The 137,156-nt window shown below is 37.5% G+C and overlaps 5 protein-coding genes and 2 long non-coding RNA genes across 9 annotated transcripts in view; 3 read left to right on the top strand and 4 right to left on the bottom strand.

Annotated features, from left to right (window-relative positions):
- LOC115919332 (aminopeptidase N-like) overlaps positions 1-34,854 on the top strand; it is a 55,545-nt gene extending 20,691 nt beyond the window's left edge. The window contains exons 2-17 of the mRNA XM_030972835.1: positions 9,842-10,115; positions 10,921-11,041; positions 12,401-12,555; positions 13,297-13,410; positions 14,286-14,420; positions 21,028-21,159; positions 21,814-21,986; positions 22,470-22,561; positions 22,943-23,079; positions 28,420-28,623; positions 29,336-29,418; positions 29,831-29,956; positions 31,612-31,782; positions 33,257-33,394; positions 33,791-33,869; positions 34,245-34,854. Of these exons, the coding sequence (XP_030828695.1) occupies positions 9,842-10,115; positions 10,921-11,041; positions 12,401-12,555; positions 13,297-13,410; positions 14,286-14,420; positions 21,028-21,159; positions 21,814-21,986; positions 22,470-22,561; positions 22,943-23,079; positions 28,420-28,623; positions 29,336-29,418; positions 29,831-29,956; positions 31,612-31,782; positions 33,257-33,394; positions 33,791-33,869; positions 34,245-34,394 (2,284 nt within the window). The 3' untranslated portion in view covers positions 34,395-34,854. The remainder of the gene's footprint in view (positions 1-9,841; positions 10,116-10,920; positions 11,042-12,400; positions 12,556-13,296; positions 13,411-14,285; positions 14,421-21,027; positions 21,160-21,813; positions 21,987-22,469; positions 22,562-22,942; positions 23,080-28,419; positions 28,624-29,335; positions 29,419-29,830; positions 29,957-31,611; positions 31,783-33,256; positions 33,395-33,790; positions 33,870-34,244) is intronic.
- LOC115919254 lies at positions 24,112-25,495 on the bottom strand. The gene is made up of 2 exons (XR_004061766.1): positions 24,878-25,495; positions 24,112-24,203 (listed from the first exon to the last, which is right to left on the bottom strand). It is a non-coding gene; the product is annotated as an uncharacterized LOC115919254 (long non-coding RNA).
- LOC115919253 lies at positions 27,401-28,293 on the bottom strand. Its single transcript, XR_004061765.1, has 2 exons — positions 28,167-28,293; positions 27,401-27,492 (listed from the first exon to the last, which is right to left on the bottom strand). It is a non-coding gene; the product is annotated as an uncharacterized LOC115919253 (long non-coding RNA).
- Positions 34,855-39,200: 4,346 nt separating the features above from the next.
- On the top strand, positions 39,201-68,345 carry LOC590831 (aminopeptidase N). 3 transcript variants are annotated; one of them, XM_011667636.2, is made up of 18 exons: positions 48,662-48,993; positions 49,030-49,544; positions 54,864-55,137; positions 55,715-55,835; positions 56,602-56,756; positions 57,282-57,395; positions 57,867-58,001; positions 58,859-58,990; positions 60,033-60,208; positions 60,634-60,725; positions 61,357-61,493; positions 62,014-62,217; positions 63,423-63,496; positions 65,018-65,128; positions 65,606-65,773; positions 66,757-66,900; positions 67,348-67,429; positions 67,701-68,345. In XM_011667636.2, exons 1-18 carry the CDS (start codon positions 48,748-48,750, stop codon positions 67,839-67,841), a joined length of 3,021 nt encoding a protein of 1,006 aa, XP_011665938.2. In that variant the 5' UTR covers positions 48,662-48,747; the 3' UTR covers positions 67,842-68,345. The 3 variants fall into 3 exon arrangements, with proteins under 3 accessions (XP_011665939.2, XP_011665938.2, XP_011665937.2); XM_011667637.2 differs by lacking the exons at positions 48,662-48,993; positions 49,030-49,544 and adding an exon at positions 39,201-39,975; XM_011667635.2 differs by having other exon boundaries at positions 48,662-49,544.
- Positions 68,346-70,837: 2,492 nt separating this feature from the next.
- LOC590877 (sperm-associated antigen 16 protein) lies at positions 70,838-82,668 on the bottom strand. The gene is made up of 15 exons (XM_790464.5): positions 82,572-82,668; positions 81,223-81,297; positions 80,444-80,511; positions 79,751-79,875; positions 79,094-79,231; positions 78,413-78,520; positions 77,902-78,019; positions 77,198-77,416; positions 76,138-76,271; positions 75,326-75,469; positions 74,538-74,638; positions 74,086-74,170; positions 73,655-73,781; positions 72,549-72,806; positions 70,838-71,975 (listed from the first exon to the last, which is right to left on the bottom strand). The coding sequence occupies exons 1-15, from the start codon at positions 82,621-82,623 to the stop codon at positions 71,865-71,867; spliced, it is 1,863 nt and encodes a 620-aa protein (XP_795557.4). The 5' UTR covers positions 82,624-82,668; the 3' UTR covers positions 70,838-71,864.
- Positions 82,669-87,785: 5,117 nt separating this feature from the next.
- On the bottom strand, positions 87,786-94,875 carry LOC115919228 (fas apoptotic inhibitory molecule 1-like). The gene is made up of 5 exons (XM_030972498.1): positions 94,818-94,875; positions 92,286-92,420; positions 90,961-91,183; positions 90,591-90,640; positions 87,786-88,059 (listed from the first exon to the last, which is right to left on the bottom strand). Exons 2-5 carry the CDS (start codon positions 92,394-92,396, stop codon positions 87,910-87,912), a joined length of 534 nt encoding a protein of 177 aa, XP_030828358.1. The 5' UTR covers positions 92,397-92,420; positions 94,818-94,875; the 3' UTR covers positions 87,786-87,909.
- Positions 94,876-98,365: 3,490 nt separating this feature from the next.
- LOC115919117 (F-box/LRR-repeat protein 20-like) lies at positions 98,366-131,615 on the top strand. The gene is made up of 14 exons (XM_031000470.1): positions 98,366-98,513; positions 106,441-106,499; positions 106,824-106,878; positions 109,823-109,897; positions 110,659-110,753; positions 112,279-112,443; positions 121,545-121,671; positions 124,195-124,269; positions 125,309-125,439; positions 126,035-126,095; positions 127,070-127,114; positions 127,593-127,649; positions 128,620-128,832; positions 129,462-131,615. Exons 1-14 carry the CDS (start codon positions 98,484-98,486, stop codon positions 129,567-129,569), a joined length of 1,296 nt encoding a protein of 431 aa, XP_030856330.1. The 5' UTR covers positions 98,366-98,483; the 3' UTR covers positions 129,570-131,615.
- The last annotated feature ends 5,541 nt before the right edge of the window (positions 131,616-137,156 follow it).

Here is a 137,156-nt window from a genome sequence, read left to right as displayed (position 1 = left end):
CCCCCCCCCCCTGGGTCAGCCACTGCATCGCTAGTAGAGGCTATCATCAAACATAGGAAATGTGATGTAAATATATGCAGTTTCATTATATTTTAATTATATCTCTCTAATTTCCCAATGCTAATAGATATGCCTAGCAACCTATGATGTGCTCTCAAAAATCAAATTAGGCTATTGATTGAATAATACATCAAATAAGACCAGGGGGTGTTTCACAAAGATCCCTAAGTTGAACTTATCTCTAAGTTGGACTCAATTATTATGGAAAGCCGTTAGCATCTATGAAAATATTTTTAAAAGAAATTTTTTTATAGGGCATAACATTTTGATTCAAATCATTCATATTTTTTTTTGTATTATCAAGGAGATTTCATGTTCTTAATGATGAATTTATATAACAAGTCTAAATAACTTGAATTTTCGCTTTTGAATAAATTTATTTTAAGACTACAAAGGCTTTCCATAATTTGTAATTCCAACTTACAGTTAAGTTCGACTTAGGATCTTTGTGAAACAGCCCCTGGTTCCATTATTGATAGGTATGATTTGCAGTCTAAAACATTTACATAGTGCATGATGTGGTTCATGACTTTCATCCTTTGTCTCCCTCCTTTGAAATGCCCCCCCCCCCCATTAACATTTTGGGATGGGAGCATTATGTTAAAGCCCCTCTGCACTGGTTTGACATGGAGGGATAAGACGAGCCTGCAAGGTCACTGGCAGGTGGTTATCTCATCGAATCAGCTCTCAAATAATATAAGAACAAGGGCATCATGGCGGATCAACGGGTACCGCTTAGGCATTGTTGGCTGTATAGAGGGCTCAAGTAGCTATAAGTATTGGAGTGGGGCTTTAAGTAGGGCATAATGTGTGTTAGCATAATGCAGGCTATTCGTGGAATGATACGTGAAATAAAACCCGGTTCCAAGCGATAGACATGATATGTAGTCTGAGACATAACAGATGAATGGGTGAGTACGTACAATGCAAACAAAGAAGAAATCAAAGAATCTTTACAAAGCATTTCAAATATCATGATAGACTATTGTAAAAATGTATGTCAGTGGTTTAAATTCTTCTTGCCCCCTCCCCCTCCTCTACCATCGAAACCAATAGGTCAGGGGGGGGGAACAGGGGGGACACGTCCCTCCTTAAATTTGTTTGTATATTTACAGTTCTGTGGTCACGGGCCACTGGCTTCATCTGGCATTTAGTTCCATTATTGGAATGAGTAAATTCCAACAAAAATATACAACCAATCAAAACAAGTTTAATACCAAAAGAAAGCTAACGATTAGTATTTTCATTAGCCGCTCACCCCGAAGCCTCCCGACCACGAACGAGGATTTGCGCGCGAGTGAGAGAACGGCCGAAGTGCGATTGAAACTCGCTATTTTGCCCTTCTTCAACGCAAAAAGAGACGACACTGTGCTGGATTACTACGTTTTTCCGACAAAAGTACAGAGAAAGTACATACAATTGTGTTGTATTTTAATTTTTTAAAGGTTACCCAAGTGATTCCTGGGCATCCCAATGCTGGAAAGAATCGCACTGTTTTAAAAACTGCACTTTTTGTATGCAAAAATGCTTATTTGTTCTATGCACGCAAGCCAGATTTAGCGGATGATACAGCGTTTCCACTTGCCGATTATAACATATTGGCTATAAATTTTTCACACTGTATATTACCCCCCCCCCTTCCGATATTCCAAAAAAGAAAATCCCAGCATATTTTTGGTGGCCAAACGCGGGGCATTTCGATGCCGGATTTTGAAACTCTGTCATTTATACCCCTACATTATTATTTTAGTATGGAAAGCCATTTGTGCCAGAGCGCACGTCATGACATGTTTTTTTTCAAACAAATTTCCTTCGTTTGTCCACGCAGTGCTTGGTTACACTTTGTAGGCCCCTTGTAATATCTTGATTCTTTCCAAACTTTGTGAGCATAGTCATCAGCATCCCATCTTATTCCCTAAAATTGTTTTCCAAAATCACTCATGAGCGACCGTCCAGGCGCCATTTTGTTTTTTGCCTATCTATCTCCAGTTTGCTAGATGCTACTGGCTTCTAAAAAATCGCTCTACAGTGCGTCCCAAAAAAAAACTATACACTTTTGAAATGGCTGCCGAATAAAAAAATATATGATTCTGGGGAAAAAGTTTTACATGTATGGAAAGCTCATGAACCCAACTTTCATATGACACCAAAAGGTCCGTTAATAATTCATGGTTGTGGAGCACTGCTCACTTTTGTAAAGGGTATGGAAATTAGGTTGCGCAGGAATTAGCCTTCCAATTTGTGAGAGGTAAATCCTTTGGAGCTTTACAAAATTGAGGGTGATATGATAATCATTCATGATTTGGTGAGTGAATTTCATGGTTTATCAAACCAAACTTTTATGCATGAGTGAACAGGAATTGCATTTTTTATTGTAGCATTGTAAATTTCCCTGGTAGACTCAGTGGTGTTTTCATGGGAGTCAGGATGGGGGTGATGGTAAATGTTGTAATTTCCATGTTACAAACTGTTATTTTTTATTTACATCTGTGACTTTGGATAAAAACCTTCACCAAGATTGTGCATCGAAAGAGAGGAGGTGACATGTGGGCCATTGAAGAAACTCAAAGTATAAAATGCCTGGTTGGTTGGTTGATAGATTGACTGATTGACTGAGTTATTGATTAATTATGATCGATTTATTGAATCATTAAATTGATTGAAATACTGAATGGTGATTGAATGCTTGATTGATTAATTAATTGACCGATTGACTGATACATTGTTGATTAAGTGATTGATAGCTGAATGTTGATTGTCTAATGAATTGTCAAGATATGCACAAGCATACCCGGCAGAGAGAGAGAGAGAGAGAGAGAGGAAGAGAGGAGGGGAGGGGCTTACATGTCCTCTTGACCCTTATCCCATCTACCCAACAAAGTCCTACCGTACATTTCACCTCCCCTGCACCATGTACCATCACCCCGTCCTGATTCCCATGAACACACCACTGAGTCTACCATGGAAAGTTACATTGCTATACGGAAATAACAAATGCAATTCCTGTTCACTCATGCATAAAATGTTAATCCCATAAACCACAAATTCCACTCAGCAAACCAAAACTCATCACGATTGATCATAAATTGGTCATATCATCCTCAATTCCGTAAGCTCCAAAGGATTTACCTCTCACAAATTGGAAGGCTAATTCCTGCGCAACCTAATTTTCATACCCTTTACAAAAGTCAGCATTGCTCACCCAAGCGTGAATTATTTTCGGACTTTTTGGTGTCATATGAAAGTTGAGCTCATGAGCTTTCCATACATGTAAAACTTTTCCCCTAAGAATCATATATTTTTATTCGGCAGCCATTTCAAAAGTGTATAGTTTTTTTGGGACGCACTGTAGATAGTCCAAGAGATTCGTTTTGATCTGGAACGTACATCATAGGGACGTCAATGCATGCATATCGTTCTATTACGTTGGAGTTCTATAGTTCTTCTTTTTCTTCTTCTTATCAGTTTATTTATTTTTAGTTTGTAAATGATATTCATATCTTACATTCCTAAAGCGAACCGCACACACTATACGAGCTGACTACGATCCGGGATAGGAAAAATTTGAAATGGCATTTGACATGAACATTCAGAGTTATAAAACCTTAATGATCGATGATCTGAATAGTCATATGATTAATGTAATTCTAATTTCGATGGATTTCAAGCTTCCTGGAAGGAGGAAGACTTAAATAGGCTCAGAATTGTGATATGACATCATACCAGCTACTAGTGCGATCTAAGGCCGATTTGAGTTTATACTGTATAGATGGCTTAAAAAGAACTACATTCCTGTTGATAGTATCATTATGATTATTTAGAACTTAAAGCAGGAAAATAGTGTTTGTTTAGATTTCCGTATGTAATATAATTGCCATTTCTTCGAAAGTCGGATCGGAGGAAGATCATATAGAGTGCCGTGGGCTCAAGAAGCACAATCGAACCTGTATCTGAAGATGTGAGATTTAGGCGATATCCTTCACTCTCATTAGCCACGAAAGTCGTTATAGAATGCCCTCGATGACTGTCCGTTTAATTTCACCACGTTTACACGGAGTGTATATATGTTTTGGTATGAGATGCGATGATGAATGATATCATTACCAAGCCAAAACTCTGCCTCTAAATCACCGAAGCCATTCTTGTAAGCAGCCCAATTCTGATAAAAGTTTACGGTGCCGTCATAGCGATGCTGAAATACCTGCGAAAAAATGATGTATTTAGATGGAGTTATTTAAAGCCCTGTCAGTGTGTATAGAGCCAACGTGTGGCCAACGTTTCTTGGACATTCAAGACATAGTGTACGTTCACATAAGTTGTCATTCGTACGTGACATACACGTTCGACATACGTTGTATTTGTTAGCTGTGGGTCGATTGTAATTTTGGACATGTTCAAAATTGTGATCGTGCATGTGACAACTTGCTGATCGATATGCTATTTGAACTTTTTGCACGTTGGGTGTACGTTTCTTCGTCGTCCGTTGTGCATCCAATTATGTTCAACTCATCTGGAACTTTGTCAAAGCAATTGCCCAATGTATACATAGCGTTTGTCTTACGAATGGCTGAAGAATGGCCAACGAATGCGCAGCGTCTTCCGACCTACATCAGCTTTCACACAAGGCGCCCATTTAACTTGCTTGACGCTAGTCTACTGAAAAAGTGCGTACATAGTAAAATGACAGAAGCCCTTTTTCAGTCTGTGGCGTCACAGCGGCCGCGAGTAGCTCCATCATATTTAAGTCCGGTCAGCTGGTCATCGGAGATAGAGGATGCTCAGAGACTACGGATTCAATATTTTCTGGCCGTTCATCAACATAAATATGAACTAAACCAGCTTGTCACCAACCAGTAGCCTACATCCAAAGCAGTGGAAGATTGTGAAAAGGACAACTTGGCAGATCGATGTGGACCAGAGCATGGATCCGGAGGTATGTTTGGCTGACTGATTCTTGGCAGACTGCTTCCTTCCCTTTTTGCCATCAGAATCATTGGGACGTATGCTGGAACTGGAAGTGGAACTGGAACTCAGAGAGCTAGCGGAACTGGTCTAGTGAGGTCGACAGTCCAATGTTTCTTGGTGAAGTGTGGGTCAGCTGGGACCGCAGCGCTTGGCATACTCTGGGAATTCGCTGGTCATTCGTTGTGTAAGCTCAGCATTCGTTGGATAGACGCTACGCATGTCAAACGAATGTATACAAAATATTTGGCTCTTAAACATCATGAGAGAGAAACGAAAAATCAAGATAAAAAATCAAGCCTTTTAGGGGTAGGTAAATTAAGGCCCGCCCCAATTTTTTGCAGCCCTTTTTTTTCTCGTATCACCATTGCCCCCCCCCCCCCGAGATAGAGAGAGAGAGAGGGAGAGAGAGAGAAAGCACATTGGTGGCGGTTACTAGAAATCACGTTCGTATGAAAAGAAACAAATAGTAAAGAAATTATTAGGGAAAAGTTTGCCCTTTCCCAAGTAGGAGAGTTCGTTTTCCCCAAAATAAATCAGGGGAAATGCCCATAAGGACAGCATGAATATACAAATCTTGATATATTATGAGAGAAATAGTTGACCTTTTGTATTTGTTACACCCTATTGATCATCATAAATTTCATCATTCATATCATTTTCCCTGGCAATTTTTTTTTGTTTGGCATCCTTTGCGAATAATATGGGGTGAGTTACCTGGTTTAGCGCAAATCAAATTCAGATCAATTCCCTTCATCTCAGTACGATCTGCCAATGGATGATCATGTGTAGTCTCTCAGGCACCATTTGGATGACGTCATCGGAATCTAGTGATGTCATTGTGGGACAAGTCACATCGGATATCATGGGGCAGGTGACGTCATCATCCGCCAGTGCTGCATGGAATGTAATCCAATTAAAGTACAACATGCATAAGAAAATTTCATAGGTCTTTCTTAAATGGAAACACTAAACATATCCAGACTACGGTGAAAATACGGGTGTCAACATTTCCGTCTTGACATATTACAATCAACCCACATGAAGGTTTAGCACACCCTGACAACAAAATCAACCAAGTAAAACAAAAAATACATACAATAACCTACTTTACAGTCAAGGTATTACATGCACTTGAACAAAATCAACTAAACTGAACTGAACTAAACGACTTGTTAAAGGCTCGAGGTCCCTCCCCCCCCCCCCCAAGCAAATGTCAGGATACGCCACTGTGTGATGCCAATGTGACTACTGGTATAATCTTAATTTTGCAGCATTTTCTAAGAAAACATTCTCACTCGGACAGATTATTATTTGTCTGCGGTACGATTGTATAGCAGACAAATGTTGTTTGTTTCGTTAATGAATGCATACTTATGTTGGGTCCGGGGCTGTGCCCCGATGGAATGTAATTTGCATAGGCAGCTCGTACAGGTGTGCGAGCTAATTCTGCCACGGAGACCAGGGCGTGGCATGAATTAGTGTGTAATTGAATCATTCTAGCTTGAACTTTCAACGAGACAACTTTTATTTACAATAAAAGTGCGTTGTGTCATGTAGTGTTACATGACTGTGTTTAAATAAGGTTTTCCAGAGTTTTTATGCTCGTTGAGTTTTATCTCTGGTTTTTTATCCTGGATCATGATAGGTCCGGTTTCCAGTGAAGGAAACGAGAAGAAATGTTTGTTAAACATTCATACTGAATAAACGGCCGGCTCTCAGTAGTCGTTGTCAGGCTATTCCACAATAATTGAAGTGTATTATTGTGTTATTTGTGTGTATTAGGAGTCAAGAGGGATGACAGACGAAATAATATGTGAGATTATAGGACAGACGAGCAGCAGTTTGCAGTATGAGTAAATCTGAAGTAGTGTCAGCTGCATACCCTGCCTTTAAATGCCTTATCATAATGCCCTAGTCACAAAAAGAGACCCAGGCTGACAATGGACAGAGCAAAGACGACATTAACCCCAGTGATCAAGAATTGGTCATTTTGAAGTAGCTATTGTAGGCGCTTTGGCAGCGTGACAGAATGGTTTATAATCTAAAAGGAAGATGTTCATGTCCTTACCTCCAGTTGAGATGTTCATCATGATAAGCAGAATCAACAAGCCATTGTAGGATACCTGTAGAGGAACATTGAGAATTTTACACAAAAAGGCGGTAGGAGTGGAATGAGGAGCTAGATATTTTGTTCTTCTCTATTTTTATGAATAATAAGCTATCTATTCTAACAATATTAGAGCACAAACCGCGTTTGTAGCTATTACACGTTATTCATGACTTTTTTTTCGAGGGGGAGGGGGTGAATTTTTTTTAATGGTCTATCTAAGAAAATAGGAAAGCACAATTTTGGATTGCAGTACAATTACATCCCTCTAAATATAGGAATAAACTTACCATCACATTGGGTGTTTATTCCTCGTACTGCATATATTATGATGTGAGTCTGTATATCAATATATCATTTTCGTAATCGTAATGTAATCAATTTTAATGCAAAAATCTTTGTTGAGTGCTTTTTTACAATTTATTTATTTAATCACCTGTAACGAATATTTGTATTTCTATAGTCAGATTGCGAAATACATACAGTAACAGTTAGCACATGTCCCGAATGACCCCGAATATCCACAGATCTTCAAAACATGAAGAGGTCACACTTTGTACATTTTAAATAATCACTCCTACCACAGCAGTGGAGGTGCTACATAAATAGCCTTTGTTTCCCCCTTTAAAAGAATACTTCCACATGTGTATCATGTAGTGCACTGTTTGTGCGTAAACGAATAATGATTATATAACTTTCATGAACGCGTATCCAGTATTTTGTCTCCGTGTATTTCACAATTTGGTCTGCAATGACCTTTATTTATCTACTCATGCTCAGACTGGCATATTGCTACTAGGTAATCAATGACAAAATATGTGAATACAATCTTCAATAATCTTATCTTCATTTAAATTGTATTCGTTGCTAATTTCTAATAACTTAGTATTAAACATAATTTTAAAATATGATTTTTTCGAACAAATTAATAAACTATGACAGAATAGTTGTTTTCCTAGATAATACTATTATTACTCATCAAATTTGTTACAATTCTAACAGTTTATTGGAATGGCCGCAATGATAGTATTTGTACCAACATTCTCTCCAAGACCATAGATATCTTAAACATATTTAAGTACTCGCTCCCCCCCCCCAAAAAAAAAAAATAATAATAATAATATAAATAAATATATATATATATATATATATATATGTTATATTGTAAATGATTTACAATGCTTTGATATCCCCATATCTTTAATATTGTACTGTTGCCTAGGGGTCTTCAAATAACAATAAATGTCTATATGTTATTCAGATTGCAGAAAAGGGTTTCTCATTCCAGCTTCCTTGCCCATACTAATCCATTATTTTCTAATTTGAAAATACCAAAGGTATTTGATCTTTCCTATTATACTCTATATGTTCATGTATTCATGTTCCGAATAAAATTATCTCCCTCAGACACGCTCAGACAGACTTTATATTAATATCCGGTTTCATTCTTAGAACACACTAGTTCCTCTTTCATATTTTCATTTCATTTATTCAGTTCTGAAGAGACATGATAACTCGATTTACATCAAAAAGGCATATGGAGACATTAAAACTTATCTTTAACAGAGCTGGCCGGGGCTCCAATCGAAGATAAGCGTAGGTCTTTTTGCCGGTCTTCTTGAGAGAGAATAATGATCAGAAATCCAAGTTTCAGCTATTAATTTAATTTTGTGGAAAATAGAAGTAGGCATATAAATGTATTTTCATTTAATAGATAAGCAGTCTTTGCAGTGTAAGATATTAAAATTGTACTTTTCTTATTCAATGTTATTATCAAGTTCTTTGGAAGGTAGTAATGGCAATGCTAATCATTACCGCTTGATGCAGTCCATTATTAGTCAGAGTTTGCGTCGAATAGACATGGAGTAATGACCTACATAAAATAAAAAGGAGACAACGGTCAAAGGAGGTGGATCGGTAGTTGGGCTCGTATATCATTTTGAATTGATGTGAACATGTGCATACAGTCCACCGCACACTATACCATCCTCTTGCGATCCGTATTTCGAAAAAGTGGCAATTTTAATTAGATATAGAATTCTAAACAGACATCTTCTTCCTGATATGTTTTTTTAAATAATGATAAGAACCTTAACTTCCGGAGCTCTACTGCACATGACTCTTCTTTTCAGAATAAAATCTAAATTGCCTTCGAATCGTAATTAATTGCACTACTGGTGTGACGTAGCTACGATTCTGAGCCGATTTAGCTTTTTTTCTCCAGCAAGGAAGCTTGAAATTCCTCAAAATGTAGGTACGATTAATTATAATACTATTCAGATCCTCGGCTATTAAGATTTTACATGTTTGAATGTTACTTTAAAAGGTTATTGCAGATAGTATAATGTGATGTGGGCTTTAGTAATATTCAGACGAGAAATGCATAACCGGGAAGTTAACATTTTGAAGAGGAAAATCATATAAAAACTAAGAGTTTCAACCTTTGTTTATAGGCAACTCCAAATTGATCGTGAACGAAACCATCTTAGAGAAATAATTTCTGTTATATTATGTTAATGCAATATCTCCGATGATTCATGAATGAAGTTATTTTACTTTTTTGTTTGTTAATATAAATATTTTCATTGCTGTAATTGTCATGATTAATGTTGTTATTGTTATCGTTAATATATTGCTACGAAATTATTCACCCCACCCTCTTGATGTTCTTGTTTTTCTTGTTCACCTCTTCCCTCGTCCATCATGAAGTTGGATGGCTGTCACTCAGTTCCAGCCCGTCTCTGCCCGCCATGCCTTACCCTGCTTCGATGAACCCATCATGAAAGCCACCTTCAACGTTCTTATCAAGCACAGAACCCACATGGTCGCCCTCTCCAATGGCCGTGAGATGGACACTATCGACCACGGTGACGGGTGGTCTTCGACGAGGTTCGAGACGTCGCCGGTCATGTCCACGTACCTCCTCGCCTTGGCGGTCGGTGTTCTCGACTACAGAGAGATTAACACGACGAATGGGATTCGGGTAAGTGTAGTATGCCCGCAGTATTTCGACAGCCTTCGACACCGACAGATTTCGAGACCGACAGCCCTCGAGACAGACCTTGAATGAGACGGACGTATCACGAGACCGACAACTCACGAGACGGACGGCCCACGAGACCAATAAGTCACGAGACGGACACAACCGTTAGACTACGAGACCGACAGCCCTCGAGACAGACCTTGAATGAGACGGACGTATCACGAGACCGATAACCCATGATACGGACGGCCCATGATACCGACAGCCACACCCTTAGAAAAGCTGTCAGAAACCACCCCGAGACCGATCAGTCGGTATCGTAGGCTGTCATTCTCGTGAATCCTTTTGTCACTTACAATTTCAATGCCTTATCCTTTTTCACTTTCACCATACACATGTCATTTGTTCTACTTCTCTAACGTGGGTACTTCCTTTCATAGTTGCTATGTAACTATATGCCTACGTGTTGAAAATCAGTATGGGAAACAACGTGATGTCATAGTGCGAATCACTATTTTGTGATCGTATAATTCTAACTTTCTATTTATTCTTTTCCCAGTATGCTGGGACTTGTTCTTGTTCTTCTTCTTCTTCTTCTTCTTCTTCTTCTTCTTCTTCTTCTTCAAAATCAATATAGAGGTTGTCTCTGTGATGTAGAATATGAGCGTCTGGTAAACCGTAGAATACACTGTTACAGTTCTTTCATTCATTCCAAATAGTTTATTCAAATACTTTCCGTTCATGTCTTTTAAGATATAATTCTGTTGAATGATTGCTTGATTAATGGATTGATTTATTGTTTCAGCTCCGAACGTGGAGTCGTCCGAACGCCATAGATACAACTGCATTCGCGTTGGAGTCGGCCTCGTCACTCATGACGCACTTTGAAGACTACTTCAGCATCCCGTTTCAGATATCGAAAATGGGTAATAATAATACTCGGTTTTTATATATCGCTTATTAAATTCACTAAGCGCTCCCCAACTTGGATATTATTACCCCGGCTTTAACTGTGCTGCCATTGCGGCGCTCTAGCATTTCAAAGAATTAATTCCTGCCAGGTAACCATTTACATCACCTGGGTTGAGTGTGGCAAATGTAGATCAATGTCTTGCCAAAGAACATTAGTGCCGCGCCGGGTCTCGAACCGCGGACCTTGTGATCGACAGTCCGGCGACTTAACCACTCGACCACGGCACCTCTAGAAATATAGATCAACTTGGTTATCAGTAATGTCATGAAATCGCTCATTTAACTGCGAAAGAAAGGAAATAGTGTTGTCGATGTATGCTACGACACATTACAATTGTTTATTTTTAAATTACCAACAAAAAAACATAATTGCCCTCCCCCTCCCGCTTGTTATATTAGTTTTGTCAAGACATAATTTCTAAAAAGAATTTAAACGAGGACAGATTTTTGTTCAAGTTTTGTCAGGGTCTGCATACACCCGTCTCCCCCCCCCCCCATATCTTACAATGTGCACTTTCAAGTGAGGTATACTTTTATTGCCAAATTGTTTATAAAATTCTCAAGTGATCAGAATATGAAAGATAAAATGAGGAAAGGTAAAAGAGAGACACCGAAGGAGAAACAGGGAATGAGAGATAGAGAGAGAGAGAGAGAGAAGAGAAAGATAGAAAGACACCAATAATATTTTATGTATACAGTGCGTCCCAGAAAAAACGAAACCGAGAATTATCGATGTTTTATCATAACTTAATCACAATTATAATTAATAAATGACACATAATTTTGTAAAACTTAGATCCTCCTCTTTCATTTAATATTTTAATGCAACTCATATGATGCATATTTTACGCATGAGTGATTAAGACAAATCTGAAGAGAGGGTACCAAAAATTCATTTGGCAGGCAGTATCTGAATTTCATAGAGAAAATCACATTTCTAGAAAGTTCATTATCTCCCCTTTCATAATATTATGACACCTCAATTAGGGAATATGAGCCAGGAATAACAAAGTTCTGTTTGTTTGAAGTAATGCTTGCATTTTCATAATTTGATTAAACGTATTCGTTTTTACTAATGGAAAACATTTATACAATCTCTTTTCCACTGCCCACTCTTATTTCTCTTTCTCCCTCTCCCCTCCCTCTCCCCTCCCTCTCCCCTCCCTCTCTCACCTCCCTCTCCCCCTCCCTATCTCACCTCTATTTCTCTCCCTTTTAACCTATATCTCTCTCTGTCTATTCTCTTTCTATATACCGCTCTCTCTCTCCCCTTTTTAATGTGTATATATCTCTCTTTCTGTTTTTCCAAATAGACATGCTCGGTGTTCCCGATTACGGACATGGAGGAATGGAGAACTGGGGATTGGTAACCTACCCAGAAAGCGGACTATTCTATGACCCGGATGTGGATACTAGGTCAAGCCAGGAGAGTATGCTTACAATCATTGCGCATGAAATTGCGCACCAGGTATGTTTTTCGTATTATTCGATTTCACTCAAATTAAGATGAATTAAAAAAAGGTTTATCATATAAGGAAACTATTGGCATGCATTTCCCAGGTAAGTGTCCCAAATAGTAACGAAAATACAGGTCAGTGGGTATCTCACAAGACTAGTACTACTCTGACATCACCATAAACAAATGGTGTCAAGCTATGGTTCAGCTATTTCAGACAGTTGAACAGTTAATCATGATAAGCAGTATGTGACATGTTGCTTGGTAAGACCAGGAAGCTGTAATGACAATGATTGATTATTATTTTTATTATTATCATCATTATTATTATCCACCTAATAGGGGGGCACGGGCCGACTATGCCCCTGCCTGAATCAGGGCCTGCATCTACGTCAAAATCCTAACACAGTAATAACACAAGTTCGGCTTTCTTTTCCAAATTTGGCGGACAAAAAAAATCCACGGGAAAAAGAACCTATCCTAAGCTCGTACTACGATCCCATAAAAGCCAAGTATAACATTGGTCAGCATAAAACTAATAGGATAAGGCAACTTGAAAAGGAGATGATACGACCCTCACCTCATTCCGTGGCCTTGTTCTATTGTATTCATCCACCCAATTCCCCCCTGTCCCGACTCCAATGCCCATCCCACACTAAGCCATTGTGCAGGGTGAGGGGAGTGTAGCAATATAATATCTAATATTCCAAATCATTATCAAAATATCTCATGTGAAAATTTGATTGATTTCAGTGGTTCGGCAACCTCGTCACCATGGAGTGGTGGGATGACCTCTGGTTGAACGAAGGATTTGGAACATACTTCGGATATCTGGGTGCTGATGCCCTTAATCCGGAAATGATGTTGGTAAGTACAGATATTTCCTGATTTTATGCGTACTGGCAGTGACGTAAATACGTTCTGAGGAGTAAGGGGGTGATCAGTGAAAGAGCGGCTCGGAGCATGGAATTTCAAAGCCAAGTGGAATGTTACACACATCCCATTGTTACGCTTTAGAACTCACGCATGCGTTTGAATGAATTACAAGAGTTTCCACTCCTTCTTTATCATCTCCCTGGTTGAACTAATATGAATAAGTCACTTCGGAGATACTATTTGCGCATGGGCAGATAAAGATCATTTGTACAAAATTGTAAAAACCAAACTAAAATGACTGGTGAATACGTGTTTATGAAAGTTATGTCATCATTATTTATTTATGCACCGATGGTATGTTCTAGGATCGGCAAGTGGAAGTATTGTTTTCAAGAAGGCTAGCAATAGGTACTCATGAAGCATCTCCATCACTTTGGCAGTGATTATTTCAAAATGCACAAAGTAGGCTGTCTCTATGTGTAAAAGATATAGGCCTAATAATAATAATAATATTCAGTTCTTGTATGGTACATAATACGTTATGAAATAACATCTCTATGCGCTTCCAAAGAGTTTTGGAAATTATTGCCCTAGCTTTAGCTCCGGCAGTCGTTATCAGCGCACAATGCATTTCAAGGGATAATCTTACCAGATACCCATTTACCTCACCTGGGTTGAGTGTGGCAAATGTAGATTAATGTCTTGCCAAAGGACAATAGTGCCGCGGCGGGACTCGAACCGCAGACCACAGTCTGGTGACATATCCACTCGACCATGACACCTTCGTAAAACAATATAAGAATATTTGTACGAGTGGTATTTCTGAAGTGGCTTATTCTTTGTTTTTTTCATTCATCAATTTACAGCTGGAAACATTGATTGCTTCTAACAACCACGCCGTTCTGATTAGTGATGCGCTCTCTACGTCGCATCCTATAAAGGTCCACGTGACGTCACCATCAGAAATCGACGAGCTTTTCGATGATATCTCCTATATCAAGGTTTCTTTTAACTTTAGCTTCAACCTTAAACCTTTAAGCAGTTTACTTTTCTGTGTCTGCTTTTCGTACCTTCTCCCTCAGTTCGAACATATTGTTGAATCAATAAGTTTTAAAGTAGTCGACCTACGGGGGTTCTACTTCTGCATGGGGGACATGTGGGAGCCCCTGTACTGTTTTACGGAGTTGCTATAAACATATTTTATCGAATCAATGTCGTTTTAAAGAGATGATTGGTACTACAACATCGAAGAATAGCAACAAATACAGAAATACAGAAGCTTTTTGTCTTGCACTCATCTTGATATTTACATTCGTAATTTACTCTTGAAGAGTGAAGGATGAAAATCTTTGGTATGTCTGTATTCATTGATATGCTTCGATAATTTTATTTTTTAATTTGAAATGAAACTGTCTATTATATGTATATGTCTGTATATGCTCATGGTGAAGTCAGGTATTAACATCTTAATCAATATCAAGTCACGGTCACCTGCATATTGATAGTAATCCCGATGCTTATCATTATCATTGATTTGTACAAATATATTATTGAAGGTTGTTGCGATTGGTCATCTTTATTTTTCTATGAAAGTTTGATAGCTATTACTACTCTATAAGAAAGCAGAAAAATAAAAGAAGCAGACTGATTAAATTAGAATGGAATTGGAGGAAAAAATGAGAACGTCATTAATTTTTGTAATAGTGGTAATTACTAGACGCATAGGCACCTAAAATTGGCTGAATCGGTAATGCCATTGTGACGTAGTGCTGGACAGCTTTCTCGTTTGTTTCAAAACCCCCAAAAAGACTAAAATGTAGTGTTTTTTTTGTAATGCATGACCCAGAGTTTTTTTTTTCTTTGTACATGATCTGTGTACATGGATAGAAGAAGAGGGGAAGACCTCGTAAAGGTTTTCTAGACGATGTAATCACAGAATGTGGAGCAACAGGGTATGAAACACTGAAAGGGATGGCTCAAGACCGAGAAACTTGGAGAGACACTTGATATAAAATTGGGTCACTGAACCTGTCATAAACTGTCAGATCACTATTGATGATGATGATGATCTTTGATAATATGCTGTCGATGATCTGTTTCGAGTAGTACACCAAGGGAGAATATAACTTAGGAGAAAAACAGAAATCAATGATATTTTGTACATGATAAACGGGAGAGCTGTCGGTGACTACGTCGCAATCCACTGACCAATTTGCCAATTTGAGATTTATTAATCTCATCTTCCAAACATTCATAGCTCTCCGATTAATAACAACTCTCGTATTATTGGTCGGGTTTAGTTTTAATTTTCGCCAATCTATTTCTCTTATTTTTAAGCTTCCATGCAAATTAAGTTATTAGGCTACAAAGGTTGGATTGTCCTTTAAAACCATCAGCTACTATTATCTTGCGTAGGTCCTAATCATACAAGATGAATCAGCATCAAGCAGTCTACGTGACCGCAACCTTATTTGACTGTTTTGCATTTTTATATTTCCACATCTAGTCCGGCAGCCATCTCGATATACCTTGTTTTAGGGTCTATAGTTTTTTTTTTTTTGGATTATAGTTCCTTAGACCATCAATTTGAAGAATCCGATTGCTGACACTCTGTCAGCCTTGAGCAATTTGAGATATGTGACGTCACACAAAATGGCCGCCAAAATACCCTTTTTTACCAAAATTAATGATAACAAAATTGTTTACAGTATTTTGCTACATTAAATGTCAGTCAAATATCTTGATTTTTTTCTAGGATCATCACTAAATAAAAATTGACGATGTATGATAAAAAATGGCATGTAAATTTGCATAATTCAGATTGGCGCCCTCTATAGACACGTTAACTTGCAAATTTTAAATGATGGCCAAATGCCAATTTCTAACATGAAATTAACATTTTTTATAAGTCAGACGCACTGAATACAATTAGTAAAAATTGTGCACCACATTTTGGTGTGATTTTTTTGTTATTTTGTACTTTAAAGGTAAAGATCAGTTTTGGAAACGCCCCCCTCTCAAAAAATGAAATGGAAGCTCTTATCACCAATCATGTAAAAGAATATGTTTTGACTAATACGTGATGATACAAATTTTGCCGAGAAACCGCCTACTAATTGATATATTTGGTAAATTATTATATCTATTTAGACCTGATAGATATCGCGCACGTGTCGCGTAGTCCCATATACATCCTTCTGTGTACAGTGCTTGTAACTTTACCAAGACTGGGCCAAATTTCTAATCGTTTTGATGATTCCAGAACCTTGCAGTACACACCAATACACACCAATAGATGATCAACCTTTTCTAATCGATTCCACAACGTTTCTTTCACAATGCAATCGCATGACCATAACTGGTCTTTATCTTTAATACTTGAAGAAAACAAGCTAGAATTTCATGCTCTCTGTCCCATAGATATGAGGTGCCATATGGTTATAAATGCCCGTTTTCAGTGACATCATTCCGAAATTTGATTTGTATTTTGAGGTAATACATTCTTTTATATGAACCTATCATGAAAAGGTTCCTCTCTTACAAGGGAATTTATTAGTTTAATAAAGCGAAATATCCACCCTAAATGACCAAACATGGTTACCTTCCAATGGCTTTCATCTGCTGCTTTAGTTTGATCGTTATAACACTCGACAGAGGCGCGAAAACCACAGAAAATTGTGCATGCTAGTTTTGCTTTGTTGCATTGGCACCGTGATGATTTACATAAGCTTCCACTCGCACAAGTGCACCGTATTAACCTTAATATGTTGTCCAGTGCGAGTTGTACATTTGTAAGTACTGTGACAGGGATCAGGGATTTGGTTTCCTCTTCTTTCGCATACCCATACTTTGTAGGATCCAATGATGTGGGTCGTGACTGCAAGGCGTGCTTCCACACACATGTTTGCAGATGAGCTCTCTTGCCAACTGAGTCCAAAGGGAGTCAAATCTTCTGCTTCATCACTTTCAGCAATGCCAGTACCCTTTTCAATCCCAAAGTATGCCCCAATAGTGTCGCATCCCCTCAACGCATGTCCTGCAAACATCGATGGAATGATATCTCCTAACTTGTGTACAGTGGCAGGAATGTCAATAACAGTTCGCTCTTTGATGACTCCATGATCATTGACATTCTAAGTTATTCATGTAGATAATGATGGACCCTAACCCTAACAGCCACGACCCTAACATACCTTTTCTCATTAGCAGCAATTTGAATCGCTTGCTGTACTATGAGGTTGTCTGCTTCTTCATGTGTTGCAAAGATCTTCCCTTGGCATGAAATCGCTGCCTGGTATCACTTGAACAGATACATCATCTTGACCGGTAATGACCAGCTTGTGCTTTTGCCTATTTCTGAACACCTCATCATTCTGCAGAATCACGCATACCGGTATATGATGTCGATCAACTGTAGTTTGTTGTCAGTAGTTTCTGATAGGGAAGCAGTGAGGTGGGAAGACTCTTTTGGATGACTCTCGATTCGTCATGACTTCTAGAAACCCTGGTGGCACACCAACCAAAGATCATCAGATTTTAATCCAGAGAAGAGCACAACCATCAAACGGACTGTACAAGGTTGTTCAAGCGACACGTCAACCTTTGTCAAATTCTTCAAGTTCGCCTTTGACCTGGTGAAAGCTTCCATGACAAAATATTCTTGATATTGACATATCTTCAACTTGCCTGTAATCCTATTACTCTAGAGTATATCAACTTGGTGTCATAGACTTTCGAATCCTCCAATGTTAATTAAACTACACCCTCCAAGTGGTTGAAAACTTCACCTACCTCGGCTCCATGTATTAAGCAACCTCTCCCTTGATCTCGAGCTCAACGTTCACATTGGCAAGGCAGCAACCAAGATGGCTAGACACTCAAAGCAGGCCTGGAAGAACACTTTACTATAAACCACCAACACGAAAATGAAGATCTACCAGGCCTATGTGCTCAGCACTCTCCTGTATGGCAGTGAGTCGTGAACCCTGTATGCAAGTCAGGAGCGCCGTTTGAATGTTTTCCATTTCCGCTACTTGAGGCGAATCCTAGGCATCAAATGGCAGGACCACATTCCAAACAAGGATTTCCTCAAAAAGGAGGGATGATGACCATCTACGCTCTTCTATCAAAACGACGGCTGAGATGGCTTGGTCATGTCAGTCGAATGGAAGACGGCCGCATTTCAAAAGACATCTTGTACGGAAAGTTAGTGACCAGAACTAGGACTGTTAGAAGACCTGGCCTTCGCTTCATGGATGTGTGCAAGAGGGATATGGAGGCCAGTGAAATCAACCCTACAAAATGGGAAGCCTATGCTTCAGACTGCCCCAAATGGAGATGCGCTGTGAAGACATGTATACAGAGGAGTGATCAGAAGAGAGTAGAACAGTGGGAGGAGAAAAGACAACAAAGACGGCAGCTAGCCACGGCTTCAACAGCACAGCCACACATGAAATTTGTCTGCAGCAACTGCAACAGGACCTGCCTCTCTAGGATTTGACTGTTTAGTCATAGCAGGAGCTGCACAGCAAGAAACTCTTGTGCTTGAAGCTGTTAAACAGAGGTACAATTGACGGTGTTCAAAGGGAGGGAGTTCCAGAGTCTTATTGTATCCGGGAAGAAACTCCTCTTTTAGACAAGCATTCAGGCAAAATGAACAATTATCTTCTTGGAATGCCCTCTGTGCAGGGATGTTGATGGAGTGAGGAAAGTATGTGGAAAGTCTTTCAGCGGGTTGTTGATGCAAAAGATCATCACCACCTGAGCCTGTACCCTGCATTCTTGTAATGTTGGCCACTTGAGCTGGTTCAGGATGGCTTCTACTTTGCTTGTCCTGCAGTGGTCATTGCAGAAGGAGCGGACATAGCGCCGTTGACCAAGGAGTGTCATGTCCAATCGGTCTCTGGCATCGATGCCTTTGGCAAGGTCCAGGACAGCAAGGACAAGCTGTGAGACGCAGGATCGCTTCTTTCGAAAGCCATGTTGTGCATCAGACAAGATGTTGTGGCTTTCAAGGTGGTTCATGTTGCTGCTAAGAACGATGTGCTCCAGTACTTCACAGGTTACTGACGTCCGAGAGACAGCTTTGTAGTTCTCTGGCTTGCTACGGTCACCTTTCTTGAAGATGGGATCAATATATATAGCCATCTTCCATTTATCAGGTATGCACGCTGTGGTTAAGGAAGGCTTAGAAGAATAGAGGGAACACAGGTGTCAGTTTGGTGGTCAGAAATCTGGCTGGGATTTGGTGGACATCAAGCTCAGACAGGATCTTCAGAACCCCTGGTGGCGAGATAGTAATGTGATCCATGGTTGGGTAGGGGCTTTGTCCTTTGTCTCTCAGACTAGTCATATCTTCATTGCAGTTGAAGATGGATGAAAACTGATTACTTAGAATGTTCGCCTTTGAGAGGTTATCTGAGTAAGTCATTCCATTAGATTATTTCAATGGAGCCAACCCTGAAGCATCGCATCGCTTGCCGTTTATGAAACTCCAGAAACACTTTGGTTTATAGTTGGTGTCTGGGCTGACAATTTGTGTCAGGTACCCGTTGTAGACTTTCTTGGAAATTGTGTCATAGAATCCACCAGGTAACTTCTGTTAAAACTCATGCATCTGTCTGGTACCGATGCCAAATGCTTTATCATCATTCACCGACGCTGGATCAATGCTGGTCTAAATAAAGCCTATGAATGGAACAATAATGTACCGTAAAATCACTTCTCACTGATTCTCTTGTAGATCTTGGTTTCTTTACATGATTGTATCTTAATTTAGACCAAAAAATATGTAAGATAAATGCAGCACAATCGTAATTATTTCATGCATACGAAGCATACAATATGTGTTTAACGTGACATAGATCTAAGAAATTGGCATTTTTATGCAAAATTAATATATTTATAGAGGGCGCTATCTCAAAATATGCAAATTAGCTTGTCATCTATGGCCGTGCAACATCACGAAACAATTTTTAGTGATGGTCCTAAAGAGATACAGACATTTGGCTGCCCAAAATTGTAGAAAAATCCTTGTTTTATATTTATTATAGATTTTTAGAGAAAAATCATGTACTTTGGCGGCCATTTTGTATGACGTCACATATCTTAAATTGCTCAAGGCTGACAGAGTGTCAGCAATTGGATTCTTCAAATAGAAGGTTTAGGCAATCATAATCCATTGAGAAATAAGAAATTGGCATTTGGCTGGCACACCTATTTTTATGCAAAATTAATATATTTATAGAGGGCGCTATTTCAAAATATGCAAATTAGCTTGCCATCTATGGCCGTGCAACATCACGAAACAATTTTTAATGATGGTCCTAGAAAGATACAGACATTTGGCTGCCCAAAATTGTAGAAAAAGCCCTATTATATATTTATTATACATTTTTAGAGAAAAATCATGTACTTTGGCGGCCATTTTGTATGACGTCACATATCTTAAATTGCTCAAGGCTGACAGAGTGTCAGCAATCGGATTCTTCAAATAGAAGGTTTAGGCAATCATAATCCATTGAAAAAAAAACTATAGACCCTAAAACAAGGTTAGGCCAATAATATGGATTTGGCTGCCGGACTAATCCATGTCCACAACTATACCAGGGAGCAGCTGTACTGCGCATGCTCCATGACATGCTAGGTGATGACGTATTTCGAAGAGGGATGCAGGGTTATCTGAGAACCTTCCAGTACAGCAACGCTAACTCTGACCAGTTGTGGGATGCACTCACTGAGGTAGTCTCATGGGGTTTACGGCGGTGCTTATGATAATGATTATGATAATGATACTGACAATTAAGATATAATCATATAATAACCTTACAGGATAATTTAACAATATGTAGCCTAAATGGAGAGGTGCAGGGATGATTGCCTTCTTCCCCATGAATGCCCAAACATGCCTCCAAAGTTGACCACCTTTATGCTTGTCAGATATATATTGTTTGTGGTCATTCCGTTACAAAACTATCTAAAATACAATATTCAATGTATTTGACTAATGATAGGAAACTTAAACTGTTGTGAAAATACCTCATATAAGTTGATATACGTTGTCATTTATTTGTATATTTTTATCTTAATTTCTTTAATATTCTTTTCTCAAAATTGAAAATTCTCTGAAAATGTCATTCCGTAACGCTTGGAACCGACAGGCACTTTTAATGTGTTTTTTTTTTAATTTCTTACCGTGAGCTCCCATTTCTTGGTGCCGCTTCTTCGTGATACCCCAGTTGCACCAAGGAGACTGACACCAGATCGAAACAAACAAATCCATTACCCTGAGTGAACATGTAATGGTCGGTTTGGGGTCGAAGTGGAGTCGGCTTGGAGGTGTAAGTGAGGCCCCTTATAAAGTTCTTGTTGTTTCGCTTTTGGTTTCACGTGCAGGCTGACGTAGGGTTCGGCAACATTGACGTATGGCAGGTGATGGACACCTGGATCCTGCAGATGGGCTACCCATTGGTCAACTTGACCAGGCTGGACGAAACAACAATATCAGCCGTACAGCAGAGGTATATCGTAAAAAGCCAGGTGTCCGACCCGAGAGAAAGTCCATACGGGTAAGGTGGTTAATGACGAAGAATACACTTACACAGAGTTCATTATAAAACATTGTGGGATTGGATTGTCGATATTGATCTGTTTAATTGTTCCCGATACTGTCATAAAACATCACTTCACCATCGTTCAAAACACACGAGTTTACAGGAATCCCTTAGATCCCTAGGGCCATGTAGAAGATGTAAAACGGCACAGAGTGAAAGCTCAAGAACATTTCAGTTCAAATACAAATAAATAATCTTGAAATACTTTTAAATGATAAAAGATGATATTTCGTTGTCTTTCACTGTCTATGTCTTATATATATTAGAGGACAAGAGCTATTAGTGGTGATGAAGATACGTTACCTCTTTGAGAATAAAGCTAATCTCATGGTATTCTCTATCGTTATATTTCTCTTGTACTACTTCATATATAGATTATGTATTTTTATGTGTGTATTTCTCTTCTTGTGCTACTTGTCATCGACTGTCTCTTTTCAGATACGTTTGGTCTATCTACCTTACGCATACCCATAATGGATCAAGAAATACCGAAAGTCCTCCCTCAGTTTGGATAAGAGATCAGGAAATAAGTGAGCATCTTTAGAATAAATAATTGTATTTCTTCATAGTTTATCTGTTTCGCCCTATATTATGTGATTAAAAATCTGTCGACCTCTTTCTGTCTCCTTCCGCGCTGTTTCTCTCCTCTCTACATCTCCTAAAACATTGCTTGAAAAACCTGGCCATCCCGTCATCGATACGAATTTTGATGATCATGATAATTATTGAGTGATATTTCATATCTACATATTGAAACATATTTTACAGACAAGAGTATGAATTAACTTTAAAGCAGGCAGGTGAATGTTATATGAGCAAAGGGCAAGGTCTGAATACACCACTGTTCGGTCATTTAGGCATAACAATGCAACCCCTCCTCCTACCTTTGGTTTCTATGGTTTCTTTTCCAGATGAGTTCAGTTTGGCTGATGGAGTAAGTGTGGATGACTGGTATCTAGCCAACATCCACCAATTCGGTTTCTTCCGAATCAACTACGAGCCGGAGAATTGGGCCAAACTTATCCACCAACTCAACACTGATCACGAGGTGAACGCATTTAGATAGTCATAATCAACCTCTCTGTTTTGTTTATGTCTTCCAGATCTTTTTCATGATAGGAAATTGTTGCCTGGTTGTAACGAAAGCTTCAGAAAGTACAAATCACTTTTATGAAAAAGGTGAAATAAAAGTGTCCCGATGTTTGCTCAGGGCTTTACAATAATGATGATGGTTATGAAAATGATGATGATGATGAGGACAATGATGATAATGATAATAATAATATTAATAGCGATAACAATCACAATAAATATAACAATAGTGATAATAATTATAATAATAATAATAATAATAATGAAAATGATAATGATAATAATATTGTTTAAAAATTATTATTCAGCGCTCTATACATTTCGTCAAAGGTATAGGGTAAGGGTTAAGGTTGCATATGGGTTTCAGCTTAGTAAAGGACTGGGAATAATTTGGGTCCGGGTTCAAGTTAGGAATTATTTTTATTTATGAAATTGACCGCGGAGCAATTGTGTCGTACAAAATTAATGAAGTAAAAACATTCGCATGACTCGTTTATTTATTTGATTTTTGCAGATAAATTGGGTTGGGTTGTATCATGGAGTGTGCTTAGACACATTTCTTTTACGCTCAAAACCAACTAAAATATCGATTTATGGATTGTGTCAAATTGAGTTGTCTGTTATAATACCGATTGAGCATAGTTCTCTGCATTGAGTAAACAATATCATGTCAAACTATCAAGTTTCCGAGTCCACCAGCCATTAGCGTTAAAAAATCATTGAGAGTGTTCATGTCCAAGAATTGCATATAAGACCATACCAATGAAATCTGATCAAAAGTAATTGCGGTTCAGCATGTCCTACACGCCCCTATCTTAAATCTTAAATCTTAAATTCCCCTTTTTCATTGTTAGGCTCGATCAGATATGACGCGGTAAAAACCACTGCCAAAATACCCCCTGTGATGGAATACGGACTCAAAGGATTTGTGTGACTTCTAGTTTAAACACGTTGCTGCAATTCAATGATGAAACAAAGGAGACATCCGTTTAACTCATGTTGGTTCCTTTATTGTGACACTGTCGTGGACCATCATTGGAAAGTGAAGAGAAAAAATTCAACAACTGTGTGGGATAATTCCTGCAAAATACAACAAATGAAAACACTAAATATATGTTCTTGCAATACGTTTAACACTTAGAAATCCAATTTCCACATATACTCAAGTTCCATTCGTGTGTCAGTAATTCTAAACTTTATAGTTATAATAATATGCCAACTTTCGATAAACCACAAATCTTTAAAGAAGCATAAATGCATAACCATAGACAAAAGAATAATCAATAACACAAACAAGAAACTTTCTCAAGCCCTAAAATGAGACTAACAATCATGAACTTATCACGTTATCTCTAAAATGATATTCATCCGCACATTAAATCGTGCGTGAAGAGGTTCTCGTAACTAAGATACCTTCACACGTACATACGCAAGCAAACTTAGTTTGGTCTTAACTTATTTAAAGTCTACCCATGCTCATAACTAAATTAAATTCACATATCATCTTCCTGACAACCATCAATTTTAAACTGCTTTATATCTAATTCACAAAGGAAAAGGTCTTCAAAAGACCGTCTTAACTATCAATCAAACTTTCAACGAATCCATGTCCGCGATTCGTTTCACGTCACTACACACATTCATAAAGGCTATCGCTTCCATAGTGCGACTGTAATCTCTACAACTTGCAACTACTTTCAGTGGCATTTTAAAGCACTGTATTTTAAGAAATATAACTCAATGAATAAACATACCTTAAGGATTATCTAAAGAGTTCCCAACTCAACATAGAAATGCTGGAACTGCAAGCAAACTGCTAAACTGTTAGCGACTGTCGTCGCTGTTGGCGAACTGCCATTACGTAGATAACAACTCTCGTCTTCCCCTTCTTCTCCGAACTATTTCTTCTAGTCTCGTCACAAGTCTTAAACATAACTTTCAGAACAAGAAAAGGGTCATTCCATGACATCCCGCCCCCTCAAACATGACGGAAGTCACTAGAATACATGACAACTAGGTCAATAACATTACACTCTAAACAACTCTAAACAACAAAAGGGTGTGAAAACAATTTTAAACAATCTTGGATGCTATGTGCAGACTCATTTACTTACACAAATGTTTCTACCATGAATACCTTTTGCATATAAACTTAAACAACGTGAACAAGCTGGATGTGTTCCATAGTTAGGCACAATATTAAGAACGGGTGTCTCCAGTACAAATATTCAAAACATTTTGAGTTATTTACAGTCCATGCTTCCTATGGAGTTTCACAATTAACTTTAACTTTCAATGCCCAATTATCCAGATGGGCAAACTATATTCGTAAACAAAGGTTCATCAGTTCAGTTTAGCTACATCAAACTAAACATCATCAATTTGGTCACGGGTCGCTTGACAGTCGTCTTGTCTAACGAAGCCCGACAACGTGCACTAGTTCATCGCGTCCTGCGAAAGTCTGAGTGATCTCTGCCATCCACCAAGTTCCACATCTCTTGTCCTCCCCGATGACCAACACGATGTCTTCCACCTCTACGTTCTCTGAAGTTTTCTGGTTCTTTGGTCGAGGAGAAAGTTTGTGTAGCTCAGCGAAATGCACATACATGTAATTGCTCAGGTAGCTCAGCGTAATGCACATACATGTAGTTGCTAAGGTAGCTCAGCGTAATCAGGTAGCTCAGCGTAATGCACATACATGTAGTTGCTCAGGTAGCTCAGCGTAATCAGGTAGCTCAGCGTAATGCACATACATGTAGTTGCTCAGGTAGCTCAGCGTAATCAGGTAGCTCAGCGTAATGCACATACATGTAGTTGCTCAGGTAGCTCAGCGTAATCAGGTAGCTCAGCGTAATCAGGTAGCTCAGCGTAATGCACATACATGTAGTTGCTAAGGTAGCTCAGCGTACTCAGGTGGCTCAGCGTAATGCATGTAGCAGCGTAATCAGGTAGCTCAGCGTAATGTACATACATGTAGCAGCGTAATCAGGTAGCTCAGCGTAATGTATATACATGTAGCAGCGTAATCAGGTAGCTCAGCGTAATGTACATACATGTAGCAGCGTAATCAGGTAGCTCAGCGTAATGTACATACATGTAGCAGCGTAATCAGGTAGCTCAGCGTAATGTATATACATGTAGCAGCGTAATCAGGTAGCTCAGCGTAATGTACATACATGTAGCAGCGTGCCCAGGTAGCTCAGCGTAATGTACATACATGTAGCAGCGTAATCAGGTAGCTCAGCGTAATGTACATACATGTAGCAGCGTAATCAGGTAGCTCAGCGTAATGTACATAATGTACATGTAGCAGCGTGCCCATGCAGAGAGGTGATGTGGTGCTTACTCTAACACCTTACTCTAAAACATCAATAGGGAGCACCACAAAAGAGCGTAAACAAATAGCTCGTAGAGGGGTGTCACAGATGGGTGATCCGGTGTTAACGCCAACGCCAATCTTGAAATAATTCGTGTCACAGACGTGTGATCCGGTGTCAACGCTAACGCCAATCTTGAAATAATTAGTGTCACAGACGGGTGATCCTTTAAAACATCAGTAGGAAGCACCACAAAAGAGCGTAGACAAATAGCTCTTAGAGTGGTGTCACAGATGGGTGATCCTCTAAAACATCAGTAGAAAGCACCACAAAAGAGCATAAACAAATAGCTCGTAGAGTGGTGTCACAGATGGGTGATCTGCATGGTGCTAACGAGGGCGAGGGCTGACGTGCTGAGAATATTGATGCAGTGGCTGCTGGTGATGCTTGCTGGATGGTAGACTGAGTTCAAAACGTGGTATTTGCCTGTAGAGCTGCTTCCTGTGCATCAGGCCGGGTGAACTGCACAGGTGCTGATGCGCTAATGGGATTGCGAGCCTCAAGGAACTTTCTTGCATGTACCATGCTCTGAAAAAAGGATTGCTCGCATTCTGCCATCCACTGTTCCTCCTGGGCATATGCCTCTTCATCTGTTGTGTTTTCTACCAGCTCATCATGTTTGGTTTCCACCTTGGTAGTTCTTCAGCATTAGGACATATCCACCGCATCACCTGTGGTCACCAACTTCTCGATTGCTGTCAAAGCGCGGGTAAGACCCCCTTTCGAGTTTCAGCGAGGGAGTGTAAGCTTGTTTATGTCCATCATGTTTGAGTCCGTGAATCAAAAACTCCAATAAAGACAGTTGTTGAAGATGTGATGGAATACGGACTCAAAGGATTTGTGTGACTTCTAGTTTAAACACGTTGCTGCAATTCAATGATGAAACAAAGGAGACATCCGTTTAACTCATGTTGGTTCCTTTATTGTGACACTGTCGTGGACCATCATTGGAAAGTGAAGAGAAAAAATTCAACAACTGTGTGGGATAATTCCTGCAAAATACAACAAATGAAAACACTAAATATATGTTCTTGCAATACGTTTAACACTTAGAAATCCAATTTCCACATATACTCAAGTTCCATTCGTGTGTCAGTAATTCTAAACTTTATAGTTATAATAATATGCCAACTTTCGATAAACCACAAATCTTTAAAGAAGCATAAATGCATAACCATAGACAAAAGAATAATCAATAACACAAACAAGAAACTTTCTCAAGCCCTAAAATGAGACTAACAATCATGAACTTATCACGTTATCTCTAAAATGATATTCATCCGCACATTAAATCGTGCGTGAAGAGGTTCTCGTAACTAAGATACCTTCACACGTACATACGCAAGCAAACTTAGTTTGGTCTTAACTTATTTAAAGTCTACCCATGCTCATAACTAAATTAAATTCACATATCATCTTCCTGACAACCATCAATTTTAAACTGCTTTATATCTAATTCACAAAGGAAAAGGTCTTCAAAAGACCGTCTTAACTATCAATCAAACTTTCAACGAATCCATGTCCGCGATTCGTTTCACGTCACTACACACATTCATAAAGGCTATCGCTTCCATAGTGCGACTGTAATCTCTACAACTTGCAACTACTTTCAGTGGCATTTTAAAGCACTGTATTTTAAGAAATATAACTCAATGAATAAACATACCTTAAGGATTATCTAAAGAGTTCCCAACTCAACATAGAAATGCTGGAACTGCAAGCAAACTGCTAAACTGTTAGCGACTGTCGTCGCTGTTGGCGAACTGCCATTACGTAGATAACAACTCTCGTCTTCCCCTTCTTCCGAACTATTTCTTCTAGTCTCGTCACAAGTCTTAAACATAACTTTCAGAACAAGAAAAGGGTCATTCCATGACACCCCCACCTTAACATATTAATGGCTTTTCATCTTTTTTTAGGTTATTCCTGTTCTGAACCGGGCACAGCTTATGGAAGATTCCATGAATCTGGCCCTTAATGGCCGCCTCCCGTTTTCAACTGCCTTCGAACTCACTAGATACCTACGGAACGAGTTCAATTCCGCACCTTGGAATGCTGTACTCAGCTACTTGATCATCTTCCGGGATAATTTGGGTGCCACCGCCCTACAAGGTCCATACGAGGTACAGAGGTCACGTTGATCCGAATCGATCGCAAGTCCTTTAAAATGATTATTTCTTATGATCATATCTCTTCTTTACATACTCTTTCCTGTATTCTATTTACTATTCTAGTTCTTATTACTTAATGTAATTACTATTGCCTCTCTCTTTCACACACCTCTTACTGCTTGCCATGTTTTACTATTACCTATTTCTTATGTACTTACTATTACCTGTTATCTATTTTATATTATATAGTTACTATTCGATATTGTATAGCACTCATATTTACCAATTAAATTGCTTAAGGCGCTACAATGTTACTCCTTCTACAGCACGGATACTGTTTACGGCGCTCACAACATTCGAGGCAGCCTTTCCTTCCGGTACTCATTTAACCCCGGTTGGATATAGCGACGGAAGTAGATTCATGTCTTGCCAAAGGACACTAGTCATATTGATTGATACCATATACATTTCAAAATTAGTTGTGATCGACTCAGATCAAAAGCTCCCATTCCTTTTATAGTCAATAGCGGCAGCTCTTGACAGATTTGTAGACTATCGGAATGATGTATTGCTTTGTTCTATCTGTTGCCTGTCATGTTAATGTGACTAGTATTACTTGAAGACCATTAAACATCTTCTAATACTGAAATGCATCGATACTCCGCAATTTTTTTTTCTATTTTGATAGATTCGTTTGCATCAATTTCCTCTGTTTATTCAACAGAAATATCTCCGAGAGCTGACTAGCCGAGCATATGACGAGCTCAGACTCGAGATTGACACTAGTCAGATATCACTCGATAAAGCGTAAGTGCAAAATGGGATGATTAGGAAAAAATTACCTAAAGCATTATGATACATGGTTTATATAACTATATTAGAAGTGAAGAAAGATGACATTCGTACGTTGAAATAGTTTTGATAATTATGCAAGATTTGTATGTGCGTCTATTTGTAAGTGTTATTGTAGGGGAGGAAATGTATGTTTGTGTACTATGAAGATTTAAGGGAAACTAGTGATTGGTTTGTGGGTGTGTGCGCGTGCTTGGGAGGATAGTGGGTATGAGAGGGTGGGGTACGGAAGTGTTTGGCGTGTGCGTGTGTGTGTGCGTGTGTTTTACGTGGAAGAAAAAACATAATCGCCTATAGACAATGCAGATCGGGGTCTTATGGAGGATTAACGAATGTTTTGTTTTCCGGATGAATTTTCTTGAAACAGAAAGACAAGGGAACTCATTGTACCAATTGCCTGCAAGGTTAGGAATCCCGAATGCAGTCGTCATGCTTTGGACCTGTTCGAGGATTTCAGAAAGACATACAACCTTTCAGACCCGAGTAGTAATGTGTATGTATTCTTATGAATATGCAAATTATACTTTTTTAATATTCATGTTAATGTGTTGATAGAGGTTGTAATTAATGCAAACAAACGAACTTGATTCAAGAGCCAGGGCAGGACTGCACACGCACTAATAACGAGATGAGGACGAGTTGAACTGTCTCTGAACGGGGTGGTTGAGTTATAAACTAGTTAGAACAAGTTGAGAACTAGTTAGAATTAGTTGGACGTATTGGGAACGAAGTAGAACTAGTCAATGACGGGTTTAAACTGACTACGGACGCGGGCTTGGACTGCTTGGAAATGGCAAATTTACCCGATCTGAACTTGTGGACGGGGTAAAGAAGAGTTGGACGTATTGTGGATTGTTTGGGAATGAACTAGGATCGTATTATAGACATTATTTACACATTCTAACCCGACCAGAACCCATTTTACGATTTTCTAGGACGGTTCCAGAACGTAGTGAGAACTAGTTTGATGTGATAAGGGCTTATACTACTGTTCATTGATGCTCGACAAGGTCACGTTGTAACACGTTCCTAGTAGGATCGAAGTACGGCAATTCCGTTCATAATACGACAATTAGTCCGTTCGTAGTACGTCCATCTCATTTTAAGTACGTTGCGAATCCGACTAATTGCAGGACGGGGGAAATTTTGAACAGGCTCAAAGTTCTAGAGCACTTTCCCGTCCTAGCGAGGCCGAGCCCGTCCATGAAGTCCTTAAACAAAAACAGTTGCTACTACGTTCAACTCCGTTGGCACACAGTTTGAGCCCGTTTGGCAACACTTTCGAGAAAGTATTGAGAACTAATTTGGTGTGATGGGGGCTTTAGTTGGGAGAATGAGTGCTATAACTTAAATCTTTAAAGGTATAGACCAGGTTTGGAAATGCCCCCCCCCCCCCCCCTCTCTCTCAAAAAATGAAATGGAAGCTCTTATTACCAATCATGTGAAAGAATATGTCTTGACTAATACGTGATGTTACAAATTTTGCCGGAAACCGCAAAATAGATAGATATCACCCACGTGTCCGTGCACGTGTCGCGTAGTCCCATGTACATCTTTCTGCATGTGTATACAGTGCTTGTAACTTTACCAAGACTGGGCCAAATTTCTTATCGTTTTGATGATTCCAGAACCTTGCAGTACACAAAGCGATCAACCTTTTCTGATCGATTCCACAACGTTTCTTTCACAATCAATCGCATTTACCTTGAACTTGCCCTCACCTTACAGTGTCAAATAATAGTGGCGATAAAATCGAATTTATTGAGGGAAGCGTCGTCAGCGTTTATAGGCTGTAGTGCTCGTGCTTACCTCCCTTGTATTTTTTTCCTGCTAATTCTGCTTCCTTCCCCCTCTGAAGATTCTTGCAAATGATCCATATCGGCAAAAAGTACCCCAAAATGTTATCTTAATTCATTGTTTATCTCTTTCCCTGACTTTCTCTCTGTGTAATATACGTCCTTGCTTTCTCTCTCTCTCTCTGCGCAATTTCTACCCTTTCTGTCTGTCTATCCCATCCGCTTTCTTTCTTACTTTTTATCTTTCTTTCTTTTTATCTCTCTTTCTTTTTATCTCTCTTTCTTTTTATCTCTCTCTCTCTCTCTTTCTTTTATCTCTCTCTCTCTTTCTTATCGTTCTTTTTTTATATAGTCTTGAAGTGAACTCACTGGAAACGCTGCTTTGTACGGCGATCAGGGAAGGTTCCTACACGGAATGGGACTACCTATGGTCATTGTATATGGATCCTAGATCTAGTACGACTCAGACAAAGATGTGGATAACCGCTCTGGCCTGTACGATACGTCCTTGGCAGATACAAAGGTACTGTACTTTGAACCTTAAACCTTGAAGTGATTATCCCTATTCAATAGCCCCTTGAAGCTTTCCCGTTATGATCATAAAATAATAAAATAATAATAATGATTATAATGCACTTTATATTATGAACCAGGAAAACATAAAAATAATACAGAAGAGGTATCAAAAGAAGAAATATTCCTAATTGTTACGGGTAGAGAATTTCACAGAGCACGAGCTGATGAATTAAAAGATCGGTTTCCATATTTATCCATATTTATCCATATTCACAGGGTGTATACCACCGGAAGATGTGATGATGATGATTGAAGAGTACGTACTGGACTGGAGTGTGTTTATGAAAAATTTAAATAGAACACGTTACTTTACAGGCAACCAGTAGAGTTTGTTAAGAATAGGTGTAATGGAGTCTCTTGAACAAGCACCCAATATCAACCTGTTTCTATGTTTTTGGTTTCTCGTAAACCCGGTTTAATTATTTTTTTATTGGAAGCTTGATAGAAAGAGTTACCATGATCTGCATGTGACATACTTACATCATGATGGTAAAATGGTGCGTGTTGTTGAGACGTGCCAAAGTGAAGGCGATTAAAAAAATAATCTACATCACGATCTGTTTGATTGAGATCAACCCAATCGTGTGAGCTTACACCAAAATGGCACGATTCCTCACGAGCTTCTGCTCTTCAAATCTGCACACCAGACGCGACGTAAAACGGCACCCATATCATCTATATTCTATAAGATAAGGCAACAGCCCATAAGACCGACCACCTACTAGACCGACAGCCCATGAGACCGACAATTTCTATCTTCCCTTATATATGCCTTTATTGTCTCGGTCTCGTGCGCTGTCGGTCTCGTGGATCTGTTTTGTTTACGTATCTTCTGTTTTCATAGTTTCAAACGCAATCTTTGCTTTGTCCTTCTGGTGAGTTGGTCGACAGGGATTACCCCCTAAAACATAGTGCAAATTTGAACATCATATACGCTCTGCACCATGGACAATGTCTGACGAACAAAGGTGAAAAAGTGAACCACAGGAGAAACAAAATAGTGTACAACTGACAGGCTGCAGTATGTTAATAGTTAAAGGAACCTTTAAAAATATCAAATGTTGGTCCCATAATGTTGGTCCCACTGTAGTGTTATAAATGGACATGTATATCGGTTTGGGTACAGATTTGAACATTAACTGTCCATGTGTCAAGTCATAGTCGTAATTGTCATTTGAGAACGACGATTATACTTTCATCGTAAAAACTGTGTTTTGAAGTCTGAATAAGGCTCAACAGAAATGCGACTCTCGCTTTAGGTAAAAAATAGAGTATAACATGTAAGGAGGACTATAAAATATACGCGACTTTAAACTTAACTTGTATCCTTTTTGACGGTGATATATTCATCTCTGTTTTCTTGTCTTAATTCGTCTCATTTCATCGTACCATATAACGCGATTAGTATCCAATTTTTACAGACTGATCGAGTACCCGATGCAAAACCCAATGACAGCACGTCAGATCGGTTTCGTCCTCACCAAAGTTTCGATAACTCCTGTCGGCCGGACGTTGGCATGGGACTACATCCGGCAGAACTGGGATGCAATACAGGACATGTAAGTTCATTTTCCTCTATCTGTCTTGACCATACTGATGATGACGATGATGACGACAGCCACTGCTTGTAGCAAAATTGAAGACCACGATGATGATGGTGATGATGATGATGATGATGATAAGTCTTTTTCTACAGTCGCCACATCGCAGGCAAAGTGTGAATCACACCAGATTCTTATAGGCCATCTTATAAAATCTGATAAATGGACTTTTTGCTTTTTTATTCAGAGTAGCCAAGAACGTAATTAAAATGAAGATATGTGAAGGCTATCCTAAAAGCACTCATATACTTAAGACCCAAACATCGATAAAACAATGATTTTTTAAAAATTTTATTACAACGGCTTACTAGCGTCATGAAGAATATTTCCCCTTCTTGTTCATTGTATTTGCAGGTACGGAGGGGCATATAGGTGGATAATACTCCTTTTGTCCACAACCAGTGACTTTAATACTAAAGCACAACTCGAAGAGGTAGGTGGAAATAAACATAACCTGTTGATATTTAAGTTCTTGAAATTTGGTTGAAAGCTTTTAGAAGTTGTTTGGACAAAGTATTTATACTGTCATTAGGATTGAGAAGGAATAGCTGGATTCAATACAAGAGTATTAAAATCTAGTACCGGTATTCCCATGGACCTACTAAGTCCTTGGTATTCCTCTGTGAGGCTCTTTCGCATCGTCCAAGTTCACTTCGCGAAGTCACACTCGGTCACGTATAGCACATAACCATTACGAAGAAAAAATAGTAATGCACAAATGTGACATGTAAAATTGTTTCAAACTTATTTTCAAAATCGCCTCTACATTAATATTAAGAAGTTCATTATGTTTTGTTCTTCATTACAGCTGATAGCCTTCGCCAATTCGAGGGATCTAGGATTCGGCACTACTGCAATCCATCGCTCTATTGCTCTTACTCAACTCAACATAGAACTTTTCGATTCCATCTATCCACAAGTACGGGCCTGGTTGGAAGCCTATGATCAGACCCACTGAATTCTACGTCTACAATATATTTGTTTTTTGTTTGTTCCTTCTCTCTCTCTCTCTCTCCTTGAGGAGCCAATATTTACTTTGAATATAATTATTGACATACAGAAAAAGACCCCCAAAATACAACATTAAAATACACAGAAGAAGCAGACCCCTGTTACATCGAATCCAAACTTGTAACTCGGGGCGCCATGAGATAGGTATCGGTAACGTTTTATTTTGGTGTAAACGCACCAAAGGTCTTTGGAACCGCTTTTGTGCAAGTCTGGCCCTCTGGTCCGTCTTGTGATATGGACCAAGGCCCGTGTTTCACCGAAATATTTGTGCAAGGGGTCTTAGATCCAATGTTAAAAATAATGATTCTGCTTCACGTACTCTCTTAAAAAGTTTTACCCGATGTGGTTGTAAATATGTGTGAATAAACCTGGGCCCCGTCTTATAAAGAGGTGCGATCGACTCGAATGAAAAAAAAAAATGAAAAATCGCAAGTCCTCTAAGTTTGCAGTTCCTTATCTTTTACGTATAATGGTTGCGATTTTCGCAACTGTTTATAAGACGGGGACCTCGACTCTAATGTCGCATTTCACCATGGTTCGTTATGTTTGATAAGAATCAACAAGTGAACAATGCTCTCTTGATTATTAGTCTTCTATTCGAATGCAAATTTAATTATTGTTTAAATCTTCGGAATCATGTAATTGTTTTTTAAAAAAAGCTATAAACTGATTGCACTTCCATCGGATTTTGATGATATCAACTTAAGTGAATCGGTTAGCTAACCACAAACCGATTCTTTTCCCTCTGTGCTGTTATGTGTTTTAAAATCATCATAATGTATAAGAATATTTATATTTGGGGATCCCGGCACAATTCTTGTGCTTGAAGGGAATTTCGCCTCTTTCCTCCACTTTCGTAAATTTGATAATATATATATTTATATATTTATATATATATATATATATATATGTACACGCACGCACACACCCATCCCCTCATACGCAAGCTTGTTTGTATGTATGTATATTACCAGTATTATCATTTTGTTAAAGTAAACATTAAGCTAAATTAATCTACCATCACTAAATGCGTTAGAAGTTTGCAATATTTGACAACCAAAGATTTGAAAGTTATTCGAAATTTAAATCGTGTTTTGGCACAGCTTGTTAAAATAGAAATGTTGATCTTTTATGTACTTTTTAAAGTTCGAAGGTTGTTGCGTCTCGTTGATTCAACAATTATTATTAAAAAAACATTGCAGCAGAAGTATATTTCGTTATATTCTTTTGTCTCCTAGCTTTTAAGGAAGAGGTATAGGTTTCAGATTTGCATTGTAAAACAGGGAGGAAACAATGAGAAAGAGAGAGAGATAGATAGAGAGAAGAGAAAGAGAGAGAGAGAGAAGACAAAGAGAGGAGGAAGGAATTTATGGTTTGTTTTTTGTATTTTTTTTAATTTAAAATTAAATCAAATAAATAATGTACCTACAATCATTTCAAACAGTGGTGAAGTTGAAAAGGGCGGAACAGCGATATTTCAGATCACTAAAAAACAAACAGAGAGAGAGAGTGAGTAAAACATCTCTTTTCTTTATCTTTATTGCAGTTAAATTATCACCTACAACCTCTCACACTTCTTTCCTCTGACCAGCTCTATCCGAAAATCACCCCTTTGTTCAATCCATATACAAAAGACTAATCAGCTCAAAAATGAGTGACTATTGTGAGATGCTAACTTGATACGAAAATCCAGATTCGAAGTAAAATCGTGGTCACTCTAAAAAACAAAAAGGGTAAAATTTCACCTAACGTTGAGTAGGATGCATGCATGCATGTAAAAATTTACTCAAGAATGGTTTGGGTAAAATTTACCAAACCGTTTTTGAGTAAAGCTAATAGAAGGTGGTATGGGAAACAATACAAGTACAGTTGTCACTTACCAATGTAGGCATCTTTGGCATCCTTTTTCCTCTACGTATAAGATCGGGAACACTTCGGATAAGAGGATTCACTCGAAGTCTCCAATATTAAAAGATAAGGCAAGGGTTCGCCTTCAGAACTGTGTACTATGCTGAGGGGGTTTACCTCAGACAGAAAGCTAACAACGTTAAACTGACTGGTCAGTCATTCTTGATCGTTGTAGTACGGTATCATTTTGGAGAGATGATAACATTAAGAGAGATCATGAGCTGCCTGAAAGAGCGTAGCTAGGTCTGAATAGATTTGAATTCATAATCAAGTGCCTGATGATTGCCATTCAAGCTCACTCACTATACCACTGTTTTTTTTCCCGAGCAAGGAAACCGGTTTGATAACAATTTTGTCTATATTATCTCATCATCTATTTACGCTGTATCCAAGATACATGTATTTATGATCCACCTGTATACCAGTGGGCCAATCGTATGACGTAAAAACGTAGACGTCATCCGAAGGGGACCAGGGTTTACTCATTCTGAAGAGTCATATTTCTGAAAGTTAAAAAAATGGTTAATTATTCTCAACATTTGATGCATTATCTTGAAGGTTCTATATTCTGAAAATGATATACGGCTTATAATTGCCAAAATTCAAAACGTTCTTAATTACGAAACGAAAGAGGTACGTAATTCGAAAAAATGCAATAGGGTTCATAATTTTGAAAACTAGTTAAGAAACTGTCACATGTCACTGAGATTGATGTATTAAGCAGACTGAGATATGATGATTATGGATGTAATGGGTTCAAAATGAAAGTTCGAAGGGGTCTATGTTGGTGCATGACTTATATTGAAAGTCAAAAGTTATCGGATAGAATCCTATTATAAGTAAACATATGGCTCCGAATAGTTTCATTGGACAACGCCCCCTATCGTCAGAGTCCAGCAGCCTAACATGTTAGCCTACTGAATTTTACCCCAAAAAATCGTTTAAAAAAAGCACATCCACCCCGACGTACGTTGACACTAGCTCTTTCATTGGAACCCTCATGTCCCATTGACTTTTGAAAGTTCACCACCGTAATTTGGTCAAAATAGGTCGCTAGCTCGCCATTGCCTATATAACACATGTGAAACAAGTCGAACTTTGGACGCAATTTGACACGTGATTGTAAGGTTATAGGTCAAGTACACGAAGGATAACAAGCATGAATTATCATAGATCAGTTCTGATCGGTTCATTATGTCCATTTCAGCCAACCCCCAACCGTAATTTTTCCATTTAGTACAGGCAAGCAATTTGGCAAGTTAAGCAAAAACATGAATATTCATTATCGCCATGGACTATTCGATTATTTACAGAGTGGTGCAATTGTGCACCACATCAAACTCCCCTACTTTAAGTCAAGTATTTCATTGTATTATGTAGTTTGGTAGGTTTATTTTAATAACTGTTTAATTATCAGATACCAATGATAGTTTAAAGATATGGAAAATGTTCTTGTATTTTATATTTAGCAAAGCAATCTCACATACAAATTCACTACCAAGTGTCGTCTTAATAATCCGCCGTTTGCCGTCTGCTATATAAGTCCAGCGAGCGAAAATGAGACAACCGGAGCAATATGATAGATCTAATGGAAAATATTGATGATTTGTATTCCTAACGACACAAACTACCATTTTCTATCACGTTCTAAAGCCTACGGCATGTTGAGCTTGTTCAACAACATTATTCTGTTTACTTATTTTTTTACAATTTCCTTCTATAGACAGAACGGTTTTTCATGCCAAAGGTCCTGTCTTCGTATAAAGGTTGATGTCATCGACACGAACAGTCGTAGACCATTTTCATGGTCTCGTTATGGTCATACACCGGCGCAGTGGCGTAGGTCCTATTGTTCGGGGGGGGGGTGATATTCTATTCATTCACGAACGAACGGTAGGTAATAAGGTATGATCTACCCCACTGCATGCACGTACTTTTCTTTACAGCATATTCCAAGGTGCATTCTCGTAAAAGAGAAGAACAAATCTTAGTAAATAACAATTTTATAACGTTGAAAGTTTATCATCGTGTGCAAAATTATTGTACAGAGTGAGTCAAAAGAAAGGAAACTGATATTTAAGCCACAATATCTTAAAAAGCAAGTGGAATCGCTGAAATATATTGAAATTGTATGACGATGGATAATGTCGTCTATAATTCGATAGGCTGTTCACCAAAATGTGACCATGGATGCTTGATGACTATTCTGCATGCACAGACTCTAATTTGACACTTTATCACAACACATTTAGCATTGAGCAGAGTCTAGCTCAATCAGCCTCTTTCTGTATCAAGAGCAGCTAAAGTACAGAGCATACACAGTGTGCTGTTAGCATAGTCTCACGTAGCAGACACTGTTACGCACAGCGACTGTCAATGGTTTGTTGTGTCTGCAGACTAATTGATTACACTGACCATTAAACAGATTGTCTAGACCACCTTTAAGCAAGTTTTCGATGAAAGGGTGTCAAGAATTTAACCATTCAACCAAACAAGTCCCATGATTGACCATCCCTTTCATTCAAACCTTGCATGAGCAGAGGCATTTGAACCATGAAAAGAACAACTCTTTAGCTATTCGTGGACATGTTTTATTGATTAATATGCCCATGTCATTATAAAATAGAATGTAATAGGCTATATTGGTTAAAACTGACGATCTTTAACTAAATAATCCTATTGTACTGATTGTGAAGATATTCAGTTTCAGATTTGAATATCATGGATTTCCTTTTTTTGTCTATCCTTTTTTACTCATGTTGTAGACTTTTTCTACATGAGGTGGGCGTCTCTGCACAATAGGAAAATCAAATATTTGTTCTGATCGACTCCTTATGTTGTAAATGCAAATTATCGGGATATAAGAAAGGGTCGAATTCCCTTCTGCCATCCATTTCGTACTCCCTAGTTTGTTGATGAAGTGTTGAGGATTGAGGATCGGTCAAAATGCCGGGTTTTACAGAGAAACAGACGTTCAACATCCAGGAAGATCAGAAAGATGACGAGATTCATCTGTCACAGAATAAGGTCATCATGATTGGTGCCCTGATTGCCGCCATAATCACTGGGGTCGGTCTCATCTGCTTCTACGTTCCCGACAGAAGCTGCGGGGATGACATCATCGTCGTTCCTACCTCCGATCCTCAAAAGGGAAAAACAACCCCTAGAGCTACGACAGAGGGCAGCGAGTCTACTACACCAACAGCCAGCCCGTCTGGACCATGGCCTGGTCGACTAACAACTGCCGTGATGCCAGAGTCGTATGAACTCTTCCTCAAACCCTACATCTACGATGACGACGTGCCTTCAGGAAAAGCAAGATTCACCTTCGACGGAAACGTCACTATCCGTGTCCGATGCTACAACGCTACCAATCGCATCACTCTTCATGCTGTGGATATCAATATCACTACCATCACGGTCTTCATGATGGGCGACACCGACGATATGTATCAAGGGCTTACGGAGGAAAAGGAGTACGAATTCATCCACATTGAGCTCAATGATGAACTCGTCGTTGATGGGGTATATGACATCAAAATCGATTATCTCGGTCAGCTGAATGATGGACTGTCAGGATTCTACCGCACTAGTTATACGACCGACGATGAGACAATTGTGTAAGTAAACTCTCTCTCTCTCTCCATGTTCCTTTCCCATTTCCCTTCAATTATCTCTCACTCTCAAATTTGTGATTTTCGTCTTGATACATTACAATGATGAATAACGACTCTGAACCAGGGCACATCATTATTTGGCTGTACGTGGTGAGTACCGCCTTCGTACGGATTTGGGAACACGCAGACACACCGTAGCACTTTTAGTGCACGAGGAACTTTCGCTGCGTTCGTGCTGCAGTCGGGCTACCGATTCACCCTCGTGCCCGGTACTGCCAACGAGCGCACAACGCAATGACTCCGTGCGTCTTTTAAATTTGTTTCCCAAGGTCACTTGCTCTACGGAAGGCTCTGGTGCGTGCTGCGCACATGACTAAGTGCGAGGTCCGTGCTTACTCGCCACTTCCCCAGTTCAACTGTCCAATGAGCACGCAGATCTCACGTGGACCATACCGAGTAAGCATTGCTCCGCACTTACAACGCACGTTGTGCGCACTGATTTATGCAGTATATAGTCTCTGCGGTGGAATGGGCGGCATCTTGAGGCAGCAGCAGCTGGGACTTCTGGGAAAATCGGAATGTCGTCCTATATATATATACCCCGACATCGGGCGGAAAAACTCACCGAGTTCATCGCACGTGCACGCACTAACAACGTGCGAGTGAGTAAGGACACCGTGCGATAACGTGGACACCGCACGGAGACCGTACGTTGTAAGCACGTTGTAAGCACGTACAACGCACTTACCACGTGCGCAACGTACGATGCACGCAACCGCTCAAGGCCAGGCGTGGCGTGCGGGCCACATGCTTACACCGTGCGTGTGACGTGCGTTGCAGGTACTCCCTCCCTGCCTTTTGCACTCCCTCCCTACGTTTTCAGAAAAACGTGGCGGCCGTGGCCTCCCGTGCATCGGTGAGCTAACTACAAGCGAGCAACAACAAACAAAAGATGGGGATCCCATCACAATTCTTGTACTTGAAGTGAATTTCTTTCCTCCACTTTCGTAAATTTCATAATAATGTATATATATATATATATATATATATATATGTACACACACACACACCCATCCCCCTCATACACAAGTTTGTTTGTGTGTATGTAAATTAACAGTATTATTATTTTTAAGAAGTTAAAATTGAGCTAGATTAATCTACCGTCACTAAATGCGTTAGAAGTTTGCAATATTTTGACAACCAAAAATTTGAAAATTATTTGAAATCTAAATCGTGTTTAGGCACAGCTTGTTAAAATAGAAATTTTGATCTTTTATGTAGTTTTTAAAGTCGAAGATTGTTGCGTCTCGTTAATTCAACAATTAGACATGGCAGCAAAAGTATATTTCGTTATATTTTTCTGTCTCGTTGCTTTGGAGGAAGAGGTATAAGTTCCCAATTCGCATTGTAAAAGAGGGAGGAAACAATGAGAAAGAGAGAGAAGAGAGAGAGATAGAGAGAGAGAGAGGGGGAGAGAAGACATAAAGAGAGAGAGAGAGAGAGAGAGAAGAGGAGGGAGGGGTTTATGTTTTTTAATTTTTGTTTTAGCTTTAAATTTAAATCAATTAAATAATGTACGTACAATAATTTCAAACAGTTGTGAAGTTGAAAAGTACGGAACAACGATATATCAGATTATTTTAAAAAAAAACACTTGTCTCTTTTCTTTATCTTTATCGCAGTTAAATTATCACCTACAACCTCTCACACTTCTTTCCTCTGACCAGCTCTATCCGATAATCACTCCTTTATTCAATCCATATACAAAAGACTAATCAGCTCAAAAATGAGTGACTATTGTGAGATGCTAACTTGATACGAAAATCCAGATTCGAAGTAAAATCGTGGTCACTCTAAAAAAAAGTGTAAAATTTCCCCTAACGTTGAGTGGGATGCAATACATGCATGCATGTAAGAGTTTACTCAAGAATGGTCTGGGTAAAATTTACCAAACCGTTATTGAGTAAAGCTAATAGAGGGTGGTATGGGAAACAATACAAGTACAGTTGTCACTTACGATGTAGACATCATTGGCATCCTTTTTCCTCTACGTATAAGATCGGGAACACTTCGGATAAGAAGATTCACTCGAAGTCTCCAATATTAAAAGATAAGGCAAGGGTTCGCCTTCAGAATTGTGTACTATGCTGAGGGGGTTTACTGAATTTGGTCCGATCGTTTGTAATACAGTATTATTTTGGATAGATGATATCATGAAGAGATGAGCCTGAAAGAGCGTAGCTAGATCTAAATAGATTTGAAGTCATAGTTAAATGCTTGAAGAAGGACATTCAAGCCCGTTCACTACCAGGCGCGTACGCAAGGGGGGGGGTTAACCCTCCCCCCACTCCATTTTTATTATGTGTGTGTTTTGGAGGAACCCCCCTAAAATGTTTTTTTAATTATTATTATTATTTTTAATATAAATAAAAATGGTGCTAAAGGGTGACAAAAAAGTTACTTAACCCTCTTCCCTCCCCCTACTGAACGAAATATCGGTTGGCATAATTTTCTGTGTTCCGGGACAAAAACAAATATGTGCTCTTAACCCCCCCCCCCCCCCCTCCGTTAATTCAACGGCTGGTTGAGTCGTTGCGAAATTTTCGGCGCGATTTTCAAATTTTAACCCCCCCCCCCCCCCCCCTCGAAAAAAATCCTGCGTAAACTACTGCTCACTACTATACCACGGTCCCGAGCAAGGTAACCGGTTTGATAACAATTTTGTCTATATTTTCTCATCATCTATGTACGCTGTATCCAAGATACATGTATTTATGATCCACCTATACCAGTGTGCCAATCATATGATGTTAAAACTTAGACGTCATCTGAAGGGGACCAGGGTTGACTCGTTTCTCAAATAAAAGGGCTTGCGAAGGTTCATATTTCCGAAGGGTCATAATTCTGAAACACAAATTTAACATACCAGGGTGCTCATAATTTAGAAAGTGAATGGTTAATCATTCTGAACATTTAATGCATTATCTTGAAGGTTCTACATTCTGAAAATGACATAACGCTCCTAATTGCCAAAATTCGAAACATTTTTAATTACGAAACGAAAGAGGTTCGTAACTCGGAAAATGCAATAAGGTTCATAATTGTGAAAACTAGTTAAGAAACTGTCACATGTCACTGAGATTGATGATTGATGGGGTTTATCAACAACCACTCAATTGACAACAGCCGTCCACGACTGGTCCTCCATCCTTCAGCAGCGCAACCAAGCTGATATAATCTTCTTGGACTTCAAGAAGGCATGCGATCGAGTACCACGCCTTCTTCTGTCGACCAAACTTCAGTACTACGGAATGAGTGGTGACTCACTCCAGTGGATAATGTCTCTCCTCACTGATAGACAACAGGCAGTCGTAGTTGATGGATCTAAATCAACATAGCGGGATGTAACATCTGGAGTCCTCCAGGAATCCGTCATCGGCCCCACCCTGTTCCTGTTGTATATCAACGATATCCAAGACAACATCCAGTCCACAATGCATCCCTTTGCAAATGACAGCACCCTCTATCGTGAGATTCAACGCCCTGAGGACCATCAAATCCTAAAGGATGATCTCCAACAGCTGTCCAGGTGGTCTTCAAACTGGATGATGGACTTCAACGTGAACAAGTGCGCTATCCTCACCATCACACGAAAGCGTACTCCCAGCATCCGAGAATACCACCTGTCAAATGGACTGATCCCGAGAGTCGAAGAGTACCAGTACCTTGGAGTAACGGTTTCTGCTGATCTTCGTTGGAACAAGCACTACCAAACCATCCGGCATAAAGCAAGCCGTACTCTAGGTCTTCTTCGCAGGACTCTCTCACCCTGTACCAGGGATGTAAAGTCCAGGGCCTACACAGCCTTAGTACGCCCCCAATTATTGGAGTATGCCTATGAGGCTTGGAACCCACACAGCGTCACTGTCACAAAAATGCTAGAGCAAGTACAAAGAACAGCGGCTCGCTTTGTGTACCGTGACTACAGATACACCACATCACCATCGGCTCTTGTGGCAGGACTAGGGTGGGACACGCTTCACACACGTCGAATCCTCGACCAATGCACCCTTCTCTACAAGATCCACCACCGTCTTGTCTCCATACCTGCACCAACTATTGCCATCCCTGCTACAAACTTCGGAAGACACGACCACAACCTGAAGTATGTAATTCCAGTTGCAACTATTGACTCCTTTAAGTTCTCATACTACCCAAGAGCAATAAGGATCTGGAATCATCTGCCAGGCTCAGCGGTCAATGCAACAGGAATAACCAACTTCAAGGAGGCTGCTCTACCCTCCATCAGAATGATGCAGCCCCCTGTTGGTTCCCACATCATATAAGCTTACTATAGCTTGGTTTTTACTTGCACTGGACTTAGCATATTTTGCTGTTAATTAACTAGTGCTTTGTCCACACACCATTCCTGCAAGTCATGACATTTCTTGTAGTTACTCGCTTCACCTGCCATCCCAGTATAGTTTCCTGAGTGATGGTGGGTTTCCACTGCCGATCAAACCAACCCGACCAAGCCCAATCAAGCCCGGTCACCCATTTTCCCTGACCAATCCAGACCACATGCCTAAACACAAGCTCTTCCCGACCGCTAATCGACCATTGACGACCCACATTCGACCATTCACGACCACTGCACGACGTATAGTCGACCACAACTTCAATCTCTTCTCGATCGTTCCGATCTACATACAATCCCAACGCGATCCCTACTAGACCAACTAGACGTACACACGATCTCTACACAATCTCGACCCGAGCAGATCGACCTGTTTGAACAGGGATCATGCAAGATGACCCGTGAATTAAGTGGTTGCATAAAGTATTATCGCCATTATCGGTACAGTATTCAATTTTGATCAGCGTTCAGTTCATCTCAGACACGCAAGAGATGGAAATCGAACAGTTACAGTTGTGGGCAGTGGCTGATCCAGATGGGGGGGGGGGGGGCCTGGCAATAGAAAAAAGAAGGGGAAAATAGGGGGAAGATTTTTTTTGTGTGTGTGTGTGTGCTTATGAAAGCAACAAAAAAGTGTTCCTCCCCGCCCCCCCCCCCCCCCCAAGCCACTGAACGAAATATCTGACGATGTAATATTTCAATTTCCGGGGGCCCCCAACAAAAATTATATTTAAAAAAATGGCTCATCTGACCGTGATTAAATGCCTTAAAACCCCTGAGCTTTCGGGGGCTCTGCCCCTGGAATTCACCAAGGGCCCTAAGTTAGACACCTGGATGTTCATCTGAGGGTATTTTAATACCTAAATCCCCTGAGCTCCTGGGGGCTCCACCCCTGGACCTTACACCAATTAGAAACCTACCAGTGCCAAAAATAAGGTATCAAAATATGCTCATCTGAGCGTGATTAAATGCCTTAAAACCCCTAAGCTTCCGGGGGCTCTGCCCCTGGAATTCACTAGAGCCCAAAGTCAGGCACCTGGATGTTCTTAATGCCTTAAACCCATGAGCTCCGGGGGGCTCCGCCCCCTGGCCCCAAAACCAATTTGTGTACTGCCAGTGTCACAAATAAGGTATCAAAATTTGCTCATCTGACCGTAATGTATTGCCCAAAACCCCTGAGCTTCCGGAGGCTTCGCCCCCCGGACCCCACGTCGATTCGTGACTTGCCAGTGTCACAAATAAGGTATAAAAATATGCTCATCTGACGGTAATTTAATGTATGAAACCCCTGAGCTTATGGGGGCTCCATGGGCCTGCATGTAAGAGTGGGGTGATGGGGATTTTTTTGTCAGCCCCCCACCCCGGTGTCACCATTACGCACCAATATTTGGCTCGCATAATTTCAAATTTGGGCCCCTCTCCCCTAAGAAATCCTGGATCCGCGCCTGCGTGCGCAGTCATATGCTACTACCATTTCCAGATGCGATTAACTTAATTAGTATCAATATATCGGTACGAAGAAAATATGATTATATCAGCACGTAATTGTGTCCTTGGTTGAGTTGCGATCGGAAAGATCGAGTGCGTTCGAGAAGTGCTCGGGATGTGATCGAGAAGCAGTCGAGAAGTGAGCGAGTTCGGTCGAGTAACTGTTTAAGCCCCCATCACACCAACTAGTTCTCACTAGGTTCTCGAAAATGTTGCCAAACGGGCTCAAACTGTGTGCGAACGGAGTTGAACGTAATAGCAACTGTTAGCTCGACCAAATCACGTGGTAACACGTTCATAGTAGGATCGAAGTACAATTCCGTTCGTAGTACGCCCATCTCGTTTTAAGTACGTTGTCACTCCGTCCAATTGCAGGACGGGGAGAATTTTGAACAGGCTCAAAGTTCTAGACCACCCTTCCCGTCCAAGCCAGTCCGAGCCCGTCCATGAAGTCCTTAAAAAGATCGTAAATAGTTGCTGATACGTTCACTTCGTTCACACACAGTTCGAGCCCGTTCGGCAACATTTTCCAGATGGTAGTGAGAACTAGTTTGGTGTGATAAGTGCTCGACTTGAAGGTCTTGATCTGCAAAGCCTAAAGCCTAAAGTTGAACGGGAATGAGGAATGGCGAGAACGCGCTGGGTTTTTATAACTCCCGAGTCGAGACGGGATTTCACACGCTCTAGGAGCGCGTTCGAACGCACTCGGAACGAGATGAGGAAGAGTTGAACTGCCTCTGAACGGGGTGGTCGGGTTAAAAACTAGTTAGAACAAGTGACGAACTAGTTAGAATGGGTTTGGACGTATTGGGAACGAGGTAAAACTAGTTAATAATGGGTTTAAACTGACTACGGATTGGCTTGGACTGCCTAATCTACCCGAACTGAACTTAATATGAACTGGCTGTGGACGGGGTACAAACGAGATGGACGTATTGAGGACTGTTTACCAATGAACTAGGATCGTATTATAGACATTTTTTCTGCCCCGACCACAACCCGTTTTACGATTTTCTAGGACGGTTCCAGAACGTAGTGAGAACTAGTTTGGTGTGATGAGGGCTTAAGGGCAGACATGTATCGTTCGTGAAGCGGTTGAGTTGTTGATCGAGTTGATCAGAAACCAATCGTGTTGTTGTGTATAAATCGAGATGAGTAGTGATCGGCGGAAAAAATCCACCTCGACCAAACTAGACCTCCATACGATCGATTCCCGAGCAGCTCGACTCCCACTCGACCAATACACGATCGCTGTACGATCGCTTGCCTTCTCGACCCCTACACGATATTTTTTGACATGCCAAAAGTTGTGTAGAAAGCCAGACCGATACCGATGAGGGTAGACCGACCCCGATCGCCATTGCCGACCGAGCCCGACCAGGCCAAAATAGCTTGATCGGGCTTAGTCGGGTTGGTTTGATCGGCAGTGGGAACCCACCATGAGCTGCCAAAGGGATTACCCCCCGCCCCCAAGTACCCGGTATCGGATAGAATCCTTTCACAATTAAATATATTTAATGGAAAATATTAATAGTGTGCCTAATACGACACAAAATACCGTAATCTATCACGTTTTAAAGCCTACGGTATGTTGAGCTTGTTCAGCAACATTATTCTGTTTATTTATTTTTACAATTTTCCTTCTATAGACAGAACGGTTTTTCATGCCAAAGGTCCTGTCTTCGTATATAGGTTGATGTTATCGGCACGAACAGTTGTAGACCGTTTTCATTGTCTCGTCATAGTCATACACCGGCGCAGTGGCGTAGGTCCTATTGTTCGGGGGGGGGGGGGGAGTGATATTCTATTCATTCACGAACGAACGATAGGTAATAAGGTATTATCTACCCCACTGCATGCACGTACTTTTTTTACAGCATATTCCAAAGTGCATACTCGTAAAAGAAAAGAACAAATCTTAGTAAATAACAATTTTATAACGTTGAAAATCTATCACCGTGTCCAAACTTTAATGGACAGATTGAGTCAAAAGAAGGGAAACCAATATTCAAGCCCAAATATCTAAAAAAAAAAAAAAAAAAAAAAAAAAAGCAAGTGGAATAGCTGAAATATATTAAAATTGTATGACGATGGATAATGTCGTCTATAATTCGATAGGCTGTTCACCAAAATGTGATCATGGATGCTTGATGACTATTTTGCATGCACAGACTCTAATTTGACACTTTATCACAACACATAAAGCATTGAGCAGAGTCTAGCTCAATCAGCCTGTTTCTGTATCAAGAGCAGCTAAAGTACAGAGCCTGTACAGTGTGCTGTCAGTATAGTCTCACAGTGCAGACACTGTTACACATAGCGACTGACACGGGTTTGGTGTGTCTGCAAACTAATTGATTACACTGGCCATTAAACAGATGTCTAGACCGCCTTTAAGCAAATTTTGGATGAAAGGGTATCAATAATATAATCATTCAACCAAACCAGACCCAGGATTGTCCATTAATTTCATTTCAAGAACCATGAAAATTACAACTATTTAGCTATTCATGGATATGTTTTATTGATTAATATGCCTATGTCATTATTGAATAGATTGTAATAGGCTACATTGGTTAAAACTGAGGATCTTTAACTAAATAATCCTATTGTACTGATTGTAAAGATATTCAGATTCAGATTCGAATATGGATTTCTTTCTTTTTTCTATTTTTACTCACGATGAACGACTCTGTCTACATAAGGTGGGCGTCTCCGCAAAATAGGAAACATCAAATATTTGTTCTGATCGACTCCTTGTATTGTAAATGCAAGTTATCGGGATATAAGAAAGGGTCGAATTCCCTTCTTCCATCCATTTCGTACTCCTAGTTTGTTGATGAAGTGTTGAGGATTGAGGATCGGTCAAAATGCCGGGTTTCAAAGAGAAACATACGTTCCGGATCCAGGAAGACGAAGAAGATGACAAGATTAATCTTTCGTTGAATCAGGTCATCATGATTGGTGCCCTGGTAGCCGCCCTAGTCATCGGGGTCGGTCTCCTCTGTTTCTACATTCCCGACAGAAGCTGTGGGCAGGATGACATCATCGGCGTTCCTACCTCCGATCCTCAAAAGGGAAAAACAACCCCTAGAGCTACGACAGAGGGCAGCGAGGTGACAGATCCCGAAATACCCACCACCACCACCAAGTCTACTACACCAACAGCCTTCGTTCCTTCCTCCGATCCTCAGAATGTAAAAACAACCCCTAGAGCTACGACAGAGGGCAGCGAGTCTACTACATCAACAGCTAGCCCGTCTGGACCATGGCCTGGTCGACTAACAACTGCCGTGATGCCAGAGTCGTACGAGCTGTTCCTCAAACCCTACATCTACGACGACGACGTGCCTTCAGGAAAAGCAAAATTCACTTTTGACGGAATCGTCACTATCCGCGTCCGATGCAACAACGCTACCAATCGCATCACTCTGCATGCTGTGGATATCACCATCCATACCATCAAGGTCTTCATGGTGGGCGATACCGTCGATATGTATGAGAGTGATTTGGAGGAAAAAGAGTACGAATTCCTCCACATTGAGCTCAATGACGAACTCGTCGTCGATGGGGTATATGACATCGAAATCGATTATCTCGGTCAGCTGAATGCTGGACTGTCAGGATTCTACCGCACTAGTTATTTGACCGAAGATGGGACAATTGTGTAAGTAAACTATCTCTCTCTCTCTATCCATGTTCCTTCCCCATTTCCCTCTAACTGTATCTCTCACTCTCAAAATAGTGATTTTCGTCTTGATACATTACGACTCTGAACCAGGGCACATAATTATTTTGCTGTATTTGACTTGTACTCATTTAAGGCTGTCACATTTCAAAGCAAAGTGGCACCTCTTTTTCTGTCTGTCTATTTTGATGATTGAATTGAACTCGATCAGCTGAGTTTAGAAAGTATTTATCTCCATCACTACTAGGCTACATCTATATAATGCTGATCCACTCATCAACCTTTTCGGTCATTCTTTGCAAAGTAAAACGACCTTTTTTCAACACCGTAAACGGTGACTTCCAAATGGGATTATGTTTAGGATGGATCAAATTGATGCAGTACTTTTTTGCCACCTACGAGTGTACACCAAATACACCAACATTATGATTGTTTATCTTCGGATTTAACAGCATTTTGCATGAAGAATAAAGTGTCTCCATCCAATTTGCTTCAATTTTCACGAGGTTTTAGGGAATTAGAACGGAATCTCTCTGAGAGACAGATATAAGTAGTTAGAGAGACTCAGAGAAGAGAGAATGGGGGTGGAGACGGAGACAGAGAGAGAGAGAGAGAGAGAGAGAGCGAGAGAGAGAGAGAGAGAGAGAGAGAGTGAGAGAGAGTAAAATATAACTGCACAATATTACATCTTCATTTTAACATTGTCAAGACGGGCCCTGTCTGATATCTATAGAATTGTAAAAACATAATATCTTGCTTATTTATATTAAAATGTTACATTTACATTGGGAATTGCGATTTATAAACCAACTATTTTCATTTTATGAAGACACTAATCAACTATGAATTTCACTACTTCAAGGTCGTTTTCAAAGATTAAATGAAAACACTATTTAAAGTGCGTGTTTCATATTTATCAGTCACTTAGAAATATATAAGATAATTCATAATCAATATCAATATATTAGTATAATAGTTTATTATAGGGGAACGATGTTAGACATGCAAATGGTTTCTTGGTTCATTTTGTTGAAACGATCGTTGGAGGATTTAGGGAGCACAAACGATCCGTGGTCTCTTTTGTAAGCATATGGGGCATACCTTCAATCCCCCCCCCCCCCCTTTTTCGTTCAAAGGCAACCAACATTTTGATAACCTAATTAACCCCATTATGTATTTGATTTTTTTTTTATTATGTTTTTTTTTTACCCTCAACCATGGGTTTTTTGTGTTAAATCATCATCACCTAGAAACTTGATTTTTTTTGTTTGTTTGTTTTTTTTGTTGGGGGGGGGTAGTTGTTTTGCTTGTTTAGATCTTTCTGAATTGCCCCCCCCCCCTCACACTTTTCTTTATAAAAAAAACACGTATACCCGCCCCTTTGATGGACTACTTGAACTATGACGTCATTCTCGTTTAATACAAAACACGTGACAGCTGTTTTCCATGTTGTCTTATCACGAAATCAAAAGTCAAGTTTATCTCTGACGGGAAAAGGCCATAAATATTCCTTTTAATCGATTGATCAATGATAAATGCTCTAAGGGAAACTTCATGACTAGCGAAACGCTCTTATTGCAACATTTACGACCAACGAATAATGATGGCAGTTCAAACATTTACAGATTTGAGATAAAATTAATGAAGAAGTTCATTTAAATGGGTTCACCTCCACAATATGATGTAGTGTAAAGAATAAAGTATCTAGCATTCGATATTTGCCAAGACATCTTTTATGTTGGAAGGGCCACAGATATTTTTTTCAGTGTAGAGGAATTCATATTTTAAAGTATTTCCAGCAAACCCTATGTCTACTGTATGAGATCATTTTAAACATATAGTATAGGGTATTAATCCCAACTCTGGGATTTAAGAACGGTCTGAATAAGAGGTTAAAAGGGAAGTTAGACTGAAATCTAAGTTTCCCAATCGTTAAACGTGACTTAGGAAGTATCGCGTTTACCTCAATTGTTGTGTTGGTCGTTTACTTTGTTCACTATAAAACCAAACAATGTGTAACTATAATCCACTCACTTGAGAAAGTAGATATCATTGGTTAAATTCAAAGATGATTTAGATTACAAATACTAATTAGAACAATAAAGATTGTATTGTCCACCCGCTTATTTGCGAAAATTTTAATAATAGTAAGCAAATAATTACCGTTGGTGAAGGTGATGGGACAAACTATCACTTTCGAGGCGATTTGGATGTAGCTATCTTTCCGAAGCGAAGCTGAGGAAAGATAGCGTATACATTCAGACCGCCGAGGAAGTGATAGTTTGCCATCGCCTGAAACCAAAAGGTGATTATTTGCTTTATATTCCACATCGGAAACATTTCACTTCTTCCGTCATTTTAGAGCAACAAGTCATCAACTAACAGCTAGCAAACGGTGTACGAAACGTACAGTGTATGCAGTATGGTGATGTGACCATAGTTCGCGCGTGATCAAAGTTCGCGTACTAACACTAAAAGCGCTTAAAGAGGAGAGCAATGCGCAACGTATACGATTAAAGTACGTTGCACTGTGTAGATAGTACTTCTATCTTCTTTTGACCAATCGTAGAGCAAGATTATTAGTATGTGGAATATAATATATAATATTATATACCTCACTTTAGAAATCCAGCCATCTGATTAGTCGAAATTGGAGTCGTGCTTTCTAGCCATTCCCGCAAAATGCCAAAACCGGTCTTTTGAAAAAATACTTCAGTTTTGCATTTTACGTATATGCGTGCAATCTCAATGGGAAGGATTTTAGCACACAAACTCGAGTGGTGCGCGACCAGATACCATATGTCACGATAGCGTAAACAAACTTGATTACCATGATTGGTAAGTCGCACAAGTATTATATGACCCTTTTCGGTACACTGCAAAAACCAGGGTGTTAAATTTCTAACACCAGTATGGTATTGAATTTTTTTGACACCATTGGTGTTATTTTTAACACCGGTCAGATTTAAGCACGCATTAATAATTACTTGGTGTTAAGTAACATGGTGTTGTTTTATGCTCGGTGTTGAAAGTATCATCACGTGATTTCGTTTAAGGTGGTTGATTGGTCAAATAAGTTTTCACAAAGTGTACGCGCGCTTAATGATTACTTTACACGTGTTCACAGAAGAATACATTTATCATGATTTGTTAAGCAAATTATGACAATGCACATCAATTTTGTGATTTGTATTTTCCTTTAGCAATTATTAACCAATAGATTATTTGTCCGATCTTGTTACAATAACATTAACGTTTTAGCGATAGATATATTGATTATAAGATTACTAACCAAGAAACAACATGCATATTTATTATATATTCGTGTACCAGCCTGTATTATTTAAATGTTAATCTAAACATTACTTCAAATGATCTATGTGATGGAGTTAATGCAATGGGGATTAGAATATACCTATTGGTGGACAGTTGCTAACATCGATTATGAATTATCAGTTTACCACTGGTTCTTCTACCCTGGTCGATAATAGGAAATATGGAATGTAGGACCATTGGATCAACAAGAATATAAACACCAAAAGTGGAATTGAATTTGTTATGATTCCAGATATTGTTGTTAATCTAAACCAGTAGGAGTTGTCAAATGTTACCACCAAGAGTGGAATTGAATTTCTTATGATTCCAGATATTGGTGTTAATCTACACCAGTAGGAGTTGTCAAACATTAACACCAAAAGTGGAATTGAAATGATCTAATTCCAGAAAATGGTGTTAAGTAACACCAGAGGAGTTGTCCGATATACCAAGAAATACCAAGAAAGTGTTAAATTGAACACCCTTGATGTTAATTTTAACACTCTGGTTTTTGCAATGTATAATTATAAAAGTTATAATGATTTCTTTAATATTCGAGGCATAGTTGTTTTTGTAGGCTCTCTGTGAGGTTACATGATCGTGCTATCACCCCTCGGCACGCCTCGGGGCGATAGCACGATCATGTCCTCCCCTTGAGCGTATAAAAACAACCATGTATGTCATAGCAGTCATTAGTACTATATTGTTCTATCATATTTGTATCATAATGTCGAGCATGTAGCAATTTGTCTATACGTCACGTTCCAATGCTTTACTACTTTTAAGTCGAGAGTGTGCAGTTGACACAGCAAAAATTATATTTGCTTTCAAAAGATAAGGACAAAGTACAATTTCTTTTTGTTGTGTTTTGCTGACCTTTCGTAACAGACGCTACTCAGAGATGTAATATAATTTATGTATGCATTTAAGTTTGGTCTTTAAAAAAAACATGGTTATATATCCTTGGCTCGCTGAAGGATAAGTAAGGGAAAGATCAATCATTTCTTTAACATATGAAAAAAGAATATTCGACGAGAAAGTGCATCATATATTTAATTTTCTCTTCGACGGCAGTGTGTGTTTCTTCTTGGCTTTTACACATATAAGAACCAGTTTCGAAATACGCTGGTGTCGCAAGACTTTTTCGATTAACTGTCTAAAAGTAGTTATATTTCAGTAGTACGAAATTATGCATGTTGTATCAGGATTAAATGTACATTGAAATATTCTAGGCATCTATTTTAACTTTTCAATCAACTGTTTTATTTTTTATTTTCTTTCATTATCGTAGCTCCTGCTAGTGTACTTGCAGCGTAAACTTCCCTCTAAGCTGTAGTTACTATTCTCGCCCCTGACAATTGTTATAATAAGATAACTGATATATTAGTAAATCATAAAAATAATTCAACTTCCGAAAAGAGAGGGAAAGGGACGATGATGAGCAGTACAATGAAGAAGGCTCAGAAAATCGAGGTGCTTGTTTTGCGCAGCCCATACCTGCCGAAGATGGAAAATTAAGCGATAAACATGTAGATGGAGAAATATTGGGATTTGACTGACCTATGTACGCAATGAAAAAAACTGTCTAGAAGCAATGTGGATTGGTTCATTATAAATGTATGCTGTGGTGTTTAGGAATAATCAAAATAATATGACTAAATCTTGCTGACGTCACAAGAAGTGGGTACATGGGATTTCACGCACATGTGGCAGGAAAGTTTAGTCCAAGCCTTTTAGCAAGTTTTGGAAATATATTTTCGAATATGATTAACCTGAAGAGTAATCCTAGTCAAGGTAGATCTCTACTTTGATGTTCCACCACTATAATATGAATATAACGAGAAAGCTCATTATCCACTTCACCAGAAGGCACATTTTGATTGATTATATAAGAAAACTGTGGCTCAGGGTATCATAATAATAAATATGAATCAGTTACAGATGTCTTTTAGTTATATGGTTGTATTTCCCTGATTTATCCAGTTGGGGAGCAACAAGTCAGATGCAACCTACCAGTGCGAGGAAGGCGTTGCCTTGTTTCGACGAGCCCGCCTTCAGAGCTGTCTTCAACACGACTATTGTACATCGCTCCTACATGGCCGCCATTACAAACGGTATTGAAATCGACGAAGAAGACTTAGCAGATGAATGGACAAGGACCACCTACCTTCCAACCCCCAAAATGCCCACCTATCTTCTCGCCTTTACGGTCGGCACATTTGACTACACGGAGAACATCACCGCCAACGGCGTTCGAGTAAAGTCCTTTCTTTTCTTCATATGAAATAAACACCCAGTTAGTGCCACGGGATTTATTCATATCCAATTTGGAAATTTTATAGGCTTATTAAATAAACAGAAAAAGTGAGAAAAAAAACATAGATAAAGCGAGGAAATGTCTTAATCTGCGATTTTTCTCTCATCACCTTTTAACTTATTGTATTCATTATTCTCTCTTTCTCTTTTATTGGGGGGGGGGGGGATGTGGGGTGTGTCCTTGCTGGTTGTAAGCATTATTCCCATGTTTAATTACATATACAATAATTATTTGGCACCTCTTTTCTGTTTTTCATATCGCTACTTTAGAGATATAATTTTGCACAGACTCCATTATTTCCATACACTATTGATATTTCTTCTAATTACCTAATTTATTATTACATGATTATATTAACAACTATTGTTTTATCTCGTGAATCTGTAGAAGTTGTGAGAACGCTCACCTGAACTTCATAATTACGTGCCGTGGTCAATGGGCTTTAGGTCTCGTTAGCAGCAGCCGTCTTCATGTATTTTCACTTTCTGTTCTTCTTTCCTTCTCTTCTGATGACTAGTTCCGTGCATGGTCTCGACCCGAGGCCGTGAACAACACCCGGTACGCACTCGAAACCGGCTCAGAGATCATCACCTATTTCGAAGACTATTTCGGTATCCCATTTCCTCTAGAAAAGCAAGGTTTGTATTAATTAGGAGCCATTACAATGCATAATTCCATCTGCGGATACAACGAGAGACGTACCGTATTTAGATAAAAGGGAAAAGAGAGGTATAGAGAGGGTATCAATATAACGACTATCTGATAATGAGCTACTCTCAAAATCATCAACAAGTAAAGTAGTAATAGTTACAACTACAGCAATCTCTTACAATATTCGTACAGTTGAAGGGAGTTGAATGTCCTATACAATTTTATGAAAATCGTCATCTGGCTCCAACAGTGTGCCATTGCCTCAATTCAACCAAAGCATCATTGCACCTTATATCCATAAACTTGTACACATGAAAAAGTAAAACGAAACTGTTCTAAAGACAAGATATTCTGAGAATGAAAAAATAACATAAAGTGAATGCTTTGACCTACTACTTCGTAAAGAACATTTTACCACATTTAATATAACCTGGTTGCCCGTTATACTGAATGTTGGAGGTGTCGTGGTATAGTGGTTCAGTCACTTGGCTCTCAACTCAAGGGTTGATGGTTCGAGTCCCAGCTGGGCGCTAAATTCCCTTGGCAAGACATTGATCCTCATTTGCAACTCTCCCCTCAAGTTTAAATTAGTATCTGATACGCTAGTCTAACAAAGCTCTCTAAGAGAGCTTTGTTTGGATATCACGGCTATGACAGGGGTAATACTGTTGGAACGCCAGGAATGCCACAACGTTACTTACATGTCTAGAAGCCACCATTATTAAAGATATTGTTCTAAATATGTCTTTCCAGATATGATCGCAGTGCCCGACTTTGCAGCGGGGGCCATGGAGAACTGGGGCCTCATCATCTACAGAGAGACAGCCATGTTGTACGACCCTGAGGTTAACTCGGCCAGCAACAAACAGTATGTTGCCGTCGTGGTTTCCCATGAACTTGCTCATCAGGTAATTTGACTGGCATGTCCGAAAGTAGCGGAATTAGAGGGGACATGGGGGGGGGGGGGGTCCTCAAGCCCAAATTACTTTAAGCCCCCCCCCCAAAAAAAAACAACAACAACAACAACAACAACAACAAAAATGATTGTATTGATTATAAATTAATTTAATCATGGCACATGCATGTAGAAAATGAATACATGATTCCCCTGTAGAAGAACCCATCAAAATATATTTCCATAGACTAATTCATCACCTGATGAAATATATGAACATTACAATGTATTGCGTAATCCAAATATGATTGCTATATAGGATATACAAATCGCCTATGATTTGATTTTGCTGGACTCATTGCGATCGTCTTAACAATAGGTGCAACACCAAAACAAAAACATCGTTGCAATCTGAGGTTGATGAAGCACTGAGAGGGGATATCTACCTCAGAATGTCATAGTTATTGTCTGCTACTGATTTGTACAGCTAGACTATGCGGATAATGATATGCTGTTTCCTTCCTCTTTCATTCATTAGTGGTTCGGTAATCTCGTTACTCCTAAATGGTGGGACGATCTCTGGCTCAACGAGGGATTCGCAAGCTACGTCGAATACCTCGGCGTTGACTTTACAGAGCCCACATGGGGCATGGTAAATATATTTTTACTCATAATAGTTGATGTTGACATTAAAATAGAAATTGGACAATTGCGATCACGTTGGGTTTACTGATTTTCAAAAATAACTTTTCTACGTCTTCTATTTTTTGTGAGGCGGAAGTAGCTCAGTGTCAAGCAACTTCTAAATTATTTCTTCGAAAGCGTATATCGTACGTAACAGTGAATTTATTTATAAAAGTGTCTTACGCGGAGGTTGTTTAGATACGATAATGTTTAAAAGAAAAATAGAAAGATTGCGATTGCATCAACGAGGCAAACAACAGAAGAACCTCTCAATGCCAGGATGTGCATGGACAGTGCGCATCTATGACTTTGAATACACACTGGACAATCAAATGAACAAAACATACAAGTAATGTTTAATAATTTAATTTGTCATGTGAGAAGTTTTGAATGTCCAGGTGCCATTCAAGTGACGACATTTCTTGTTTAATAATTGTAGAAGGAACAGTTCGTAATCAACGACTTAGAACCAGTCTTTGAGCTCGATTCCTTGGGAACTTCTCACCCGGTTCGTGTCGACGTAGGTGCTCCGGCAGAAATCAATGAAATATTTGATTCGATTTCTTACAACAAGGTAAGACACATACACCCCTGAGGTAAGGTACCATAGCTAGCAGAGGAGAGTTAACTCTGATACTGTACTGGCACGTCCTCTCGTTCATTGGTCAGATCCATGGAGCTTTTCCCCACACATATTGTGTGATGGAGAGAACTATTTAGAGCTGCGTGAATGTTAAGGTGTCACAACTACTTTTCTTCTGCTAGCTATGGTGGGTATGCGTGAGCGCCGCTTACGTACTTTGCTCGATATATTTTATCTTGAAGAGATTAAAAGATTTAAAAAACGGAACATAAAGCTAAACTTGCATTTGAATTAATTACTTTATCTCAGTATAGTAAATCGGCACTATAATAACGTGATTCGTTTCAGAATGATTACGATTTACATTAACATAGACATTTTTGGGTAATGTAATGCGCCTTGACATATATACTAAATATCCGAATGATACTATCAGTATTATTCATAGTATTACTTTTGCTATTATCATCAATTATATTTTCACCATTAAAGCTATCATAAGTACATAAAAAACACGATCGCGGCTATTTTCGTTAAATCAACTCCAGGGAAATTTGAAAACCATATTGTATGTCCCATAGAAATAATGTACGGATTACGTAATATTTCAAAGGTGACGTACACGGTGATTGAAATTGCCTCAGGTCGATTTTAAGACAGTAGTTGCTTGGTGTCTAAAGTACAATCACTTGAATTAAAGAGTTACAGTAAATATGCAATGAAAGTATTATAACAAAATATGCAATAAAAGTATTATAACAAAATATGCAATTAAAGAATTGCATAAATTATATAATCCACATAATGGATATTATTTGAATTTCTATTTTTTGTCTTCTTAAATAAAGGGTGGTTCCATTCTGAGAATGCTGAATAACATCCTGACAGAGGAAGTGTTTACACGGGGCCTTACAGCTTATCTTAAGGAACATGCCTATGGCAACGCTGACTCGGACGATCTTTGGAGCGCCTTAACGGAGGTCAGTGGAAATGCTGCTATCCCGTGCATGCAGTATCAAGGCAAATCATGAATAAAGTTAAAAGGAAGAGCATCGCCTGAGTTTGGTTTCCATTTTTTTAAAGGTTGTTGTTGTTGTAGATGTTTTGGGGGAGAGGAGTGGGGGGCTTCGCTTGTTGGAAAAGAGTAGCCTAACTTGACAGCGAATTTGATCCGAAATATACCCCAATTACACTCAAAATGGTATACTTACGCCCTGTCCAATCAGGGGATTAAAGGGTCTACTACCAACAAAAATGTTGGTCTACAAGAGTAGGAGTAAAGTCATTCATGTGCATAAAAGGGATGTCCGAAATGTTTAGCAATATCATCCTAGTTTACAAGTTGACGAACATTTATGTTCTTGTCCTGCTAGCGGCAACATGACGAATTTCTGTTCGGAGTACTAGTCATATAGCGGGACTTTGCTTTAATCTTTACGTAAAGACGATTGCAAAGAATTTCGAGAAATCAAATCATGAGCAATTCAATTCTCTACTGTACTACCTATAGAAATCACGTTCACGCATTCAATCAGTGATAAACAAGGCTGTTGAAATAATATTGAATAGTAATTTGGCCTTTTATACCAAGGGTTGCCACAACAGTATCAATCTTCGTGTGGACCCCGTAATCATTATTACTCCAGCATTGCCCGGTACCCAATTATACGTGGGTTGAGAGAGGCAAATGTGGAAAAATACCTTGTCCATGAATGTAAGTACCTAGCATAGTTGATGACTTAATTTTGATATGTTATTCTTGTATATTGTTGTATGTTGGAAGCTTCACGAATAAAAATCAATCAATCAGTCAATCAGCAAGGATCGAACACAGGACTATTCGTTTGAGAGTCAAGAACGTTCCCCAATACATCACGGTGCTCCCACAGTGCTCCCAAAATTGCCTCTGGTGTTGATTTTCCGAAAGTCTTTGCGATTTTGTTCAGAATATCTTTCGACTTTCAATTGCAAAGATTCCATTTCTGTGTTCTGGTTATCTTTTTTCTCCTCTTTCTTTTGAAGGCTGACAAAGATGACGGTGGCCTCGACGTGAAAGCCATCATGGACACCTGGACATTACAGATGGGCTATCCTCTAGTCACCTTAGAACGGACAGATCGAAAAACAGTAACGGCACATCAGGAACACTATCTCTCTAACCCATCTGAGGGTGTCAGTCAGGAATACGGAGATCAGGGGTATATATGAACTACAAATACTGATAACAATACCTGTTTCTTATAATAATGAAACGCTTTACCTTAAAATGACCAAAGCGCTTACAGGATTATTATTATTATTATTCAATTATAATTCAATTACTATTCCGCACACTGCAGTGCACATTCCTTTTTAATTTTGAGCGTAGTAGAATCGCAATTGCGGTGTATTTATGGTCTTTCAGCTGCAAATAATAGTGACATAATTTCAGTCGCGAAATTGTCTCCGATATGAGACTGACTTGACATTTTCTTCTACCAAGAATACTTCGCATGATAACCTGTGTAATGATGTAGTGCGCGAAAAGAAAAATTAATGATGTTGGTATATTTATGACGTTATTTACATTGTTAAACTACACGCTGTTGCTGAATGTAACTTTGAATAATTCACTCCTACATAGGTACTTATGGCAAGTTTACATCCAATACACGGACAAGACAACCAACAACTTTATTATGCCAAACTCAGCTTGGATGGAAAAAGATCGTTCTAGTAAGTATAACAGATTTATTAGTTTAATTTGTCTCGTAATGCGCATATTGTAAAACACACTTTACCAAACATTTACGGTTACAGATATCGTATAGACCTGTTCTGATGATTATATATACATGCATTGCTAATATCTCCAATGGTGAATATGAAGACTTCCGAACAGTTCAATATAACATACACTTAATCGGGGGTACTCCTGAGGAATCGGACACAATTTTGGCCGAGAATGGTTGCTATCTATAACTAAGAATGGACTTATTTCTTACGACGGACAGGTCTAAAAAATCATTGCACGCACTTTGTAAGCAAATGTACATTGGAACGATAGTTGTGCGCTTTCCCATATCCCACTGCAAATTCTAGGTGGGGCACGAGTTTCGCTGCGTGCAAGATTTGAACACCCGTGTGGTAATTCGAACTATCAGTGTACATGAAAACTGTCGAGAATATGTCTTTAACCTTTTTCTCTGACCATCATGCATTCACTCCCAACTAAAAATGATTGACTTTTAAATTATTTTTTAAAAAAAACAAGAGACGACAAGTTTTACAGAACTCAAAATAGAACACTGCAAAAGTTTAATTTCTCGTCAAATTGTTACTCTTTAAATTATATTTCATTCTTCAGTCGAATTCGAGCTTGCAGATACTGTGGATGAAAATGACTGGTACATGGTGAACACTTACCAGTATGGCTTCTACAGAGTAAACTATGATCATGAAAACTGGATGAGGTTGACCGATCAACTCATGACTGACCACAAGGTATGAAGGCTAGCCCTATATGCCTACTTATCTTTTATTCAACTTCAAATTGACAAAAAAATCACATTCCTCCTCCTACCATTGTTTTTCGGGTTGCAGTAATATGAGCAAGAAGATTAAAAATAAGAAGAAGTAGTACTTGTAGTGAAAGTAGTAGTAGTAGTAGAAGTAGAAGTAGCAGCAGCAGCAGTAATTAGTAGTAGCAGTAGTAGTATAGTGCCTTTACCCGTTTTCAAGCGAATGGCATGTGGAACAATTTCGTAATTATGAATAGATGACGGTCATCAACATAGATAATTCAAAGCATTACTTTGGCCGTTTTTAGTATAAGTAGTTTAATACACCTTTAAATATTAATGTTCAATTCTAAATTTGGAGAGGTTTTGTGAAATTTGATGAAAAAAATATAATCGACACTCAACCAAAATGAAACTCTTTCTCAATTAAAGCTAGACTTGCAAAAAAACCTCTTGTTTCTGCATATGAAAATAGCTTTATCCTTTCTATCATTTACTAACAGGTTTTCCCCAACGAAAATCGTGCTCAACTGATTGACGACGCGTTCAGCCTTGCCCGCACTGGGAATATCTCCATGGAAACCGCGCTAAATCTCACTAGATACCTTGGAAACGAAAAGGATCTTCTGCCATGGGAGGCCACACTGGACTACATGTCCTACATCACTAACATGTTCAGACTCAGTGGAGGCTTTGGCCCTCTAGAGGTAAGAACCGTAATGATTGGTCAGTACAGTGTGACGTCATTTCTTATCTGTTTTTAATGCATTGTGACGTTATTTATCTCGTATGAACTCATGATCACTTTCCTTTAAGATAGCATCACATGACATTATCAATATAGTCGCTCTACTCATTTTATGGACACTTCCAAGATTAAGTTGAGTTATGGTCAATTATTTCTTGTTATAGTTTGAATATGAGGGCATTTGAAGAGCGATCCTGTTCAGGAGACATTATTTTCTACTTTGATTCTCTTCTAAGCAGACACAAAGTAACATGAAAGTTCTCAAATTATATTTTACCTTTACAAGAACTGCACCCTGTCTTTAAGCCGGATGCACACGAAGTGTCATTTCGATTGCGTTTTTGTAACCAACGCGAATCAAGCTAATGCTGGCAATTAGTCTATGCGCTGGTGATCCAACGCTGTGTTTGCACTGTTTCTTATGCCGCAGAAGTATTATTTTATCATTTTAATAATTTCTATTTGAATGTACAATGACAAAAATCAGGCCTTTACCCAATACTTTTTAGATTATAAAACTTTCCTGATTTTTATGTATATTAATTATTATTACTATTTTTTCTAACGGTCAATATGAAGACTACCGAACTATCAATATTAGATATACTTAATTGTGATTTCTCGTGGGGACTCTATATATGGCAGTTATAGGTATTTACCGGACAACGGGTTCGATGTCGCTCTCATTTGGTGCGTCACAGACTGCGTCAATGGCTATTGCAGCGTTCCGCCAGGAACTTTTGTAAATGGCTATTTGGGCTTATTATTATGACAAAGCGTTATTTCCATTGCATCACTCAAGGACGTTAAGGCAATAATAAATGCACAGATTAGGCCTGGGCAGAGTCCGTCGGCACATATGCAACTCCTTGACGCAGGGATGCGATAGCCTAGCGCAAGGTTCTTATCTGTCCGAAAATAGGCGCCATGACACTGGCGTGACAAATCTTGGAATCTACGTGCGTAGAGAACATTGCTCGACTCCTCGTTGTCTACCGGCCAAACATTGTGTAAGGTTCACTGCATGTATTATTTAAATTGAAATGATCAATTATCGTCGAAGCTAGCTACAGTGGCACTTTTTGTATAATGAGTAGGCCGCTTTATGAAGTTGTCTTTATCCATGATTGTAACAATATGATTCTACTATAATCTTTTTTTCAGTTGTACATGCAAGCTTTGGTGGAGCCTCTCTACGACTCTCTAGGCTGGAATGACACTGACGAAGTCCTTGAGCAGTAAGTATATTTCCAGAGCTGCGGGTTTTTTTAAATTCTCCCTTTATCTGCCCCAATTACGATTTGGACAAAGTATATATTGTAACATAAAGCCTCTATCAGGTATGACGCGGTAAACCGCGGTGGGTTTTGTTTTTATGAAGACGTACGTGTTAAATCCTCATTTTTGACGCGATAAGCCGCGGTGGGTTTTGTTTTTATGAAGACGTAAGGTGTTAAAGGCTCAGCTTTGACGCGGTAAGCCGTGGTGGGTATTGTTTTTATAAAGATGTAGGTGTTAAAGGCTCAGCTTTGACGCGGTAAGCCGCGGTGGGTATTGTTTTTAAGAAGACGTAGGTGTTAAAGGCTCAGCTTTGACGCGGTAAACCACCTCCACACACACACATACACGCACACACACACACACACACACACACACCAAAAAAGAATCGTAAATAAATAACAATAATAATAAAACCGCAACGGTTCTGCCGCGTCGTATCTGAACGAAGCTAAATATGCTTCACATCACTGCATCTTGTAACATAAATCATATATCAGTAAATTCACGTTAGACCTTTGTTTGCGCATACTTGGCATTCATTTTATACAAGTTGTAAAAAATATTTTTTAAATGCTTTGGTTTACCACTTCATATCTTAACGAGTCTTAAGAACGACTCTTAATTTTACATATAGTCGGGGAAAAGCTGAGTCACGTCTTTCGGATGGTGACGTTTAAAGGTCGGTCCCAGACGTAAATAATCATACCTGATTGATACACGTCTGTAAAAACCCAATACACACACACGCGAACACTCACTCCTGAAGACGGACAGTCAACCTGTCGAAACGTCGAGTCTACTCTCCTGCTCCTGCTCTGCAACTCTACTCGCCGACTCAAGCCAGTCTTCTACTCAAAGCTCTCATCCTGTCTACAACTTTCTGGTTTACAGTCCTTTTCAGGACTATACTCACTTCCGAAAGACACTCTTCCTTCCAACCTCCACTTTCTCGCCTTTCCATTTCACTTCTATTTCTATCCACTTTCCTTAGTCCTTCTAGGACTTTACACATGGTGTACCGTAAATGAAATGAAATGAAATCGAACTTTCATTTGGCAGATTTGGACCAACCCTTTTCGGCCACGTGTTTCCAGTGGTCCGGTGGTAAGGTTTTAACCACACCTCTACATGCTCTAGCTCATATTCACCTGTTTGTGATATTCAGCAACATGTACATGAAAAAAAAAACTTGAGAAGATGATGATGGTTACAACACTTGAAACTGCTCAATATCCCTTGAAACCAAACTTTCAAGACTGTTTTAAAAGGTGTATTTTAAGAATGATATTCTACCACGATTACCAGTATTCTACACTATTGGTAAAAATGCGATTTTGGTTATATATTGGCCATGTTTGGAGGTATCGCAGAAAATGGAGTATCCTGGTTCGTGTTTTTTTTTTCTATTTCCATCGCTCCCATGGAAAAAATCATTGCATTGATGGTGATTAAGTGGTTTTATCATTTGATTCTGCTAGATACAATCGAAACAACGCCATTCGTGTAGCGTGCTACTACCGCGTGACAGACTGTCTGGACCAAGCCTCCAAACTCTACCAAGATTACATGCAAAATCCTGATAACAACCCGTAAGTCTGAAGGGGGTGTAGAAGGGAAGGAGTGTAAGGAGGAGGGGAAGGAGGAGTGGACGGAGAGAGGGAGAGGGGACGAAGAGAGAGAGAGAGAGAGAAAGAGAGAAAGAGAGAGAGAGAGGGGGGGGGGAGGGAAAGGAGGATGGGGAAGGATATGTGCAATACTCACTAGGAGGAGGAGGAGTAAATTAGAAATAGTAGCAATAGCAGTAGTAGCAGCCGAGTAGCAGTAGCAGCAGAAGTAATAGGGATAAAAGTAGTGATAACGGTAGAAGTGGTAGTAGTAGCAGTGGCTGTCGTCATTTTGAAAGTTGTCCTCTTTGTCTCGAAGAGGACATTAGACCAAAAGCAAGTATCAAGTACGCATTACTAAAATATCAGAAAAGACTTCTATACACGTAGAGCTTTTTTGTGTTTTATCGAGACTATTATCCCACACCTTTGACCATCTCTCTTTACCCATTCTTCATACAGCATTAGCAACAATCTCAAGACCACTGTGTACTGTAACGGTATCCGTGATGGCGGTCAGACCGAGTGGGAGTTCGGCTGGAACAAGTACCTCTCGTCCTCCGATTCCTCAGAGAAATCAAAATGGCTGTCGGCCCTTGGATGCTCTAGACAGCCTTGGATTCTGAACCGGTGAGAGCAAGAGATTTGCTAGAATTAAACTATTACCAAATATGATATTATATTTGTTTTAAGAAAGTGTATATTCTCTTTTTAAACATTTCTTTAAGTTGTTGCATAATAAATTTGGCTGATGGTATTGAACGCATTTTTTCGAAATTTCGATTTCAATAGTCTTCGGATTATCTCAAATAAAATGGAGTTTAAATTTCTACATATTTAATACATTTGCTTCTGGTGTATAAATTGAATTTTCGTTTTATTCCACTTTTGAAATCAACAATTACAATAACAAGAACAAAACTGAGATAGAGATTATTCCAAACCTTTATTTGGTTTAAGATTATGTCCGGGACGTGTATGAACAATTCGTCTGTTTGGAGCCAGGAGAACGCCAATATAGAGCTAATGCCCTTCTGGCTCTGAACAGACGAAGCATTCCGTCAAGTGCTATATAAATATAAATATACAATAATGAGCTAGTCCTCATACTCGCATTTCATGATTTCATAAGTTATTACTCACCTAACCTATTAAATCGCTACTCCTCAACTTCATAAATCCCTCCCTACACCTAACTTCATTCCCATACCTTCTTTCTCTTTCTTTCTTTCTCCCCCCCCCCCCCTCTCTCTCTCTCTCTCTCTCTCTCTCTCTCTCTCTCTCTCACTCCCTCTCTCTCTCTCTCTCTCTCTCTCTCACTCCCTCTCTCTCTCTCTCTCTCTCTCTCCATACACTTCTCTCTTTCTTCCCCTTTCTTTATCCCACCTCTCTCTCTTTAGTACATCTATTTGTTCATTTTGCTACAAATTGGGTATGATATGTTTGTAAATTATGAATGTATATACCAAAATTATGTTTTATTTCCACCTTGTATTACTTTGCATGATGTATATCCAATGTGATTCAGTTGGTGAGCTGCCATGTGGTTTTAATGCATACCATTTAACAATTCAATCACAATCAATCAATCAATCAATCAATCAATCAATCAGGTACCTGATGTATACGGTGGCAGAAGACACCCAGGTTCGAAGCCAGGACGTCTCGTCCGTACTGTCAGCCGTGGGCAACAACCACGTCGGTATTGATCTCGTGTGGGACTTCTTGCGTAATGATTACGACAAGATCTATGATTTGTAAGTTGACCCTAGACACTAAAAATGATTAATGATAATTTTTATGATTATTAGGAGCCCTAATAAAATATTAAGCGCCGAATCAACACCCACCCCCCCCCCCCCTTGCGCCAAGGGGAGGAGGCCCGGGCCCCCCGTGCCCTCGCCCCCTAGATCCACCATTTGATGCGTGATACTGTTTTACAAAACAATTACATGTATATAGATAGCTATCTGGGTCTGTTAGGGTAACGAGTAGCAACCCTAGAGAAATAAATTACTCGGGGTCTACCAATAATGAAGTGCATTTGAACCCAACACATTTAGAAGATGTAACAAAATGTTTTACGCTTTATAGCTATTTGATCTCTAAGCTCTAACCATATGTTTTCCGAATCGTTGTGTCGATTGCAGACTGATGAAGAAAGAATAATGCTATAAAAACTGTACATATTCTTTTGTTTTCAGATTTGCTACCAGTATATTCACCTTCTCCAGCATTATTTCTGCCGTGCCGCAAAACTTCAACACCGAGCAACTCTTAGAGGAGGTAAGATGACCATGATTCACATAACGGCGTATCATGGGGAGGGGGCCGTGGGGAGGGCGAACGTGCCACGCCCGGGCGGCAGAGTAAGTCATTGTAATGTTCACACATTTCAGCTGGTGACTGACAAGGTTACTGGTCTTACCCATGGTCGATTTCATGAAAGTCTTCGTGATTTTTTTGTGAAAAGAAGCTGTAATCCCGTAAGTTTTGTGCTGTGTTAAATTTCCCCCTCTTTCCTCTTTTTTCTATAAACTTCATCGGGATTGTCCAGTGGATAGCGTTCGGTGAAGGGAGGGATTTCGGTCCTGCGACGAGGACTTACGAGCAAGGAACCGAGACCATCAAGATCAACATCCAATGGATGGAGAAGTATGAGGACTCGATCACCGAGTGGTTAATGAGGGCTCTATAGGAAACATGTAGAGAAGAGGCATCACCACCATCAACATCATCGTCACCATCAACATCATCGTCACACTAATGGAATCAAAGGGGTTTCTTGCAGGATTTATTATTCCTCAACCATTTTAGCGACATACGATGTAACAGCGGTGGTTGGGATGAGTGTGTATACCCCCAGACACTCCCTCCATTAATTCCCCACTTCAGAAAATCAAGTTATAGTTCATACCTCTTCCAAAAGTCCTATTTTCCTGAACAACTGACGTATGTTATTCAATGAGGCTAATTTATATAGACTTACAAGAGGAAGAATCACCCATGGCTCAATCCGTACTTACAATTGTATCGAAATTGTATTGTATGATATCTTTGGAATTTCAATTTTAGTAGGCTAGTCGTAAGAAGTTATAAACTCATTATATTGGAGTTCAATCAAAGCACAATTCATTTGTTATCCAGTAACTGTTAAGATACAAGAACACAAAAATAAGATTAAATGGTAATGCCTGGTTAAAGCTATACTGCGGTTGCTTCAAAATGTCAAATGATGTTCATAACTATATAATATGGAAACTACAAATTACTTATGTTATAGGAATATTTGTTTGGGAAATGGAATCGCACTCCATTCTCAAAACATTACTTTATATTATCACTTTAAAAAACACTTATGTTGCCTATGGATATGGAGCATTTCGCCATGATCGAAAAATGTACTGGCATTTGTCTGTAACTGGCAATTCTTTCTAAGTTTTGTTTTGTAAAAATGTTTGCGTCCACTTAAAGCGTGGTTCACATAATATGTGAACGAACTTTAATTGTACTTATTAATGTATGTACGATTTCATTGTCGTATATTCAATAATATAAACAGCAACATATATCATTTTTTATTAGTTAAATGTCCACACCAGTACTGGTAGAAGTAATTGTTAGTCAACTTTTTTTCTTTTAGTTTACTGAGCATAAAGGACATAAAATTGCTTTTGTTATATGGCACGTAAGACTTCATGGACAAGCCATGTTCTGTTTTTATTTTCTTAATCCATCGCAACTTCACAGCTTGTACAATTGCTTATCAAATTTTTATATGAATATTTTGGAAACCGCTTATATTTCCAGTTTTTTTAGTTTATTTTATCGATCAAAAGTGTTGAATATTGTAAACCTACATGTATGACCATCGTGTTAATTTCACACTATGCAGAAATGAAGAGATTATATTTGTATGTCAACCAGTACTCTGTGTGTTTAAAACAGTTGACATAGGCTTGTTATTTCCCCTTTAATGGCCAATAAAAGATGATTTACATGACGGTTATACGATTCCTGAAAGTCAATAGAATGTTTTAATGTGTTTATGAACATGTGATTAAACCAGATGAAACTGTATAGCATCAGACAAGAGTCGTATTTTTTTTTCTCTTAGTATGGTAATACGGTAATGCGCATTATTTAAAGTAATGTACATTATGCACAAAAAATTGTACATTTACATGCATCTACATGTAAATTTCTTTTAAATTTTTTCAATCTTTAACTCCGCATTATCTTTCATCAATCAACATGAAAATAGCTAATTGATTGTTATCAACTAAAATTATATTTTGCTCAACACTGACATGGAATTACATGTATACATTTATTTCAACATTTTGAAAGCTAGATTATTTTATACAGTAGGCTTGCGGGTGATTTATTTTTTCTTCAATCTTTGGACAATCAATATTCTCTTGAAGATGTACAATCGCCGAAGTGCAATAGTCATAAAGAGAATACCAAGTTACGGGGGAAAGAGTAGCAATTAGAACAAATAATTTTGATAATAGCTCCAACCAAATTTTCGCTCAGTGCCTTGCTTGATCAAAACTTGGTTAGGGAAAGGTTCTTCTGCTGTAACCTTCGGGATGTTTTAAAATTGTACCACCTTAAATTATTGCTGATGATTCATAATTCCGCAACACACATTTCCCGTTGGGGTTCATAAATTCGGAAAATGAAATAGGTTTTGTTATTCCGAAAGTAAGTGATACAGGGCTCCATGTATTTTCAAAATTATGATCACTACGAAGCCCGTGTGGGTGTGCGCGCGTGTGTGTTTGTGAGAGAGAGAGAGAGAGAGAGAGAGAAAGAGGTGATGAAAGATGGGGTATGAACATAGGGAGGGAAAGAGAGAGAGATAAATGAGTAGAAAGAGAGAGAGAGAGAGAGAGAGAGAGAGAAAGAGAGAAAGAGGGGGAGGGGGGGGGGGGGGGAGGTGGAAGTACCAAATGGAAATCACTCGGGTAAAGATTCATTATTTTGAAGTCAAATGTGCTTTAATTAAGAATAGCCCTATCATTCTTCTTCTTTTTGTTGTTTTTGTTTTGTTTCTTGTTTTGTTTTGGGGTTTGCATTGTATATGGGGACATTGCGTTATGTTGTTTTCTTACTATACTAGAGCCTTTATAATAGTAAACAAATTTGCTGCATACTTAAGGTATGCCGATCACATTGCACAAAAAGGAGGGGTGCCCCCATCCCTAAATCTAAATCTGCCACTACTCTAACTTTATCTTGATATTAATAAAAGGCTACTAAATGTCCTTTTTTGTGACTGAAAAAAACGGGGGAAAAAACACATCTCTAGCTGGAAGTGGGGAAATAAATTTGTATGAGTTTTAAAAATGAAATAAAAAGAAAATAAGCAGTAATTGCTATCTATCTCTATTAAGCTTGCTTACTTCATTTCAGTCTTTGTAGCTGTTTAGAACTTATGGGTAATTTATAATTATCAAGTAACATTTCCATGATCTCGAATTAAACTTATGCCTTCTCTATTAAATTTGATATGTATTTCTACTTATTACATTTAATTTAATAATGTTTAAGCACTAATTCTCATTGCTTTATAGTGCACTGTATGATGTACCCTATATCAAATACACAATACTGTATCCAGAATATGCCATAACTTAATATTTTTGTATTTTTCTAAAATAAAGAAAGTCTATATCAAACAAAAAGACATGTCCATTCAATGTTTCTTTTTAATTTCTTGAATATGTACAATAATGGAAACATTCAAACATTGCATAAGACACACAAGGTCATAAATATGAATCATTCTATACATGGGAATTACATGTATATGTAAATATAAGATACAAAACTTGGTCATAAAGAATAACCTGAAAGAACATATTGTCTTCTGACAGGGAAAAGAGCATTAACTTGTATCATTTTACACTTAAAACAGCCTTTGTGGTTTATAATAGATGAAACAAAGGGTCTGATTTTTCATTTCCTACCACTCTGAATATCCGGCTGATTCTTGCAATTTTTTGTATTTCTTCCCATTGCTTTATTTAGTTTTTTTTTAAGTTGTTTTAGTAAAAATATGATTTAACAACAATTACAATATATCACAACAATGAATGATATTGAAAAATGTACACTTTGACAAAACATTATTAAAACCGGGATTTATAAATGGGATCAATGAAATTATGAAGAAGAAAAAAATGAGTGCCTCTGTAATTCTGAGTAAGGTATCTGTATTATATCACTTTTGTATTATCAGGCTTTTGCCAATTGGTAGTACTTGAAATGCTGTTGCAAACTGGCAACAACGACAGTGGTCTTGTCTTAGCATTGTCTTCAACTATCAAACACACCAAATTCTTTGAATACATACTTAAAGATTTGGCAGCCCTGAAATACAGGAAACTTGACATATTGCCTAATCTAAAGCATTTCAATCTTATCTCCGAAGAAATATGTTCTAATTGACAGTTTTCTTGGCATTGGTAGCGCTAACAAATTTCACTCTATCAGACATTTCCATTGTCATAAATGCATGCAACATTGCCTGCTTACATGTAGAGAATAATAGGAAGAGGGCAGTATATAAACTTAGTTATTACAACATCAACAAGCATAATGCTGTTAAAAATGAATAAATTCAACTATATTAATCTTCCTAAGCCTGGACTATGAGAGCTAGATGGAAAGCAGGAACTGGACCAAGTCTTATATTACAAACAGGACCAGATCAGGACCAGATCCTGACAGTGTTGTCTGCACCTCCCGAGACCAGGAAGTCACCAGCCCTGTCAAACATGACGGCATGGACGGCATCTTCATGACCTGCAAGGCTAGACACCTGCAAGATACAAGAGAACACATACAGTTACCATTTCAACATTTTACAATGACATGCCAAACAGTCGCAGTAATATATCATAGATAACTTTTAAAAAGTATGCATAAAATGTTCTTGAATTTGAAATCAATTGAAAAACAATTATGTAGGCTTGCAAAGAAATGAGTCCCCCCCCCCCCCAAAAAAAAAGGGAAAAAAGGGCAACTTTCCTCTTCAACATTAGAAATGCATATTCTTATAAGTATTTTTTTTTTTAATTAAAAATCGTACACAGGATAATGTGTATCTTAACTTCCAGTAAATTTCCAATCTTAACATGATGACCATGCAACCATGCACGTTAAGAAACAGGTGTCCCAAATTTTTGAGACAGGTTTCAATCACAGTGCCATCTTTTATTCTATTTTTTTTCCATGGCATGCACTATCAATATTTATGAACAAACTTTGAATTTGCAGAAGCAATTTTATTTGTTTATTTGTTTTCTTCTTTTAATCACCATATAGAGGATTAAAGTTTGGGCAATTTATCAACACTATAGCACTATTATAGTATAAGGGTTAATCGCCTTACCTGGCCTGATGTAAGATCCATCATCTTCACCGTTCCATCGTTGCTACCCACGGCCAGGACTGTACCGGATGAGTCAAAGGCCGCCCTGTTGACCGGGTGTGGTCCTACGTCATAGGTCGCCATGGATGCACAGGTCCGAGTGTCCCATACTCGCACCACACCATAGGAATCACAGGAAGCAATGCTGTCACCTCGTAGACTGAATGTGGCGTGGTTGACGGAGTGGACGTGGCCGTAGAAAGTCTGACCACAAAGACCCTGTGGTGGTGATGGGGGGATAATGAGTTTGGAGAAATGAAGTGAGGTGTCTGTAAAGGGGAACTCTGCTTTAACAAAACATTTACCATCAGAAAGATACCCTGGCTACTAGGCTGGAATTGGATTTCACTTAAATAAACCAATAAATAAATCCTCCTATGCAAATAAGGGATATCATCTGTAAATCCCTCTGAAAATAAATCCTACCTATCTAATATTATCATATATATATATTTATATATCTATAAGGTCTGACGAATCTATAAACTATGAAACAAATAGGGATTGATTGAGAAATGTCAGAAATGGTAGCTGAATTGCTGGGTTTTTCCCCCATTGCAATATGAATTTGGATGACACATCTAAGTCGCTGATTCGCTGGAAGAAAGCGAAGGAGCAAAAAGTATTTCAACCATTTTTTGTCATCATTAGAGGCCTTTAACCCAGCCCAAAATCAACCTATGCCTATAAAATTGTGCTAGTCAGGACTTTAAACTCATTAGGCGGGATAGCTCAGTCGGTAGAGCAGTGGTCTCGTAATCCGGTGACCCGTTTTCGAAACCAAGACGATGCGCTAGTGCCCTTTGGTAAGGCATTAATCCTCATTACCAGCTCTGTCAAAGAGGACCTTAAGCCGTCGGCTGTCTGGTTGCTTATTTACAGTAGGTAAAATATCCACTACCACTACCACTACCACTAACTGAATAGACTTTTGAGAGAGCCATCCTTCAGAAAGTAAGAGGTAAACAGATAAGTACGCATGGACTGGCTTTCATAAAATCAGGCCAGTAGAAAGATTGATAGGAATAGAACAGAAATCATTGAGATTCAACTCTCTCCAGGCTTACCGTGCGTGCATCCCAAAGTGAGACCGTCTTATCAGCCGACGCTGTGAGGATGTTGTTGGAGAAGGGCAGGAACATGACAGAGTTCACCGAGTCAGCATGCCCTCTCAGTGTGAATCTACAGCGAAGGCTACAGGTGGAAACAATGTATGATAGCTAGACTTAATGGAAAACAATGGGTAGGTATCAAAAGACCTACCCAAATGGCCTTAGTTAATTGCAACATCAGTAACAACAATTTGTACGCATTTTAACAAGCAAGAAGAATTGTTATATTGCATGCTCATGCACACAAAACAAAATCTTGAGTGTCATGTGACACCTTTTCAGCTAATATGATAGTTGCTAACAAATACGATTTGTTTCTCACGATTTGTTTCATAATTAGGTTGAAACTTTTAATGAATGTAAGAACAGCCGATTGCATATCGTACCTGTTGAGATCCCATATCTTGGAGGTGTTATCCATGGATGCACTAGCTACAAAATCACCAGATGCGTGCCATGAACAACCCCATACTGCAGAAAAGAAGAACAAAATAGGGTCACATCAGAATATGTATTTATCAAACCATTTGTGTTTTTAAATAATAAACAAACAAACAAAAAAGTTCAAAACACATTTTTTCTTCTTCTACAATTACATCATTTATATACTGTAGATTGCAGAATTGTTGAAAAAGAATGAACCATTAATTCCTATTGTATGTTTTCCTCAAGGAGACAAACTATAGATATTTCAAGAACATTCTTCAAAACATTTCTTTTCTTCCAAAAGACAAACTGTAATTATTTTAATATCTTTCTTCCACATTTGTTGGTTGTTGACATGTATAATTATCACTGAATATCATAATAGCAACATGAAGGTCAAACTGTTACCTACCTGCATGTTGATGTTCTGAGAAGGTGTGCACACATTCTGCTTTAGAGAAGTCCCAGATCTTGACCGTTCCGTCACCACCAGCCGTCACAAGCTGAGAACCACTGCACACAACATATTAGGGATCAATCAATCAACTATATATATAAACAGCACCTTTCTCATACGTTTTAGATACCTATCTTGTGCAATGGATATCTTTCATTTGAATTTACAAAGGGTCATGAATCTCGAGATACAATGAAATCATTGAGTATTACTTTAATTAATCTTTTTTTGGGGGGTTACTCATCATTACATTTCTAGAAATAGAAGGAATAACAAATTTAATAATAAACAAAGTTTGATCAGTAATATTATATACCGTTGATTCCTACAACCACTTTCAATATTAACTGATTTGATGAGAATAAGTAAATAATATCACAAGTCAAATAGAGAATGAAGTGATGTTTACTATCAGTGATGATATTGTTAAAGGCCATATTCCAAAACGATATAGTGTTTGAGCTTCAGCTAGCATTTAGTTTGGGTATGTTGTGTCAATGGTTAATTGAAATTGGTGATTCAATGAGTGTTGCAAATTGGCAGCAGGGCAATCGCTGTATAATGCATTATCTTCTTAACAATTTTTATTTCTGGAGAAAAAAATTCTTGAATGAAAGTTGGTAGTACTGGTTTATTGAAATAAAAATCAATCGGGGCTCAAAAGTCGAATTACAGATTTTGTACAATAGAAAAAGCAAACATCAAAATTACAGGAAACAAAATAGTCTGGCAAGCTTTATTACCTTGGATGGAAATCACAATCTGCTATCCAGTCTGTATGCCCCTCGCCCGTCATGATGATGTCACCGCTAGGTATGGACCACATCTTCCAATTCTGATCGTCACTCACCGTCGCTAAGATCTGCTTCCGAGGATGGAGGGCAATCCTGATCACCAAAACAAGAATATGGAGAAGAAACAAATGATGAATGTGATGAAAACGCATCATTTCCTTTACTTATTGCTGAAAACGGTCTCAGCATGACTTGACTGTCTGAAGAAGTTGTATGGCTTCACAGATAATTATTAATTACTCAACATTTTTCCTCCTTGAAAAGATCAAACCTAAAAAAGTGACTGGATATTGATGTTATACATAACAAAAATTTATAATTTTGTTTCACTATAATAGCAACATGTCTGTACTATAAATTAAAGTATTTGAATGGAGTTTATACACAAAGCTAAAGGGAGTAACAATATCATATTAGCAAAATCAATTACTTGGTGTTTAGTGCTGGTCTTCTATATACTGTATTTTCATTATTAGCCAACATTTTTACAAAGGAATGAGACAGGTACTAAATTCTTACACACTATGCAAAAATAAATAATAATAATTAAAAACCGTGCTTATGAAGCGCTTGACACTAAAGTCTCTAAGCCCTATAACAAACAAAATACAATGATAAACAATTAAATATTAAACAAAACAAACAATTACAAATAAACCTACAAATTATAATACATATGAAACAAGGAACACATAAAATACACTGCAGACTCCCCCCACCAACACCAAAAATATCAATATGGAGTTGCAGCTAGGACTTACCCGCTGACAGCCAGACTATGGGCTTGGAAGGTGTGGGTGAGTCTGAACCCACCGGTTCGTGTCAGATGGGCTGATGGACCTTTCACACTAGCAAGCTGTGGGTTTACACCATTATCCACTGGGAACTCTGAATCCTGAAAAACAACAAGATAGTCAGAAGTGTAAATACAAATTTTCATACATTCTGCCTTGGTATTAAGATATGAAAAGATGTCTCATTTTTTCATCGGTTTTATATTTAAAAAGGCAGAGCATGAGTTTCAACCTGTCAAAAGTGTAAAGTTGACTTAACATGTGGGATGAGTATGTGAAGAAATTAAACTACACATATACATGTATATCAGTTTAAAATAGGTCACATTACACTGAAAATCCCAAAGAATGAACATTGGAAGAACAAAAAACATGCACATACACATACAAATATATAAAAACGTTACATAAAAAGGCAATGATTTGATTATGTAAACTGGAACAGATGGTATACAATTTATTCAAAAGAAAATTGCATCCGATTAAATGTAAATGTAATACATAAATCGTAGATAACATTTGATATGTTGCAAAAGGAATTTACTATACCAGTACTGAACAAACTAAATAAAACATGACAATCATGTAAGGGGATAGACTAGATATGGGAAGAGAAATGAGATATGATGAGAAATGGGGGGGGGGGGATACAGGCCTGATCATTCAGCTCCTAACATATTTTTATATTTCAAACTCATAAAGTCAACTTGAGTCTCATACTATATTTAGTGATGGGTTGACTTTGAGGAAGAATTAATTTCCAATCCATAAGGCCCTTGGAACATACTTCTTTCTATCTAATCATATGGATATGGAGGTTCACTGAGTTTGGGGGAGAGACGTTGCTATAATTGTAATATTCAAATAAAATTGCATAACAACATGTACATGTAACAGGATTGTGTTCTCAGTGCCTTAGTGCATAGACATATAATAAACAGTGGAAAGGTGTCTTTATAGACAGGTACGTGGTCTTTCTCTACAGGTGATCACTAATGAAGGTTTGCCTGTAGTGGATTCCCTATACCTTAGGATGTCTTGGTATGGTCTGTTGAGTCACATCCATACTGCTAGGGTCAGGCTGGAAGGGTTCCGTCGTCATCTCACGGGCCCTATGAACATTCTGCTGGGTCGGACCCACACCTGATGCAAACATAAGACGTCGCTCCTCCTTGGTCATCTCTTGTGTAGCGCCCTCTCTCAAGCCACTCTCCAGGCTGCGGAGGGTCGCTTGCAGGGCAGACACCTGCACATGATACAGATAAGATGGATTGGATTTGAAAATGAAAGTGCTGTAAGAACAGATTACTTGTACTACTGTCTAGTGCAATTTTTTTCTTCAAATTCTGCTCCATATTAATCTGTGAAACAAAAAAACTACTAAAGTTCATGTTGTACACTGTTGTTCCTGAATTTAAATTTAGAGCACTGTAAAACCTCTTGAGAAAGAAGCTTTGAAACAGTTTCATGCCATCAAAATAACTGAATCACAATACAAAAATTCTGAAATCCTCAACAAGGTCTGCTATGTAAATGGCCATCGAATAATTCCGGAAAGTTTCAGGTCATCAAAGTATATGAATGTTACAGTATTCCCCTTTGTCGAACCACTTCTCATTCAGTTTTTTAATAAGTGATTGTTTCCAGCAAAGATCAGAACTTAAATTTTGAGAAAAAGGTAAGAATTTCCCAATGTTGACAGCATAATATCTTGGTAATTGTTATTCTTACCTGATTGACAGCTCTGTCTCTCTCGAGCTTGGCCAACATACGTTCCTTCATCACCGCCTCATACTTCTGCTTCAGTTGCTGCAAGGTAGGTTCATAGGAACCATAGTGACGCTTCAGCCTACATTCAATGTGGGAGTTCACATAAAGAAACATTTAGCTCATCCACACTACAATTCTTATTCATCTCTACAGGATAGAACTATAATTTATCTACATATTTTCAAAAGTTCTTCCAGTAGTCTTCACAATGTATCCAGCAAATCAAAGCCCTTACATGTACTTGCTTCAGGTACATCATATACTTTTCATTCAAATTTTCAAGCACAAAATAAAACTTCCAGCACAATTCATTTAAGCAAAATTACAGGTTTTATTAGTGCTACACTTTTTTTCTAAACTCCACAATAAAGTAAATTGATCAATCAATTATTGTTTCTATCTTGACTGACATGAGCGCTATACAAGAACCCACTATTATTATTATTATTATTATCTAACCTTTTCCACTGACCTTTTGATGTCGTCGATCAACTTGTTCTTTTCCTGGACGACCCTCTTGTGATGCATTCGATGGAAGTCCCTCTCCTTGCGTAACTTCACATAAGTCTCCTTGGCTTTCCTATTTAAAGACAAGAAAATATTAACGAATTAACATGTTGTATGAAACAGCAATGAAGTAGGGAAAGGTCACTAGACCTAAGTATGGTCTTTGCCTTCGGGATAATAACTTCCTTTATCAGAAAAATGTCTTGAGATTGCTTTCCAAAAAGTTAATGAAATGGCTATTACTTTAACAAAAATTATGATCGTTCATAACATAAGATCAAATGAAAAGGAATAGCTTTGTATTTGTTTAAGTACTTGGATCTCGCTATCACTCATCATCACTGCTTATGTACTTCATAAATATCAAATCACAAAATGTGATAATTTATTAATTAAAATAGAACCATTTAGACCCCCTCCTATGCCACAAGGATTCTTAACAGTCCTCATAAATGCACTGAAATTTTGACTCATAAGGCTTAAATAAACTTCAAGATAAGGGTACCTGTTTTTGTTTCAAGAGGAAAAATGTAACTATATTTTAGTCACAACATATTGTTTGACACTAAAATTCTTATGCAGGATTTGCTATCCTGGATGGCAAAGAATTGGTTGAATCCAAGAATGAAGAGTTTTTTCAACTTACATGGCAGCATCCCTGAACCTGTCCACATCAGTACGGAGAAACTTGACCTGATTATCGAGCTGTTGATTGCGGCAGTAGATGTCAGGTACAGTGCCAACGTCCTCCTCATTCATCAGACCACGTTGCTGGAGCTCATACCTGGGGGAAGGATAAGAACCATGATGAGAAGGTTACTCAGTGTCAAAGACATGATTCTTGGACAATTAATATAAGGGTACACAAAGACACTACTTCTAGTTAACAATTGGATGGCTCAAGTCTCTCTCCCCTTCTCTCTCTTTCTCTCTCTTTCTCTCTCTCTCTCTCCCTCTAACTATTTTCCACAAGCATGAATCCTGCTGGTATTCATTCTCTTTCTCCATTCTTCCCCAAAGCACTATCATTCAAAATTAAACACAAGCAGAAAAATATTCAACTAGAGACATAAATAGTTATGAACACAGAGAAACTAATTCCAAGATATTCCAATATAATCCAATCTTCTTTCAAAGGTAGGATTTCATTCACTCTGGAAGACAAGTATGACAAATTTCAAATTTTAAGTATTGACCCCCAAAATCCAGGTTCTAATTACGAATTGTCATGAAGTTCAAAGGGGTTATAGATATTCACTAGCATAGAAACTGATGTAATCTCTGATTGATTGATAATACTTACCACTCTGTTTGGAAGCAATCCAAGGTACGACTCATTCCCATCTTGACCAGGAAATTACGGACAAAGTCATCAACGACCTCTGGCCTCTGAGTGACAGGTGGAGGAATGAGACCTTCCTTTCTCTTCTAATCATCATACAAGAATGAGGAGAGAAGGGTGAAAAGGATAAACGTGATAAGCAAAGGAACATTAGAATGCTGTCAAGTTTCACCACTAGCACATACACGTAGGTGCATTGTTATACATGCATACATTACATGTTTACTTTCCGATCAAACCCAAGTGAAATTCTGAGACATTAACTAATCCTGATTTTTCTGAAGAAGTCTAGCTTTATAGATTGGAATCAAATCTTTTATCCCATTGAATAATTTATTCATTCATTATAAGGGTTAATACAGGGGCCACACTGTTCCAGTAGGTAATGAGTCATGTGAGATCATCAGGGAAGGATTTCGGCTACCGGTATCTTAGAAAAGCATTTCTTCCCTTCATACCCTCAGAGGCTCTATTATCAAAATCAAAATTACTCCTGAGTGTACACAAATATAGATCTTATGTGATTATTCAAGTGGATTTGGCGCCTTATAAATCATATGTATTATTATTATTATTATTATTCATTCACATTAATCCTCAAGCAACACCTACAAAAGTACATGTATATCTAACCCAAAGGAAACCTCAACTTACAGCTGCTTCCTGGTCTTCCTGTGCTTCCTGGATAGTACGCACAGCATTATTAAGATCCTCATCAATTTCTGCAGAAAGAATGATTATGAAAATCCATTTGAAATAAACTGGGTGAACAGAGTTTCTCCATGCATACTATTCCATTTCAGACTCATATCAAGTTCCATTCAAAAGGAAAATTTTCCTTGCCATGTTTGTTTAGAAATCTTTGTAGCCTTTGTAGATTTAACTTTAATACAAATCAGTAAGAACTTACGATTTTCAAAATTTCAGCAGGTCTTATTTTGTTTATTACTTGCACATCATCAACGTGCCCCAGTTTTTACCATCTTCTTTCATGAATAAATACAAACACTTTTTTGTAAATGTCTGTCACTACCAAGTTTAATACATGAAGTGAATTCAATTTTTGCAACTCATGTTACTACCGGTACTGCTATGAAAGCTGTATAAGTCACATGTTATTAAAAGTGAAAAATTAAATTATCTTTTCTGACACATTAATGAATAAAAATCCATATCAAACTTTAAACTTCTACCCCTCCAAAAAGAAAAAGAAATTTGGAAACCTAGCATATTTCACCTTTAATATAATAAAGTCTAATATTGAAACAGCATTTACATGTATGTATAGTAAATACAGCACTCCTGAAGTTTAGATATTAATGCAGCTTTAAATATTTATGCAGCTTCAATGAATTTTAATAATTATTCATCTCACTGTAAGCAAAGAGGTACTAACATTTAGCAAAATATATCCTGTTTGATTAACAACTTACCAGAGACTAAATCGTCATCAATAGGGATCTCCTCATATTGGAACTCATCATCAGAATCCTCAGTGATTGTGGCACCTGGCAAATATGGTCATTAAGGAACATCTAAAAGTACCTCATCATCAAACTGTATACTTAAGTAAACATGTCAAAGGTCTAGGATGGATGCATAACAAACTGTCAACGGTTAGGTTTGGATTTAGTAGATCTAGACTAGACCCAGACTCTTTTAACCGGTAGACCCTATCTTGTTTTTTATTCATTTTTAAAAATGTTTGTTTAATATCTTTTTTCCCCCTTTCAATTTTGCAACTAGATGATAAGAGCATACAACAAATTATCTTTTTTTCTTTACTTTCATTCATTTATTTATCTAGAAAAGTCTATTAGTTTATTTATTATTTTTTAAATTTTAATTAGATCTAGATCTAGATCTAATATTGGTCTTTACAATACAACTTCTTTTGGAGTCCATAAAACTGACAGGACAGAAAAGGGTGATTTCCACACATGAACTATCATATTGCTGAAACTAAACACACACACACACATGCTCATACTCTACTGACTACCGGTACTTACTGTCTCTAGCAGGGCTTAAATTAATCCAAAAAATTAAATTAAATTAAATTATTCACTGTATATATATATTTTGAACCTGGATTGAGGCCTACACACATTTTGGACATGGCACACACCACACTGCAGTGCGTAATCTTCGTTGTATGAAGTAGCATTTACCGAGGAAGAAGAAGAAGAAGGCCACCAAGGCCATGGCCTTGGATGCCCCTTGGCCTCAATGCCCCTCTCATTGGCCTTGGAGATTTTTTGTGCCCTTTCCAATTCTTCCCATTTGTGCTGTAATATAGGAATGTGCCCTACAGAAAAGTGGCCTTGCCCTAAAAATATTGAAATTTAAGGCCTGCTCTAGTGAGAACACCACACAAAATTACGAAGGGCATGAACCAGAGACAGTGTTCTTATAATTTTTTATCATACAAAAATTGATAAAAAGTTAAAGGCGTCAATATTCTTGAAGAATGAACGCCAATAGCACTAAACGACAACAGCAACAGTCTGATCACTATCTTCTTCATCCTCCTACAGTCCTACTAACACTACTATTAGTATTTCAAGTTCAAAGTTGTCGGAGATCAACACCACCAAGCTGCCTGCTTTGAGACACAATTATCAGTACACGGGACTACCCTTCAAAATTAATTGGCGATTACTAGTCATGCATGCGAGTAATTTTCATTAATTTGATTCAATAATCAGTGATTTCCATTATTAATGAGTAAGGTAAGTTTTAAACAATATAAATATAGACACAAATCATCATTAAAGGATACGTTCTAGGAAATAAGCGCCTTCTTCTCCGATTCTTTCACCAGACGAAGCCATGGTTGTTGATAGTTGTTGCTACGATCACAGCGCATGCGCGCGCAGAGATGAGCTTGCGGCGCTAGGCTCCGATGTTAATCTACTAAAAAATTCTGACACTCCGACTCTAGGTCGCAACTCTTTTCCCAGATTCAACTTAGAGCTAGAAGCAAGTCCCGAAGTTTCAATCATTCTCCTTCTCATTATTCTCCTCCTTTAATTCTTATCCTATTTTTCACTTTTATTCTTTTATACTACCACTTTTTATATCACTGCACCTCCACAAAAAGTTCTTCTGAGTTAAAAAGAGTGAGAGAAATAGGCCAGTGAAAGATAGCTGAAAGTTATAAATACAGGACAAAAAAGAAAATACTCATGATTTTTTTCAAAGTTCAGAGCAAAGAATGTGTCTGGCCATGTGGGATGTAATTATTTTGTGGACTGCTTTATTTGGATCTTCAGATAATTCACTCAATCTAATCTATTTCCAAAGTGAAAAGACACTGTATTCTTCCTGATATCAATTTTTATTTTTTTATTTTTTATTTTTTCCCTCTCTACCCAGTATGTATCTTCTTCAATATCTACTGTGTTTGCTTTGCACCAGAACATGAACAGTTCTTGCTCACTTTTGGTGCCAATCCATTTAATGTGGTTCTTTAAAATTTAATATTCTAGCAGGAATTTTGAACAAAATGTATTTTCATTATGGGTAAAGGTGCTTTAATTGCTGACCCAGGTGCGATATACAATTCAAAATTCAATACTAACACGCCTGCATGCAAACAAAAAAGATATCATATTCCGTCAATTCAATGGGTTTCATATATGTTTTAATATATTCAATAAAGTCTTGTGAATGATACAGTTTAATAATATACTGTACACATAGTACTAATGATTCTATCATGAATACATGGAATATCGGAACTCATAAAACTCAAGGTGATTATTAAGGTTACTTGAACAAAAATCACAAAATCATCTACAATATTTACACACCCATAATAACACATTTTACTACAGTTGATTGAAGATCTAAAAGATAAAAGCGTCATTAGACCAAAGGTCAACAAAACTTATATGTTGAACCTTTAGTCTATACAGTTATGTAGCTGATGTTTTATGGGAGGGAGGGGGGGGGGGTCAGAAATATTCCAAACAATTGGCTTGTGAGACCAAATCTTGTGTGCAGTCAATCTCTTGGGCCTTTAGGGCCAATCTGGTCATGTTAAACCTATGTTTATCTGGGGGGTGTTTCACAAAGATCCTAAGTAGAACTTAACACTAAGTTGGACTTAAAAGTTATGGACAGCCATTGGAGCCTTAAAACAAAATATATTCAAAAGCAGAAATTCAAGTATTTTAGACTTTTTATAAATTCCACATCCAGAACATGAACTCTCCTTGATGATAGAAAATATGAATGATTTGTATCAACATTTTATGCCTTTCAAAATAACTTTTACAAAATATTTTCAAAGATGCTAATGGCTTTCCATAATTTTTAAGTCCAACTTAGAGATAAGTTCAACTTAGAATCTTTGTGAAACATCCCCTGGAATGATATAAAAGTCAAGTCCTTGCATCTATTGCTGTACCTAGGGACAGGCTTTGAACTCTACCTGTAAAATTGTTTCTCTAAACCTGGTACAACTGAACCCAAAGATTTGTGTTGGCAGATAAAGTACTTTTCATAATATTGAATTATTTGTATGTAGAATTATCACTCATGTGAGTGCATTACACAATCAATGTCTTTTTCTCTTCACCAATTCTATCATTCTTTCTACAGAGAACAGCTCATTCTTACTATAAACAGAATCTTTCGACAACAAAAAAGTAAGAGTGAGGAAATTATTTCCAATGATAAATCATGCATGAAATACATGTAAATTAGTAACACCTTCAAATCAAAGATAAAAAAATACCCTAATTACACAAAATAGTTGATATACATGTATCTCTATTTAGCAGTACTTTGAGGTTGAACTTAGCACAACCCAATTGGCAATTAATTCATTTATGTTGTAATCAATATTTTCTACAAACTCCAAGCACTAAATAACACACAAACTGCAGACATCATTTAATATAAAGTTGAATTAAATATTAATTAAGCTTTGTTTACACATGATAAAGTAAACTACGGTACCTCAAAAACAAACAAACATCACTGCAAAATAAAACTGTCGAAATTAATGTGCACATCTGATAACGCCCTGCTAATACACATCAGGAGCTTTCCACTTGCCATTAATTAACACATAAACCAGAGTTTTTATTTGCCATAGTGCTTTTTGGTTGCAGGCCAAAACCCTTGTCAGTTGCCATGTGTAACAGTGTCTGCAATATGAGACTATATTGACAGCATACAACATAGGCTCTCTACTTTAGCCGATTCAAAATCTAGACAATAATTTTAATCTTAATTGACACAGAGACTCACAGAGCTAGACTCTGGTCAAGGCTTCATTCATTGTGGTGAAGTGTCTGTTTCTGTGCATGCAGAGTAGTGTTATTTTGTTGTAGTTGTATTTACCTAGGAAAGATTCAACAATTTACATCTTACTGGCAAAAAATACCCCAAAAGAGGTTGAAAATGGGTAATTTCTCAACATGATTATCTCCTCATAATAACCTCATGATGGAAGTTAAGGCTAGAAAAGATTTATGGACTACGCATTACAAATTTAAAAAAAAAAAAAATTGATTACTATTAAAAGCAATGGGGGAAAAATCCATTTGCTGTAGGTTTGTATACCAAGATGGCATTGAATTTAGGAGCAAACAAATAAAATATTTAAAAATATTATAATAAAGAATTATCTAAATCACTGAACTTCATAAATCCGAAAGAAAAAAAAATAACATCCATGCTGATTTAAATAAAAAAAACACGTTTGTGATGGCAAGAGTCAAAATACTAATTAAGGAAATAAAAGTGTAATCACCCTGGTTGTTTTTCACATGAATGTTTTCTAAATTTATTCTCTATATATTTTTGGTATTTTAAAGTACACTAGACTTTTTTTCTTATATTTTCTCATGCAAAAAAAAATGGAATATAGACCCCCAAAAATGTGTAAGCTTCAAAACAAAATAAAGATGGAAAAAATATATTCTGGGTTGAAAATAGTCAAACACAAAATTATTCTGTGCTGTTTTTTCACTATTTTCAGACCATTATATGTTGACTTAGGCATTTTCAAATTTGATTGGCAATAAACAGTCACGTACAAGGCCTTTACAGTACAACAGATTACACACCATAAAAAGCTAAATAAACCCAACACTATAATCCCTGTTCACCCTTTCAACAATTTATACCTGTGTCATTTTTTAAGGAAAACTTCCCTATATGCAGCATTTTAAGATCCTGTAAAGAATGTTTTTTTAATGTAAAAATATATAAACTTTCCATGAATACATACATAGTTTCACAATATAATTAAACAAATTCTAAAAACTTCATATCAACATCTCATGGATGTTTTTATTAAAGGGTAGGTCCAGAGTAAGCTGAGTAAGATATCTAGGGGAACTACAACAGGGCACGGAAATTACCCTTGAATTGATTTCTTGAAAGGGTATGTTTATTTGATAATCGATATATGAAAGATAACTTTACATTAAAAACTGTATCTGAAAATCTTAACCGTATCTAGTGTGCACTTTCTTCTTTCTTTCTGCTGAGTGTACATTAGATAAATACACTTTATCACAATAATAATTAAGAACAACTTACATGTAAGCAACACAAATAATAAAATTAGGTAAAGTTTTGATTTACTTTCAAAAATATAATATGAATCAAATAATGCAAAAGTTATGTGCTAAATTTTAAAATTTAAAAACAAATAAATTATCTAAAACAATCACTCAACTACACAATTTCATCAGTAGCAAGAAAATGTCCACTCATTGATGTACATTTTGACACCCCTGTTTAAAACTTTAAAAGCCATTTTAATTTTCACACGTGAATAGTGACCGCAAACATGGACTGTTTAAATGTATACAAATAATAATAAATGTTTCTTACAGTTTAAATATATCTAGTGCCTTTCATCACACAAGTAACGGACTATATACATGTACATGTACATGTATAGTGCACACAGTATTTTTATCCAGAAATATTGATGATTGAATAACAAGTTGATCATTGGGGGATTCAAATCATCTACCGATTACCATCAAAAGTGGGTGTAATAATTTAAAAGTCCTGTATTTCAAGGAGAGGGGGGGGGGGGGGGGGTAGACAATGGACAGGTTTTACATATTGTGCATACCAGCAACAACTACCCACATGGGGGGGGGGGGCAGATTTCCCAAATAAAACAAACTGCTAGGAATAATATTGTATGCTCTCTGGTAGGATATTCTCTGTGCCGTCCCAAATGATGGTGTTTGTTGCTTTATGTTAGATATGCATGTGCATCAGATACAGTCTGATATCAGCTAGCTTTGATGCATTGTGCAAAGAATTTCTTTCATGTGTTGTTGAACATACAGGTAAGCACTGCTGTTAGTATGTCTTCTATATTTAGTGACTCATACTCATGACAGTCCAAGTTACATCCTAATAGTGCTGATTCTAATATTTGTGGAGATATAAACATGAACATTTGTACACGTAGACTCGTGACAATATTTATAACAGTTTTTGAATACACACAGAAACTTCAACATGTTTTCTTTGATTGAACACTGTTTTTCTTCATCTTTTTCCTTTAGCTTTGTTCCCATATGCCATGGTAAATAACAGCGGGAACACAGCCAGAGCAAGATAAATGTACATGTAACATGATTCACTTTCTGACCCCTGCATCTTATAACACTCAGATTACTAAGGATGCATATTACCTTTGTTACACCCAGATTCACTTCCTCACACCACTCGCCTTTCCAAAAGACAAGCAGTTCACCGCGTCATATACTGTATGAACGAGCCTTTCAAGGATTTTTTTCGTTCAGTGAGGAGTATCTTTAGATATAATTCAGCATAAGTACATTGAAAGAATGGAACACAGTTTCAGCATTGCATGGGATCCTTGTGATATTTTCTAGTTTGGTCATTAGGTTGCCTTCTGATTCTGTAGATTCCATTCCACCTTGAAAAAACAATCCCAGGAATTCCACTCATGATCTCTCTACAAATCTCCACAGTAATGTTCATCTCTTTTCCTTTTTTTGTTATAATAGCCTGCAGAATGAACGCTCTGTTTCAATTTGGTACTGCTCACAATTCATACCTACAATGTACAAGTAATTGTTGTCTGTGTAATAGTATAAATGATGACATCATTCCATCGTTTCGGGGATTTCCCTATCATCAATGACGAGTGAATGGACGAGGCCCTCTCTCCTCTTACCGCTGCTGACTGCTTTGATGTAACAAGCGCGTCCTGACAGCTCAAAATGGGTCTCTGTACCATCCTCCACAAACTCACCCTGGGAAGAGAGAGACAAAGAAAACACAATGCAAGCACTGATCAGGGAAATATATATGACAGGAGGGAGAGATAGTAGGGCAATTTAGACATATGAAGAGGCAAAAGTTGGTAGAGACATCTCTGAAGGCTTGTTAAGATATGGTTTTAAGTTTCAATAAATGGCAACTGTGTGCAACAAAGGTCCTCTGCGTATTCACAGAGCTCTGTGTTACAAGGTACAAAAATGTTAAACGATTTACATTTTACGTCATCATTAAAAAAAGCTGCTGTTTTTCTGCATCGTATTTGAACAAGCCTTTAGACAGGAAGATGGACAGGCATACAAGACGACTTGACATATCATCAGGCAACTAGATTGTTGCATGTTAGAAACCCACAGATTGATAAGACATGTTGTATATTACAGGTTTAGAGGAGTAGGCAAACAATTCAATGTGTATCATTTATGTATCATTTAAGAGAAAATAAGGAAAAAGTACATTTTCAAGCAAAGGGTGCATTTTTTAAATGAATGACTGAACATGTAATAAATTGGAGGTTTGGAGGAGTTATATGAAAATGTTTATCACATAAAATAAAGAAAGGGTACATTTTTAACTTAATGATAAAGTCTATGCAATCCCAATCTCAAGTTGAATCAAGAGGGTTGGGCAAGCCGTATATACAATCAGATGGACTGACACAAGAATGATGTGAGAATGAGAGTTACATGGATAAAGACAGTCATGTTGAGTAGCTATATAAAATATCTTTTTTGTGAGGATTTGGAAGAAATTAATTAGCACATGAGCAGCTCATGAAAAATTAATGAGAAAGGGTTTGAGTCAGATGCAAAGTACATACAGAGTGTGCAAGCCCATGTAAAGTGAGGGAGGGAGAGAGAGAGAGAGAGAGAGAGAGAGAGAGAGAGAGAGATGGGAGGGAGGATGCTACAAAGATTAGCCTGTATTGTACATTAGTTTTGATATGACTACAAATGTACTACACTATAACATGATGATATATTCTGAAACATGTTTGAAATACATGTATTTGCTGTATGGTTTCTTCCATACAACATAATATAATTTTGCAGACTTTCACACATATACGGCAGTTTTGCCTCCCTAAAGCATAATGTCCCTTGATGAGCACTCGTGCAAGCTAATTACTCATTTCACACACCATTGGACATGCAGACATAAAAGCCAGACATATCATTATTTGAATCACTAGCGCTACAGACATTAAGTTTGAAAATATGTCCATTACGTTATTACATAGTAATGATCAACTAGTATCAGAGAGGCATGGCTTTTTAATAAACATCTACCTCTTTCGTTGTACACAGTGTACATACATTTACCCTCCTCTTGGGTAAAACAATCAAAATTAAATTCCTTTGTATGACGACATGTACATGTACATGATTGCCATGACATCAAAAGCTAGTATTCTATAATTGTAAACGAACTACTGCAGCCTCTAACCCTTTTTAGTCACTATTTCATCCACATACCAGTATTGATTTTTTAGTATTGATTTCAATATCAACTCAAGCCAATTCTGGGATGCTTTCCACAGATATACCAAAGTACCAAACCCATTGTCATATATCAAGGAGCCATTCATTGTCATGTCATGGCTATTAGAAGAATTCATTTTAAATTGGCAATTAAACACCTCATTTCCTTCTATCATTAGTACATGTACAAGTCTTTTTGAGTATTAGCACAAACATATTTTCCTTCTGGTTTATACCAAGATACAGTACATCCATAATTTCTATTCAGGTTCATCAGTTCAGCAGGGTCCTAATTAGATTAATTATGAAGATGTCTTTTAAAGGTCCCCACAGACATGATTATATCCTCTTCCTAAATTATTGGCAATATTCATAATTTCAGAGACAAAAATAGCATATACTATATAGGCATTTATAACCACTCCATCCTGCTAGTGAACTGCTTTTGAATTGAAGATCAAGAAAGCTAAAATAAATATGTCTCTAGCAGACCAGGGTGTAATTATATATTACATTTGATCTATCATTTTGTACCATAGTACCCAAGTAGTCTTGCTCAGATATCTTGATAAATGCAAAGTATAATAGAAAAAATAAAGTACCACAAACGGCACATGTACTGTACATGTACTCCAGCTTCAGTATCTATTGTTAAGTTTGTGCTAAGTTCAGTATCTATTATAAACAAGGAGTACGAGACATTGTTCATATATTTGAAAATTCCTGTCTTTCATTATCCTTTCCAGGGCCAGATTCCAATAGATTTGACCATTTCTCAAACTAATGCCTCAATGACCATGATGGTTGAACAAAGTGATCAAAAAGACCTTGTCAGAGGTTTGCATTACACCATCACCAAACCGACCTGATTATGGCAATTGAGATAATGTAACTTGTTCAGTCAGGAATCAACCTTTTTGGTGTGATCAAGATATCACTTGGCAACAGCTATCGCATGCACTCTGCGTCAAGCAGTATATACAGTGTAGTTTCAAATTTAAAACAGAAATATAGTGTGTACTTACTGCTGTTTCTAGAACATGACCATCACACCAAACTTCCATAGAATCTTTCTCTGCAAAGAATAACAATAAGAAACAATCACATTCATGAAAATGATGTTAAAATTTGTTTACTTGTATTCCAGTACCATATGTTATTAATTATGCATTAAGAGAGAGAGAGAGAGAGAGAGAGAGGGGGGGGGGGGGGGAGGGGAGGAGGGAGAGAAAAAGAGAGAGGGGAAAACAGCATACATGTATATAAGCTGTACATGAGATACAATGTAAGCCTGATCAAATAAATTACATTGTTGCAAATGTTGTCGCCAAATGTACTTTATTGCAGATAATGACAAAGTAACAACAAAAAATGATGTGAACATCAGTATCTCACCAAGAACTATCCTATGTCCAACTCCATCTATCGTTGGTGTCCAGACTTTGCAGGTTCTGCTCCTCTGCTCCACAAACTTCTCCAAGCTCTTGCCTCCAACCTCCAATTGGTACTCGTATGCAAAACCGCTGCATGCATCTATGTTAATGACTGCCCTGGTACCACTTATGGTGAACGTTTCCCTGCCAACCAGCTTGAACATCCAATTCTTCCTGCATATCTCCTGTAAATTTCGAAAAATTTCTTGATATATTACAATACATAGACAAAAGCAAACACAATTGTCTATATTCATATTGAGTCTATTTAATCTATTCATCGAGTGTCTAATTTGCAAAATTTCTTGATATATTACATGGACAAAAGCAAAAACAATCGCCTACAGTCTACTATATATTCATATTAAATTAAATCTGGTTTAACTATTTAAATCTATTTAAAGGCCCACTGCACTACTTGTAGCTACTTGCGCCCTCTATATAACAAACAATGCCTAATCGGTGACCATTGGTCCCCCACGATCCTCTTTTTCTTATGTTAACTGATAGCTGAGTTGATGAGATAACCACCTGTCCAGTGACCTTGCAGGGCGGTCTAATCTCTCCTGTAAACTATGGCAGATAAGCTTTAATTTATTCCATGGAGTGCCTAATCTTCCTTGACATTTCCATACATATTACATTCAATAAGCAAACAACTGAACAAAATGAATCAGATAATGACATGAAATAAGTATATTTGATTTTTATATCCATGATTCATTCATCATTTAGCTACACATAATTTGGTAATTTTACGAGAATTAAAATTTGACATTTCTTCACTTAATAAACCATAGACAAAGACTTACCACAGAGACGAGACCTAAACCTGGACGTCAAAGTTCACCATTTGGTTTGCATGTGGATATCCTAATCATCTCCTCTCCCCCCATCCTAAAAACCGTTTCTTACATACCTCTCTACCAGTTTCAATGTAGTTATAGTTATCCTCCAGTGACCGAGGTGCTCACTGGATGCAATCTCAGGTCTATACTTTACAAATAGGCACATTCTCCACTCCTCCTGGAGTGGCCTGTTTCACAGTGTTTCATGACTGATCTTACTTACAGGAGCAAGTTGGGGATTCTCCTTTAAAGTTCTACATATGTACATGCATGAACCTGTCTTAAGGAAATTAGGCATCTGGTTAGCCATACATAGTGTATTTTTTTGTGTTTGGTTTGGTTTAGTTTGCTTACTCAAGTAATAAAATGGTAATGGGATATATACAGGTACATCGGAAAATTAATTCATAAAACAAAGATATTCTGTGGACATCATTACCTTGCCATCTACGAAAATGACCCTCTTTCCGCTCGTAGTCCCATGCTCAAACTGAACCTTGTGAATCCCATCACTTAGAGAAACACTCCACACAGCAACAACGTCAGCCATTTTAAACAAGATTTACCCTGATTCCTGCTGTAAAAAAAAGATCAATGTGACAGAGAGTTTTTAGAAATGAGCTAAGACAACATGCAAGCAATGTAAAATTCCCACTAACTACATGTACATTACAGTGTAGTGTTTGCAGACATAAAATATAGAGCATCTCTATATATTTTTCTAGTCCATGACTACAGATGTCAAGATTTCATGAAATAAACACCCACTAGTATGGGGTTAGGATATAGCCCACCACCAGGGAGACCACAATCACTTTCGAGAGAAGAAGTTCAAGCTACTAATCGGACAGTTTCAAATAGACTAAAAGCTTCAGTCTCTTATATACTGTACATGTAGATCGTCGTTCCACTGAGTCGAGACTATGTCTGGTTCCATACACTGTCATACAGCATATCACTTCCACAGCAATTCCTTATCACGACTTTGAACCTGTTATATCTATTTAGAATGCCATTTTAAGGCAACTTTAAGTAAGTCTATGGGCAGCTTAAAATTAAAACAGAAATTTTGTTATAAAACTTATTTCTTAATCTTCAAGCTCTCATTTCACTGTAAAGTTCTTAGACCTATTTAGTTTTAATAAAAAATCATTGTAAAAACATACAAACTGTTCTTATAAGGTTTTATGAGACAAATATCATTTTTACATACATTGGTCTACCACAGAAAAGTCGCTGAAGTCTGTACCTGTAATTATAGACTCATGAGAATTGACAACAATTATCATGTAGGTATTTCTCAAGATATTTTCCATTTCCAAGCCCAATTTTGATACAACTCATATCACATAAATATATTTGATAAATAAATGTGAAAATTATGAGACATAAAAATATATTTTTTAAAACTTATTTTCTTAACTTGTAAAAAATTCAGGGTCTTCTTTCGATGGGGTATTATGAGATACATGTATGGTATCCTCTTACTTGCAAATTTCCATTTTCTCGTCGCCAAAGCAACCTCAAGTTTCATCAACTTTATACATTTGTAGATCTTGATCTAGCTAGATCTATCGGCGCTACTGCAGTTCCGTATCCATTTTTTTTAGCAGTTTAATACCGATTCTTAGCAAAGAAATTTTAGCCCAATTTTTAACTAATTTTAATCATAATCATATATTGTATTTTCCACCTGAATTTGGATCACATCCGACATCGGAAAGCCTCCGTTTAGGGCTTCGATGTCGACGTCGTCGCCGTCGCTCAGTACCGTGTCCGCGCTATAGCTCTGCACCTCAAACTGAAGCTATCAGTCTAAAATTATGCAAACTTCGCGTATGCTTTATGGTATAACGCACATGCACGATACCATAAACTATACGAGAAGCTTGCATAATTTTAGACTGATAGCTTCAGTTTGAGTTGCAAAGCTGTAGCGCGGACACGGTACTGAGCGACGACGTCAACATCGAAGCCCTAAACGGAGGCTTCCCGATGTTGGATGTGATCCAAATTCAGGTGGAAAATGCAATATATGATTATGATTAAAATTAGTAAAAAATTGGGCTAAAATTCCTTTGCTAAGAATGGATATGAAACTGCTAAAAAAATGGATACGGAACTGCAGTAGCGCCGATCTATCATACACTGTATATGTTTTCATGCAAATTGGGTGTTTGTATTTTGTGCTACCACTAACTTAGATTTTTGCTTTTTCATCCAGTTTGAGTGAAATTGAGCCTCTTAATCAAATTTGATAATTCACGATAAAATCAGACGGATCGTGGCAAAGAATATATTTTTTTAGCTAATACTAATAGTCTATCAAAATAATTAATTCGTTGCTGCAGATCATGTGGTTTTGTGAAACGGTTCATCCACTTCCTGACATCTCTGTTGCTAGGTCGCCAACAAAGTATACGACTGTCATGGAGTTGGTTTCATAAAACGACCCCCTGGTGTTCATCATATGATGGTTCATTAATTTCTGTCAAACATCAATTCAAACAAATTCTGTCAAATTTCTGTCAAACTATTCCTTAATCCCTAACATTTAGACCCTAGTCTGCCGCTCGACACCAACAAATTAACAAATTTCTCTATTGATCAGCTAGCCAATCTTTGTGGACTACACCCTTAATACTGAAATTTTGATCTATGGTGGATAACCTATCAGCTATCCCATTTTTAGCAACGCGGCGTCTTAAATCCATTGGCAACGGGCGCCGCGGCCTGCTCCATCGCTAGCAACAAACGGAGCCGGCCCAGCCCGGCAGGCGAAGGGTACTGCTTCGGCCCGGGATTGTTCCCAATCAAGTCGCACACTTGCAGAAACCCATCACACACGTACAGAGCACGGCACGAATAAAAACTGCTCTCTCACATTTTTTTATTTGTTACATAAATTTAGAAAGTTAGATCTCACATTCAAATTCACACTGATATAATTAAAATGACACATAACACTTACCGTATAATGAATCTTTACTGTGAAAAGACTCCGATCATTATAGAACGCTCACAGCGAGACTACGTACCAGTACCACACACCACACACTCACTGTATATAGAGGTCAGTGAGTAAACAAGACAGCAATAACAAGAACAACATAAAATATTTAACGACGGGCGCGGACCGGGTGGGGCGGTCCACAGAACTGGATTATACGTTCCAGTTCTGTGGGGCGGTCGCGTTAATTGCGAATAAACAATCAAGGATGTGTTTTTGTTTTGTTTTCTTTTTCTCCATATTTATATGATAATCACTTGCACTGGCGTACTTAGAGGCTTGGAGCTGCTGCCCTCCCCCCCCCCAAAAAAAAACTATTCCAAAAGGGGAGAGAATTAGAGAGAAAAGAAGAAAGGAAAGAAGAAAATGAATGGACAAGGCACTGATGTGCACAAAAATTCAAAGTCTCACTCTTATATTATTATAAAGCTCGCTCGGTCACTACGCTCCTTGCATAAAATGTGTTCACTTTCAAATGAAGTAGATTTGTAATCCGTAAGTACATTAGTAAGGAAGGAGTCGACATCCAAAAAGGATTGTTTCGAAAAAAAACTGCCTGATATAACCTATTCCCATAAAGAGAAAAGTGTAGACATTATTGAGCATGTTTTAATTGGCTGTGTGATGGAAAGGACTCTTATAAATGCCCCGAACAAAGCCCCGAACTACAAATCGTAAAATTTTCTCGATCGTTAGCCCGTATGCAACCTCACAAAGTAAAATGCATAACATACCTATATATACATTGCAATGTGATTTTTTAAAATAAATACAATAAAGGCGGGGTGTGCCCCCTTTCCCATTTTTTAGACTTTCTTAAAGTTTCACTTTAATTTGTAAAATGAAATTCCCCAAAGAGGGGACAGATGCAGAAGTACACTTCAAAATCCTATGAAGATACTACAGAGGGAAACAAAGCACTTATCATTAGGAAAAGGAGGACTTGTCAAAGTATCAGGGGTACTCATCGGAGATGTAAACGGGCACTTATAAATTAAGGTACCTCCTCAATAAATCTCCGTCGTGAAAGTCAATATGGGCCGGACTTTGTCTCGCAAAAAAGCGCCCCTTTACCGGAGATTTTAGGAACTGACTCCCCTCGGTCCCTCCGACCCCAGACTACATACCGTCTGTTACATACAGAGCCTTGGAGGGTTTTTGAGCAATGGTAGGGAGGGAGCATGCGAACGACCACTATCATTTCAGTCATCGAAATTTAGGTATTATGAAACGTGTCTGCTAAAACAAAAAGGGCAAGGGCCTTTCTAGAGAGGGTTTGGCGGTGTCACCCCCACATTAAGATGATCTAAAAGAAACTGTTGAATTTTGGTCGGACAATCGTCGCCTACTCCCCCCCCCCCCTCATTAAAATAGTCTAGCGATGGTTCTAGGATGAGTGCATATGCAAAACAGTGGTAGGACTACAACTTATACTGTTAGCCTTTTCAGGATTGTTAGCCTCATTCCATATTTCTGGTTATTCCTCAGTATAAGATGGTTTGAATTTAAGAACTTTTTGAGATTATAATTTTTTTTTTAAATACAAGGAGTGTAATTGACTCAATAAGATAATCCGAAGTCTTGCAGTTTCAGATTCAATTGAATATGCTGCTTTTATAGGATAATGTTATTTGACCTCCAGGCTAATATTTTTACCTCTGACATTTTGTGCCTTTGTGACGCTTTTTTTTTTCTTTTTTTTTTCTGACGTTTTTTCCTGGTATTGGTGGCATAGATGTGTCCAAACAACGACGGGCGGAAATGATTACAGTCAAACTTAATAATGATTATAATTAATTACGATAATCGATAATTAGATCTTATTTCCAATATCAATAATAAATGACTGCTCTTCCTGCAACTATCATTACCCCCACGATTGACAGTTATCCAATTAAGACATTTTAGTCTAGAGGCCCTGGGGCAAATGTGGTAAAAATACGTTGTTAAATGTCGTAAGCAAGGTTAAAATATTGCGGGCGCGATTGTAAGTAAATATTTTTAAGGGGGTGAAGGCTGTGGGTTCTGGCATTTATTTTGTGCACGTACCTGACTTAAATTAATTTCAAAATCATTTTTTTTTTTTTTTTTTTTTTTTTAGGGGGAGGCGGGGTGCTTGAGCGACTCCCCGGCAGGCACGTAGCCACGGGGGGGGGGGGGGGGCATGTGCCCCCAACATTTTCCAGGATCGGTTGAAATTTGTTAGACCCCTTGACCTCGATCGATTACATGTATGTGCCCCCCCCCCCCCCCCCCAACATCAAACTCTGGCTACGTGCCTGCTCCCCGGAACCGCTTTCTATAGAACCGGGACCTCTGGCATGAGACTCAAGAGCTTCCATTAACTATACCGTAAGTGGGACTTTGAAGGCTTTAGGGGCTTTCAGAAAATATCAATCCAAAGAGATTCGGTCACCAAGTGTAAGATGACCAAAATAGACAAACACCAGACCTTTTGTTATCTTCGAAATAATTGTTTACAAAATGAAATTAGAAAAAAAACAAGAAAAAAAGAAGGCGTAAATAGGTATCGTGGGGGGCACTGCATGTCCCCCTGCAATGCCCAATCTAGCCTAAAGTAGCAAATAGACAATACAAAATGTGCTCCTCACTGTGCAACATATTTAGACTAAAAAGTCACCTGAAATACGTAACATTTTTGTTGTTCCCTTGCTTGTTTGTTTGTTTACTTGTTTCCTTATTTGGTTGGTAATTTGTTGCTTTAATTTCAAGAGTATCTAGCGAGCGGCCACTGATAAACGAGGTTAAAAAAACCTAATTAATATAGTACACTCCTGAAATTGTCATTCGCTTTACTATTCCTGACCCTCGGAATTCGAAATACATCGATAAACTTTCACTCCTAGGATGGGGGGTGGGGGTATAATAATATTTATATTTATATGTATTGTACACGCTGCACAAGACGTCGGAGGTGGATCCGGGCTGCACATGCCATGCAATTTAAATTTTATATTATATATATATATTTTTTATTTTAAATTTTCTTTTATCATGACAAGGCTATTATCGCTGCAACTGTTCCTCACTTTTCCTTCAAATGCTAAGATTTTTTACGCTACGCGCACAGTGAGGAATTCCACCTGTAACGCAAAATACGCGGAAATATAGGGGCAAAACGTATCTATTATCACTAATTAAACTGCACATGCGCGTAGGGCCCAAAACATGCATAAAGAGCTAGAGGAGCTCCGTAGCACCCGTAACAGCTGATTAAAATCGCGAAAAGAACGAAAGATTTGATTGGTGGAGCGAAGAACCCTAGCAGAATCAATGTCTCATATTAGAAAATCCTAAATCCTTGTATTTGCATTGATAAGCTGTATTTAGGGGTACATATTTGTTGACATTTTATGTTAAGGTAGTACAGATAAAGAATAATTCTGCCTTCAAAAGTAAAACATGTGTGTTAAGTCATGAGCCCAATAGCCAATGGAACTCGCGCTCTCATCAGCTGTAGACAATAACAATGTTAAAGGCCCTGCCATATTCCCATAGATCTACATAACTTTGTTATGGTCATTGTTATGGTTCGTGAGTTAATGTGATGTTCAGGCATACTGTTCTAACTTTAGTCACCTTGCATTTGCCCTGAACAGCGCAAATATGACGAGTAGTGTGAGGAGTAGAAGTGAGGTGAGTATAATAATTATAACATTTAGTGATAGTGGAGTAAAAGTGGAAATTGAAAGAGTTGACCGTCGAATGATGTCTGCCGACGACGATTGCCGACTAGGCCGAGCAGGGGCATGTATGTAAGGCTGCGCCTGCTGACGGCGCGCAGTGCAGTGCAATGCCAATGGCGAAGAAATATAATGCCTGTGACTGTGTACGTGTGCATGTGTTTTTGTCTGGTCAACATTTATGTTGTGCTACGTCTGTCTGAGAAAGGAAAGGGAAGTAGATAAATTTATAAAGTTACTTCTTCGATCACCATCACCATGATGAAGATATGACATGTTCTTCATGGAAATTGTCTAAATTGCTCATGATTTATATGACACTTGTGAACATTTGTTTGAACTTCCTAGCAATTATAACCCAGCAGAATAGATTAAGTTAGTAACGGTAAGAATTAAGAAATGTATAGATTGTAACTTCATATTATGGTGGGTGTAGAACCTGAAATACAGAGGAATCTAGTGTAGAAGAGGGATTCTGCTACAATAACACAGGTGCCTGAGGCATGAGGCAAAGATTCCTGCTTCTTTTTCCTCCTGTGGGTGTCGGAGACAACAGCACCTGAGGAGGCAGAAATTTTCGGTCTACCGACCGCCTAGAATGCATGATGGGCTCTACTTGGATTCTTGCTACATCATATATGTTGACTTAATGATGGGGGTTTCTAGAAGTAGAAGAAGAAAAAAATACTCCCCCCCCCCCCCCCCCCCCCCCCCCCCATCAGGGATATCCACGAGGGTGGATTCCAATAAATGACTGTTTTGTGAGATGTGCACTTGGTTTTTCTAGGCCAGGTGAGGGTAGTGTCAGAATGTATGTATTTCACTATATGTACATTTAAAGTGAAAATAATTTTGAAAAAAGATCCCATTCCTGCATAATACTGCTTCAGCTGCACATGCTGCATGATTCAGAAGAGTATCACGCATGTATTTGTTCAGAGCTAGAAGGTCGTTTAAACTCTGTGTCCAAATTCATGAGTTAATATCCTCCTTGCTCGATCTGAACAGCGTCAGCAGTCCTGAAAGCCAGCCTTGTCCTTTCAGTCATCAAATGAATCTTCTTCTTCCATTTTGAGTACATCTGTACCTCTTTACAGAGTAATATCGTACTATACTGTGGTATGTGCAGGTGGACCACTACTCTGCACGAATAGTGCAGTGGGTTCTTAACATGCAAAGGTAGTGACTCTTCTCTACACGGGGCCTCCATTTAACATCCTATTCTAGGGACATAGTGTTTTTCAGGCTATTTGAGGCTCTTATGTGACCAATAGTGGATATAGTGGATATATTTTGGCACCCAAGATACACGACAGACCTGAGGCTGAGGGAGATCAAGAAAGTGCAAAAATGAGCAACATAGCTAATTCCATCTGAAGCAATGTTAGACTATATGGGAGCAGGCTTTGAGCAATAAAGTTACCATCCCTCCAGCGCAAAATGAGAAGAGGTGACATGATCCAGAGTCTAGACTTATAAGGATGAGGATAAGTTCTTCTCAACTGTCACCGTTGAGGCAACTCTAGGTCATCAGCATACAGAAGTGTGAGGTGATCCTGTTGAAACTACCGGTCGTTTTATCGAGTGGTGCTTCATTCTAACCTGAACTGTTTTTGCTTGCATGGTGAGTGGATGCACATATTTAATTTTATGGAAGCGTTTGGTGCTGAGACTGAGAGGACCAGTGCTTGTCCAATCTAATCTTGAAAGAAGTCATCCATTCAAACTCTTTCAGAAAAGTAGCAAACTGGACGTGAGAGCAAATTAGAGAGGTGATTGACAGGAACTCTCCTCCAACTGAGGTGAACTCTTTCAAAGCCAGGCTTGACAAATATTGGTGTGGTGAACGATATATGCCCACCCTTTGGAGGATTAATTTAACATTGAAAAGCACTGTACACATTACACTCTGACACTGTCACACGTCATCAGATTAAATTATTGGAGAAGGAAGATAGACCTCAAAACTCGACTGCAGGGCAGCATTTAATGAAACCGTCAAAAGTTCAAGTTAACCAACATCCTATTGAAATATGTGTATTAGTTTAACACATGTTTCCACAAGATGTTGTTGTACTTCTACTTATGAAGGTTTCATGAAACGATGCCCAGATCTCTGCATTTTCAAGTACATCCGATAATAAGTTAATTGAGTCTCTACACTATATAGTGAACCTGGTATCCACAGAAAGGCAAGTGATTTTAATTGCCAATGCTTTGTTGTAGTTTCCATAACAAACCCATTAAAATATCACATTCACTGCTTAAGCTGCACATGCAAAATAACATGGAAAAGTAAAAACAATACATCCATTACGTCATTGCCCTAAAGATGATCAATTTTCAAAATGGAAATTGAAAAAAACTTTCCAAAACGATACTTAGTGTGTAACAAACAATTGGTACAAAGTAGTATGGTAAATGTGTATGCATCCAGGGAGGTCAGATCCAATGGTCATCTTGAGTAAATTCAGCTATTTATAGAGATGATGCCCTGTACTGTTGCTAATGTAAATGTGGATTAAGTCAGGAAACCTTTTTTAACTGAACATTACTGAACCAATGATAAGAAATGCATCTAACAATGGTTAAAACATTCAGGTTGCGTGTTCAGACATTTAGAAAATGCAACACTTCGTGCTACCGCAAATACGGTGTTTAGCCTGTACATTTGGGAGGGCAGCACCTGCCATGGTTATATATTTGGCAAAAGCAATCCTGGTTCCCATACAAGTACAATGCATACAATCACTATGGAAGCCGGAAGAAACCTTGTCTTTATCATTTTCCCCAGTATTGTATCTGCGCATGTGCTGATCTGCGCAGTGTAGGAGGAAGGTCGCCATCTACGGTTGAACACCCTATTTGCGGTAGGGAGAACTGCGCTTCGGTTTATTTCATCAAACAGCAAAACTTCACAAAGGAGATTTAGATTTAACCCATGGTTTAAACCCTTATTTACATAACCCATGGTCTGAAATTAGCGCAAAATAAGCGCGAAACAGTCAGATGTCCAATATGTCCAATGCAAGGTATGCTTAATTTGTGCTAATTTTAAACCATGGGTTATGTTAATGAGGGTTTAAAATATGGGTTAAAGTTAAACCTCTTTTGTTAATGAGGGTTTAAAATATGGGTTAAAGTTAAACCTCTTTTGTTAATTCGGGCCATAGGGCTAGGGTTGCAGTTGGATTTTAGGGGATGTTAAGATTAGGGTCACATGTACACGTAAGTTCTGTTTTTTTTGTGGTCCGGGTTAAAGTAAAAAAAAGGTGTGTAGTATTAACAGTGGAGGAACTGTAGAAGTATGTGTCGTACAAATCTGAGTTAATTCAGTTTTGAAGTGAAGAAGGGCTGTACTGTAGTATGTACACCTACAAATGTACTTAATCAAAACAGCGTCCAATAATGATAATGGTTTTATAGCCAGCATACTTGCACATGCATTTTGTGTAGACAGCCCTACCATGCATGAACATTGGTATGCCAGCCTTCTTATAAGTACCGGTATACACTGTAAGCTTCACCAACGTATATACAACATAATTAATGTCTTTGCACAGGACATCAGTGTCACAGCTGGGACCTGAACCATGGACCGTGTGATCTACATGTACAGTTTAGTGATCGACTTATTCACTAGACCACAAGACCTCTACATACCCTGAAAACTGGATCTACATGTACTATTAAGTTTTTCCACCTCAAAAATTATTGCTGGTACTTCAGTCACTGTACATTTGTTGCACAAACTACTGTACATACATGATATGAGAAATGGAGATATGACTGTGCATGTAAAATAATGATAATGATTTTAGAGCCATCATTTTTGTACAGTCATATCTCAAATGCAATGACTAATGTACTCGATTCACATTCTGACTATTGAAATAGATTTATTCGTAACAGGTGAATGAAACAATTGGTAATGAGGCATTTAAGAAAGACTTATGCATTCAATTTGATTACAGTACGAAAATGGCCTATTCAAGTTTTAGTGTTGATACATTACCTCTCTAGTTAGTGTATCATCATGCTTGATGTTGGTATCATTGAAAAACCAGTTTATAACCCCTTTTCAGTGATGCCCCTTTTATGTGCAGTACACCTGAATGGGAGGCGAAAGCGAAAGTGAAAAGTTGCAAAATGCATTTTTATTCCTTCAAAACACAGTCCATCCCCAAACAAATAAAGAATCCACTATTGACAATAACAATTTGCAACATTTCACTTTTGACTTGGCCCTATATTCAGATGCACTGCACATTCAATGATTATATAATCATTACAAATGGGGCAAAATTGAAAGGGGAATAAACAGGCTATTTACTGATACCAACGCCAAATGTGATTATACATTAACAAAAGAGATTTCAATGCTAAAACTTGAACTGCAGAACCTTTTTGAGGGGTTTACAGTGTAGATCACTTCTGATGCACTATGTTTAAACCTAAATTTGTATGAAATTGTTTATAGGTTTTGAGGATATTACATGCAGCAATTTTCAATAAACCTTTGTCCTATGACAAAGTGACCTTTATACGATGTACATGTAATGCACTCTGCTCATGTACATGTTTTGAGTATCTTTGTGTTTTCATCCTCTCTTTGTTCTCATGTTATTTGTTTAACTGGCTCTACATGCTCTTGCCCGCTGTCCATCTCTTCTTTTCGTTCTCTCTCTCTCTCTCTCTCTCTCTCTCTGTTTCTCTATGTCTCCTTGTTTGTCCATCTACATGTAACTCTTTCCATATATTATTTTACAAATATCTTTGTCACCTTTTTTTAACAGTACATTTACATGTACATGTACATGTACGTGCTAAATGTTGGTTTCTTCTGATCTCTCTCTCGCATTCCCTTTTTTACTCTCTCTCATTCTTGTTACTATACCAAGAGTGCACAAGGTTTTAAAAAAATGTATCCTATGTTCATGTGGATTCTTTGTCTCTCTCTTTCTCTCTCTTTCTCTCTCTTTCTCTCTCTCGTGCTCTTCCGCCCTCCCTCTCTGTCTGTCTCTCTGTCTGTCTCTCTTTCTCTCTCTCACTCACTCACTTTATTCCTTGCTCATTCTCTTTGTGCTCTTTGCCCCACATGTCAATCTGTTTCAATTGTTCATACATCTGAGTCACAACCAGAAATAGTTTGGACTCCCAGTGGCAACAATTTATTTGTGGTCTCTCAAGATACACATTTGAGGTTGGCAAAAGGAAGTGCTCATCACATTTCAAGCTGTTTATAAACACATCACAATGGAGTAAAGGAAGATAAGCTTTTAACAAAGGAATATATCATCACCTCATTATTTCAGAACATTTGATGCACTTCCTGTTAATAATTCAATAATAATATAGAATTTGATTTTTCAAATATGATTTCTATGAATTGGACAATAAAAGCTTGCAAAGAACCTACAGTGTACATATTGAAGATGTATGTTAGTAATATTTATCTACACCTGCAGACAAAAAAAAATTCACTAGTCTATAGTTTGAAATGTTCTTTGTTTGAATTAACATTCATGGTTACCGTTACACAAGGAATGGGAATGGGTTTTCATCCCCCAAAATGGTCTAGAAAATTGGGATGAGCCTTTTTTCGATGTTAGATTCTGTTCCATCGTGTGCTATACATGTACATATATTATTGTATGTCTGAGTACTGATTTATACTGCCTCAGTTTGTATTGAAGTTTAACCTTATACATGTAGCATGAAACTAGGACATGTACCAGTATACAGTATTTTACAACATGAACTTGGCCTCCATGACTGAATCAGTAAAATCTTCAAACACAGGATAAGATATACATTATAGATGTGTATGTGAGCTCTTTCTCAATACAATCTACAGAATATTACAATGAACAATATCAACATGAACTTGGCCTCCATGACTGAATCAGTAAAATCTTCAAACACAGGATAAGATATACATTATAGATGTGTATGTGAGCTCTTTCTCAATACAATCTACAGAATATTACAATGAATCTAAGCCCTTCCTTGTTTTATCACCTTTTAAAAAAATAATTATCCACTCAAAATAATGAAAATGAAAATACATAAAATATTTATTTGATGTATTATTTTCCTTCATATTATCTGTTGTTTCACCATGCAACGTGGTGACATACACTGTTCACTCATACATGAACATGTAGGTCTATAGTTATTGCCAACATACCATAACATACGGATACATACATGTATATGAAGTAATGTGGCTTCATGCATCCTAATTACTTTCTTCATGTATGTGCATGTATTAGACATTTTTTGGAAGGTACATATATACGGTGGCCGCCTTAATCCCGTGAGGCAATTATTGTGCGTTTCTATGTACCCTTCCATCCTAGCATTAATATACATGATTGATGTTTATAAGCAGGTACATGTACAATGTAAGACATTAGGAATGTGCAGGCTCTTTTTTGCGTTGTTGCTTTATGGAAGCTGTATCTCTGCATGTACGCAAACATGAATTACACATTTATGTGAAATTGTGAATGAATGCAAACATGGAAACATAGGTGTGGAAGGCTTAGGTTGCACAAAGTAAATGCTTAGGTTCATGCCAGGTTACTAGAAAGTTCATTTGAGGCCATACGTGTTGAGCATACCTATAGCGGCCTCTAACCAGTCGAGGACCCCTCTAGGGCCAGGTTGCATAAATACACGGTATAGTTGTAATCTGCACCCACTCTGGTATGCCAACTCAGCTGTTCCTAAGCAATTATTTATGGAAGGCCTTTGTGAAGTTACTTTGTTGATCAAATCCAACAAAGAAGTACTAGTTTTGCTGTACATGGATGTAGGCGTAAAATATTCAATGTACAGTTTAGATTCATATGAATGATGTAGGCCTTTCTTTTCCCTTTAATTTTATCATCCTCATGATAATGATGATGATTATTATTAATATTAATATTATTATTATTATAATTATTATACAAATCTATGGTATTTCTTATCAAAATTTATTATAAATTATTATTACTTTATCAATTTCATTATATTGTTATTGTTATTATAAATATCATTATTATTATTACTTTCTATTTTTTATTAATTATTTTAGTATTTTTATTATTATCCTCATCAATGTAATGATGTAATCCTCATCAAAATATTGTTATTATGATGATTAGTAGTTGTAGTAGTAATAGTTGTAGCATTAGTATATGTAATGATATTATTATCATTTCCACCACTGTCAATCCTCGATAGTATTTTATTTTTAATTTCGAATATAATGAAAAAAAAGGTAGAGATCAGCATTATACCAGAATGATTGTTTTTCCTGTTTACTAGTAGTACAATGTATCCTAGACCTAGGTTCCTCAGGTAGATAAATTTACATTGCTGCAACAATAGATGCCAATCCTGAATGTGTGCCAAGGATACATGTACAGTGTACATGTAACGCTCATGATTCTATTAAAAGAATAGTATGACTCTGGTTGTTATATTTATAGTCTTTTGTTTGGTTTATGTTCATGCATTGTAGTTTGTAACACAATGATTTTTATTTTGTTGTCTTGTACTGGTTTCTCCTTATTGCTGTGAACATGTTCATTGAATGTCACATCTTTCTGAGTTCATGAATGTACATGTACACCGACATGTACAGTAGTAGGTGTAAAAGAAATATGATGAAAAAGTAAAAAGTCATGTTTTCCTTTTTTTCTTAGAAGGCCAGTGGAAGTGCATCGATGTGGTTAAATCTTGGTTGAATATTGTAGCATGAGTTCAGGAAAATGCAATTTGTAATAAGGTCATAGTACAGATAAATCAGAATATTCACAATCTACAAGTACATATGTACATGAATATAACCATAAACATTCTTTCTGTGTTTCATTGTTCTTATTCAGATTCGGACGGAAGAGGAGGCTATGATTAACCAAAGGTTACCTAAGGAAGATATACTTAGGTAGGAAAATTATCATATTCTTGGAGAAAGATATAACTATGTATCTACAGTATCTTACCAAAAAAGTCAAACAACAGATGTGTACTGTTGATATATTACACTGTGTATATTATGAGGTACATCTTCTTGATTAAAAAAAGTTCCAGTATTAAAGTAATTACATTTCCTGTTTGGGGGTGATATAGGAATCTAACTCGGGTTCACATAGATGTATCCTAGTCATTTACAATGATTACATACATAATATGTTGAACATCCTTATCACTGTGTTTCTTGGTGAATCCCCCATGATTTTGCTATTTTGTTTCTCTTTTTGTTTTGCAGGGTATTTTCGTATCTTGATGTAGTCAGCCTGTGTAGATGTGCACAAGTATCAAAGGTAGGTTTGTGAACATTCAGCCACACGAAAGAGGACAAAACCTGTATGGATACCTCATTTGTCATTGATAAATATATATATAGCCATCATGCATAAATTTCCCCCTTTTTTCTCATGATCAGGCATTGTTAGAAAATAGACTTTTCTAAATGTAAATCTTTGTTTATTCTTCTTCTTTGTCTTCTTCTCCTTTGTCTTCTTCTCCTTTGTCTTCTTCTTCGTCTTCTTTTTCGCCCTTCTTCGTTTTTATTTGTATAAGTCATACAAGATGTTATATACAATATACAATAAGAACCACACTTAACTTGAAATAACGCAATGGCTCGCGGAAAGACAAGACAGCACGCTTGTCTACTCCACTAGAATTGAGCATCTTCGTGTTAGATCAATATATGAGCTTTATAATGTATGCAGAATACACCAGAAGTATGGATCAAAAGATTTAATATCCTCCATATATGACAGCCTCACAAAAAGCATTTAGTATGGCTTCCATAAGTTATGTTTCAAGAGATAAAATAGAAGCTTCATCCGTGACAAATGATAAAAACCTAGCAGGAGAGAGAAAGATTTTATGGGTAAGTCTAGATGATGCTGGTAATGGGGCCAGGGGTAGGGATATGAGTGTGTTTGTGTGTAAGGTTTTGTTGCATGATGATCATGGAAATTGTATTAATTATAAGAGATGAATGATATATGAGAGTAGCTGATAATTGTTACCACGAACGATACTTTTATAGCCACAGCATAGACAGTTAATGCAATGTCTCTTCTATTATTCTTTCTTTTCCTCCTTCCCCTCCTCCTTCCTCCTCTCTTATTCATTATCTCTTCTTTATCATTTTATCATCTCTCCCTTATCTTTTCTCCCATCCCTTTCTCTCTCTTCCACCTCTACCCCCATGCTCCTTCCTTCTCCCCCTTCCCTCTCTCATTCACTCTCTCTTCTCTCCTCTCTCCCATTTCTCCCCTCCCATCTTGCTCCCTACATGTACTTCTCTCTCTTTTCCTTCTTTTGCATCTCTGGCTCCTCTTACTTCCCTTTCCCCTCCCTCCTTCTCTGTCTCCCCTTTTCCCCCTGCCCTCGTTTTCTCCCTTTTCTTCCACTCCTACCCTCTTCTACTTTTATTCCCTTCCTCTGATACCCTTCCTCCATCTCTAATACTCTTTTTCATTTTCTTGCTTAGTGTATCTTCACTCGTATTTTAGTAATACATGTACATGTAGTAGCTGTAACAGCCTGCTAGCAATGTTCCTTCACCTTCCATAGCTTCGATCTCCACACTTATCTCCTTTTCAATAATTGCCATCTGACTTCTAACCCCTCCTCTTTGTGCTTTTAGCCCCCTCCTTTTCAAAATATTGAGCATCGACCTGTCATTCTGGATACTTGAATAGTATAGTGGTATTTGTGATGCTTTTTTCTTCTTAGTTTGTACCTTTTATCACGGCTACATTGTACATGATTGATAATGCCTGGGAATGGGGTATGCATTATACAGATTGACTCACATGTGTAGTATATGATATACTTGCACCTGCACATCTTTGATCAGCTAGAGAGAAGCTACTTTAGGATTGATTTGTCCTGGAGAAAAATGGTTTGATTTTCTTAGACCCCGTTCTCACTCACTTCGTTGGAGCGCTCTGGAGCGCTCTAACTAAGACCCGCTCCTCAGGAGCGGTTCTTAGGTGAGTGAGAACGCTCAAAGTGGTCCAGGAAGCGGACTTCTGGACCGCTCCAGAAGTCCACCTTCCGAGGTGGTCTTGAGGAGCGGGTCTTATTAAGAGCGCTCCAGAGCGCTCTAACGTGCAATGTGAACGGAAAGCGTACTTTGAACGGAAGTGAGCTAGTGACCTTCGGTGCGAAACATGCAGTACGGTACATACGGTTTGTATTCCGCGCGCGAAAAAATTGACCTGCCTACCTGAGCTGCCATAGCAACAAGACCACTTTGACTCGTGGAGCGGTTTGAGCCATAAAAACTGCTCGGAGTGTGAACGCTCGCAAACCGTTCCTCAAGACCCGTTCCTCTGGAGCGGTCTGGAGCGGTCTAACTAAGACCACTTTCAAAGTGAGTGAGAACGGGGTCTTAGTCAGCCATGTAAGATTTATAAAGGAATTCTTAAAGACCTTCAATTTCAGTTGGTCATGTAGCAGTTACCTCTAATTGATTTTGGATTTAGACTTGAGCTTTCCTTCTGAGATGCTAAAAGCCTTGTTCCATTATGTCACAATAAACCCTGGGACAAGATAAAATGACATAGGAATATTGTGCTTCACATATCAGTATATTATAACACATCTATAAATGAGAGCAATTTGCTGCAAACAGATTTTGTTCCTTATCCCTGGGAGCCATTCATTTACATTTGAAGGAAAATAATCTTTGCCATTTACATTGCCATATGTGAACATACCTCTACTGTAGTTCAACCGTTTTAATTTGGGAGTTTCCATCACGTTTTTAGTGTGGTCTCTTCACATGATCACCTTATATACATGTAGTGTAATGTTACTCAAGTTAGTGCTTCATGGATTTCTAACATTTATAGATGGCCTCTCTCTCTCTCCTCATTATTTAATGAAAAGAGGAGCTTGAGTACTATATTAAGTTACTCAAGTGCAGCTTTGAAGAAGTATGGAACAGGTGTGTGCAAACGTGTTGAAAATCCAGGAATGTATTTTTGTATATTGTGTCATTTTTATCTCAAATATTAATCAGATACCATAATCATTTTAGAAACTAAATTTCCATAGAAAATAGAATGCATGCATGCAAGAGCATCTAAATGTTCTCAAAAGTGTGTGTGTGTGTGTGTGGGGGGGGGGGGTAGCATCACTGTGAGAGGAAGTAGAGAACTTTTATTTACATATAAGAACTATTAAGTTTCTTCTTTTTTTTCTAACCACATCAATCATGTTTTCTTTTGTTTTTTCCAGTCCTGGAATATTCTTGCTCTAGATGGCAGCAACTGGCAGAAAGTGGATTTATTTAACTTCCAGACAGATATAGAGGTAATTTCTTACCCTAATTTTGTCCTGTCCTTTTTAAGTTACGCTATTATCTGTTTAGATCCAAAAGGACCTTAACACATATATTGTAAAGAGTTAATGCCCTTCTGGCTCCCAACATATGATATGATGTGTTCAATTTCAGAAATCGATTGCAAATCACAATCCAGCTTTATAGAGAACTCCAGTTAACTCTCTTATAAACAAAATGATGTTGAGTTTCTTAAAAACTGAATTCACACTTAATTGATTGAGTGAGACATTTTTAGTATGAGAACATTTCATTTAAGAAAATGATTTGCCCCAAAAGAGGTTAAAAATAGGGGGGAACTTTGGGATGGAAAAGTTGAAATGCTCTAGGCTGTTGCTCTGGCCTCACAAACAGGTTTATATTGAAATTCTTGTCGATGTACACTATAGTCATTCTGTATTGATAAGGGATTTGGCTACTTATAGTCTCCACCTGCATGATGATCAATCACCAATGACATCTCATTCTAAATATACCTCTATGTTCTCTAGGGTTGCAGTATTGACTATTTCTTTACTTTAAATATATGCAGTGTCCCATTTATTATTTATAGTGTAGTATCCATCATAACATGAGGAACAATAATGCACATGCTTGTTTTATAGTTGAGATGAAATACAAACTTATCAAACTTAGTCAATGGAAAGTACTAATGTTCTTGATAGCTTGCGGTATCATGTGCTCAGCCTTGCTACAAGTCTCTTTAATATGGATGTATTTTTCATTTTCCCAGGGGCCAGTTGTGGAGCACATATCAAAACGATGTGGAGGCTTTCTCAAGAACCTTAGTTTACACGGATGCAAGAGTGTCACTGACGATGCCTTGAAGTAAGTCATGCAATTAACCTCATACTGTATTCCTCTATTTTAACTCATGTTGCAGTTCAGGATTTTTCTTATTTTCTAAATTAATCAGTTTCCCCTCCTCGAATTGGCAACAATTAATCTCATTTTCCACTCCTTCATTCTCTAAAGAGGAAAAAAATGTTTCATTAAATAAACCAAAATGACAAAATTTTGCAAAATTTAGCCAAATACTGCGAATCTGTACACAAAAATGGTGATTTTATAGTTAAAAACCACATTGCCAATTTGAGACTTCAATTATTCTTGAAGACTATAATTATTACTTACAATTAAATCACTCTTATTCAATAATGGCTCAAAGTACTGCAATGGAGATTTTCTTTGATTTTTTCTCTTTCTGCTCAATAGCATTTTGTAATTTGGATCAAAAGATGATGAAAAAAGGTAACTGAAAAGGAGACACCGAACTTTTATGGGTTATACCTTGAAAGTAGCCATTTAAAGTTAAAAACTTATTTGCCTCTCGTTGACATTCGGATGAAGAATCCATATTTTGACACATGTTTTTGACACAGGGTTAACACATTTTTTAAAATTGATACTATATATTCTTGATTTTCCCCCAATTGTCTTTTTCCTGCATGTCCTCTTCTTACGTTCTGACCATGACCTGCTTTCCTTCCTCCTTCATTTCCGCTGTTACCTGGTTTGGTTTATCATTTCATGCTCTAGTATCCATATCCAGCTTCCTGCTTTTATTATACCTTGTTTGTAATTGTCCTCTTTTTTTATTTTCAATGTTAAATTCTTGATACCTTCCCCATGTCAACAGGATTTCCTTATATCATTTATTATCTATTTTTTTCTTCATTTTATGTAATTTATACTTACTGTCTTAATGTTTGATTGGTAGTGCATACACCTGTTCATGTACTTCCTCTTCGATACACCGTTACTGTGAAAGAGTTTTGTTCTTCTGAGTTCAGCAGACTAGTTCAAATAAAGGCTATGTAGGGTGATTAGAACAAGCCTTGTTTTTTCATTCTGTCACTTCAGTAATCAAAAGCACTACTTTGAAAAATACATGTTGATAAAACTGTGAGAAATGAATTGGTGAAAAGCACAATTACAAGGACGATGAGAATAGAACTGTATAGCATATCAATCAAATTACTCCTGAACTCTATGTTGATATGAATTATGTTAGCATATAGAATTCTAGTTATTTTCTACTGAAAATGAACATTAATGCTTCCCTGAAATAATCAATTTACACATTTCATATGCTTGACAATAAGTTTTTGTGTAGATGTTTTCATGAAGATGGGATGTACTGTATTTGTCTACAAAAGACAATTGACAAGTAGATGTATTCATGAACTTTAAAAAAAAATGTTTCCACAATAGATGCCTACACAATGTTTGAAATACATGAAAATCATAGATATTGCATGTAAATTTGTAGGTAATTAAAAACTGGGTACAGGAGTAAAAATTGCGTTTTCTCGTTCACTATTAATTTTTAAAAATCTCCTTGTTCTTGCAGCACATTTGCAGACAACTGCAGAAATATAGAAGTACTGAACTTAGAAGACTGTAAACGAATTACAGATCATACAGCGCAGAGTCTTAGCAGATATAGCAAGAAGCTTAGCCAGTTGAATATGGTATCCTGCACAGCAATCACAGACAATGCGCTCAAGTCTCTCAGGTACGTTAATTCCCTTTTATGTATCATGTATCACACGTTACATTGTAAGGATGAGGAGATTGAGAGTTCTGCTTAGACCTACCCTCTTGGTCATTTGTACAGAAAGTTCACATGCTTGAATTTAATGTGTGATTTGCCTGTATTATATCATATGAAATAACAGAACACTTCTGACAGCTTGAATAAGAATGCATATGAAGTGAAATGACACATTTATTCAACTACATAATACTCAAACGTATAGGACATCAAATAACCAAATACATGTGCAGAGCTGCCAACCATTCCGTTGTTGCCGGAATTACTCCGTTTTTTCCTCCAAATTACGGTATTACGTTTTTTCTTCATAAAATACGTTTTTTTATTAATTTTTTCTTCTTTTTTTTCTTTTTTTTCTTTTTTTTTTACATACCACACGTCAAACAACTGCCCTGATTTGATCACAAATTCAATATAAAACTAATTTTAAAACATACTTGAAGAGAAAAATATTCTCAAAAAGAATGAAATGCCGATAATACCAAAATAACCAAAACAAAAAAACCTGCTTGTATGGAAAAAAACAGCATAAGGAATGACCATTTCTGCATTGGAAGTGTGTCGCGCATGGTTGTTAGTTTCGTTTTTATGAATTCCTTTTTTTTGCTTGAAATTCCTTTTTTTTGCCATCATGATTCCTTTTTTTGGTCGCACAAGGTTGGCAGCTCTGCATGTGACTTGCCTCAATTTATGTTAATATTAAGGATATTTCCAAAACTTTTTAGGATATCAAACTTTATCAATTATTATATTGCTCAATCTAAATGCAAATTTCAAAATACTTTTTGTCTCTTCATGGCTTGGAGTAGGGGGAGTGTAGTTAGGAGCCAAATCTGCCCCATTTTGGTAGAGAGAGAGAGAGCATCAAAGTATTCAACATTTATTTTTTTAGGTTTTAGGGTTGATTATATATTTCTTCTGTCACAAATGCAAATTTATTTTCTAACTATGGCCCTCTTGGCCAATATATAATTTATATAAATATTTGTCAAAGCTCCACAGAGAAAAGTCATAACTTACCTTAATTAGATGGTTATTACTGCAATGAAGTGTGGAGACAGGTTTCTTAATCGAAACAGATATAAGATCAGGATGCTCCTTATTGCATAGAGTTGAAGCATCGAGGTAGGAGATCTGACAAATGATAATTGGACTTTATGGGTTTGACACAGATAAAATTCCTGTTCATGAAATATTCATACTTCTTTGTGTGTATTGCCTATTTGGAGCATTTCCACTGAAGTTTGGGGGTATTAAAGGTAGTTTTTACAAATAAATAGAACATATGTACATGTATGAATATCTCTGGTTGAATTACAGATACACTTGTAGTATCCTTATTTAATAATTATCTTGTACTTTTGCTACTTGTTTGTTAATTTGTTTGAACTCTGTGAAGCGCTGTGAAACTGTTTAGTACATGTATGTGTAAGAGCACTATATGAATGACTTTATTATTATTATTATTATTATTATTATTATTATTGTGTTATTATCCAAGGAAACTATCCATGAAAGGGGAAAAAATGAGATCTAGATTGAAACATTTGGAAAGCTCATTAAAAAGTATTATTTAAAAAAATAAAAAAATTGAATATGGATATCAGGTGCAGATTTTTCCTTTAACTGTTCCACAATTTCCCAAATGGATTTTCGAATCACATTTCAATATCGAACATACGAGGTACGAACCGCGACGCCTAGGGATGCAGACGGGGTGCGGGGGCATCAAAATGCCATTACTGAGTTATTGGATAAGAGCCAAAAAGTGTGTAACTGATTACAAGCAGGGGTACTCAAGGGTGTCGCAGATCACGAAAAGGGGAAAGTTGGACATGCGTTCAGCGAGCTAGACATCTCTGATAAATGTATACATGATTTATAAATGTGTCTAGCATTTTAGTTGTGTACCCCATCTGGGGAGTCAGCGAGCCGAGACTTATTTTGTGAGAGTGGTTCTTGCTTTATCAAGGTCAAAATCACTTAGTTGTAGTGGGCTAAAATGAGTTTAGGATAACGTGAATGCACTGGTGACCTGCTAGTGACCTCCAAAAGGGCACAAGTCCTTTTTTTTTATTACTTTCAGGGGTTCAATAAAAGCAGGGTAACCACTTACAGTTACAATCTAATTTAGAAGAGTGTGCATTTTCTGAGGGTATCTGTTGAGAGCCAGAAGGGCGTTAATTAATCTGATTTTTTTTCACGGAGCTAATGCCCTTCAGATACTCAACAAACAATAGTTTATGTGGGGTGACAGTCATGGTTTGTTTATTATTAAATCACAACGTCTGCTTAGATCAAGAAGGGCATTAACTCTGTGTTAAAGTATATATGAGTTAATACTTTTTTGGCCCCAAAGAGATGATATGTACTTTACATTATGTGATAATATTGCCATGTAATTGACATGCCATGCACTGGTCATTTGATTACCAGAATCATTAAAAAAATATGAAAAGTGCTGCAATATATTCTTCAGAGCTATTGCTGAACTGGTACTTTTTTGTCCTTCTCTTATACATGCACATACATGTACATAGACAGTGGTTTTCAAATATATTAAACAAGTTTTGTCACCACTACAGTGGAAGGCATCATGTCACCAAAAAAAAAATCATTTTAGATTATATCAAATGCTGGTTGAAATATAATTGTTTTTTGCCCTCAATCATGCAGTTGAAAATCAATCTGAAAGTTTGAATCTTTCAGATATTATAGTAGTTAATTAGGGAGACATGTTTTCATGTGATTTTTATTTATATAAATATACAAGTAGTACATGAAGATGTAATATAGTATTAGTAGAATGTACTAGCAGGACCCGCGGAAATCCGCGGGATTTTAGAGGGGGGCGGGGGGTGTAAATAGATATATAGAGAGTGTTTAAATTAAAACCACCAAGAACTTTATTTGCCATTCAGGCCATTTAAAAAAATATACATGTTTAGCGTCCCCGCCCGCTTCCTTTTTGGGGGCCGCCTCCTATTTATTTATTTTTTGAAATTTTTTTGATTTTTTTTTTTTTGAAAGAAAACAAAACAGCGTCCTGTCCGCTTCCTTTTTGGGGGCCTCCTATATTTTTTTTTTTTTTTGTGAATTTTTTTTTATTTCTTTTTTTTTTGTTGAATTTTTTTGATTTTTTGAAAGAAAAAAAACATGAAAAAAAAAAATTGTCCGAATGTCATGGGAAAAAAAAAAAAAAAGGGCCTCCTCCTTCCCATTTTTCGAAAAAAAAAGGATGCTAAACATGTTTTTTTTTTAATTTGGCCTTATATAAAAATTTAAAAAACGATCCAACTGTACCGGTAGTTATTCTTTAAGCTTTAAGTTCCGTAGTGTGGCGTACCGAATACGCAGAAATTAGGCTGCGTATTAATGGGAAAATAGTCCCTGCGTAGGTTATGCGTAGGCTGGCGTACAGGTTTGCTTATGGTTGCTTACTGTGTGGAAAGCTTTTACTGCTTTGTCGATCTGGCGTAGGGTAGCGTACTGCTGCGTAGTCATGTAGCGTAGTGTTGCGTAAAAAGGCGTACTTTCTGCGTCAAGTTTCTACGCCGAAAGTACGCAAACAAAATTAAACATGTTGAATTGTTTTCGTTCATCTTGCGTACCCCTTTCCGTCCCTCAGCATATAGTAACGTAGGCCAGCGTATAGTTGGTACGCAACACTACGCAACTCTACGTATTGATCCCACGCCAATTAGTGACCCGCAAGTGTCACAAATAAAGTGTGAAAAATATGCTCATCTGACCCTAATTAAACGCCTAAAACCCCCGAGCTTTCGGGGGTGTATGGCCCCTTGAAACCCATGGACCCCACGCCTATATTATATATACACTCAACTCGCTGCGATCTGATCTCTCCCCCCCCCCCTAACTTTGAAGAACGTAACCCCCGAGCTTTTGGGGGTTTATGCTGGCCCCTTGAAACCCGTGGACCCCACGCCTATATTATATATACACGCAACTCGCTGCGATCTGATCTCCCCCCCCCCCCCCCAACTTTGAAGAACGTAACCCCAAGCTTTTGGGGGTTTATGCTGGCCCCTTGAAACCCGTGGACCCCACGCCTATATTATATATACACTCAACTCAGGACCCGCGGAAATCCGCAGGATTCTAGAGGGGGGCGCAGGCAAAATATTAAGTTTTTCATTTCGGGGGCTCCATTTCAAATTTTTGGGAAATTTTCGGGGGCTACTTTTTCAACTTTCGGGGGTTCTTTTTTCTGGGGCTACTTTTTCATTAATTCATAAAAGGATAGGCCTACACTTTGTTGAGATTTGTTTAGTAGGCTATAAGGTTTCAGGCTTCCTACTTCATAATTGCCTATTTAAAATTGATTTGATGCAAGAACTGTAACATAATAGACCCTAGATTGTGATTATTTCCGACCATGAATTTCGATAATCATGTTTCAAAGTAAAATTTTCACAAGAAAATCAGACAGTCGTTTAAAAACGTAGACATTAGTAATACTTTTACTATTTCTAAGCTCAGGTTTCGTAAATCTATTCACAAAACTATATTGAAATCGCGGCAATAATGATGCAAACCAACAGATAACAATTTCAAAGTGTCAAATCAGCTCAGCTGAACTCACACACACTACAGCGTAACTCCAGGAAGCTCGAACACCGGCGCCGCAGGCGTCGGACGCCTGCGGTGCGCGGTGCTGGTGTTGAAGCTTCCTGCAAGCTCACGTCAACTCACACACACTGCACAGCAGCATTGCACTGTGTGTTGACTGAAGGCAGCTTGCGACTCAACTGTCAGTCCAATGGTTTTCTTGTAATAACTTTCCTTTAGAAAATGATGATCAAAATTTAGTATACATGTCCGTAATAATCACAAAATAAGCTTTGATTTCATACCTCCATTCACAAAAACTATATCAAAATCGCGGCAATCATGATGGAAATAGGTCTCTAAGTTTGGACGACGACGGGATTGCTCGTCGTCTGTCGTGTGTCTCTTTGATACGGATGTAATGTTAAATATGCATGAGGTATCTCTGTCGTAACGCATATCCTGCATTATGCATGTCGCGTCTGTTTTGGCCCAGGACGTCGACACGGTGGAGGACCTCGGGCGGAGTATAGCCAATTCCACAGAGTAGACTCTCCCGCGGACGATGGCACCGGGCACCGGGACCCCGAGGGGAGGGTTCAGGAGGAGATAGCTGCACCAACTTCGGTCGGCGATCTCATTAAAAAACAATAGAATACAAAGGCTCGCGGAGACGTCGCGCCCCCCGCGGAGCCTTAGCGTATTACTTATATAGACTAGCAGGACCCGCGGAAATCCGCGGGATTCTAGAGGGGGGCGGGGGGTGTAAATAGATATATAGAGACTGTCTAAATTAAAACCACCAAGAACTTTATTTGCCATTCAGGCCATTAAAAAAATATACATGTTTAGCGTCCCCGCCCGCTTTTTTTTTAAATATTTTATTTTTTTATTTTTTTTATTTTTGAAAGAAAAAAAACAGCGTTCCCGCCTGCTTCCTTTTTGGGGGCCGCCTCCTATTTTTTTTAAATTTATTTATTTATTTATTTATTTTTTATTTTTTTGAAAAAAACAAAACATGAAAAGCACTGCTAAAATGTATTTCTGATTTTAAAAAAGAAAAAAAAAAATTGTCGGCCGCCATCTTGAAAAATAGCCTGAATGTCAGGAAAAATGTACGGAGCGGCCATTTTGAAAGAAAAAAAGAAGAAAAAAAGGGCCTCCTTCCCATTTTTCGAAAAAACAGGACGCTAAACATGTTTTTTTTTTAATTTGGCCTTATATAAAAAAACAAAAACGATCCAACTATACCGGTAGTTATTCTTTAAGCCACTGGAACTGCGTAGAGTTCCGTAGTGTGGCGTACCGACTACGCAGAAATTAGGCTGCGTATTAATGGGAAAATAGTCCCTGCGTAGGTTATGCGTAGGCTGCATGGCGTACAGGTTTGCTTATGGTTGCTTACTGTGTGGAAAGCTTTTACTGCTTTGTCAATCTGGCGTAGGGTAGCGTACTGTTGCGAAGTCATGTAGCGTAGTGTTGCGTAAAAAGGCGTACTTTCTGCGTCAAGTTTCTACGCCGAAAGTACGCGAAAAAAATTAAACATGTTGAATTGTTTTCGTTCATCTTGCGTACCCCTTTCCGTCCCTCAGCATATAGTAACGTAGGCCAGCGTAGTTGGTACGCAACACTACGCAACTCTACGTATTGACCCCACGCCAAATAAAGTATTAAAAATATGCTCATCTGACCCTAATTAAACGCCTATACCCCCGAGCTTTCGGGGGTTTATGGCCCCTTGAAACCCGTGGACCCCACGCCTACACTCAACTCGCTTCGATCTACCTGACCCCCCCCCCCCCCACACTTCGAAAAATGTTTTGTGGGGTCTGCATGTAACATGTAAGATGCAGATTTTTTTTGTAACATGTAAGATGCAAAAAAAAATATTTTGCCCCTCCCCCCCCCCCCCCAACGATCTTATGGCACTTCGGCCTGCCCGCTGTTGTGTTCACGTGTAGGCCTACTTCAATGAATGGATAGACATAAATAGTCGCATGGATGGATACATAATATAGCGTATAGTTGTCGAATATTGGCATGTTTGGCCCTTCATAGTCTCTTCGACTCTGAATAGCTAGCTCACTCACTCACTCAGCTCAGTCGAGCAGCCAGCGCAGCTGCACTGCACTACACACTGTATGCGTACGGCAGAGCTCTTGAAACTGAACGATGTTTTTCTCTGATTTTCTTGTGAAAACCTTCCTTTAATAAATGATAATCAAAACTGAGTAAACATGGCCAGAATAATCACAAAATAAGCTTTGATTTCATACCTCCACTCACGAAAACTATATAAAAATCCCGGCAATAATGATGGAAATAGGTCTCTAAGTTTGGACGTGGATATGGGAAGACATCTGTTGCGCCGATTTTAGGCCTAGATATCATGAAATAAGCTAATAAATATCAAATAAAAACTCGACTCGTTTAAATTTCAAATATGAGGTCTACATTTTAATTAAAATTAAAAAAAATGGTAAAGATTACAACATCTAAAATATACAAAACAAACACGGGGAAGAAAAAAAAAACACTTGAGACGGAGGCGGGATCGAACCCGTGCGTGCAAAAAGTGCAAGAGCTGCCGGCGAATCGAACGCAACCGGCGCCTCAGACCGCTCGTCCACTTCCGTTTCATGCCTAAGCATGAAATTCGCGACGCATAAGTGGGACGTGCGGACGCATCGACGACGTCGACGACGACCGGGACGTCGCACCGGGCCGGGACGTGGCCAATTCCGTAGATTGAAACCCCGTCCGTCCGCGGGACCGCCCGGCGGCGCCCGAGGGCGGGTGGGAGGGAAGATTTGGGCGCCGTAAAATGGACCCCGGATACCCCCCTCGACGCCTTAGCGTATTATTATATGGATTGTATAACTTGTTTAGTTACTCTGCTGGTCTGCCACAAGGTCAATAAATCAACTTCTTAAGAGTTTTATAATAAAAATTAAATAATGTATGGTATCACTAATATAATCAAGGGGCTTTTCAGTTAATTGACATGATGCATTTCATGCTAATTACATGTATTATTGGAAGAAAGATGTTCAAAATTCATGTAGAAAAATTAAGAGAAAAAAATGTGTGAGTATTATAATAAATCCAGGTATTAGACAATTATATCGACATGGTAATGTAAGAACAAAGAAATGTTGAAAGGAATACCATCTACTGATGTTACCAGCTCTCTAGCATCAATATATTTGAGCTTTCATTTGATTCATTCAATCATTCATTTATTTCATTTCATTTTCCCCAAAATTTAAGATACAATATACTGTAGTTCCTTGTCTCTGAGTTAAAATATAAATAGGTACCCAAAAAATCCTTTTAAGCTGTCAGCAACAATTCCTGCCCAAGATTAACTTAATGTTTTACCATGTGTCTGTATGAGATATTGCTTTTTATTTTGTCCTGAATCAGAAATTGGTATTTTATGGTGACCACTGATCACTGATCCCATAAAAGATATTTGAAAGCAACAACTTGACAATGAAATCCTAACACTTACATGTAAGACCTCAAATTTGGATACTAATTTAAGATAAGTTTTGGCAATCCTAATGACTCATTTAGAGTTTATGTGTTTTGCTATTTTTATCACGCTATCGGGGGGGGGGGGGGACCTTGGTATTTTGATAGACACCATACAGACATTTGTTTACTTAAATGATCTATTTCAGGATGTAAGGTTATATGAACATGCAATAAAATCAGGGTTGAAAATGAAAAACGAAGATATGCTGGTAGATCCAAATTGTATGCCAGTAGTGAAATTAAAACAAACAGCTTCTTTCTCCCTTATAAAAGGAGGGATTAGGTTCATGATGCAAGGTCTTCCCTTAGCACATTAAAGCTAAATAATTTTTGGAATAAATATTTTGAAAACAAACTACAAATGTATATACACTGTAGGACAATTCAGTATATGTTATACGGTACATCTAGACAACATTTTTTACCTTTAATTAATGACATGCAGAACCATCAGAAAATGGTTGTATACTTGTATCAAGAAATTTGTATTTTTAGAATAAACTTAATTGATGAAGAATGGTTTCATATGGAACAACGCACACAGAATTACCCTAGACATGTTTATTTACTTTTATTCTTTTAATAAATATTAATAAAATTTGTAATATGTACTCATTCAATTCGCCATAGTGCTCTTTGTTTTAAATGGGGGCACGCTACAAGAGTCCTATCTCGCACCCCGGGCAACGTGTCTGACACGACCGGTTGTAGCAACTACTCCGAAGATCAAGATTACATTAATCTTGATCTAAGGAGACACGAACGAACGAGTGCTCTTTGCGTTATCATCAGTTTATGTTATCACCCCGCTTGTCTTTCATACTCTCAATTCATATAATAGTAGATGACATCACCAAATTGTCCTTATGATTTCAGAATTTCTGTTTGAACTGCTGTGCCATCTATTTAGACGTTAATGATTAATCATTTTTTTGTCTTGCTTAACCACACAGTGATGGCTGCCATCTTCTAAGTCATCTCAATATCTCGTGGTGTGACCAAATTAGCGACAATGGCATCGAAGCCCTGGTCAGAGGTTGTTCTCACATCAAGGTCCTTATCCTCAAGGGTTGTCATTCGGTGAGTTACTTAGTCTACCCTTCAGCCGCATTCACATGTGACCCATTAATGGCCTGAGAAATAAATCTTGAACAGAAACATAAACAAATTAATTGTGTTTCCAAGTGGAGGTGGAATTTAAGCCATGATTTTCACTAATGTTATAAGTAGGGTCTCGAATTTCACCCCTAAAATAAGCTTGCAATGCCTGTGCCAGTCGCAAGTTAGTTGTTTTCATCCAGTGGGGACATCCAGTGTTAATTTATTTCATTCTGTGGGAATATATTCTTCATCATTACTAGCATTTTAGATTATATACCGGGTATGCTGTTTGTGAAGATGCTTCCTTTGTTGAGGTCTTGTATCTATCATTTGATTCCCCAGAGTATTTTGATCTTTATAAACACTGTTGTGTGTGAGTGGGCAGATATGCATTATAGCACAGTATTTAGATTGGAGTGACCTTTAAGAAATACATTTGTAGTACAAGTACATCTGTAGTAAAGTAAATGTTAATCATATTTTCTTTCCAGAAGAGTCACTTTTAAAATTTGTAACATATGCATACATTTCAGAATATTATAATCAAATCCATGTAGTTTGTGTTGATTTTAAAATGTGATTGCAACTTCAATATAGGCCTACCGAACTATACACACCGTATGATATGAAGACAAGAAAAATTGTCATTTTGTTCATTTACATGTAGTACATTATAATTGCTTTCTGGTATAAACTGTTCTTTGATTTCAATAGAAACATTAAAAAAGCTCCTATGCAATTGGGCATTAAATGTTATTACCGATAGTCACATTATCTGACTTTGTTGAAAATATTACCTTTTGAATAAAAAGTAAGAAGTTTCATATTTTATACATTTGCACATCCAAGTCTAGAAATGCTAATGATGACTTCCAAAGATGCTGATGAAGTCTGTAAAATTGTGCAAACTGCAAAAATATCTTGAATTAATCATGATCATGACTCTGGCATTTCACTTGTTACATTATAGACCTTTATACAATGAAGCTGCCATTAGTGGCCATCTGTATTGGAATGTCATTTAAATAGATGTACATGTAAAATCCTAAATCAACACAAATTGATTGACCTTATTATCGACCTCGATTTGAATATCATTTAATCAGGTGTGGATTTAAAACATTTGTACCTGTGCTTAATAGCTATGAGTCATTTTATATCAATTTTTTCACAGGTTTATGGTTATTATATACACAGGTTCAAGTGGTTCCATGTCTAATCAAACATGTAGCAGACTAATAAACAACTTAGAGCCATTCTCATACATTGATGTACTGTAAGAATACATGTACATTCGATCAGAGCTCCTGGAGGCTTTGTATAGGCGTTAAATGTAGCCAATCAGTCATTTAATGACACGTTTTACAATGACTTAATGTTGGGATGGTTGTTTTACACAGGTTAATGGTTACTAAACACAGGTTCAAGTGTAACCCGTACTATGTTTCAGCAAACCATGTCAAAGCCTAGTAGACCAGCTACTTACATGTAGAGCTCATCTCATGCATTAATGTAATAATCATTCGATCAGAGCTCCCAAAGGTTCTTTGTATAGGCTTGGGGCTAGCATCTGGCCAGGGTCTAACAAAATATTGACAAGTCATTGACCCGTTTTTTTTTAAATAGAGAGGAAAGAGGGGGTTATTGGAGACTTTGCAATCAGGGATTTTAATGTGTAGACATGGTTTGGGGGAAAGTGGATGACATATCATTTAATTTCTATTTTGATGATGGGTTAATCTGTCTTCCTGACTTTTTAATGTTAATGTTATTCCTTTAGAAACCCATCCTCCCTCCCCATTTCCCCCTCTTTATGTCTACATCTGTGTGCCTGCCTGTCTGCCTCTCTGTCTCACTCTGTCTCTACCTCTCTCTGTTTTTCCCCTCTCGCTCGCTCCCCCTCTTTCTCACTCTCTCTCCCCTTGCCTTCAAGAGCAAGAGCATGGGAAGTAGAGAGAGGGAGTTGAATAGCCAGCAAATCAATTTATAGAATTTTGCTGTATTCTGATAACAAATTAGTCTGGTTTATAACAACATACAAAAACAAATACTAGGCAGACTGAACATGAATTCAATTTGGCAAAGATTGAGCTGGGGGGGGGGGGATTCTTTTAGGCTGTTATATTTATTGTTATGCATGCTTATTGGCTATAATTACAATTATTTCATGTGTTGAAGATTTAGGGGTTTTCCCTGTGTCAATTTTGAATGGTGGAACTGCTTTTTTTTGCTTATATACAGTGTAATGTTACATTTTGAAACATTTCAAACCCGATTTGGCAAAGATCGAGCTGGGGGGGGGGGGGGGGTAGATTCTTTCTAGGCTGTTATATTTGATTGTTATGCATGCTTATTGACTATAATTACAATTAAATAATTTCATGTGTTGGTGATTTAGGGGTTTTCCCTGTACCAATTTTGAATGGTGGAATTGCTTCTTTTGCTTATAATGTTACCATTAAAAACATTTCAAATCATTTCAATCTTTCTTCTCTTTTTCAGATAACAGACGAGGGTATCACACACATAGGCAGCCATTGTAAGAATCTAACCACACTTAATGTCCAAGGTTGTGTAGTAAGTATTGATTACTTTCCTTCAAGGTATTATATAACATTTTAAAACCACCTTGTCACTATCCTTATTCGACTATCCCACAGTAAGCTGACTGATACAGATTACAGTTCTGTTATATCTCTATTCTGTCTTTCATATCATTTTTTTGATTTTGTGGATTTTACCAGGTTTGACATTCTTTTGATGATGTTTCAGCCTTACTAAGGGCATATATTGCATGTAGGTAAATGATCTTCCGCTGTACAATACTCACTATGTGAACTCCAGTGGGTGTTTTACCATAGAGTATTATCAACATCTCAGTTCCTTCTTTTGAACAAAGAAAATTAATTTGAATAGAGTGGTGACTTGACTATAGAATTTTAACAAAAGTTTGTGTCCCTTCATGTATACAATATCTCTTACTTTATGAAATAGATTGGAAGCGAATAGCTGTGGTAGTTATTTATTGAGAGGGGCGAGACTAATTAAATTTTGTCATGTTGTATATGACCCAGGGCTATCGGGGGAACCCCCTGGTGTGAAAGGAATTACATTGAGTAAAATCTAGATGGGGGCTCAACTCCTGAACCACCCTGGAGCTTTCATTCTTCTTATTTTTTGTTTGAATTACCCTTTTCTCATAGTTCCTATGTGGGCATTATATAGTTTTATGGAAAGACATAAAAATATATTCCAATAGCGTATCATGGTCAAGAAGTATTTTTCATGGTAGTGTTGTACTTTTATAGTTAATGTATTGTTAAAGCTCGCTATTTTAACAGAATGTTTCTATGAACCAATGTAACAAATGCTTAAATGTGATCTCAAACAGTTGTGGTAGATTATCTAATGGTTTTCTATCTCCTCTGTCTTTTTTCCCCTCTCTCTCTATCTGTCTCTCTCTCTCTCTCTCTCTCTCTCTCTCTCTCTCTCTCTGTCTGTCTGTCTGTCTGTCACTGCCTCTGTCTCTGTCTCTCTCTCTCTCTCTCTCTCTCTCTCTCACTCTCTCTCTCTCACTCTCTCCCCCTCTCTCGATCTCTTCATGCATCCCTTACAGCTCATCAGTGATGATGGTATGATAGCTCTAGCCAAGGGTTGTAGAACGTTGCAATCACTGTGTGTATCAGGCTGCACTCACCTTACAGATAACACACTCAGTGCATTTAGTCAATTTTGTCCTAAAATCAAGTAAGTACTCTTAATTATTAAGAAATAACCTGGAGATGTATGATTTTATCAATAATGCACAAAATTTAAAAAATCTAAATTGATTTTGAATATGATTTTTTGTTAATGTACATGTATCTCCAGTCCGACAGAGATTTAATATGTGTACATGTACATTCAAGTTCGAGTTCATTTATTTAATCTCATCATTAAAATACAGAATATATATAATAGTCACATTTACAAATACAGAATAAACATACATGATTATCATACATCCAAACAAAAAACATAACATAATGAAAGTGAAGGGATGAACTAAAAAGGAGTATAGTCCTTTTGCAAGAGTCCATCATCCATATATAATATTAATAATATTTGAATGAAATGTCTTACTATTGGAAGCGTGAAAATAAAAAAAAGGGGGGAGGGTAAAGAGCCTGGTGGGTTATTGCACGTAAGATTCAATTACATACATTTTGTATTGTTTATATATTTTCTTATATGCATAATGTATGGTTGAAAGTATTTTTTAGGAGAATTGGAAATAAATGAATGAATGAATGAATGAAAACAAAATGTGTATCTTGACACTTGTTTCCTCTCCTGCTTTCAGAACGTTAGAGGTGTCAGGTTGTTCACAATTCACAGACAACGGCTTCCAAGCCCTAGCCAGGGTAAGTCTTGGGGTTTGACCGAACAGCAGAGAAAATGTTGACATCCTTGAAGGGAAACACTAGACTGTTTGCATATGCCTTTAAATTATTAGGATTCTATTTTGCATTGAGTTTAATTTTGTGGTTAAGATATCAAATATAGAGATGATTAATAATAATATTAATTATTTAGGAGCTTTAAAAAATAAAAAGTATCGTAGCATTTACAAAATAACAGATTTTGAAGAGAATCATAAATCTCATATAATGGGTGAATCATATTCTATTACTGAGGGAAGAAGTATGTTTTGGGGGATCTTTTGAAAGTGGCAAGACAGATTAATTCTCTGATGGAAAGGGGGATATTGTTGAAATGAAGAATGATTGGTGAATGCTGAAAGTTAAGTTACTTTGAAAGGGTGGTAAAAACTGAGTAATAATATGTCACAATGTCTATAGCAAAATATTGTCTTTCTATTTGATTGTGGTAAGAGATTTTATTTTGGTAAACAAATTAAATATGCATCTCAAATTTGTAGAATTTAGGGTAATTTTGATGATATTCATCCATAGTTACATGTACGTGTTTGTTGAAGTAAGTATTCACAGGTGGTCTACTTACATTTGAAAATTCCAGAGCAGAAATATAAGAATGTGTAACGTCTAGTATTGTAGTATACTAATATGTTTGAAATGTCTGATCTGTAGTACATACATGTAACTTAAATACTCAAAATTTAAGAGTAAGAGTGGGAATTTTAGAATTATAAAATGAAATTTGAGATTTGAGATACATGTGTTCAAAGCATGACCAAGACAAATCGTGCTTGCTAAGAGTAGTTTTTAATTTTCCATAATTTTAACATTTTAGTATAGAAAGTTGAATTATAAAAATGGTACACCCAGAGTATTTTTCTCTCACATTGTTGCCATGCTCTTTATGTGTTTGTTATTGCTATAAATTGTTACATGTGTTTTCTCATTTTCCTCTACAGACATGTATAGACCTAGAAAGAATGGATCTAGAAGAATGTGTTCTTGTAAGTTTTCTCAATGATTGTGTAATGTATTTCATGTATTATGTAATATTTCTGCTTTTAATGATGCTTTGAATGATGATGTACATGTACATGTATATAGATACTAATAAACATGAAAATATAACTAATGTTAAAAGCAATGATTGGGATCGATATCTTCATAAATCCTAGTCATTGCTTGCTCATGAATTTGTATACCCCCGTAATACGATTTCTTCTGAGTACAAACAAGCATACCAAGCAGATTCTTAAACAAATAGATACGGCTTGAATGCTCTAATATTTTTCCTATATAGAAATGTATGATTGACTTTAATAGCATCACATCAGCAGTGCAAATCGGGGAATAATGAATCGGTACCTGTATTATATAAGTTTCTTGAGAAACTTTACGACTGAATCATGATGAGCTATTTGATAGATAATTTATTTTTGTTGCTCTAACTCTTTTCCTCTCATGTTATGTTTTTGTCCATAGATTACAGACACTGCATTAAGTTATCTAGCTTTAGGATGCCCCATGCTACAGAAGCTGGTGAGTGTTAATTCCATTGTTTTGGGTGTTTCTAGTCCACCAGGGCCTTTACGTCACATTGTGGTGATTTGAATATAGTATATGGTATTTGGGAGCCATGACACACATTATATCCACAATTATACAGTCAAGAATGTGTATAAAGAAGAGAAAAGACTGGTGTGTATGCCTTTATTTTGTGTATTTTTTAAAATTAATTTTGATTAATTTGACTGTATTTACTTGGTATTTGTTAGGTTTTTTTTCTCTCTCTCTTTAAGGGCCATCCTCACAATCATTTTTTTCTCCAGGTCCTTTCCATATTCCACTCTGTATTATTATTCATATATTGTTATGGTCTATGGTTATATAAATATCTTGAATATATCTCTTGATTCTCTTAAAATATTTCTGTTAGAAATTAACCTTTTTGGATAAAATGTTATAGCTGTTCTGCAAGCATTTGCTAAATGGATGTAGTGACTGAAAAACAAGAGGCATATTTCTCATTTTATTTTCCAAATGGAATCCACATTGCATGAAACTTTTGTATGGTCTTAATTGTAAAAGTATATTTGTGTCAAGAATGTGCTTCAAATTTCTAGTTTTACCTATTTTTGAATGAAAATTACCAACATGAAAGCATTCAAAAAATACTTTTCCTGTAATGACTGCACCCCTATTTATTACGAATACATGTGGGTTGATGTTATAGCTCTATACTTGAGAATAAGATGGATAATATCAGAACATGAATTGAACTATTTATTATTTTGTATTGTCTCTTGTACCAATCTCCCCAATCATGACTCTCACATTAGCTTTAAGAAAATATAGATAATACATCCAGAATGGATTACCTGTGCATTTTTTTTTAATGTAACCAAACTTGGAAGAGTGTGTCTATATTATATCATAGAAACATATAACCCACCATTTGCATTTGTAACACTTGAGAAGACTGATAAGCTGTTTTTATTCTCGTGTCCAGACATTATCCCATTGTGAGCTGATCACAGACGAAGGCATCCGTCACATCGGTACTAGCGGCTGCTCTACAGAACACCTCCAGGTCATCGAGCTGGACAACTGTCCTCTTATCACAGACTCCTCACTAGAACACTTGATGGGTTGCCAAGGGTTACAGCGGATAGAGCTGTATGACTGTCAGCTCATTACTAGGGCTGGCATCAGGAGACTAAGGGTAAGTGATGGTTACTGGTTGAGATACTCGTTAATGGAGCCTTTCAGGGGAAATAAGGGGGGGGGGGGTGATTTGGACCATCACATATATAATCCATAACTACCTCTTAACTGTGACCAAAAAAAATGTTACTTCTTGCGACTGCTTTCTCACAAGTTCCTTGCATATTTGAAACAGTGTGGTCATGTTATTGTCACACGTCAGGCCATAATGGACATAGTCATGTTAATGTCAGTTTTTGCAGTTCGTTATCGATTAGCTTGCGACTTCATATATCTGTTGTTCATTACATACCTGTGTGAAATTGTAGTAAAATGATTTGACTTGATTCTGTATCTATCAATGAAAATCTCACGAATATGTCACAAAGGTTATTACTTTAAGACTTTTAGGCTAATCTTTCATCGAGTCTGAATTTACTCTTTTTCATTGTAAGAGTTGCTAATGGCTGACAACCTTTAAACAATGCAAGGACATAATGGAAGATGGGAAAGTTATGTGTCACTTTGGTATATTTATTCCACCATTTCAAACCTGTAATTTAATAGTAGTTTGATTAAATTACTTATTTCACCCAGTTTGTTTTCTTTGTTGGTAATTTTTGTTCTTCCTGTATCTTCCATATGCAGACTCAGCTGCCTAACGTGAAGGTCCATGCCTACTTTGCACCTGTCACGCCTCCTCCATCAGTGGGCGGAGTCAGACCCCGGTACTGTAGATGTTGTACTATATTGTAGAGACTTCTTGACCGGTGCAGTCTGTCCACTGAACATTTAACCAGCACATGCAGTCTCTGACTGAACGCTTGACCAGTGCTGACTGTAGCCACTGAATGCTTGACCATCCACTCCTTGCTCACATAGAATGGAACATGAACCATGGAGACGGAGAAGGGTTGCTCCCCTAACAGTGCTTTGATGCGTGAGTAATACTGAAATCGGGCTACTAAGACTCTATTAAAGCAGAAGGCCTGAAGCCAGACCAGATGATTTTCTCGCTACTTGGATGCGTGCAGTTCCCGACCCAGTGGCCCTGATACAGAAGGAGAGGCTGTGTTACCATAAATTTTCTTAGAAGGTTCTGGAGGTACGCATCTGTGGTCATTCACCACAAGCCTGGGTTATTCAGTGCATGACATCAATAGCTAATAGTTATCGCAGTTCTCATTCTGTTGCTCTCATAGAGTGTAGCTCTGTACTGTTGATTGTCTTGGGAAAGGTTTTTCTAAATCTCTTCATTGTAACATGTACATTTCAAAGTGTAGTGCCATGTTTGGCATTACTGGAACTCTCAAAGGAAGATTTTGGGGCTATTGGAGAGTATTTATACAAGTTTGTGTAGGCCAGTTATGACATATGACTGAAAAGAATTTTGAATGTTTAACCTATATACCCATATCTGCCCAAGCACTAACTGTACATTGTACACAAACCTTTTATTACCCATACCCTTTTGTGTGTATTCATTAATTTTCAGTACTGTCTGTAAGGCAACTCCACATACCAAATATCTTGTTATAAACACATTGATTTGTTTCTATTATTTGCACAGCTAATGTCACACCACAAACTGTTCTCAAATGCGTACATACCGGCAAAGGCACACTTTTAAATCCAAAATGTAATGAAAAGTGTACATTTTCTATTTTTGCATTGTAGGCACTGCCCCCATCAGGATTTGACAAATTGGCGTTCTGCCCAATATGAATTGTTGAAACTCAAATAATGATCATGTGATTCTGACAAGGTCTTTACCGTATGCTTCCGTTGGGGTGGTCCACAAACAAATATTCATACACGTAAAATTTGGACTTGGAAGGAGTATGAACTGATATGTGTGAAGCACAAAGTCCTTAGTGGCTGGGTTACAGTGCTTGCTTTTAAAAGAGCTCTATGACTCTTAGATGCACTCTGGTCCATACTTTTAACATTTTCAAACACATTTTATAACTAATATTTTGTTTATAATTTTCAAACCTGTACCCCAAAAAAGTCAAGCTGTTGTTGCATGTTTAATCCCCTTGTGGACCACCTTGCTTCTGTAATATCCAAACTTTAAAAGGGTTATAGCAGGAAATGGGAATAATGTCATGTCTAGTAATGCAAGAAAGGAACTTCTTATAATCATGTATAGATAATACATTAATTATAACTGCATCATTGATGGACTTCAATTATTTTTTTGAAATGTACATTCATTTAACATTTGATACACTGATTTTGATAGCTCTGTAAGTTTGAACACTGCAATAATCCTCAGTTTAGTACATTTGTCTTCATATGGTGTATGCGCACATATCATTATTTTTAGATGTTGCAGTATGCCAGACTTACATGTGGGTGTAGGCGTATTCTCGATAAAGCTTCACTGCATGTGAATGAAGAGTATGTTGACAGCTTTGCCTGATATGAAAGAAAAAGACAGGTACATTCATCAAGGTTTTAGGGTTTTCTTCAAGTAGCATCTGACTGTTGGTTCTGTTTAAATTGACCAGTTTTGATGGGAGATTGTTTGATTGACCAAAGTACTGAATCTTGGAGCGTTTTTTTTTTCAGGGGTTGAATAAAGACTAGGCTGCAGCTCTATTATATGCATCATACATTAAAGCATACTAGGTTTACTCAAGACGTGGATGTCATCTGCTTGGGCAGTAACTGAAAAGGATTGGGCCATTCAATTCATATCTACATGGTATTGCAATGTATAACCTCTGCTGTTTGATAGATCATGTTATGCAAACTCTTCATAAGAATGAGGGAGAAAATGTGTGAACAAATATTCCTTTCAAGACCAAAGTGGAAGAAAGAAGTTGGTGAAATATAATTTATAGTTGGCATGTGTGCTGATAGGATTTCATTATGAAAAGTCTACAGTTGAATCCTATTTAGAGGCATGCATTATCATCCTACCTAGGAACAATAAAGACTTACCAAAAGTTGTGGTATTGCTAAAAATGCAACTTTAAATCTTGTATTGCCATTGTTTGATCAGTCAATAGCAAACTTTCAGTCAGTCAGTCCTGTGGGTCACCATTTGCACTAGCAACCTATTCATGTCTGTAGAAACTTGATATGACCAAATAGTACATGAATGTGCATCCATCTATTTGACACTGGCTAATGGAGATTGGATCTTCAAACGTTGACATTTTATTATTGAGAGGCCACTAATCAGCCCTATATATCAACCCCAAATATTCACACAGCTTGTACACATGCAGACGTTGCACTTTGTGCATTTGAGAATGATCACTGCCAAAGTGATGGAGATGCTTCATGCACAACTTTTGTTTGCCCTCTTGGAAACGATACTTCCGCCTGTGTTACATAGAATGTACCGCCGGTTCATAAATGAAGAATGATTATCTTCATGAACATGTTTCCAGCAGTCTTCTTGATGGGTTTTACATTTTTGTACAAACGACCTTTATCTGCCCATGCACAGATAGTATTTCTGAAGAGGCTTAACTTTCAAGCTCTAGCTTGTTCAGACCAATGGAGATACACCTAGGTATACAGCGAGGCGATGAATTCTTCTCTCAAAATGTTCAAAGTGAAGAAATTTTGTAAAGGATGATGAAAGCCTACCCCTTTAGCAATGGTAATGATTCTGATGGAGAGTTGGAGACTGACATTTTGATGTAAAATGGATGTGCCATGGAAGATTATTGGAAATTAAGCAAAGGAACTGTCTGAACTCTGATACATGTATGCAGAGAGTGTTGTGTGCATATCAGCTTAGAATCTGAGTGAAATCCAAGAATTATGAGCTGCGATTTATATTCTACAGTGGTAGTGGTCAGCTCCTTGAAAATGAAGTAGAGAATTTTGGACGATTGGCCTCTGTAAGCTATCACTTGATTTTCTTGTCCTTTTGTGTATTTCTGCAATCAACTATCTGTACATATTATTCCAAAGCTAATTTATATACAACAAAGGTGGATGGAGAAAGAAGAACTTAGATAGGTATTTAATATGCAGATGTGATGATGATTACATTTTTTCTATAAAATTTAATACATGAATGTACTAGTACTACATCTGTTATCATGTTTTTGCAACACAAAGCTGTAATTACATAAATGAAAAGCATATAAGAATTGTTATGATTAGGTTGTGGATGGCCTATATCCTAGAAATGAGACAGAATCAGAAAGATATTAGGATGTAATGGGTTGTTTGGATGAGGAAATATTGATATGTTGTTGTGTTTGGATGGAAGTCTTTGGGTACAAACTAGAAGAAAGCTTTAATACGATAGTATTGTTATGTTGTGGACACTGATGTAAGATACTCACGCTGTGTGAACTCACATGCATCATATTTTAAAACACTTGTACAAAATATTGACGATGTGGGATCACCAAACGCCAAGGCCCTGTTTCACAAAATTTGTTATCAGTAACTACAGATCCGCTCATAGCCAGTCAAATGCATTGGCACGTGTGCGCTTGTAAAATAATGTCTGTCCAGATTACTCCCCAGGGAGCGAAGTGTGTCCGCTATCATGTGCAAATGAGCAATTGAATCCAATGACAAGGTAAAAATGATTTCAAAGGAATGCGCTTAGAAACTTAGTATTACGTCTTTTACGTGTCGTACAAATCTGACTATTATTTAAAATGTAAAGATTTCAGTAGCTTATAACAATTATTGTATCTTGTTATTGATAACAATTGTTATGAAACAAGGCCTTTATAGAAATCATTGTTTCTCATTTCATTTGAGTACACAGTTGACATAATCATTTCCAAGCACTTCAAATATACCATGCATACCATATGTACCATGTCTTGGTGCCTTACATACACTATCGCATGTACATCTGCTTCTTCATAATGGATCAAACATGGTCTAAACTAAAACCCTCAAAAAATCTCTGTGATTCAAGTTTTAGCATTAATAACCGTCTTGTTAGTATACTATCATACTTGGCGTTTACAGTGATGCCCAGTTTGTAACAATTATGTCATCATGGAATGTGCAGTTCACCTGAATATGAGGCCAAGTCAAAAGTGGCCTTTTGACAAGGCCTCCTGATTCGGGCTATTTTCCATGAAAATCAGCGGCTGAGATGAGTCTAGCCGGCGACACAGAGAGATCTAGAGACCCGGGTAAACGCCCGATCGAGTGGAGTCAGACGCCACTCCCATGGCATTCACTCAGGTTTTCACAATTAGTCTCTTTTTAGTGGCTTGGCGTCAGATATAAATAGCATTATCAGACATGAGGCCTTGTCTAAAGGCTTAGTCAAAAGTGAAATGCTGCATAATGCATTGTTATTCCTTCAAAATACAATCCATCCTCCAAACAAATGAAGATATCACTATTGACAATAGCAATGCATTTTGTGGCATTTCACTTTTGACTTTGCCCATTTTGAGGTGTACTATGCACTTGGTTGCACTGTCTATGCAGCGTACATGTATGGGACAAGAAAGTGTGTACTTGCCCTATTACAGCAGATTAAAATGAGAACACTTGACTTCAGACACATGACTTAGTTCATGATTTCATGTTAATTAATCCTTTAAACTTCTTGCAAGCATTGCATCTAAAGAAATTGATTGTATTTAAATGTATAGGGTATTCATGAAAAACTTGAAAACTGTGTCAAGTCATTCATGATTTCCACGATAAAGAAAAGAAAAAGTGTGATATTGAACTGTGAATGGAAGAAAGATGTGCCGTGTTTGAGCTTTTTACGAGATTATTTGAACATTATAGTGGGCCCTGGCATTTATTACTTTTTTCTAGTTTTTATTATTATTATTATTGAGATTGCAATGTACATGTATGCATGAGTCTTGCCTATTTGCTATGAATGAAGGAGCTGGAAAAGGATTTTCTTTCTTTCTTTTTTTGCTTGTATTTGTCCAGAATTTGAGTCCGTCAACTAGTATTCATATCTGTTATACTTTCTTCCTGTAGTATTTATCACTTCCAACCACTTTATGAATTTTGTAGAAAACACATGTCTAAACTTTAGTTATGAGGCTTCAAGAAGTTGTCTTGATAAAATATTTTTAGGACATTTTTCTTTTGTCATGTTCTTCAATGAAGCTTGTATATAATGTTTATTATTCATTTTTTTTAAGGAAAGTGCTTTATGAGAGAAACAAATGTACTTGATGGAAACGTAAGATAGTTAAATAATTTAAAGCGTGCTCTCTCTCTCTCTCTCTATTACTCTCACTCTCTCACTTTTACTCTCACTCTGTCTCTCTCCCCTTCCCCTCCTTCTTCTGCCTCCTTGCATATTGCCTTTTCATCCCTATATGTTTGTTTTTCTAAATACATATCCTTAACAAAGAACTACATTTGTATGAAATATGAATATATATTTCAAACAAATTTCTCACATGTTAAGTAGTTACTACTATTTGTGAACAGTCCAGAACCTTAACTTTGGAATTGTGGTTTAAAAGTGTTTTCCACTGTAATAAGAAATAGGTTTATCATATACTATTTAAATATTTATGTATTATTTAGCACTCGTTTGATAGAAATTAATTGAGGATGTCTACCGTAATCTTTAGTTTTAAACAGCATGAAAATGACATCTGATATATTTTTTTCATTTTAAGGACCAATCTTTGTTTGTTTTAGACATTGTAAGATTCATACAATTTTTGCTGCAAGCATTCAGATTGAATATCACTTTGACCATGGATATTTGAAATATCTTTATTTCTATCAAATTGAAAAAATTGACCAATATTTTGAAGTAAAAATCAATTAGTACTCTGTGTTTAACAAGAAGGCAATCGTATTTGCACCAAATATTTTTCAAATGAACTTATACTTTGAAATGCTTGTATCCAAAGTAATTTGAAGATAGTATTTTCCAAGATTTAATTTTATATCCATTTTATTTTTGTTTCATTAATAGAATACAGTTTTTATTTTTCTGTAAAGTACTACAAATGTAGCAAGATGACAATATTTATGAAGTTATTGAAACCTTTTTGTTATTTCTTTTTTACATAATTAGGACGTCGTATTTGCCATAGAGATGAACTAAATAATGCTTTGTCAAAAATCATTCTTATCTTTGTACTCTACTATTTTTCACATATTTTTCCTATATTTTTCCTCTTCTTTGAGCATATTTCCTCTTCTTTGAGCATATTTCCCTCTCCTAGCTCCTGAGCGTGCATCAATATATGACATGTTTAGTACAACTAATTTCAGATTTCTTCATCTGACTGTAGTACGACAAACATGCATGGAAAAAAGATGAAATTAAAAGTAATGTAAGTATGGTGTGCTGATTTGTCGTAATTCTTTTGTAATTTCTATGTTTTTTTAACAAGATTGTTTATAAATGTACCAGTTGCTCTTAAGAACAGATAATACGTAATAGTGAGGACTACATGTTTGTAATAACTTTGAATATTAGCAATATTTTTTTTATTTGCAAGCAATTATTCAAAGGTTTTGCGTACGAAGATGAAACATAGCCTTAAGAATTCATTTTTAAATGGTGTAATTTCACTTTCCAAACAAACATGCTTAAAAGCTTATGTAGAAGTAAGGTAGCATGCAAGTAAGTGCAAAGTACATTAAGTTATGAAAATTGAAGGAAAAAAAACACAAAAATATTAAAATGCAGGTTATATATATGAATGAACTATGTCTGTCACATCATGTTAAATAAATACGAAAAAAACAAAATAGTACTCTGAAAAGTTTGTGTCTTGCTTGTTTTCTTGTGTAGTATGAACAAGGTTGGAAACGAGACTATTTCACATTAAAAGTTCATATGAGGATGGTTAAATTGTCCATAAGTACCCAAAAGGTTTTTTGAAAACACTGGGAGATTTGAAACAAAATCATTATCATTATCATTAGTGTAATGGCTAGGAAACAATATATATCTATTCACATTTTATATGTTTTATGTGAAAGGGCTAAAAAAAAATTATAAATGTAATTGTGATAAGAATATCAGTTATCCTTGCTCTTTGTAGTATAGAAGAGTAGATGATACGTACAAAATTACTTATTCCTGTTGAAGGGAAGACTCCAAAGTGATTATTCACTTATTTCATTTTTAATTAAGAAATTGTGAATCCTAAACTAGAAGGCATTTTCTGGTAGCTGTTCATCTTTCAAATTATGAAATTCATTATCTTATATGTCAGAGACTGGAGAAATAACACTACAATATCAGTGAACTCTGTGGGCAAAATATATTTATTATATATATTTCAACTCATATAATCTATACACACATGTATAAAAGTCAAGATGAATCTATTCTGATAATATTGCAATAAGAGGCATCGTTTCACGAAACTCGTACGTACAAGTTCACCGACA

The sequence above is a fragment of the Strongylocentrotus purpuratus genome, unplaced genomic scaffold, assembly GCF_000002235.5.
Source record: "Strongylocentrotus purpuratus isolate Spur 01 unplaced genomic scaffold, Spur_5.0 spur5_scaffold_6, whole genome shotgun sequence".
Taxonomy (NCBI): domain Eukaryota; kingdom Metazoa; phylum Echinodermata; class Echinoidea; order Camarodonta; family Strongylocentrotidae; genus Strongylocentrotus; species Strongylocentrotus purpuratus.
This window is presented reverse-complemented; position numbering and strand designations above follow the sequence as displayed.

Excerpts from the sequence above, each read along its gene's own strand:
- LOC115919228 (XM_030972498.1), bottom strand. The coding sequence starts at position 92,396 with ATGGCTGACGTTGTTGCTGTGTGGAGTGTTTCTCTAAGTGATGGGATT. Across the intron at positions 91,184-92,285 it reads TCATTTTCGTAGATGGCAAG|GAGATATGCAGGAAGAATTG; the intron begins GTAATGATGTCC and ends CGAAATTTACAG. Across the intron at positions 90,641-90,960 it reads TGGACATAGGATAGTTCTTG|AGAAAGATTCTATGGAAGTT; the intron begins GTGAGATACTGA and ends TATTCTTTGCAG.
- LOC590877 (XM_790464.5), bottom strand. The coding sequence starts at position 82,623 with ATGGCTTCGTCTGGTGAAAGAATCGGAGAAGAAGGCGCTTATTTCCTA. Across the intron at positions 81,298-82,571 it reads AGGCGCTTATTTCCTAGAAC|GTGCCACAATCACTGAGGAT; the intron begins GTATCCTTTAAT and ends CATATTTGCCAG. Across the intron at positions 80,512-81,222 it reads TGATGACGATTTAGTCTCTG|AAATTGATGAGGATCTTAAT; the intron begins GTAAGTTGTTAA and ends TTCTTTCTGCAG.
- LOC115919117 (XM_031000470.1), top strand. The coding sequence starts at position 98,484 with ATGACGAGTAGTGTGAGGAGTAGAAGTGAG. Across the intron at positions 98,514-106,440 it reads GTGTGAGGAGTAGAAGTGAG|ATTCGGACGGAAGAGGAGGC; the intron begins GTGAGTATAATA and ends GTTCTTATTCAG. Across the intron at positions 124,270-125,308 it reads TTAATGTCCAAGGTTGTGTA|CTCATCAGTGATGATGGTAT; the intron begins GTAAGTATTGAT and ends CATCCCTTACAG.
- LOC590831 (XM_011667635.2), top strand. The coding sequence starts at position 48,748 with ATGCCGGGTTTCAAAGAGAAACATACGTTCCGGATCCAGGAAGACGAA. Across the intron at positions 49,545-54,863 it reads ACCGAAGATGGGACAATTGT|TTGGGGAGCAACAAGTCAGA; the intron begins GTAAGTAAACTA and ends TGATTTATCCAG. Across the intron at positions 62,218-63,422 it reads GAGGCTTTGGCCCTCTAGAG|TTGTACATGCAAGCTTTGGT; the intron begins GTAAGAACCGTA and ends TCTTTTTTTCAG.